Here is a 136951-nt window from a genome sequence, read left to right on the forward strand (position 1 = left end):
ATTATTTTTCTTCTTCCTGGGAAAATCTTTTCCGCGAATGATCTTGTAAACTACACGTCCGACTTAGGTGAAACCTTTTTAGGGTCAGTAGGCATGTTATGTAGATTTGCGGAACGAAGGTCATTTTGCGCGCACGTGCTTGCAAGAGCGCGCACGTGCAACGCGTGAAATGACCAAAATAATAGATACAGCCGTAACTTTTTTTATTTTTTGATAAAGTGCTTTGATACTCATAATATAAGTATATATTCTAGTATAGACGTGTTGACATAGTCAAAATAGCAAGATCTCACGCGCATGCACGTGCGCTTCGCTCTGATTGGCTGAAACTAAAGTCTCAATATCTTTCTTGCTTTTCGTCATAATCCTTTGAAATTTTGAACTTAGTCACACAATACGAAGATCTACAGCTTGATATATAATAATTTTCATGAAAGCACGTACATGCGCGTGTGCTGGCAAGAGCGCGCACGTGCAACATGTGAAATTACAAGATAATGGATAAAGCCGTAACTTTTCTATTTCTTGATGGAATTTTTTGAAACCCACAATGCATGAATAAAGTAGTAGAATGGACAAGATAACATTGTCAAAATTGCAATATCTTACGCGCATGCACGTGCGCTTTGCTCTGATTGGCTGAAACTAAAGTCTCAATATCTTTCTTGTTTTTTGACGAAATCTTTTGAAAATTTGAACATAGCCATGCATTAGGATATCCTACAGCACGATGTATAGCAAATATCATGAAAACACGTGCATGCACGTGTGCTGCAATCTGATTGGCTGAAACTTTAAATTGCTATAACTCTTGATTTTCAACCAAACAGGATGGGATTTGGAACATAGATATATATAATGGACTTCTACAAGAAGATATGGTAAACATGCACATGCATATACGTGCGCTGCAATCTGATTGGCTGAATTTTTAAACAGCTATAACTCCCTTGGTTTTCAACCAAACAGAATGGGATTTGGAACATAGATATATATAATGGACTTCTAGAAGAAAGTATGGACACCATGCACATGCATACATGTGCTTGTACGTGCGCTGCAATCTGATTGGCTGAAACTTTAAACAGCTATAACTCCCTTGGTTTTCAACAAAACGGGGTTGGATTTAGAACTTAGATAGATGTAATGAACTTCTCCAAGAAGGTATGGTCACCATGCTCATGTATGCACGCGCGTGCACGTGAAATGGGTAAAATCAAAATACACTTGAATGAGCGTTTTTTAAATATACTTTTGAATTAAATACTTTGATATTTAGCATATTAGAATATATAGATTGTGTATACAATATGATATGGTCATTACGCACATGCATTCACATGCGGAAGTATGCAATGATAAAATTTGAATAAACATGGTACACTTCTGGGTAAACGTTGTTAAAGACTCCAATACATAGAGTTTGTCTTATTTAATTACGCTTACAGGGAATATGACTATAAAAGGGAGTTGCGGAGCATTTGGGGAACATCTGTAACGGTCCCCGTTACAATTAGCACTAGTTTCTTAATAACATGATATTTTTTATAGCAATAAATAAAAAGGTCTCTTTAATTTCATTTTAAATAAAATTTGATAGTAATTGCTTGCAGGCTGTACAATTTGTTATTATTCTTTTCCCCTTTCTTGTTTGAAGAGTGAATGGGAATCAGCCGAGGTTTGCCGAAAGCTCTCGGCCAGTCAAAGTTTACGGAGATGACCGAGCGACAACCGTGGTAGGGCTAATGCCCGTAAAAAGCTAATTTAGAAATACAAAATCAAGAAATTCAAAAGAATTATACGGCCTGTTAAGTGTAGATCTGTTTACTGTTTAAAATTGTTGCTAAAGACGGTAAGCTTTTTTGAAAAGCTCTACTTGTTATACCGAATAGGGTCATTATACACTCTTATACATTGTTTTTTGATTGAAAATAGGGGAGGGGGTATTATCCATACTTCAGGTGCCAGTGATTTACTTCAGTGATTCGTTATCGGCGACCTCAGTGTACATAGTGCATTTTAGATTTAAAAAGAAAAAAAAATGGAAAGATGGGGGGTCCATACCCAAGGTGCCCCTGTTCAAAACACAGTTCAATATACCTGTATTCTATTTTTAGATCACTGAGTTGTCAAACCGGTTATGGGAACTCTCCTGTGTGGGAAGGAAAGAACTTTCATACCTCACCCAAACAAAAAGTTGTTCGGAGTTCGTGGAAAAAAGTGTATATTTTAAGTGAAAATATACTCGACCACCATGGATCGGGAGGCGGAACATCTGCCTGAGTACAAGAGGATGCATCATCTGACTTATCGGAGGAATTGCCGCGTGGTGACTGTCGTCTGGGCGATTTTCTCCGCCTGTTTTGTGATCCTCAATGCTGTGGCATTCATTCAGCCCCAGTGGTTAGGAGACACGGAGACATCCCCTGGGGTTGGGTTTTTCGGTCTCTATGAGTACTGTGAACGTCTTCAGGTGGGAGGAGAATACAGCTGCCGGGGAGATTTCTTAGACTTTACCTCACTTACTAATGACTCCTTTCGTGCCGCCAGCATGCTTGTGGGTCTTTGTAACCTTTTGTTTATTTTTTCTGTCGTCTGCCTGCTTTTGTTTTGCTTCCTGAAAGCAGCCACGGTTTTGAGAATTTGTGGAGTTCTACAGGCGATCGGATGTAAGTGGTTACCAATGCGACAAATTTGATTACTAGTTAAACAGTTTGTTGATAAAGTTTCAATAAAGTAAGGAGGGTGTGTGGGGATTATGGGTAATGGGTTCGTTCGCCCGATATACCCGTTCGCAGGAGTACGTTCGCACAGAGTCTGTTCGCCTGAAATATTTTTCGCCCAATTTCACGTTCACCCTATATGTGGTTCGCCCAGTTATACATATATATACGTATAATCAGGTCCAGGAAAATCACTATATTTAGCTATATAGCTAAATCTACCTATATAGCTTTATTTACCTATTTAATATAGCTTTATTTAGCTATTTCAGAGTAAATTTTTGTTTTATGAAAAGCAGACAAAAAGTTGCATAATGAGGCAATATTAGTTTTCAACTTTGAAATGGACTGAAAACAATTCACCAAAAATCCACTTATAAAAATGTTTCTCCTTTTGTGCAATAGCTATAGCAATCAAAGATCTAAAAGTTTAGGGGCTATGTATAACAGTTAATCTGTGAGTAAGCAGCTAGTCTTTAACAAAGAAAAGCAGTTTTGGTCAACAAGATAATTGATTGGTATTAATTGAGCACAATGCAAGGCAATCACACTTAGTCATGCCTCACCGCACTTCCAGCTATCCAAACAATAGAGATGCATTTTTTTGGTTAAAAAGTGTTTAAAAGAGGCAATGTTTTTACTATCTATGCTCTAGGTTGTTTTTATCAAACCTTTTTAAAAAAAATATCAGCCATAATTTACATGCGACTTTTTGTCTGCTTTTCATAAAACAGAAACTTATTCCAAAATAGCTAAATAAAGCTATATTATATAGGTAAATAAAGCTATATAGGTAGATTTAGCTATATAGCTAAATATAGTGATTTTCCTGTACCTGGTAATATATAAACTCATATGAATTAAAAAATAACATATATCTTTTCTTTCTATTTATTTCCTTTATGAACTTGGGATAATTTTTCTCAAATTCTGAGAGGGGAACAATGTTTTTTTAGTCTTAATTAATTTTTGATTTGATTCTAATGTTTTTTGATTGACTAAGTGTTGTGAACCAATGACAAGGAAAATGTCTTTTCTTAGAGTTTATTTAACAGTAGTGAAATTATTAGAGAATACAAATGATGATCGTATAGTGGTAAAGAGCAAAGATATACCGAATATCGCCGTAGATAGTATTTATAATGTACAATACATAAATGGCTCGTGATCGTATAGTGTCTCACGATCCCTCCTAGAGCGTTGCTCCGAAGAGCCCCGCTCTGAGAAGTGCAGCCCAGATGAGAGCAAGAGAGTGAGCGCTTCGTAAAGTAAGACTGTCATTTTATAATGTACAATACATGATACTCATTTACATATGAAACAAACAAATCAGATTCAAGTAAACAAGTTATACAATAAACTTGGTCAAAATCCTAGAACTTTATAAAATAAATTATACAAAATGTAATATAAACATAAGCTTCAGTTCAGTGTCCTGGTATTGTGCAAAAGTTAATATAATGGTAACGAAAGTAAGTTTTTGCAATGTCCGTTACTGTTCCTGTATTGATGACCGAAGATAGATAAACATCCTGGTTGATTACAGTGTCCTTAATCCGATTAATGGGTTTGTTTACTTTTACGGAAAGGTATTACACTTCTACTTCCAAATAGAATTATAGGTCAGTGCACTCTATCATGAGTACATATTAATTAGCTTATTTTTATTTTCTTGTTTAAAATAATTGTCTCAAACCCTATAGGTTTAAGTGTTTATTAGGGGGATACATCTGTGTTATTTTTACAAATTGCGCTAGGCCCTATGTTTTGAAAACAATTAGGACTGAGACCTTAATAGGTCCATTTGGTTTAACCTTTGAAGAATCTCGAATGTACCAAAAATTAGGAAAGAAATTCGTTACATTTTATTCTACATTAAATAAGGGCGAACGGACCCTGTGCGAACAAGTTTTAGGGCGAGCGGACTCTGGGCGAACGGAAATCGGGCGAACAATTTTCAGGGTGAACGAACATGGAACCGGGATCATGTATATACATGTAAAACCACTGGACATAAGTTTCAGTCACTAATGTCAAAATGCACAAATGGTCGTAAAAGGTATCACAGTTATATTTGGTCTTGTTTTTAGAGATGGTATCAGGATTTGAAAATTTGTAAGAATAAATATCCAAATAAGTGTAAAGTTTCATGTTACGTCACGATCTAGTTGACAGCTGCACGCAAGGTAAATTGTACACGCCTCCTAACCGCAAGCTTTACGACTGGGACTTTCTTCTTGTACCTGATTGGTTGCTCGTGCAACAGACTATTTCTGTGTCAATGTTGATAATTTGCGTTGACCAATCACGTGTAGTTTACGCTGGATGCATCTGACGAAAAAGATCGTGACGTAACGGGAAACTATACACTTAGCTGCAAACTCTAACATTAGGTGATGTTAGCATATGTACAATTAGATCAATCTCTTTTACTCTAGATTTTCTTTTCAGTAAGATTAACAATATAATTACAAATGAAAATGAATCAAACTTGATCTGCAAAAAAAAATAAATTATAAACACGATCATTTGGCCCTATCCTCCCCAAGGAGCAAACGGGAATAATTAAGTCAAAGTAATTCAACACGATCATGATGATATGATTAAAGTCATAGAAACTAAGAAAGTCAGGAATGATAATCCTGGATTGCTAGATGTTTTTGGGGGTTGTTGGAAAGGCCTGGGGAGGTGCGATTGTAGCTTAAAATTATATTCATTTTAGGTGTGTGCATGGCTCTGGGGTGCATTATCTACCCTAATGGCTGGGACGACGCTATGGTGCTGAGGACGTGCGGTAAGGATGCTGGGAAGTATCGCGTGGGGCAGTGTCAGGTCCGCTGGGCGTTCATCCTCTCCATTGTCCTGATCTTTGACGCCATTGTCCTCGCTGCCCTGGCGTTTATCATGGCGTCCAAACAGGCAAACCTTCTACAGAAGTCTGAGTACCGCAAACAAAAATGTAAGTATCCAAACAAAAGTAGGTCAACTTGTTGTGTTTCAAGTATTCTATATATTTAAATGTGTTTACTATGGGTCTGTCTTGGTTAATATGGTTGTGTCATAAGAATGGTAACCGTGACAGGTGTTGAAGAAATGGATCACAACGAATGATGGTTTTGGTGAAATCTGACAATTAAGTGTTAGTAATTTAATATTCATGATCAAATTATATTTAGCAAATTTAAAACTTCATAAGTTCATGTCAAGTTTTCAAATGGTATGTCTATAGCAATTATATACTTAATATTAATTGGTGTTAAATTAATGAATACAGAAATACCAAGACAGATGCATATTAAACTGTATATTCATATATACCAATATATTAAAATTTAAATATATGTTTGGGTTATTTCAGTGTGCAGTGATTCAGATATTGAAATAGAATTTTAAAAATAGAAATTCTTTTATTCTAACAAATACATATTTATGAAATATAATGTGCAGTGTATGATAGTGTTCTTTTTTGTGCTGGGTTGTAGCATAAATTTCACCTTTCAGAAAAATTCAGCTAATCACAAATTCGACAAGGATAGTTTATACATATGAGTACAGAGTAGAGAAATCATGAATCTTATAATTGAGAGTGTTTTGTGAACATTTGATCATGTTGATTAAAGGTAAAATTGTAGCAAACTTGTAGTTTTATCTTTATAACATGCTTAAGAAAGCAGTTACCTAAATCCAATTTTTAGAAAATTGAGAAATTGATTTATCTGGAAAATTTTGAATACTTGTGTGCATTGATTATTTTCTTGCAGATTTAAAGTAAAAAAAAATATCTAGAAAAAGGTATGACATAATACTAATTCTCTGAAAATTACTAACAATTATAAACCCGCATGTTTGTAGTTTAGTATCTGATGATTGTCAAGGAATCCTTGAGTCAACCATCTTTTCAACCTTTTCTACTAACAAAATACATGTACAACTAAGGCCTCAACAGCACGTCAATGTGTCAGAGGAATATTGTGTACTCAATGCATGGTTAACAGGAATATGATGTTAATTAGCTTTAGAAAAATTTAAATGATTTTAAAAAAGGGATTTAACAAGATGTGTTTGTGAAACACAATGTGCATGGTAGCAACAAAGTTCCAAAAGCCTATATCTAGCATATTGACCTTGGTGTCTTTTGAAAGAATTTAATTAGTGGAATATGCATACTAAATATGAAGTCTCTATCTCGTATGGTTCAAAGGTTAAGGCGAAAAATCAAAAAAGTTATTTTAGCATATAGGTCAAAGTCAAGGTCACAAGGTCATTGACCTTGGTGTCATTTGAAAGAGTTTAAGTAGTGCAGTATGCATACTAAATATGAAGTGACTGTTTCTATCTCTACGGTTCAAAAGTTATGGCAAAGGTTAAAGTTGACAACAGACTGATAGACAAACAGACAGACCAGACAAAAACAATATACACCCCAATCTATTGATCCGGGTGCAAAAAAAAAATGTTCATGTCAATATAATGTGTTCTTGATTTAGGATGTTTTAGTACAGTCAAACTTTATTATCTAAAATTTGGTTGGAAAAAGAAAAAAAAAACTTTGAGATATCACAGGATTTATTCCAGATACCAGGGATAAAATGCATAAAAAAGAGAGGTTGGGACTTCCAACTGTCTTTATTATATACATATATCCAGAGTTCAGAACACCAAGTTTCAATAGTATATTACAGTAAAACTCGTTTAGTACGAACATGGATATAGCGAATTCACGGATATAGCGAAGTTTTTCTGGGTCCCCGGCAAAATTCTTAACAAATCCTTGTAAAATTTTACGGTTATAACGAACTCTGATATAACGAATATACGGATATAGCGAACTGATTTTGAGTCCCGTTGATGTTAAATATAATGAAATTTACATCTTTTATAACGAACTTTCAAAGATTATAAAAAAAATTGATAAATGAAACTGACTTTATTTCCTTTTAGCATTTGTATATAAAATTGAATTCATAATAAAACCTTAGTTATCGAAGATATGTTTTGTAATATTTGCTTCCCAAACATATTTTGTGGTAATACCTGAAGGAAAACATGCATATTGCGAATTCGTTATAATAGTTTTACGAATTCGTTATACGGATATAACGAATTACGGATATAGCGAATTAAATTCACAGGTCCCCAGGACTTCGCTATAACCGAGTTTTACTGTATATTTCTTGACTTGTTTGTTTCATCCTGATCACAGCTAGGTTGTATCAGGATGAAAATTTTGTCAACTTGCAAAGTTAACCCGAAAAATATCTATATTAGGAAACCCCAAAATCTGAAATATCAAATTTTTGAAATTTAGAATACATAGTGGACCTCATCAGTTGACAAGTGATGCTTCCTTGTCTGTGGCACCTGATTCCATTTCTGATTTTTTGAGGTCTGTTTATGTTCCCGATTAGTATTGATTGGTGGACTTTTGAGCAGAATTACAGACTGTGATTTTTTGGATATCTCAGATTTTAGTTAGTTCATCACAGTATTTCCACCTCACACAGTCTTCTTTTTATTACATTTACTCATCAACTACAGTCAACTGGATAAAATCAGTGTTCTAAAAAGCCCACTATCAAGACTTTATATCAACACTTCTATTTTCCCCTCACTTTTCATTTAACATAATTTGACTAAAGTTTAATGTCATCTTTTTATCTTTATGAGCTTTCTTAATTTTGAAACTACATGTGTCACTATCATTTCAAGCATTTTGTTAATGATTTACTATTTGAATAATATCTATTTATCATGTTTATTTGTAACAAAAACAAATCAGAAGTGTCATTTATTTTGTAATTTGTTTGAATTAAATTTTTTTTTATTACTAGTAAGCTTTGTCAACTTTTAATTCACATGTTTGACAATTCATCATTTGTCATGATAAAATATTAATATTTTAAGCATGATGTTTGCATTTTTTTCCCAGTCTTTATGTTATATATATGTATTGCTTAAGGTTTTTATATTCAGCATGCCATTAGTGATTCGATCCATTTGAACATTTGTTTGATTGCGGTTCTCGAACCAGATGTTTACAAGATAATTCAGTTTGGTACATAATAATGGCTGTTTGTCTCTGTATTAATAGTTCAATGAATGTTTGCAATGTCTTTGCATGATCACATGCATGAATGTACATTACTGTTACAATGTATTCTTTATATGTGTTTTAATAATTTGCTACTGTAACAATAGTTTGGAAATGACTGTTTGCACATTCAATCTTTATTGACCACTTTTAGGATTACTATTACTATTGAAGTACTACTTTCATGAATTGATAAAATGATACTTTAATAATAATTGAAGACCAGAGATGATGTTCATGAATTTGAGCAACAAATATGAGAACCTTTATAATAAGCACGTGTATGTTTATATATGACATAGAATTTGTAGAATTCTGGCACTTTGCTAAATGATATATGACTATAGGTATATACTTGCATGAAGAAGAATTATCTTAATTTATCCAGATAATTATAGAGGCCTTGGTGACTGCACCATTAACTTCTGCATGTTCACCACTGTCAAGTCACCGCCTCAAAAAAAGTGTTGAACTCCATTTTTTAGGATGTCCAAATTTATAGTTCAGGACTGAGACTCCCAAGGACCATCATAAAATTACTAGTAAAGAGCATTTGTCAAAAATGAAATGGTACAAAATGTCCCATATATTCTATTAATCAAAGATTTCTTAGCAGTATTTATGAATTAGTGCATCATTGCTTTTACCGTAGGGGCTAAAATATGAAGATTGCTTTTTTTAAGTACACACCTTACTTGAGGATAAAAAGTAATCATTACAATCAATTACAATTACCCATGCCTGATTTATATGTTTTTTTATGACTGCACCATTTACATCTGCATGTTCACCACTGTCAAGTCACCGTCTCCAAAAAATTGTTGAACTCCATTTTTTAGGATGTCCAAATTTATAGTTCAGGATTGAGACTCCCCAGGACCATCATAAAATTACTAGTAAAGAGCATTTGTCAAATATGAAATGGTACAAAATGTCCCATATATTCTATTAATCAAAGATTTCTTAGCAGTATTTATGAATTAATTAGTGCATCATTGCTTTTACCGTAGGGGCTAAAATATGAAGATTGCTTTTTTTAAGTACACACCTTACTTGAGGATAAAAAGTAATCATTACAATCAATTACGATTACCCATGCCTGATTTATATGTTCTGATTTACCCTTACAGCTTCCTTTACAAACGGAGGTTTCACCGACATAACACCTGCTGAGGAGAAACCCGAGATAATGGAGACTGTCATCGCAGACCAGGGGTCAGAGGTCAACGATGACATCAGACTGTAGGGGCGGACACTATGGTTATAAATTTAATACTGAAAACTAAAATTTCACCATAATGCAAATTTAGCTAGACCTCAATTTATTTGTTCCTTTTCTTCAAAATATATATTTAGGGAAAATTGTATGAAGCACGCCATCTTTTCTATTAGATTTATTTATATGTGATAAAAAAAATGATACAATTCTTGGCCTACAATTTCTTTGTCTTTCAATACATTCTAGATGACAAGATGAGATTCCTGATGTCCATGACACTTTTATATTGTTATGTACTGTATTAATTTTTGACTATTGAATGTTTTTTCTGTAAACTCTGTACATAGAATTGAAGATGTCACTCATATTTTTGTAACAGGCAGGTGAATTGTATTTTAATTTATTGACACCAAAGAGATTACTTTTCATGAAAATTTTGAAATTTTCAGACAAAATATTGCTATATGTTGAACATTTATGTGATCAAGATTGATTTTCCCTTTCTTCTAATTTTGATACAACAGAATTTAAATCATGATGTTAATAATTGTACACATTCAGTGTAAAAAAAAAAAACCTTTAAATTTAAAATCCTGCTCCAGTTGTCTTGTACATATCACATTTTCCACATACATATGTATATTTTTCTGTGTAAAATAGATTTACAGTAAAACTTGGATATAAAGAACTTCTGTTTCACACAATTCAGGAATTTTTTATTTTTAAGGAACTTTTTTGAATTCTGAAGAGGACCTTTCATTATGTTTCAAATGATTTAATACATCTTTTATTAGAAAGCAAATTTCAAGGTCCCATCTACTTCATTATAACCAAGTTTTACTATAAATCATTCTTTTATGGTTGAATCATAATTATGTAGTACAATTATAATTTTTGATCAGGGTATTTATTATGCAAAGATTTATTTGGGAAAAAAAGCTTTCTTATATATTTTTTAGTGTTACTTATACTGGTTAGTAAATTTTGCTTCTTTCAAACTTCTTAAAAAACTACTTGAAGCTTGCTGAATGCATAATACTTGTACATATTTGCAAGAAATAATTAAAAAAAAAATGTTTAAGATTTATGAGGTTGTGACTTTTTTTATCATAAAAATTATGTGTATACTAGGTTAGTGCTTTTCTGTTCTGTGTATTTTGTTGTAAACATTTATTTTTAAAAGTTATATCAAATGGCAGTTTGAAATTGCTATTTTGTGTGAATATTAATATAATGAATGTATATTTGTTTTGAAAATAGAGTATATTTTCACAAAATTCTTCATGTATTTGTCATTATTTTAAATGGCAATTTGTATTGAAAAAAAAAATTGCCATATTTGTCAAGGTAATGATATATATGTTTCTCCATCACCCATATATATATCTACATACTTTCAGATTATTATGATGCATCATAGCCTTACTGTTCCTCAGAAAGAAAGCTATTAGAAGTTAAGAAGATTTTTCTCTATGAAGTCTCTTAGCTAATGGTCCCTCTATATTCCCCCAAAACCTGATTTACACAGTTTACAATGAGAATTTAGTTATTTGCACAATTCCAAAGGAAGATTCCACTCCCTTTCAGCTTTTCCTTCTCAAGGAATCATTCATAAGGATAAATTACACAAACATTTTTCTTCCAATACTCTTAAAAATATATTTGCAAGTAAATGCCTCTCTTGCTTATTATAAGTAATGGCATTTGTTTCATGAAACAGCTTCTTGTTTGGCCAAGTCTCATAAATTGGAGATACATATATGTTAAGGTACAACTTTACAGTTTGAAATTTGAGAAATGTACGGAATTATCTTATTTCAGAGTTTTTAAAGAGATGTTTTCTTCAAGTCTGTATTTTTTTTTTAATACAAAAAAATTTCTTTATGTAAGTATAACCATAAAGACTCCACTGAAGTGGCATAATAAAGTAAAAACAAACCCTTTTCTTTTAAAGTTTATAATTTTTATTTTAAAACCTTGATTGAAAATTGTTAACATCATGATGCTTGAAAAAAAAATTCAAACATTCAAATATTTCTTTGCGAGTCATGCATGCACAAAAATTGATGTAGCTGATGAACATAAAATTGCACATTGTAGTAACTATAAATCACACATAAAATACAGAGTATTGGGTTTTTTTTTACGAGAAAAATATACCAGGTAATTAGCCAAAAATTTATACCCTGCTTGACACTGATTAAAAGAGTTTTTTTGTAATCTCAACCATTTTGCTGAAACTTCTTAAAACAATATTAGCTGCAACTTTGATGTCGTAATTTTTTGTTCCAAAAATGTAAATAACTTTTTCAATGACAGAAAAAAATAATGTTAATAAACATTCGTGCTTGTTCAAACAATCACATGAACATCAACAAAACATGCAGAGTATTCCTAGAAATCCCCAGCGATCCTTAAGTTGTACCCCTACACCGCACTGTCCCCGGTAACATACAGGAATATCTTGGACACGGCCGTCCCTGTGTAGCGGGACCGGAGGTCAGTGATCCTCATCTTCAGCTCTAGCTCCACGTCCTGGGGGCCAGGGATTCGATAGTTCAAGGACACCACGGCTTGGGCAGAATTTTGAACTTTGAGGTCAAAGTATCCCCTGTTGACGGCCATGACCCCTGATTTGAGAGGTCGAGCATCGATGACCTTTAGATCCCAAGCAAACTGTTTTTGAGATGTCTGGGGTCCTGACATGGCAAATAAATCGGTTGGAATCTTGATGTTGGAAGGGAATGAGAGAAAGTTGTAGGATAGAGAGATAGGGGCTGTCAGACACTGAACATCTCCTCTCTGGCAGGTAAAGGATGTACGCTTACATCTTACACTGAAAGGAAAATCAATGACATGAAATACCTATAAAGCGTTAAAGCCTCTATCTTTAAGATATTTCTTATAATCCACACTATGCCCCTATTGGACAAAAGAAAAAACAGGGGTCAGATACAAATTAATGATACTATAATAAGGGGAAATACTGTAAAACAACTTTTATTCGTGTGCGAGAAATTTTTGCAAGGTTCGCGAGAGCCTCGTCATTGCGAATATTTCTCGCCACAAACTGGTCTTAAAAGTCTCTGTGTCTATTAACAAAAGTTTTTTAAAAAAAAGGCTTGGTCGCAAAAATTTACCATCGCGAACTACTTTACAACTGGTAAATCATGAAATAAAGTTGTTGCAAATAAATGTTGCATGGTTTACAGTACATTGTATATCATCAATTCAAGGTCCATTTGCTTTTTATAATTAAGAAAAATTCTGGTATGCTATGAAGAAATAAGAAAGGCCAACTGGTTACCTGTTTCTGCGGGGTCCTACAGGGGTCCTGACAAAGCCCGGGGGGCAGGTCACCTGGGGACATTTATAGCTCCCCCTGGTGTTGAAGCACATTGACTCGGGGGCTGTACAGCGATATGTGCCCTCAGCACACTCATCAATATCTGCAGAATTTTATATAACTGAGAATGCTAGTTCCTAACAAGATCGATCTTTTTTTTTTCATTTTCATAAACATTGTTACAGTATTAATTCATACGACGCAAGACAAATCAGCATTTTACGGTTATTGTTAGTTTGAAAGTCAGACTGGCACATTGAATTTCTTGAGAACACATTAAAAACTGACCTTGACATGACCTTCCTCCTCCGAGAGTCCTCCAGCCCTCGGGACAGGTACACATGTAGGACCCCGGGGTGTTAATACAGGCTCCTCCACAAACCCGGCCCCTCAGAGAGTAGGACTGGCACTCGTCTATATCTGTAATGTACAGGGTATACTTAGTTATTAAACATACTGCAAGATTACAAGCAGTAATCTGCTCTCTATAACAAGGAAAAATACAGAAATTGTAATCAATTATTTACCTGAACAGGTGCGTTTGTCTGGGTTGAGTTTGTAGCCTGACCTACATGTACACTCAAAGGATCCCACAATATTGACACAGTTTTGTTCACAGACATTTCTGCCTTCACATTCATCAATATCTGGAAAAAAAATGTTAAAATTGACATACATTCACTATTCATCTTCCTAAGCACTATACCTGTGTAACACCTGTAAATATGCATTTGAAATACCTTGATTACCTTCATGTCTTACCTTTGCCTCTAAGGTCTAGACTTTAATTCACTTGTAAATTTGAAGATGTTATACATTCATGAGTCAACATACCAGATACCTTCAAAAGTCCTGCCCCTGGAATCTATACCTGTATTACACATGTAAAAATTAACACAACATACCTTCAGAAGTCCTTCAATGTTGACTTTATCTGAGCTACACCTGTAACAAGCAGGTGACATACCTACACGTCCTGCCCCTGGCGTCTATACCTATGACACATTTGTACACATGGCATACCTTCACATGTCCTGCACCTGTACACAAGATGTGACACATGTACACATCCAGAACCTCACAGCCCTATACCCCTATGTTACAGATGTGACACACATGTAATAATGAAATACCTTCACACACCCTACCCCTGTAGTCTATAGATGTGACACATTTGTACACATGAAATACCTTCACAAGTCCTGCCCCTGGAGTCTATAGATGTTACACATATGTACACATGAAATACCTTCACACGCCCTACCCCTGTAGTCTATAGATGTGGCACATATGTACACATGAAATACCTTCACACGCCCTACCCCTGTAGTCTATAGATGTGACACTTATGTACACATGAAATACATGTACCTTCACACGCCCTACCCCTGTAGTCTATAGATGTGACACTTTTGTACACATGACATACCTTCACACGCCCTACCCCTGTAGTCTATAGATGTGACACATTTGTACACATGACATACGTTCACACCACCTACCCCTGGAGTCTATATATAGATGTGACACATTTGTACACATGATATACCTTCACACGTCCTGCCCCTGGAGTCTATAAGTGTGACACATTTGAACACATGAAATACCTTCACATGTCCTGCCCCCCTGTAGTGTATAGATGTGACACATTTGTACACATGATATACCTTCACATGTCCTGCCCCCCTGTAGTCTATAGATGTGACACATTTGTACACATGACATACCTTCACACGTCCTGTCCCTGTAGTCTATAGATGTGACACATTTGTACACCTGACATACCTTCACATGCCCTGCCTCTGGAATCTATACCAGTGACACATTTGTACACCTGACATACCTTCACACGCCCTGCCCCTGGATTCTATACCTGTGAGTGGCTGTGACACATTTGTACACATGACATACCTTCACACGACCTGCCCCTGAGTACAGTCCCTGGGTTACAGTTACATTTGTAACTACCAGGCGTGTTCTCACAAACTCCATTGTACGGACAGATGTTACCAAATGCACACTCGTCTATATCTGTAATAAAAGCAGCATTTCCAAATCAAAGTAATTTTTTAAAATTGAAATACATGTAAGTTGTGTACAAAAAACATTGTTTCAGAAAAGAAAGAAAGTTTTATCAATGTTTTTTTTCATGGTATTGATTGCTTTAATGATGGCCACACCTGTTTACTGCTTACTCTTTTTCAGGCTGAAGCTTACATAAAGGCCATTTTTAAAAAAAACAGCATAGAAGTTAAAACAGCCTGTTGTGGTTAGCCTTTTCATTGCAAGACATACTCTCTTGATAACAGGCAAGATCCTCCTATAAGAGTATCTTAAAACATTGCTGTGACGTCAAGCCTTTGTTCTTATATAACTTTACCTGTAGCCGTCCGATAATAATAATTACCAGTCTGATAATATATTATCACAGCACGCAGGTTAAAATGGCTGTTGTGGTAAAAAACAAAAAGAAGAGTGAAATTTTGATAAATATGCAGAAACCCCCAATAAAAATGTTATCAAAAAAAGGAAAACCAAACTGACAAGGAAATTAAGTTGACACGCAAATCCTGAAGAGAAATGTTTAAACCTTCCACAACATTAATACTTTCCACTCTTTAAAAAAAATCACTTTTAATCGAATTTAAATCCCGAAAAAAGATTCCACAGTTTGTTACTTTCCAAAACTTAAGCCTAGGGTAAAAATCCGCATTTTACTTTCCATGGTGATGGTTAAAACACATTTTCCTGATCACTCTGACAATTATGGACTCCTCTGGAACACTCATCAATGTCTGATAAACACAAGGCAATGATGCTCAAAATTTTATTCAAAAACTCCTGAATTTACACAATTAAAAATTAATATGTATAGGAAGTCTTATAAAGAGAAAAGTTGAATGTCAGCTGACAGTCACATGTTACCTTGGAGATGACCTTTTACCTATACAGGCCTTGGTGACGGGGTCAATTTGATGACCCTGAGGACAGGAAGTGCTTGGTATACAGCGGTACGATCCGTAGGTGTTGACGCAGCGAGCTGAGGCCGGACAGATCCCGGGCTGCTGACACTCATTTATGTCTGTACACAGAAGAAATAGAATATATATGTAGTATCTTTTAAAGCAAATCTCTAATATATTTAATTATTACATCCAGTATTTCACACAGAGGAAAATAAAGCTATAAACATGATAAAAGTATTTTAAAGAAATAAATAAATGCTCAGAAAAAAATTATCTACAGTATTCCTGTCTTCTTTTGTCCAGTTCAGTTTCATCAGACAAACAAAACAACATCATTTAAACAGTAACTTTTATAAATGATTGTTCCCTACATTCAGAACAATACTGTGGAATGTGATAACATACCAACACACATCCCATTAGAGTCTGGTTCCCTGCCCCGGGGACACTGTATGGGCTCACACTGGCCGGTGGAGGAGGAGAAGCGGTGCCCTCTCTGACACGTGGGCTTCTGACATCGGAACGTACCGTCCATGTTAAAGCAATCATAACCAGAGGGACAGTTGTGTGTGCCCAGCAAACACTCATCTATGTCTGAAATTACACATTTACATGATGCTAACTTCTGAAACTTAATAAATACCATAGCTCTGTGCTTGTCTGAAATTACATCAAATGTTTACAATGTTTGTCAAACATTGAACCTTGAACATTCATATTTTAAAGACTTTAGTAAAAGTCATATTTCTTTAGTCTTTTAGCCTTGATATTACGAATTCTCCAATAGGGTCCCAAGATGTTTGAGATCAAAGAGGTTTGTTTGCACCTATAAGAATAGAAAAGTTTCCTTTGCAATGTATAGCCCAGATTCTCCTTGACTGTGTATTGTTATAGTTTAAATTTTGAGACCAGAATCTCCCTGCGTATCTTTACAGGTTTGAGTTTGAGACCAGAATCTCCCTGGCATACCTTTACAGGTTTGAGTTTGAGACGAGAATCTCCATTTGTACCTTTACAGGTTTGAGTTTATAGAGACCAGAACATCCCTGCGTACCTTTACAGGTTTGAGTTTATAGAGACCAAGATCTCCCTGTGTACCTTAAAGTTTACAGGTTTGAGTTTGAGACCAGAATCTCCATCTGTACCTTTACAGGTTTGAGTTTATAAAGACAAGAATCTTACTGTGTACATTTACAGGTTTGAGTGAGACCAGAATCTCCCTGGGACCTTTACGGGTTTGAGTTTATGGAGACCACAAACTCCTTACATACCTTTACAGGTTTGAGACCAGAATCTCCCTGCATACCTTTACAGGTTTGAGTTTGAGACCAGAATCTCCTTGCATACCTTTACAGGTTTGAGTTTGAGACCAGAATCTCCTTGCATACCTTTACAGGTTTGAGACCAGAATCTCCCTGCATACCTTTACAGGTTTGAGTTTGAGACCAGAATCTCCTTGCATACCTTTACAGGTTTGAGTTTGAGACCAGAATCTCCTTGCATACCTTTACAGGTTTGAGACCAGAATCTCCCTGCATACCTTTACAGGTTTGAGTTTGAGACCAGAATCTCCTTGCATACCTTTACAGGTTTGAGACCAGAATCTCCCTGCATACCTTTACAGGTTTGAGTTTGAGACCAGAATCTCCTTGCATACCTTTACAGGTTTGAGACCAGAATCTCCCTGCATACCTTTACGGGTTTGAGTTTGAGACCAAAACCTCCTTACATACCTTTACAAGTCTGAGTCTCCTCCATCATGGAGTAGCCTGTCCCACACCCTAAGATCCTCCTACAGACAAACGACCCCACAGTGTTCTCACACCTCTGGGAGGACAGACAGGTGTCTCTCTCAGTGGCACACTCGTCAACGTCTGTCAGAAAACAAGAAATATATTACCAATCAACTTACTGTATGTAAAATGTCTCATTAATCTCAGAAAACAATAAAGTGAAATCAATCAATCAACATAGCATAAAATGTCTAATTATGATTTAAGTACTGTATACAGGGTTATTTTGGCCCGTGTTATTTTCGACCTTTTGCACTTGCATACAATTTGCCTCATTTTACATTTGCTCAGTCATAATTATAAGTGTAATTTGAATACGCCCCGTTTTAAATTCGCCCAATCAAAAAGAGTGTGAAAATAAAACGGGGGCAAAAGTTTCCCTGTATACAGTATCTGAAAACAGAAGTAATTTTTTCTGTAATGATTGGAACAATAAATTGAATAAAATATCATTTAAACTAGAACTAAATAAACAACATAAACTGTTGATTTAGGCAAAAGAATTGACAGACAAATGGATGGATGGACAATATCAATCAACAGACTGGGTTTAAATCCAAATTAGGACTAAACTGCTTTAATCCTACTTATCAAATCCTAAAGAACACAAAATGTTTTCTTCACCTGCACATGACCCTGCCACTCTGTCGTAGAAGTAGCCGGTGGTGCAGCGTGGGACGGACCGACAGGCCTTAGAGACAGGGTCCACCTCCTGACCCTGGGGGCAGCGCCGGCATCTGTACGTCCCCTCCTGGTTATAGCAGCCCTGTCCCTGTGGGCAGGTGGCTGACCCAGAGGTGCACTCATCAATATCTGGGTATTAAAAAGGGTGTTAGGTATTAAAACAATCATCTACGAGGGCTGTTCAGAAATTATTGAGACAAATACATTTACTCCTTAAAGGACGGAGATAATTTCATGAAAATTCATCAATATCTTATAAAGAACGTCTAAAACACTTTAGCAAATTTTCAAATTCCTACGATAACTATATAAGGTTGTGTGAAGTAATAAATATGCATATGTCTATCAACCCGGAGCAGCCTCGCTATGTCATTTAACGTTACTTTAGCAGTAGATTGTTTCGACTGTGAAACAATCAGGAAGCGTTTGATACTTTTCCTTCTTTGTTATTACATATTAAATAACATTACAAAAATCAAAGTCTCTTTTTTTAAACTATTCTTTAAAAATGTATGCTGCTGCTACCCCATTCAAAAAATTTCATTTATCGGAAAGAACAACTTAGAATCATGCTGTGCAAATTTATATGTAAGGCGGGTAAATACCGTAACGATATCAATACTCTATGTAATAACTCATGGTCGTCCAGATCTTTTTATTCTACTCTTGTTTATTTAATTGCTAAAAAATGTATACCAAGGAAATAACAAACCCTAACACATCATTTTTTCCTCGTTGTTATTGTTTTAGCAGGTCGTTCAGTCTTGAAAAGAGTTCTGCATTGCGCTACACAAAATTTTAGGTATGCTGGCTGCTCCGCCCTTGACGTCAAAATCCATTTTTTCGTTGTTAACAGATTTCTCTACCGCGCTTAATTTTTTTATGCTCTCCGTATTTCTGATCATATTTCTATCAAAGTTGTACAACATGAATTTGAACCAAAGCTGAAAAATTATACACTTAAACTGAATTATTTTCGCACTCATTATTGATCCACGAAGGATTAGAATTTTGGGGTTTCATATTTTAAATGTCTGATTCCGAAACTGCTCCGGGTACCCCTACTACTGACACATTTATATACCATTGTAGAGAAAATATTTAATATTTGTAAAATATTTCTTGCTCTTATTAATTTTTAGTGTAATGTCAAACGTATATGCCAATTTGCACTAAAAGACGTTCATTAGAAAGCAAAATATACACAATGTCTCAATAATTTCCGAACAACCCTCGTATACCTGTTATCCTTGGATATGTCACTTTTACATTTACATGTTCTAAATCACTTTGAATTAATAAAAAAAAATACATTAAATAAACTAACAAAATTAATGTGAAATTAGTTGAAATCACCATATGATTCCTACAACACACAGAAATCTGAGGTACTAACTGACCTTGACAGTTGATGCCGTCTGCCAGTAGTTGGTATCCTTGGTTACAGGCACAGCTGACCCCATTCTCGTCCTCGACACACCGCTGCTGGCATGGGTTATACCTGTCACAACCGATAGCTAAAATAAAGAAAACAGGTTGTACCTGTCACAGCTGATAGCTAAAATAAAGAACAGGGGTAATACCAGTCACAACCGATAGCTAAAATAAAGAAAACAGGTTGTACCTGTCACAGCTGATAGCTAAAATAAAGAACAGGGTTAATACCAGTCACAACCGTTAGCTAAAATAAAGAAAACAGGTTGTACCTGTCACAGCCGATAGCTAAAATAAAGAGCAGGGGTAATACCAGCCACAACCGATAGTTAAAATAAAGAAAACAGGTTGTACCTGTCACAACCGATAGCTAAAATAAAGAAAACAGGTTGTACCTGTCACAGCTGATAGCTAAAATAAAGAACAGGGGTAATACCAGTCACAACCGATAGCTAAAATAAAGAAAACAGGTTGTACCTGTCACAGCCGATAGCTAAAATAAAGAGCAGGGGTAATACCAGCCACAACCGATAGTTAAAATAAAGAAAACAGGTTGTACCTGTCACAACCGATAGCTAAAATAAAGAAAACAGGTTGTACCTGTCACAGCTGATAGCTAAAATAAAGAACAGGGGTAATACCAGTCACAACCGATAGCTAAAATAAAGAAAACAGGTTGTACCTGTCACAGCCGATAGCTAAAATAAAGAACATGGGTGCTACCTGTCATAACCGATAGCTAAAAATAAAACACGGATTGTACCTGTCACAACCAATAGCTAAAATAAAGAACACAGGTTATACCTGTCACAGCGGATAGCTAAAATGATATAAGTTCTGAGAAATACTTTTTCAAGGTCTGAGATTAGCAGTTTGCCTGTGATTCAGCAGAGAACAAGTGGAAACATTTTCTATAATACTGTATCTGAACAAATGTCTTTATATGTCATGTACTATAACACATTTATGATGTATATATTATATATTTTCAATCTAAGACGTACGTTCATCCTCAATACAGGTACTGCCATCAGAGTGTAGCGTGTATCCAGAGTTACACTCACAGCGGTAACTACCGACCGTGTTCACGCAGATCTGTCCACAAATATGGCCACTGTGGAGCGCACACTCGTCTATATCATTTACTGCTGTTGTACCTAGGACGTGAAAATTATATTTAACTTCATAAGTTTAGGCTCTGCTGGAATTTTTAATGTACAAGTGGCTGAAAAAATGCATCAGAAGTTTGTTTGTGGGGAGAACATATTTTGGTGAAATCTTTATTTAAAATTACAGTAAATTACTCCAACATACTATATAAGTAGAATTTTAAGTGAGGATTTAATTTTGGCATTATTAGCGAGGGTGCTGACATTGCTAAAATTGAATATCGCTAAAAATTAATTGCTTGTTATTTGTAATAGCTTCTTTAGTTAGTATTTTAAAATGTTAAAATTACTTCTCGCTAAAATAAAATACCTGATTTTGGATAGAAATCGCTAAATTTGCGTCTCGCTAAAATTTCCACTTATACGGTATAAATTTCCATCTTTACGATATAATCTTAAATCTGTGGAAATGTTGTTAAAAAAAGATACAGTACAAACATTTTTAAAATCATGTTACAAGAAATATTTGAAAGTTTCACAACAAGTCTCACATAGAATATGCTATGAATGATATATTAATTTGGTTTACTATAACACTGAGTGATAGGGAATAAGCCTTACTGTTAAGTGCAGATGTCCCCAGGCAGCACTCCTTAAACATGGCATCACAGGGTCCCCCAAAACTCTCCTTCTGAAGGAGGGAGCAGTCTCCACTCATCGACCGCGAGATCAGACCTAACTGACAGCAGTGGCAGCATTCCTAGTGAAAAAAGACATGAGATCAGACCTAACTGACAGCAGTGGCAGCATTCCTAGTGAAAAAAGACAACACTCCTAGTAAAGAGTAACAATAAATAGTGACAACATCCTGATAAAAAACAACAACACTCCTAATAAAAAAAGACACGAGATCAGCCATAACTGACAGCAGTGACAACATTCCTAATAAATAGTGACATCATAGTGATAACATTCCTGTTGAAAAAAAGACAACACTCCTAATGCAATCAACCATAACTGACTCAACATTCCTGAGAGTGACTAGTTGAACATCCCTTATAAAAACTGTCAAAATTCCCATTGTCATGAACAAATACCTGTTCAATAAAAAAAATACTAGTTTTTTTCCTCTAAAATCAACAACTAAGTGATTGAACAAATGGCTTTATCAGAAAAATCCTAAGTACAGCTATCACACATACTGACACTGTGTCAGTAACTTACTTTGTACAGCTATCACACACACTGACACAGTGTCAGTAACTTACTTTGTACTGCTATCACACATACTTACACAGTGTCAGTAACTCACTTTGTACAGCTATCACACATACTGACACTGTGTCAGTAACTTACTTTGTACAGCTATCACACACACTGACACAGTGTCAGTAACTTACTTTGTACTGCTATCACACACACTGACACAGTGTCAGTAACTTACTTTGTACAGCTATCACACATACTGACACAGTGTCAGTAACTTACTTTGTACAGCTATCACACACACTGACACAGTGTCAGTAACTTACTTTGTACTGCTATCACACATACTGACACAGTGTCAGTAACTTACTTTGTACAGCTATCACACATACTGACACCGTGTCAGTAACTTACTTTGTACAGCTATCACACATACTGACACTGTGTCAGTAACTTACTTTGTACAGCTATCACACACACTGACACAGTGTCAGTAACTTACTTTGTACAGCTATCACACATACTGACACAGTGTCAGTAACTTACTTTGTACAGCTATCACACATACTGACACAGTGTCAGTAACTTACTTTGTACTGCTATCACACATACTGACACAGTGTCAGTAACTTACGTTGTACTGCTATCACACTTACTGACACTGTGTCAGTAACTTACTTTGTACTGCTATCACACATACTGACACAGTGTCAGTCACTTACTTTGTACAGCTATCACACATACTGACACTGTGTCAGTAACTTACTTTGTACAGCTATCACACATACTGACACTGTGTCAGTAACTTACTTTGTACAGCTATCACACATACTGACACAGTGTCAGTAACTTACTTTGTACAGCTATCACACATACTGACACTGTGTCAGTAACTTACTTTGTACAGCTATCACACATACTGACACTGTGTCAGTAACTTACTTTGTACAGCTATCACACATACTGACACAGCGTCAGTAACTTACTTTGTACAGCTATCACACATACTGACACAGTGTCAGTAACTTACTTTGTACTGCTATCACACACACTGACACAGTGTCAGTAACTCACTTTGTACAGCTATCACACATACTGACACAGTGTCAGTAACTTACTTTGTACTGCTATCACACACACTGACACAGTGTCAGTAACTCACTTTGTACAGCTATCACACATACTGACACAGCGTCAGTAACTTACTTTGTACAGCTATCACACATACTGACACAGTGTCAGTAACTTACTTTGTACTGCTATCACACACACTGACACAGTGTCAGTAACTCACTTTGTACAGCTATCACACATACTGACACAGTGTCAGTAACTTACTTTGTACTGCTATCACACACACTGACACAGTGTCAGTAACTCACTTTGTACAGTAACTCACTTTGTATACTGCTATCACACATACTGACACTGTGTCAGTAACTTACTTTGTACAGCTATCACACACACTGACACAGTGTCAGTAACTTACTTTGTACTGCTATCACACACACTGACACAGTGTCAGTAACTCACTTTGTACAGCTATCACACATACTGACACAGTGTCAGTAACTTACTTTGTACTGCTATCACACATACTGACACAGTGTCAGTAACTTACTTTGTACAGCTATCACACATACTGACACAGCGTCAGTAACTTACTTTGTACAGCTATCACACATACTGACAGTGTCAGTAACTTACTCTGTACTGCTATCACACACACTGACACAGTGTCAGTAACTCACTTTGTACAGCTATCACACATACTGACACAGTGTCAGTAACTTACTTTGTACTGCTATCACACACACTGACACAGTGTCAGTAACTCACTTTGTACAGCTATCACACATACTGACACTGTGTCAGTAATTAACTTACTTTGTACTGCTCCGCTCCGAACACGTCGTCCCTGATGGCACACCTGCCGTAACTGGCGGCGTCTGACTTCCCGTTCTGACACTGGTCTCGCTGCTTCTGCTTCATACAGCACACCTTCAGGATAGACATACAGCTGGGCTGGTCCCCCGCCCTGACCCCCGGGACGGACTGGGAGTACCCCTCACAGGTGGAGGAGTCCGTGGCATACTTGGTCCCCTCCAGGCAGCAGGTCTCTAGTAGTACTTTGTCTATAGCAGCTGGAAAATACTAGAGGGACTACGTAAAGTGGCTTACAAAATTATACCCCCTGTGTTATATTGGAAGGGTTCATATTTAATTTTCTTAATGTGATGAAAAAGTTGGCAAAATGCTCTTGAATTAAACTGACACATGCTTGACGTATAATAATCTTTCACTTAAATGTGGATGTTTCTCTATTTAAAAAAATAGCAATGGTTTGAGATCGCTAATTGAATATCACTAACAATTCATTCCATCATTCCATAGAGGTTTAACCTTAAGCTTTACAATGCCATTACAAAATGGCACAATAGGCAATCTAATTGTAAGACAGACAGACTTATGAACAAGATGATTCTTATATATACCTCCCTTTGTGGGGGTATCATAAGAGACATTCATTGGGTCCCATTATTATAATTACAAAGCTCCACAGTGCTTCTGACCTACACAAGTGTGAGGAATTAGAGGCACGAGGACAACTAAGAATCCCACTTGACCTATTTACATGTACAAAACATGTACTCAATTTTTGCGCAAATGAATTTTTTTTTTATATTAAAAAAATGCATATAGCAAATGCGCTGGAACTGCTATCCATGGCTTGGCAAAGGAATTATTTTAAACATTAAACAACATGGTATTGTTTTTAATAAGATTGCAACAGCATACGTCTTATTAGTTATTATCATTTATTAATTTTTTGACAATTAAATCTTAGTAAACAAGCTAATTCAGAGAATTTGTGTCCCTCGCTTAGGGAAAAAGTAAGCTATGCTCAGTTCGGGGGAGGGAGGGGTGGTTCGGATCCCCTTGACTGAATTTGTAGAATTATTAAATATATACTCAGTCTGAAGCAAATAAGATATGCTAATATGGATATAAGGGTTTGATTGATTATTCTTTATTATGTGTGTAGAAGATTCTTTTTATAAGGAATATTTATCACACTGTAATGATGATTTTATGAGTTTGTACAAGCAAGACCTCATAAATTTTTCATTTCACATGCTGAATACATGTACTATCATTTAGTTAAAAAAAAGTATTTCGAAAAAAAATTGGATCATATGGGATGCGAACCCTGGCCTTCTCACATGTGAAGCAAGAAACATACCACTAGACCACGGAGCCGCTTAATCATGGTGAAAATTATATACAAACATTAAGTCAGATACATGCATATACTACTAAGTATTCACGTTTGATATATTGTCAAAATTTTACACAATATATGTGTCTAATTTAATCTTTATTAAACAGTTCTAATAGATGTACAAGAATATAAAGTCCGCCGAGAACCTGTTTTATACGAAATAACTCTCCTTGACATGCCCCTGTGCTAAAAATAGCGACATGTAATACGATAAATACTAACAAAACAAACGGGGCTGGACACTTTAAGAGGGGTGAGAGAGGTCCTATGGACTTTTGGTATAAAATTACATTGCAAAAGCTCAAAATCCTCTTGAAATATCGCCTGAAAATGATAGTGTTACACACAAACAGAATGTACACATTTATGACCTTGAACTTTGACCTTTTGACCTCAAAATCAATAGGGGTCTTCCTTAAGCCACAGGGAGTTGTTATGTAAAATTTCATTGCAAAAGCTCAAAGGGTTCTTAAGATATCGCTCGGAAACGAAAGTGTTATGACAGAATTTGCGAATTTATGACCTTTACCTTTGATCTTTTGACCTCAAAATCAATAGAGGTCTTTGTTAGTCCATAGGGAGTTGCTATGCAAAATTTCATTGCAAAAGCTCAAAGGGTTCTCGAGATATTGTGTGGAAACGAAAGTGTTACAGACAGACAGAAAGATGGACGGAGGGACAGACCCAAATTAATATTCCCCACTTTTCAAGCGGGGCACAAAAAGGTGTATTATAATCTAACACTAGTAACAGCTACATAAAGTCGATCAGCATACAGTACTGTATTTACTACAAAATACCATCATAAGATAACAGATTAACATTTAGTACACAGTTTAAAAGAAAGGAGACTTACCTTGTGAGAAAGAGAAGAATCCTATAAATATAAATCCTATGAACACAAGGCTACAATGAGATAATCTATTTAACATCTTCCTAGAAATGAAACAATTATTCTTTCAGATCGATGAGTGTTAACACATTGGACAAAAGACGTAAAATATAACATCAATCCCTTTCTTAATTAATCTAGTTATACAAGAAAAAAGTCCCGATTACATTGTAGTGATAGCACTTTCAGCCACTGACTGAAGCTTCAGAAGGAGACAGTGATGGTTCTTAAGGCCACAGGGGAGAAGTGACCGAGTTTTTCTTATGCGTATTACCTCAAAACAAACTTTTCTTAAAAGTTTTATTCCATACATTCAAGAAACTGAATGAGAAAAAAATCCCATAATTGGTTAAAGCTGCCCCAGGAATGAAATACATGTACCTTTAAATACAAAGATGACCTTGTTTATAATACACAGACAAGGACTTAGTGTGGAACCCTGTAGGAGCCCAGACATCACTTTAAAGTGAAGAACCACTTCAACTGCTTATTAAAGTTTGTTAGCTGTAGTTTCCTTTTAAGGTCACAGCATGCACTTAGTCAATTATAATCTCCTTAGAACTGTGTACTGGGTAACAGAGAGAGTGTAATAACACTACACACTGTTACCGCTAAAAATTGTCTGAAGTGTGGTCAATGTTATAAAACCAAATTCCTTAAGTTATATTACCACCTGTAAATAAATACATCCAAAACAATTCCTCTAAATTAAGGATAAGGGAAAGAAAACAGGTTAGGTGTAAGTGGAATGATTTGTACCTGACAGTGTATTTTGCGAAATGCTTTATATTCCATACAAGTCAAGTACAATGTACATGATTGTATAATTTTTTATATAGAGCCAGTTATAACCTTGATCTCACAATATAAAAGGAAATTAAAATGAGCATTCATACAATTAAAAACAAAATTGAGGTACATGTAATAATTAATGATGAAACACGGGCAATCCTTTTTTACTGTAAAATGCTTTCATTTAATATCAGAGTAAATATGTACATGTACTTGATGGGCATTTAAGGGTAGAGAAATTGGTTCTAGGAATGATCCAATTAATTAAATAAAATTAATTAATTAAAGAGTTATTGTTCCTAACTGAGGAATAGATAGCCTTAAAGTATGCTATTCACAGTCTGAAGCTTTGGTCATTATCATTTGGTGTTTCATAAATAATAAGTTTAACATTGCATCAAAACAAACATTTCTGAGTGTAATATTGGGATTTATTAACAATAATTAATTCTAGAGTCACCTGTAAACAAGTCCCTCGGAAGCAAGACAATTTAATGTACATAAATAACATTAATAAATAGTCAAAGTACATTATACAATAAAAAACTGCACAAAAGGTGAACAGTAATATTGAGATTGAATAATCTAAATTTATTTAACTAGATTAAAGGGCCTTAAATTTATTGACCCTAAAACAACAATACATTTATTAAATTAAAAAAGAATTGATGAATTGCACATGCGTTGATCTTTAAATTTTCATCACAGTGCCCTTTGTTACATGTAAGTCCTAATAATTTCATGCAAGTCCAAACATTTCCCTGTTTCTTTTGTCTTAAACTTTTTAAATAAAAAGTGTTGAAGTCACTAAACAGCTAATATTACAACACTCCTGAACAGACAGTTTACTTATGCTTATAATGATTGGAAATCCAAAAAGATGATCTGGAATTCTTTTGGTTTGACATGACATCTTTCATCTGTGTATTCAACACCTCAATTTTTCAATTTTATCCTTGTAATAATATTATTACATATTTTGAATTTCTCTTTTATCTTTGACAATAGAGAATCTGACACTATGTAACACACAGAGGTAACCTTCCCTCAGCTCTATATACCCGTAGGAGCCTCAGTCTATTTCTGTCACACAATGATTAAAGTTGACGTCCATCCACATACTCATGTCCATAAGTCTCCTGTCAGACATCCACCCTTCTCCTCTTCTGTACACTGCTGACTTCATCTGGAAACAAAAAGCAAGATCAGGACTTACGTCAGTCAGAAGCTCATTAAGGTCAAATGATATGTTCCTCAGATATCTGTTTTGAACAGCAAAACTCGGTTATAACGAAGTCATTGGACATATGAAATTGTTTCGCTATATACGTAAATCGTTATAATCGTATAAGAAAATTATTAAATTTATATGGCTGGGGATCCAAGATGACTTCGCTAAATTCCGTAAATTTGCAATATCCCTGTTCGTAATACACAAGTTTTGCTGTATATGTTTGTAATATATAAAAAATATATTTAAAATTATAATTACTCTGCAATTTCTTACGTGGTGTTTTAGCTGTCTTTAAAAATTTACAATTCTAAATTTTTGATTTTGGCCATTTAAGTTATTTCCAAAAGGATTTTATAGGCAACACTGTCCCCATGGTCGCAAACCACGGCCAAAATGTACGCTCCTCTCCCATTCTGGCCGTGGTTCAATGAGGAGAGAATTCTTCGTAACTCGTTAAAATATTGACCAATGCGAGTAAAGTATAGTCGAAGGATGAACTTTATCGCGACCTTTCAATATCCAATCGCAGTAAAGGAAATATTTATTGTATACTGGTGACGTCAGATGTTGATTTGGATTGCGATGGAAACAAAACTTGCCACTGACTGAATATGATGTCACAATAGAGAGGCGTGAATATTCAAGCAGCCACGGGTAGGAGAGAGCTATATAAGCGGACTCCGGACCGTGGCTTGAGACGATGCACCGTCCCTGGTATCTGACATAAATGGTAAGGTGCCTCAAATTTTTTTGAGTTAACTTGTAAAAGTAGCATTACTTCAATGAAAAAACCTTTTAAAAAATTATATATTATTTAGAAACGTATTGCCTGTCTTTAAAACTTGTGTTGAGTTTTTAACTGCCATATCAATCTAATAAAAATCAGACTTCTTAGATCTGCGCCGTATTCACTCTGCGTAAGAAGATCTGGCATAAAATGACTAGTGAAAAATTGTGGCCTCACACTACTGTAAACCAAGATATTCATCTCTGACCTTTTATTTTAATCCCTACTTGAATATATAAAGGACATTCCATATCTTTTACTTGGCTATAGAATTTAATTTACATTCAAATGAAACAATTTTTTTAATTTTCATGATTGTGAATCATTTTGTCCCTTTTTTTTTATACATGTACATGTAACAAAGAGTAAAATTCCTACAGAGTATATTTATTATGTCACATAGTCAAAAAAAACCCTTTTTAAGATTTTTATACCACTTTTAGAGGATTTAACATGTTAATTAAAGTGCTTTTCCATTACTTTCTGCTGTTTCAGCATTTTAAAACAAATTTTCAGGAATGGGTAAAAATCTAAGGACTTTTTATGGTCAGTTCAAACCCTGATATTGTGAATACTTTAGAAGTGGAAAGAACTATATTCGGTATATTGCATATCTTTGCCCCCACAAAAATTAAATTTTGAAAAATTCTTAAAACGTGTTGTATTGTATGTGTTGTATAAATTGTATGAAAAATATAAATTAACAAAACATATTATAGTTTCAAAGTAGGTTATTGACAATTTTTTATTTTATGACGTCACAAACTCGTCGGATTTTGCATTATTTTTCAGAAAAAGGACAAAATGGACAAAATTTCAACAATTTTATTTATAGAATTTATAGAGCGCATGTCTGTTCAGGCACAATTTTTGCATATTTAATTGATATTATCATTCTACACATTAGGCCATCCTTAAAAAATTTTTTTGTTGCGGTAACGCGACCAACTCACCAAAATCCACCCTACTGGATTTTTTTTATCGGTTCAGAAATCTTTTTTTTTTTTTTTTTTACATATCCATTTTCTGTTTTTATCCGATTGATATTTTTTTACGTCTCAATTGCACCTACGCCGTTTTTAAAAAAGAACTGATGTGTTCTTATATTTGGGCAATAAAGGATTAAATTCATTTAGAATGCTTTAATTTTCTTGTTTGATTAGTAAGGTGAAATCTAAGACATAGTTAATACATGGACCTCTATATAATCGAAATTTATTTCTGACATTTTGTCTAAAAAAAAAACAAAAAAAAAAGCCTACCTACCTACTCATATCTAAAATGAGGAGGCGCGTTACTGCAAAAAAAGATTTTTTTAAGGATGGCCTTATATCAAAATATTGAGCCTGAACACACCTGTGCTCGATGATTTTTACTCAAAATATTGACGCCATTTTTAAATTTTCCTATAGAAATCATGGAAATTTTAGTTTTACGTCATTTTCCTGACGTCATTTCAAACACATGACGTCATTGCTGACGAAAACATTTAGTGCTTTGACGTTAGCATGAATCCCCCCCTATTTTAAAACACATTTAAATTTTACTCCATCAAAGTTTGATTTTAGGGTCAAATATTGGTTACTACCGAATAAAGTTTTTTTTAGCGAGACACATATTTAGCAATATCTACCATGATCTACCTAAAATCTGGTATTTTATTTTTAGCAAGAAGTAATTTTAGTGATTTTAAAATGCTAACTTAAGAAGTTTTACAAATAATACGCAATTAATTTTTAGCAATATTCAATTCTAGCAATGTCAGCACCCTCGCTAATAATGCCAAAATTAAATCCTCGCAAAAACTCTACTTAAACAGTAGTTGTCGAGAAATTTTTAAAGTTTTTATATTTTGGGGGCAGGAACATAAGGAATATGCCTTGACATACTTTTCTGTTGCTATGGTTACACTCGTTATAGATTTGATACCTGTGTAACTTGTGACCTGTCGTAACTGACCGGTTGCCTTGGTAACAGGGTAGTGATTGGTCATTGTGTTGGGGCGCCCTGAGGGTTTGGACTCGGAGGTATAGAGAGTCTTACTTCTGTTGAGTGGTTTCTTGCCGCCCCCCTCCACTGCTGTGTTATCACTGAATGGATCTATGCTCTCTATGTCTAGTGAGTTGTTCCAAAGGTCTGTGTCCTCTGGAATAAAAACCGATAACTTATAAACTCAGAATAAACCTTATCAGACTGAGGTCAACAATCAAGGTCAGGCCACTGAAAGGTCGAGTCAAGGTTAGGTCATTTCCTTATTCAAAGATAATTCAAGATACATGTTCAAGAAAACCTTAGGCTCTTATTTTGGAAAGAAGTTGGTCAAGATTGGTTATATACTGTTAGTTTTTTTTTTATATTAAAAACAATCAAGAAAAATGAACCTGTTTAATTTATTCATTAGTATAACTTCCTGACCATAAATCAAAATTGGAAATTCTGTAAATATGATTGCAAACAACAAAGCTTGTATCATTTATCATGTTTATATTTACCAAAGTTTTCCTCGGGGAGGAGCTCTGGTTGATTCGGGGAGGGTTCGGAGCTGCTCTGGGGTCGTGACTTTGGGATGACCTTGGGACTGGAGGCATGGATTGGAGGACCAAGGCCATTAAAGGCAGGTGTAGAGGTCGCCACAGGAGGTCCTACAAAGGGGAAAAAAGAAATTTATCCACAAAACCGATCTTCCACCCAAGACACAAGAGAAATCTTACAGGAGTAGCAAATCAAGCCTTAATTACATGTTAATATGCAGTACAATTTTACAGATAGGAAATACTCTAAACACTGTTAACTGAAATAAAGAAAATGATACTACAAAATCCTGCAGTTTAACCACAGGTTTTTATTTAATATGTGTAGATTACCTATAATATTGAGGGCTGTATTGTCTGTCTGTTTGACTGTTAGCCTCTGTTTGAACTCCTGCTGCTTCTGATGTTGTCGCTGTAATCTCTCTTGCTTGGCTTTAAGATCTTCCTTGTCACCATCTTTACTGTAGAAATAAATCAAATAACTATATATTGATACCATGAATATGTTTCAATGTCTTTGTCCAAGATAAAACTTTAAATAAAAAAATTACTTGACTTCATAAAAATATTGTATCATCAATGAGCATGCCTTGGGTAAAAAAAATCATTTGCAGAACAGCAGAGAACATAGAAGTCATGGGACTTAGATCAAGCTTCTTAATTTACAAATTCAGGTAAACAGTAAAGTGTTCTGTTTTTTGTTGGGGGTGAGGGTGGGGGGTTAAGATGATGATCAAGTAATTGACTTACATGATTATTTTATGCCAAATGGTTCTAAAATATAATTATATGACAGCTCTACATACCTAGCAGTATTGACCTCTCTGAGTGGACTGTAGCTCTACATACCTAGCAGTATTGACAGGTTCATTTTCCACTCTCTGAGTGGACTGTAGCTCTACATACCTAGCAGTATTGACAGGTTCATTTTCCACTCTCTGAGTGGACTGTAGCTCTACATACCTAGCAGTATTGACAGGTTCATTTTCCACTCTCTGAGTGGACTGTAGCTCTACATACCTAGCAGTATTGACGGGTTCATTTTCCACTCTCTGAGTGGACTGGGTCCTCTTGTGTCTGAGGTTCATTCCGGTCCCTCCCACTCCGTGATTGAGGGGCAGTGACCCCCTCCTGACAAACTCCTGAGGGGGCAGGTCCTCCTCTTTCTGAAGCACCAGCTCCGCTGACACCCACTCTGACTTGATCACCACCTCCTGGTCCCGGGGGTTCACATTCTCCTTACTTGGTAAACTCTGTCTCCCCGTCACTCGAATGTTCTCCACGTTTGTCGACACTCTGGTTGTCTCTCGTGAAGTGATGTTTTTAGATAAGTTCTCGTTGGAGGAGTTACTTGTGGTGGCTGTTATATTGTCTCTAGAACCTATCCCTGTGTCTCGGGAATCTGTCGTCTGATTGGTTGTTGACACCATGTTAAGATTACTAGGAAGGTTTTGATTGGTCTGATCAGAAGCTAGCTTGTGATTGGAGAGTCTTCTGATATTAGAGGATTTCCTGGCCTGTTCTATTGCCACGTCTTGTTCTGTCCTCCTCATTTCTTCCAGATCATACACTCTAGCTGTCTGCAAGTAAAGACTGAAGTAAATATATCATCCAAGAATTATTTAAAACTAAGGAACGGTATTGATGAGGTGTAGGTGCATGCAATGTAATCAAGTCAAAAGGTTTACTTTTCCATAATAACATTATTTACTAAAGTCTGAAATATCATTTTCCTTCTATTAAACAAAGGAAATCAAGTACAGATGGTTGACATATATAATCTAGAAACTGTCAGTTAAAAAATGTTGTGGAAAGGTGCACCCTGTAACAATTCTGCAATACTTGGGTGTGTACAATGTGCTAGCGTCTACAATGAGTCGGTGTTTACAATGTGTGACATCTTCAGAATGTGGGTGTCTAGCTATAATGTATGGGTGTTTACATAGTGTGGTGTGTCTATATTGTGTACGGTGTCTACAGTGTAAAGATTCAGTCAAAAGACAAAGTGTCAGTGTGCCCTCACTACTGTACTACTTACAAGCATCATATATCCTATTACAATTTTGAAAAGAGGAAGCTAAATTTTAGAAAAGCCCTGTAATGCTGTATAGTGTATACTCACTGGTTTAGGAGCTCTGTTGATACACTTCAGATAATCTCGGTCTGCTAGGCAGTTACCCATTGAGTTCCCAAAACTCCTATAGAGAAAAGATAATACCCGGTAAATAGATCTATATTAAACTATAAACTGCAAGAAAAATACAATGTAATGTTGACGAGGGTGAATTATACTGTATACTTATGTTTCAAACAAATTGAAGAATACATGTACTGCATACATTAATTAAATCGGTGGGTTTATGATCTTCTACAGAGAACACCTTGTCCTCTTTTCTACATGCTTGTCTGACTGTAAACTAAAACTCAGCTGTATTTTAACATGAAAAATTTGAACTACTCACTTGAATGCCCCTAAAACTACTCACTTGAGTGCCAACTTCTTTCTTGAGTGCTTGCTTGAACTACTAACTTTAGTGCCCTCTTGAACTACTCCCTTGAACTACTCACTTAAGTGCCCGCTTTAGCCCATCAGTGACGGCCTCTTTTCTTGCTTTCTCTAGGGACAGAGCCTTGGATTTCATTCCTTCACTTACACCATATCCAATGTCTTCATGGAACACACCATCCTATCCAAAAAAAAAAACAAACCTTTATAGAAGAATTAAAAAATAAGCTAGTTATGCTTATATGCTGAAGTTTCTTGTATAATTAGTGTATTTAAAATCCTTCTGAGGTCTTGTTACATGATGTGTTTGTAACTTTTCTAATCAATCCTATTAATGGCAAAACGATTTGATGTGTGACTGAATCGGAAACTTGTGACAAACCTTCAGCTGAACTTTGACAAAAGCACTGACTCCTACGTAGTATCTGCCTCCACTGTGGTCAACAAAGTCTGCAAGAACGAAAGTACATAGGATGAAGATACAGCAAAACTCGGTTAGTATGAACACTTATATTGCGAATTTTCTGATATAGCGAAGTCATCTTGGTTCCCCAGCTATACAAATTTAATGAATTTCTAATATGGTTATAACGAATTAGGTCCCAGCGACTTCGTTATAACCGAGTTTTACTGTAACTTACATTGATATTAAGAAAAAGGCACAGAAACAATGAAATATAAAATCCATTGTAGTCTTTTATGATAGGAAAAAAGTACGTCAACTTTACCGACAGTTTGTTGAGAGACTGAGTGGGACCAGCCATTGAACCCAAACAGCTCGTTGGCAAGGTTGATGAGACGCCATCCTTCTATGTACGCAAGCTGCAAAATATTGTCATCACCAGTTGATTAATAATTAACAATAAACTGTATACAGATAACATTTTTGGGGGGTTGCTTCACTAATTTCAATCATGCTAATATGAAAAGTTATCTTTATAATTTACAAGCCATAGCAATTCCACCATTCCAATCATTTTGAACGATCTTATTAACCATATCAACAAGAATTGAATTTTTTTTATATTAACAATTGGTCCCATTTATCTCGTCAATAATGATTTGTGAATTGCATCTAGTCACAAACTACATTCTTCATGTTCTTGCTAAAACAACAAAAGCTCAAGAAAAAAACAAACTAAGCTGATTTAGATAAAACAATCTTTAAAAAAATAAGCACTGTTCTCGCTTTGGTATATTTTCAACTCATCATGGTCATGTGATGTCATGTTCATGATGTTCATGTGAGGTTTGAAGAGATCGATGAAAACTATTTTAGCTGAATGGGACTTGCCATAATAGTCGCACCATCAACAAACTTAAGCCTTATGGGTAGATGACTAGATGAAGAGATATGCCGCATCTGTAATTAGGTAAATATTGTCTCGTATCCTATTTTCAACCGTATTGTATTTTCGACCTATTTTTCCCAATCTGTTTCTCGTGCAGATACCGCGCGGTAGAACATTATTTTTGGTTCCTACACTTGGAAAAATACCTTTCAAACACAACTGTAGTGAAAATACCAAAAATAATCAATTCTTCAACGGAATTCCTTCCGTGGTTTTAGTCCGATGTCAGAAATTCTAGTCTTTTTACTAATGCACATTTTATCTGTTGATTAATCAAAGCCATAATTGGTTAATTACAAAGTTTTTTTGATGACATTTACTCAAATGAAAATCAAGATCTCTGTCAAAGAGATGCATGAATATTGAAATGAATGGGTGGATCAAACAAATTTTTTTCTCCCTTAGATATAGGCGCTTTTTTACTGAAAAATGCAACGTTATTTTATTGATTTCTTTTGGAAATGCACAGCTTCTGACAAATGGGTTCAACCAACGAATAAATGTATTTGCAACTGAAATATGAAACTTGTTCAATATTTTTTTGAAAGACTGACAATCATATTTTTATTGTTTGGAATATCCAACGGATATCTAAAGCCAATACTGTTTGGTCATTGATACTATATTTAGGTCGAAAACACAAGACGGTAATATTTTTGTAGGTAAAAATGGACCCTCCCCATATTATGGCATTATGAATAAAATAAACACAAAACTGCAATTTCGGTTGTATCATTTTATCCATAGACACATATGCTAACATTTTAAGCCCATAGTTTTTCAGCATGTATTAAGTTTGCAATAAATTAATAAATTACGTCTAAATATGTCGAAAATACAATACGCTAGGATACTAAAATAGGGAAATGTTGAGGTGTATGGCCGATGATATATACACGACCGTCGTGCACACTAAATGGAAAGTCTATTTACACGACCGTCGTGCAAATAGCTATTGCAAAGTAATGAGATATATACACGACCGTCGTGCATAGATATTAAGTAAAATCTATTTACACGACCGTCTTGCATATAGCAATTGCACATACACGACCGCATTTATCGTCGTGTACCCTAAATTCGTCCCCAAACTTCTCGAGACCAGCACCTTTCGAACTTCGTATCGAAGACGTCATTATTAATTTTTCAGAATTTGCTGTTTAGTTTTGAACTTAAATAAAATAAAAAAACTTCAAATATCTGATTATTCCTTATGTCCATTTTTATTGAAAGAGTACAGTTTACTTACGTTCCCCAAAATTACTTCCAGATCTAATATACCTTCATTTAATTATTTTATACCCGTCAGTGTATTAAATTACGTGCATGGGCTACAAATTAAAACAATTTATAAATACTGTGCTTCTTATTTTCCCTTTTCTTGTGTGTGTGTTTTGTTTTAATAAGTTTCATTTAATCGAGATTTTTTCAAGAATATGTTATGGAGACAGAAAATAAATAAAATCAAATATATTTTATCAAAAATATTTCCCATACAGAAGAATTTTTTATACCACCCCTTTCAATAAAAAACAATCTGTCAACATAAGCAAGCATTGATGATCACATTGTGTGAATAGATCTACTTTTGACCTTGCAAAGTCGCCAGTCCTCCTTCCCCCCCCTTTTTGCGTGCAAAAAAGTCGGTAAGTAGCCAAGTAATCAAGAAGAAAATGTATTATTTCTACAAACCAAGAATTTATTTTATTGAACAGTCCGAACAGTCATTTTATTGAGCCGACCAAAGAAGGTGAATTTTTGTCACAATTTTTACCAGTTTGACTGGTGCTGTGTGCTGACGTGGTGCAATTTTATGGGTGCATTGAAGCATAACTAATCCAGCGGGCGTCTACTGGGTCGAAATTCACGATATAATCAAGTAAAACAAAATCTATTCTGCAAATTCTTTTATTTCTCATTTTCTGCAGATCTATATAGTATATGAAAAGTCTTTTTTCCCTGTAATCATGGTAATGTGAGTATTTCACGCATTATTCAGTCTTCGCCAAATCTTTTTTTCAGCACATGTCCTTCGGGCAGGTGTGATCACCAATTACGCAAGCCCGAACAAATATTTACATGCCCAGAATTTTATCAAGTTATTTTATTCTTATTTGCCTTTTCATGCCAAGAGAATAATCTGAAAATCCAATCTGTCAATTTCTTGTCTCGCCAATTGTTTTCAACCTGTACACTTTTTGTGTCTCTTTTACAGAAGAGTTCCTTGGAAATTGCGGTAAAATAAGATATCAGTAAAATTTTAATTTTTTTACTTCACTAAGATGGAAAATCAAAGACTTTAAAGTACATTTTATGTTGTGGGTTTTATTTAATTTAATTATACCAAGGCTTATGCCTTAGAGTTAACATGCCCTTCGGGCTTGTAAGAGTACAATTTCCACATGCCCGCTTCCAATTTTACCAGGTTTAGTTTTCCTATGCTTTTTTTTTCAGATTGTGCCTGACTTGCACTGCTCAAATATTTTGATATTCTATCGGTTTTTGCCATTTAGGTCAATGTATTTTGGAAAATCTAAAATAAAACATTGTATAATGTCACATATCAGGTAATATTGGTGAGCATACAATAACATGACATCGTTGAAAGCACGTTCGTGTTTTTTTTTTTTTTGTTTGTTTTTTTTTTTGTTTTTTTGTTTTTTGTTTTTTGTTTTTATTTCGTTTAAGAAAACGGAGTTGGTATAATCGAGAGCAATTTATGTTCTTTATATGATGAACAGAGGAAACTTTCCACTTCCTTTACGGTTCTCACAAAAAAATCACCTTCTACTAATCAAAATTAAGTAAACGTATAAAATAGTTATCCACGTGCAGATATAATAACGTTTATTTAGCGTCTGATTCATGCAGTTTTGTAATTAAGGTGCTATACTATAATTTGGAGATTCTGCTTGTGAAGTCAAATTTTAAGAGAATTATTAATAAAATTTTGTTTGTTTGTTTGTTTTTGGAAGTAACATATCATAAAAACAGGTTTTACAATTATTTTTTGAAAATTAAATTTTAGTGCCCTTTGAAAATATATTGATTTCATTTTTTTTATACAATAATATAAAGAGAGATTCTCGATTTTATTTCTTAATATAGAGATCTAGAGAGATTTTCATTTTATTTAGATTGTGCATCATTTGTTCTCAATATTTCCCCAATTATACAAGATATCAGCACCACTGGCTTTAGCTGAGATGTTTGAATTAAATCAGTGCGTCAGGTCATTTGTTCGTGTTGTTTATTCCACAGAGTCCATATCCTTAATTGGTTGAAACAAATGGTTTAATTAATACAACAAAGTTCAAAAGTCAATTTTCTGTCAACAAGTGACAATTACTACATACATCGGATACATGTAACCAAGTAATTGGTCGTACATGCGAACCGTCTTAATTGGGACGAAACACCTCAGTGCGAATGGTCTGTGGGGACGAACCGTCTCGCACTCAAACAAGGAAAGATAAATACAATGCATGTTTAATGTTTCACACGACGGTCGTGGAAATAGTCATTGAAATTATATACACGACGGTCGTGCGAATAGTCATTGAAATTATATACACGACGGTCGTGCGAATAGTCTTTGAACTTTTATACACGACGGTCGTGCGAATAGTCTTTGAAATTATATACACGACGGTCGTGTATATAGACACTGCCGAGGTTGTATATGTATTTACCCTCTGTCCCCCAGCTCCAGCACGCTGACTTATAAATTCGGGTCCTAGTTTCTGTCTCAGTGCATTTTGTATTGCTTCTTGTTCGTCGTGTGAATACTCTGTCTACAAAAAGAAAGATAAGTACGTTGATTAGTTCAAACACAGTCACTAGTGGTCACTGTCAGTCGTCATTTATCTATAGTGGTACTTAAAATATAGCAGAACAGCAGAAATATAGTTGATTGACTCAACATGAGTAAAAATCTTTAGAACACAAAAATGAAAATGGTCAAAAATTTTGTATTTAACCTGTCCAAAAGAGGCCATTTTCTCCATATCTGACTTTTGATGTTTACATTCTCGAATAATGGCGCCTCACTGCGCTGAGCCAATCAGAGCAAATCTATTTTTAAGAATGTATTTAAAATTATCAACAAAACGAAATATATTTGCCAATCTATAGTTGAGATGGTTAGAATTTAGAGGAACGAAATAAGCATTAATCATATAACAATGAATTGATAGAAGAAGAAGTTTTAGAAGAAGAAGGAGGAGGAGGAGGAGGAGGAGGAGGAGGAAAGAGAGAAATACGATAAACCTATGAGATCGATCCGGAGGATAACATTTTTAATTTATGTTCACTCTTGAATTAAACAGTCTAGTCGAACACCCAAACGGGAGTAGGAAACCCGTAACCTCAAACGGGGTACGCGCATGCGCAGACACTCAAAAAAGTGCCGTTTGTGTGATCCACAAAATATGCTCGAGAAAAGTGATGGATTATTTCGTAGCTCTGTTTATACTCAAAGAACTATATGCGGTATTAACCAACATTTGCCCCCCAAAATCAAACTTTGATGGAGTAATATTTAATTAAGTCCTTAAACAGGGGAGTATATGCTGACTTCAAAGCACTGAATAATTTCATAAGTAATGACGTCATATGTACGTAATGACGTCACAAATATGACGTAAATTTCAGTTTTTTATGCATTTTGCAGAAAAATGTACATATTTCGTCGATATTTTAAATAAAAGTCACCGAGCGCATGTGTGTTCAGGATAAATATTTTGATATAATTTGTAGAATGATAATATCAATGAAATATGTCAAAATTGTTCCTGAACACACATGCGCTCTATAAATTTTAAAGCTTGAATTGTTGAAATTTTGTCCATTTTGTCCTCTTTCTGAAAAAGGATATAAAATCGGACTAGTTTGTGATGTCATAAAAACAGAAATTGTGAATACACTGCTCTGGTACTATAATATTTTTTGTTAACTTATATTTCTCGTACAATTTATTGAATTCAGCACATTTCAGGAAGTTTTCAAAATTTGACTTTTGTGGGGGCAAACATATGCAATATACCGCATATAGTTCTTTGATAGATTAAAGATGTTTAAAGAGATTAATGTATTGCGAAAAAGTATATGTTTATTGCAAAAATCGAGACTTTTTCTCTCCCAAAGTTAGCGCATTCTGTGCTTTGGCCTCCATGCTTGATACAACTAGATTTTTTTTAATTCATAATTTAATAAAACGGATGAATAAACAAACAATGGTTTGTCTGAAGTTGAACTACATATATTTCCCTTCCCCGGTATTAAAAATTTTGTGTAATTAACATGTTATTTATTATTTTTCGACACTTTCTTGTGTGCCCGTCCGAATTTCCTCTGTCCTGTAAACAAACTTTTGTGCTTCAGAAATGAGGTAAATAAAAACGAAAAAAAAATTATTAATTTTTTTAATTGAAAAAACAATGTAGACAATTCATTTTTGTATGTTTGTGATTTTTAAAAAATATATTTATTTATTAAATAAGATATTAAGAGCTCTTGAATTCCACTTCCGCTTTCGCGCGTTGCATTTAGGGAAAGAAAATCCTCGTTTGCCCCTGTTTGAGGGTTCGACTAGGCTTTAAAATGATCGAGTCCAGACATTTAAAAATGTTAGAGAATAATTATCCACAAAAATTGTGGGGTGGGATGGGGGTTTGGGGTATTCTAGGAAGCTCAAAATCTGATTCTCGCAACATTGCTGGGTATAACATTGTTTACAGTAGTAACAATCAAATGATTTAAACAACCGTTTGCTGGATGTAAAATTGATGTATTGCCAAGTGTTGAACTCCAAATCGTAGATTGTCACCAGGGAGCTACACTGTATATATACTAATACATATGTGGTATATAGGTCCCTGTTGTCACATAAGAAAAAAAATTAGAAATCTTCTATTAGCTTTCAAAAGTAACGATTTTCAATGAGAATCCTTTAGTGAAAGGTGTCGTAATAATGTAACATATGAGGACTATCTCTTATTTCAGATTTATTTTGCTGATCCAGCAAATGCTAATTAAGCGAGATATTTCACCAGGATTTCTTAAATTCGTTAATCCTCTAGTATATTTTACTTTTACATTGATATGTTATGTGAATGTACTAATCCCCGTGTGTTATACTAGTATATAGTTCAGTGCATGAGCTAATCCCTGCATTGTAATCACACTACATCTGACTCCTCTACAATGACATGTATTTTTGAATGTGTTCGGTGCGATTTCGTTTGTTTTTTATTTGTGAATTGAACATTTGCAGGATCGGTACCAGTGTATATGATATGCCATTATTTCCAAAGCAGTGGGCTTGACAAATTTCTTGGTTTCATGAAAAAAAAAACCTTGAATGACCTTCTTGTCCGAAGACCAATTTCCAGCTGTGCAATGCGCACCATTTTTGCACAGATATGAAATTCTTGATCACTAAAAGGATTTGAGAGATTGCCACAGGAGTAGTCCCCCAGTCAAAAATCAAATAACAAACAGCCATTGACTCTCATATCTCCTGGTAATCATCTGATATCTTAGTGTCCATACCAAATCCACTCAACTTCTGGATGACCCAATTTTGTGGAACAATTTTCAACTTATTGTATGCTGCTAACTTTATGCTGGTGTACCGTTATCTTTAGTAAACATTTTGCTGTTTGTTAATCTATTTGGAACAATTTTTCATGAGTGGTATTCATAAGCTTTTAATTTTTAAAAATTTTTTTTTTTACAGATTTCTCTAAAGGAACCCCCTGCAGACGCCATACTGTCTGCTTTTTCACGCTTTTCTAGCGTCAAACGCCGCATAGGATGTAACTTTTTTCTGAGTTCTCATCTTCGCTAGCCAAGGGTTTCTGATACGCTACTCTCCTCATAAACCCTTGGCCTACGGTGTTCATAGAAATCAGGATTTTTTTCCAGAGTTCTGATTGGATTTCAGTACACCCAGGTCGACCAATCAGCAATTGTTTTCTGTAAATGACGATATTTGCGTTCGGGATACATCTTCACTCTTTAATCTCGGAAATGAAAAAACGCAAGTAAACAACGATCCGTAAGATAACATTCAATTCTATGAATAGCCATGGTGTCATCCAATATCCTCTAAATATGTGATTAAGAATCTATATTGAAGCTTGAAATTTGTTCTATAAATAATGAATAAACATAACTGAATTATTGCTTCTTAATTATTTTTGAAAAAACTTTGATTTAATCTTTTTTAACACGTGTCTTTATTTCTGGCGATGACGCAATCTGAGCATACCTGATAGATTCGAGATCACGTGACGGAAATCAATCCTGTCTTTTGACTTCACCGTAGGCCAAGGGTTTATGAGGAGAGGAGCGTATCAGAAACACTTGGCTAGCGAAGATGCTGAGTTCTTAATTAGTACAAATGAAATGGAAAGAACACAAAAGAAAGTTAAGACTTAAAATGCAAATGTCTTGGTTAAACAGCAAAAGTTTCGCGTTTATTCGCGAAAGTTACGCGTTATAACGCGAAAAATTCATTTTTTTTTACCCCACGAAAATGAGCTTTCGTAAAATGTAAAGAACACAAATACAAAGAAAAAAAATGATTTTTTTTCGTCAAAAATGGAAAAGACATGAAAGATTTTATTTTTTTTCTATGAATTGGTCACACTTCAATAAACATTGCAGTTATTCATAAGGTTTGACATTAATATGTCTTATCAGGCACGTAGCATCGTTTTTGAAAGTGAATTTTTTTGCTTAACCGGAGAAGTTGACAAGCCAAAAAAAAAAAAAATGGAAGAAAAAATTGCCCAAACTATATCGTGAATGGGGGGGGGGTGGGGTTGGTAGAGGCCAATTTTTTTAGGTGCTGATTTATTTTGGTACAAATTTTTGGGCATATAATACTACATTTCCCTTATATAACTTTACCGTAGTATAAACGGGGGGGGGGGGAGGGGGGCACCAGCCTTTCAATGAACATTTGCAATAGTAATAGTAGAGTTTGGAAAAAATGGAAAAAGTGGGGGAGCCCCCCCCCCCCCCCCTGCCCCCGGTTGCTACGTGCCTGCTTATTTTTTGTTAAAGTAACATATTTATATATCAAATGCATCACTAACAGGTTTTAAAAAGAAAAATATTAATTCTCATAGGTGGTGCGTTAGCAATTTTGTCTTTTGAGCACTAAATCGAAAATTGCTTGGATTTGAACCCAACGTGTTTTTATGCTTCATCTGCAGAAATAATGGCACAGGTGAAAAAATCCAAATTGCAAACAACAGTCTCTTAATAAAATACAATTTCTAATGCTTGAAATCATGCTGATTCAATGTTTTCTTCGTTTTGTTTAACTTATTCTTAAATATTTAAACACCGGAAGTAGAAAGTGTATAAATATTAATTAAAGACGGGCTGCTGAGAAAAGTTGTCTGCAAATGTTGAAGTTAATTCGCAGGCGTTTATGTGGCCGGTTGGATTGGAGGACTCTGGGGAAAAGGTTATTCTAATCTCTGCTGAAATAGAATGTGACTTACTTTGGCAGGTTTGACCGGAGAAAGGTTTTCTTCTTGGTGATGGACCTCGCTGATTGAGATCTTTCGCCATGCCCCTGCGGAGATGATAATTTTGGCACTTGAGAGGATAATGAGTTCGTGCATAATTTCATGGTGACTAGACGCCGTAAATCAAAATGTTTAGTAAGAGCAAGAAATCAAAGGAAGGGAAGGCTCGGACTGGGAAAGAAAGTCCTAACCATGGCCCCTTCAGTAGCATGACTGCCTCTCTGCCAAAGAATATTTTCTCTGGTAAATCACGCAAAAATTCGGGGGGATACGTTATTGCAGATGGAGGGAGTCAACCTTCCTCATCTAAGAATGGTCAGACAATGGGTTCAACAGAACTGATGGCGCGGTCACAGACCCTGAGTCACTCCCCGGGCCATGGGTACTATTTTGAGGGGGGTAGCCATGGAGGGGGGAGTCCCTATCACAGTCCCTCCAACCCAGCCCTCTCTAATGCAAACCTATCAAATGCTCACGGGAGCCCCTTCAGCAGCCCTTCCCACAGTGGAGGGAAATCAAACACCCTGAGTAGCGTACGGTCGCTAAGGGAAAGATACGAGCAGGAATCGAGTCCGCAGCTGAGCGATCGTTCACTGGAGAGACAGATCGACAGACTTCAGATGTTAGCCCAGAGTGAATCAAATCCTAACATTAGTCCAAGAGACTTTCATAGCTACTCCATGTCATCTAGTTTCAGTAGAGAGAGGGTGACAGACAGGGAATACCCCCATATGGGAGCACGGTCATTAGAGCGTGACCACAATTATCCGGGTCGTTCACGCTCCATGGAACGTCCAGACTACACAACACAATTATATAATCAAGAGATGAGAAATTTTCGTGACACTTTTATTCTGGATTTGGAAGGACAGATTGCTGATTTGAGCAAAGAATGTGCCAAGCTACACCAGGAGCTTGACTCTACGAAAGAGAAGCTGAGTTCCAGCATGAACAGCATAAAGACATTCTGGAGCCCAGAGCTGAAGAAGGAACGCGCCCTACGCAAGGAGGAAAGTGCCAAGTATTGTTTATTGAATGAACAACTCAAAGTGGCTCAGGCAGAACTCAAGGTCAGAATTCATTTTTATATTTTGAAGAAAATATTTGTTTTGTTAAATAGTTTCAAAGCTAGGTTTCTTGATGGAAAATTTCCCAGAAATAGGTGTAAAGTAGGCCTATAAAAATACCAGTATTTCAAAAATACTTAAATTGAAAGTCAGAATGAATTAAGAGAAACTTAATTTAGCAAAAAACTCCCATTCAAAATGGTTTGCATTATATAGCAGTAGATATTTCATTCATCCAAGCATTCCAGTCAGGATGGTAGTGTACTATTTTCTACCTGATCGATGATTCTGATAGAATCTTATTCTTTGTTCAGTGGAACTAGTAATTCGCATTTAATTTGACTATTAAATGGTTCTTTTTGTTGAATGCAGAAGCAGGCCTCTGTAATCCAGAGTTTGGAGAGTCAGGTCAGTCTGGGTGAGGACGTCCAGGCCAGCTCACGGATATCTCAGCAGGAGATCGAGATACTCCAGCGAGAGAAGGACAAGCAATCAAAAGAAATACTCATTCTGCGGCGAACGGTCGACGAGATGGAACTTCGAATCGACATCCAGAAACAGACGCTCGCAGCTCGCGACGAAAGCATGAAGAAGTTACTGGAGATGTTACAGAGTAAGGGCCACTCGATCAGTAACATACAGGAGAATCAACGCGAGATCGAGGGTCTACAGGCTCAGAGGCTCGAGGACGAGCGCAAGATCAAACAGCTACAGAACGAGCTCAGTCAACAGTCAGACGAGTCCGCGGCTCTCAAAGAGGTCAGCAATACACTATCAGGGTTAATGTGATAATGTAGAGTCGGGTTAATCTGAACCCATTAAATAATATCAACCATCCTAAACATACCTATTGACAACTTTTTAAAGAGTTTATCAACTTGAAATATTAAGTTGTTAAATTTTTTTTGCGTTGTCTTTGAAAATTAGCTACCAGGAGAAAACAAAACAGAAACTCATTTTTGAAATAGGAATTTATATTAGTGTAGCATATATATATAGCTCACATTTATAATTCATTAAATATTATTTTTAACTTTCAATGTATAATCATGCCTTTTAATTTATTTGTTTTTAAACTTTCAGGAGAAGAATCATCTATCAGATGAAGTAAAACAACTTGATCTGCAGTTGAAACAGATGCCAGCCAGCAATCATACCATGAAAGCCATGCTGGAGGCCAAGGTAAGCACTAATTAACAGCTGATTAGTATTGATTGTTAATTAGTATTGATTGGTATCAGTCCCACCAACAGTTGGAATTTCCAGCTATATACTTTGTTTCCCTTAATTTTTTGTTGAACATCAATTTTCATTGTTATCCTGTTTTATTTTGAAGCATATTTTATTGACAATATGTCAAAGGGATTGGTCACAAATCCTAAAAACTTGGGTTGCGTTCTCACATTTTGTTCCTTATTGAGCCATTTAGCATACCAAAAAATTAGTTGACCAAGGAACTTTAGATTTTACTAATTATTATGTATTCCATATTATTGTTAAATGAAAATATATGATGGGACTCAGTGTCAATCAAGACAGCAATATATTAGAACAGTCAGGGGTGTGATTGAAATCCATCATTTTTAAAAATGATGATTTTCAGTCATTAAATTGATTTTTAATAATGATGGAAATTCATCATTTTTTAGTAAAATGATGAAAAACAGTCATTTCTATTTTGAAATTTATTTTAGAAATAGAGTTATCTGATATTAAAAATGACTGTTTTTCATCATTTTTTATCAAATTGTTAGGTCTGGGCGCACTTAATTATCTCATTAGTTTTACGGGGCGCACTAAATTATTTTGGTTTAAATTACTTGTCAAGATGTTTCTCTACACAAGGGTCTATGGCAGGATAGTGTACTATATCTAATTACTGTAGTAAATGGGATGGGAAAATTGACTTGAGAATGGAAATATGATGAAAAGACGTCATATTTACAAAAATCAGAAAATTGTGTACATTATATACTTAGAAGAAATGACCATTATCCATTATTTTCAAAAATGACTGATTTCAGTACCACCCCTGACTGTAGAATTAAAGAAAATGTGATGATAAATTCCTTGCATACATGTATATTTAGATAAGAAATTGCCAGTATTGCATTTCATTGACATTGTATAGTTTTCAAAGCCCGAAAGTCTAGTTCTCATAAAAAAGAATTTGTAGCAACAACAGTTGTTAGGTAACAATTTAGTGATTGATTTTTGTGACCATCAAAAGAAACTGGCATGTTGTTGACATACAAAAGGTCAAGGTCATTATAATCATCAGAAAATTTGTTTGAATTTTTAAAAGAGACTTTCATTGCTTAATATTGTGCAGATTGTCTGCAATTCAATCATTAACAACATAATTATGTACTATACTACAACAGTTAGACTAGTGTTTTCCATTTTTCTTGCATGAAAAGTGTTATCAGAATTATTCAGTGATGACACGTTTTTGTCAGCAAGCAATAGTCTGTGATCAGATGCCTAATTAGTACTCTATTGATTACTTTAACGACAATCTCAGGAACAAGACTGTTTGTGCTGCAATAGATATTGTCATCAATGATGATTTGTGCATGCTTAGTGAAAATTATTGTGTAGGAAACAGTACTTGAGTAACATTTTAAACACTTGCTGTGGCATGCCTAGGATAGTTTTACATTTTTATTTGTAGAACTTGTGTGTTCAGAATTCATCAGATTTAAAATGGATTAAAAAATAAGGCAGAATTCTTAGTGTGTTACAAGATCTCTATATTGGAGATACAAACATGGGATAATGATGATCATATGATAGTATCCCATCAAATGTTTCAGTAACACAAAATACAAATTAATTATATTTAGATGATTACTATACTGGGTTTTAACTGGGCCAGGCATGTATTACATTTGGAATGAAGTAAAAAATTGATTTTTTTAACATGTTTAACCTGAACAACCATGTGCAGTCTGAAAATTATAAAATTGAATAAGCGAGGACAGAATTTATATATAAGATTTTTAGAGGAGGGCAGGGGGGATCGACTTTTGTATGACAATTCTCTGCCTACACCCATAACAAACCTCAGTGTGCAGTAAACAAGTAAACTTATACAGTGAAGCATTCCTAGCGGCCACATCCTGTAATTAAAGACCCTCTGTACCTCTTACTTTACAGGTGATTAAACAAATTTCTTCGTCCCAGTACAAATATGACTGTTTTATTATGTTTAATGACTTTGTTTCTTGATGACTAAACATTCAATATTTTTTCCCTTTATCATGTGTTTACCTGGAATTTATTTAGTATAACCAATGTAGCATGGTTTTACAAGCATCAGTAACCAAATTTGGTGGAGAAAAAAAATATATATAATTTACAATAAGATGGGTCAATATTGTTTCGCTTAAAAAAATCTTTAATAGTTCTATTACCAAGTTTGGTATGTTCTTTTGTGCGTTTGTAGATTTGGTGTTTTATAGTTGACCTGGCATGACCCTTATAGTGTTAAAGGTTATAGGTAAGCTTGTACACTTCAGCTTGTTAGTGTCGAGGGTATGGTACTACTAACTAGTAGTAGGGATATGGTACTTACTCAAGATCCATTTTGTACTATCATGTCATTCACCATCTGGGTGCATGTGAAAATATAGAGAAAAAGTCTTTAATACAAAGAAATAAATAATGTAAATGCTTCTGAAACAACTTGGTTTAATTAGCAACCATTTTTTTGAATTTTTCTTGGGTCAGCTAATGTTGCATGCATATATATTTATTATCCATCTGTATCAAAAGTTGAGGGTGGTGATGGATGACCTAGATAGCTTGTTAATTAGGTCATTGTTTGGAACAGGAAGTTGTATAACAGGACAGGAAGTGGTACTAATTCTTCACAGAATCTGATTCCTTTGTTTATAGAAGTGTGAAGGATCAATACAGAATCGAAACGTTCAGCCCCGGCAACAAATTTACAGCTAAAACCATCGCTACTGCATAGTACCATATCAAGCCAAGAAGGCCAAACAATCCAGCCATTATACATGTTATAGATATGATTTATATGATCATTTTGATTCGGTTTAATTTAAAGCCCATTCTTACAAGTAGCCTACTGAGTGTTTTCTGTTTGTGTAAATCAGATGAATGCTTTGTGTTAATTGAATTTTGAAGTACGCTTTCCTCTGTCTACTTGGTCAATATTTATTTATTAGAGGAAGCTGTATAAGTGGTTTAAATCAGTGATTGTAATTTGATGATTGTAACAGCCCATGAAATATTAACAGTATCTACAGATTTTATCAATGTGGAATAAGTTGAATTTTTTGATAGCACTCGTTACTTCTTTTGTTGTCATTTCAGATAAAAATTAAAGTATGTTAGTAACTTATATTTATATTTTCTTTTTACTTTGATAATTTGAGTGCCTCTACCATAATATTGAATTTTATGGCCCCAGGGTCAGGAGTTAGGGTGGGACTGTATTGATTATATAGGAAAAACTATAAATCCTAAATTTAATGAATTAAAATACTGTTAAGATGAGGAAAAATATAAAACTGCAGGCATGACATGACAGTCTATTCTATATATGCCATTTATTATATATGAAAATAAAAAAAATTCTTCTCTGCTCCAGGATATAACAGATGAATCTACAAATATAGTTATGATGAATATAATTTGATAATTCTTACAGAATTGTGAATTTGGCCCCAGGGTCAGGGGTATATAAGGGGGGGGGGCTATAATTATATACATGAAAACTTACAATTTAATTATTTTAATCAAATATCAATAGTGACAGGGGTTATGTATGGTAGGGGCAGTGTATTATGTGAATATTATATTAAAAATGTTTACCATTAATATGTAGTTTGTATAGAACCAAAAAAAATTTAAATAGTATTACATGATAATGATATAAAAAATAATGATATAAAAAATTAAAAAATAAGTTCAATAAATTCATGTCACCAGAATTGTTACTGGGATGAATTGGCATATAATATATATAATTGTTTTGTGTGTGGTGATGATAATGAAGATAACTTGTTAATTAGAGAGACAGGAAGTTGTATAACAGAACAGGAAGTGGTACTAATTCTTCACAGAATTGGAATCAGATTCCTTTGTTTATAGAAGTGTGAAGGATCAATACAAAATAGACTCCTTCAGCCCTGGAAAAAAATCTATAGCTAAAAAGCATCGTTACAGTAGTACCACGTCAAGTCGAGAATGCCAAACAGTCCTGTCATTATAGATTTGATTTGTATAATTTTGATTCGGTTTAATTTAAAGCCCATTCTTACAAGTAGCCTACTGAGTGTTTTCTGTTTGTGTAGATCAGATGAATGCTTTGTGTTAATTGAATTTTAAAGTACCCTTTCCTCTGTCAACATGGTCAATGTTTATAAAGGAAGCTGTGTAAATGCTTTAAATCAGTAATTGTAATTTGAAGTATAAGAGCTCTTGAAACATTAACAATCTCTATAAATTTACTCAATCTGAAATAAGTTGCAATTTTTGACATGCTCATGCTCAATGCTTCTTTTGTTGTCATATCAGATAAAAATTAAAGTATGTGAAAATATATAATCTTGTTACTTTGATATTTTGGGCTTAGTAATGCATAGAGTTCGGATAAACTTTAAGGCTAAATTTAATTAAGAAACTGACAAGTGTATGCATGAGGAAAAATATAAAATTGCAGGCATGACAGTCATTTAATTCTATATGCCATTTTATAAATAATTTTTTTTTGTACAGATATAATAATGAATCCCCACTTTCTTCCTGGTAAATTTTATTTCCCCAGATTTCTTTGTGTTATTATACTATAATAATAATTATCACACAATTTTACTTCTAAGAGTAATATATGTAGTGTATAAAGTACAATAAAAAAATGTGTTTTCCCATAATTTTTAGTTTGTATAACACCAAAAAGGTTTTTTAAAAATGTATTTACAGATAAACGATATTAAAAAAATTAAATAATTAAATAAAGTTCAATAAATGCATGCCATCATTAATTAATGGTAAAATATAAGTTTCTGTGTGACCGTGATAAGTAACTGAGTTAGACAGACAGGAAGATGACAGGGCACTAAACAGGAAGATGATTTATCTACGTAATACAACAACACTCTGTATCCAAAAAAACTTCATTATAATTCACGAGGGAAGCTGTCATTTGACAACTTTAATTAAAACAATTTGGGATTTATAGAACCAAAGTTTCTGTCTTAAAAAGTAGGTAAGAGCTACAATATAGAATATATTGTTTGACAATTTTAGATTTAATTGTCATAGTTTTGGTATACTTGGATTCAATTTTCATTTTATAATCAGTTGATCTTATCTATGATAATCTGTGATATTGTTTTGTGTATTTCTGTTTAACTTTTTGTTTATTGACATTATCTAAAAAAAAATCCTTTTCCGTTTCCAATTGTAAAGCAGTAATTGATACAATCACTTGAAATACAATACTCATGAGATTTATACAATCATTCCTCATTCAATACTGAGGTTAAAAACAACTCCTCTTTCAAACAGACAGAGATATAATTTAAGATTTACTAAAGACTGAGGAAAGTGGATTAAGTCCTGTCAGAAACAAGTTTTAAAAATCCACAAAATTAGGAACTAATTTCTATTAAGGTTATAGAATGTATAATTTTCAAACAGGTTATTTGAAAATATCACCTGATTTAGTAATACATGTACACCATTTGTACACAAATTCTCAGTATTTGTGATGAAAGATGAATCTAGCAATTTTTTTAAGCCACTGTTTTCCTTTATTTAGAATTGTAATATTTTGTCAGCTCTGTATGAGGTATATGTAATGTCAGACATTTTATAATTAATTGATGTAGAACTTTGTACTTCTCACAAAATTATGTAGTACTTTATACACAGGGATCATAATAATTACTATTAGTGTATGCTGTACAGTGTTTGCCAGGGTGCATCATATATATACATATATAGAAGGCATAGAACAGGGTAAATTCAGTTTTACATGCATTAGGAATATTTTCAGATGGAATTTGAAGGATACATGTATTCCTGAAGCTTGAGATTTTTTCTGTATTGAAGTTCTTTTTTGTATAAGACATGTGATTTGTTTACAGGATTCTAGAATTTCTGCCCTGGAGAAGGATGTCCAGGCTTTGGAAGACAGGATCATGAAAAACCAGGAGGATGGAACTGACGGGAGCGTGAAGAAGGACACCGGACTCAAAGACAGCTTGTCCAGCAAAGAGAAACATCTCAGATCAGAGGTTTGTGTGAAAGGAGTAAACTGTTTTAAAAATGAAAAAAAAGTCTGCTTGGTCAAAAGCTAATTTTGGGGAGCGTTCATGAATGTTCGCTCTGTTTAACAAGCCTCAGATGTTACTCCAAAGATTAACTGGTAGTTGTTGTGTTTGAAGGTGGAGAGACTAAAGACAGAATTAACAAGGAAGGAAGCTGAAATCGAGGGACTGAAACTGAAAGTAGACACACTGACAAGTCAGCAGTCCGAAAACCAGCAACACATCACCGTACTGAAAGACCAGGTGTCAGCTAAAGATAAACAGCTAGCCATGCTACAAACAGAGGTACGTAAACAGCTAGCCATGCTACAAACAGAGGTATATAAACAGCTAGCCATGCTACAAACAGAGGTACGTAAACAACACATTACCGTTCTGAAAGAGCAGGTGTAGGCTAAAGATAAACAGCTACAGGCAAACTACTTACAAATAAGTTGAAGTTAACAAGTTTCACCAACAAATTTTAATGTTAGCTTTTCATGAGTCTATTGTCATTTTACTGATCTTGTCAACAAATACATGTATAACATAATCTATTGGGTTATATTTTTTCTATATATAATGTTTCATACCTTCATCAATTTGCATACACTGTAAGAGAATTCTTGTTTCATCATGAGTTTGATGACAGATTACAATGAGTATCTGAATTACCTTGCATGATTTAAGAAATGTCTTGTTATTCATACCAAAATGTGCTAGTATTACAATAATTTGATTTTTTGTTTCAATTTTTAGATTGATGAATTCATAGAGAAGTTGAAGGAGAAGAATTCCACTATTGATAAGAATGATCAGAAATCCCAGAGTCTGCAGTTGGAGAAGAGACGCATAGAGAACGAGATGACAGAACTGAGGGAACAGATAGAAACCAAGGACAGGAAGCTAACTCTCCTGCAGAGGAAGGTAAAAAAGGTTCACCTACTCAAACACACAATGCACTGCAAAAAAATTGAATAGAAGCTACAGTAAAATTAAAATGTATATGTCTGACTTTGTTGTCTTTAGAGGATTTAAAAGCAAAAATCGCTTTAACTAGCAGCAGCTATAGACTTGCATGTATATACAAACTTGCACATTTGAATTCTCATCTTTTTTTTGCCATAAAGAAAATGAAGATTTTGTCAGATTATGTGTAAATGAGCTGTTCTCTTTGTCAGATTATATGTAAATGACCTGTTCTCTTTGTCAGATTATATGTAAATGACCTGTTCTGTTTATCAGATTATATGTAAATGAGCTGTTCTGTTTGTCAAATTATATGTAGATGAGCTGTTCTGTTTGTCAGTTTTTATGTAAATGAGCTGTTCTGTTTGTCAGATTCTATGTAAATGAGCTGTTCTGTTTGTCAGTTTATATGTAAATGAGCTGTTCTGCTTGTCAGTTTTTATGTAAATAAGCTGTTCTGTTTGTCAGATTATATGTAAATAAGCTGTTCTGTTTGTCAGATTATATGTAAATGAGCTGTTCTGTTTGTCAGTTTATATGTAAATGAGCTGTTCTGCTTGTCAGATTATATGTAAGTGAGCTGTTCTGTTTGTCAAATTATATGTAAATGAGCTGTTCTGTTTGTCAGATTATATGTAAATGAAATGTTCTGTTTGTCAGATTATATGTAAATGAGCTGTTCTGTTTGTCAGTTGATATGTTAATGAGTTGTTCTGTTTTTCAGTTTATATGTAAATGAGCTGTTCTGTTTGTCAGTTTATATGTAAATGAGCTGTTCTGTTTGTCAGATTATATGTAAATGAGCTGTTCTGTTTGTCAGATTATATGTAAATGAGCTGTTCCTTTTTTGTGTAAGTGAGGTGCTCTGTTTGTCAGATTGAGGCTCTAGAAGAAGACCTGAAGGAGAAGGATGCCACAATTTCTCAGCTGAAGGCGTCACAGAGCCACATAGAGAACACCACCACTGCCATCGCCACACTGGAGGAGACCATCACAGAGAAAGAGAGGCAGATAGAAAGGTGGGTGGTGATTGTTAAAAGATCTTCAGACATATATTGTTTTAATGGTATGTTCTTTTACCAAAGCGATGCTTTCTAGCTGACATTCATTACTTTTAATGAGGAATACAAATGTAAAAAATTCCATAATACATTCCAGAGTACTGAGGAATCTAGTGCATGCTTGTACTTTTTTTATCATTTAAGTCAAATATTGTTGCCTGTATTTCGGAATAAGATAACTGGACTGTTGATTTATGTGTGACAGACTGAAGGAACAGAGAGACCGGGCGGAATCGGAACACCAAGAGGAGTGTGATCTGTACATGAAGAGAAACCACGAACTGAAGGCCCAGGTGGATAAACTACAGCTGGATATCACAGACAGACAGGTAAACACAGACAGACAGGTAAACACAGACAGACAGGTAAACACAGACAGACAGGTAAACACAGACAGACAGGTAAACACAGACAGACAGGTAAACACAGACAGACAGGTAAACAAAAACAGACAGGTAAACAAAAACAGACAGGTAAACACAGATAGACAACACAGACAGACAGGTAAACACAGAAAGGTAAACACAGACAGGTAAACACAACATGTCAGACTTAAAAGCAGAAAATAAATACTGACATAAAAAACGGTGAAGGGAATCATCCCAGTCTTGAAAGATTTATGGTATATTTTAAATGTTTGTTTTTTTTATATCTCAGCTGATTTCTCTTTCAGTAACTGTTATTTATTTTATTATTTTCTTATTCAGTCCTGTGGGTATGTACCTGTATTTTGTAGACTGAGCTGTGTGACCTCAGGGAGAAGGTCACGGAGGCGGGGTCAGAAAAGTTCAAATCCGAGACACGCATCAAACAACTGGAGCAAGAAAACCAGGAGAAGACAGAGGAAATTCAGAAGTTAAAGGCAGAGGTTGAAGAGGTATTGTAATTACTCTGAAGGAAATGTTTTTAAATTAAGTTTGAGTTTTTGGTCTGTAAGTCATATAGACTTGTCAAGTAGGCATGATTCATGAAGTGTGCAAGCGATGGGATTTGATGGAAAACCCTTACCTACCTGGAAAATTTTTAAATCTGAGAGAATATGCACTTCTTAGCATCAGCATACAAACAGGCCATTTTTCTCGTATATTTTAATGAAATTTAATTGATTTTACTTAGAAAACTAAAGCTACAGCTGAGAAAGTTGTAGATGAAGAGAGTGAGAAGAAAGTGACAGATCTGATGTCACAGTTAGAGAAACAGGAAGAGGAAGTCAGGACAATAAAGGAAGAGGTCAAAAGGTCACAGGTGGCCATTACAGAACTGGAGGAGGACAAAGCCAAGAAAGAAAAGGAGATTGCTGAAATGCAGGAGTAAGTGGTAGATTAGCAAAAAAATCAGGCATGTTAGAGCAGTTGCTTGTAAAAAAAAAATCTAGACTCTTCCATTCTTGATCATCATTAATTCTAAATTCCGAGCTAAAAAGAACTAATAGGCTAACTTAGAGCTACATCTAGTATTTTATTTACAACATATGCATATCCGTGTTGTTTTTACAATAATGTTCTCAAATATTATAAAAAAGTAAACTTTCTGGCCTGTTTGGCAACTTTTGAGGTACTTTTTACAAAATACTTTTCATGCTATGTATTCTCTCTCTGAGTTATTCCCCTAGGCTGCCATCTTGGAGGTTGAACTATTGAATTTTCTTATTCAAGTAATAAATTTTAAATGTAAGGTAGGAACAGATTTGGAAAAAAAATCAATATGAAAATTATATATCAATGAGGGCATCACATTTGTATCTTTTGCTTATAATGATAATGCTATAAAACAATTACTTTGACTTCTTTTGATTTGATTAAACTGCAACAAGGGCACACTGTACATGCCTATACATGTATATGTACATGCTGATGTAAGAAATTTTATGCATGTTTTATTTTTATTTCACAGTATAATAAAGGAATACAAGCAGAAGATGGGAACCTTAAAACGAAGCCAGCAGATAGAGAAGAAGAAGAACGCTCATTTACTGGAGGAGGCGCGGCGAAGGGAGGGGGACCTTAACGATGATGCCTCACAGTTAAAGGTAATAGTAATAGAAGGGAGGGGGACCTTAATGATGACGCCTCACAGTTAAAGATAATAGTAATAGAAGGGAGGGCGACCTTAACGATGACGCCTCACAGTTAAAGGTAATAGTAATAGAAGGGAGGGCGACCTTAATGATGACACCTCACAGTTAAAGGTAATAATTACAGAAGACAAGGCCACCTTAATGATGATGCCTCACAATTAAAGGTAATGGTTATATAGAAAGGAAGGCCACCTTAATGATGACGCCTCAAAATTAACCATAATGGTTATATAGAAAGGAAGGCCACCTTAATGATAACGCCTCACAATTAAAGGTAATGGTTATATAGAAAGGAAGGCCACCTTAATGATGACACCTAACAGTTAAGGTAATAGTAATAGAAGGGAGGGCGACCTTAACGATGACGCCTCACAGTTAAAGGTAATAATTACAGAAGACAAGGCCACCTTAATGATGACGCCTCACAGTTAAAAGTAATGGTTATATAGAAAGGGAGGGCGACCTTAACGATGACACCTCACAATTAAAGGTAATGGTTATAGAAGGGAAGGTGACCTTATTGATGACGCCTCACAATTAAAGATAATGATTATAGAAGACAAGGCCACCCTAATGATGACGCCTTACAGTTAAAGGTAATAGTTATATAGAAAGGAAGGCCACCTGAATGAACACGCCGCACAATTAAAGGTGATAGTTATAGAAAGGAAGCTTTAGGGCACCTTAATGATGACGCCTCACAATTAAAGGTTACCGTAATGGTTATAGAAAGGAAGGCGATCTTAATGATGACGCCTCACAATTAAAGGTAATGGTTATATAGAAAGGAAGGCCACCTTAATGATGACGCCTCAAAATTAACCATAATGGTTATATAGAAAGGAAGGCCACCTTAATGATAACGCCTCACAATTAAAGGTAATGGTTATATAGAAAGGAAGGCCACCTTAATGATGACACCTAACAGTTAAGGTAATAGTAATAGAAGGGAGGGCGACCTTAACGATGACGCCTCACAGTTAAAGGTAATAATTACAGAAGACAAGGCCACCTTAATGATGACGCCTCACAGTTAAAAGTAATGGTTATATAGAAAGGGAGGGCGACCTTAACGATGACACCTCACAATTAAAGGTAATGGTTATAGAAGGGAAGGTGACCTTATTGATGACGCCTCACAATTAAAGATAATGATTATAGAAGACAAGGCCACCCTAATGATGACGCCTTACAGTTAAAGGTAATAGTTATATAGAAAGGAAGGCCACCTGAATGAACACGCCGCACAATTAAAGGTGATAGTTATAGAAAGGAAGCTTTAGGGCACCTTAATGATGACGCCTCACAATTAAAGGTTACCGTAATGGTTATAGAAAGGAAGGCGATCTTAATGATGACGCCTCACAATTAAAGGTAATGGGTATAGAAAGGAAGGCAATCTTAATGATGACGCCTCACAATTAAAGGTTTTAAATTTTGATTCTCTATTTACCTGGGATTAAAGAATTTTTGTTTGCTTATACTTATACATATCTTTTAACTGGTAAAAATAATGTATGTTAAGAATTATATAAAATGCAAAAGTCCATGTAAAATAACCCTGTTGTCTTTTAATTGTAGGATGCAGTGATTGCTAAGGGAGACAGGATAGAAGAGTTAGAGGAGGCGTTGAAGGAGAGTGTCCGCATCACAGCCGAGCGGGAAATGGTGATGGTGGAACAGCAGCAACAGCTAGAGGAGGCTGAAAACAAGGTCTGTATAACAACAGGTAGAGGAGGCTGAAAACAAGGTCTGTATAACAACAGCTAGAGGAGGCCGAAAACAAGGTCTGTATAACAACAGCTAGAGGAGGCCGAAAACAAGGTCTGTATAACAACAGGTAGAGGAGGCCGAAAACAATGTAACTTTGTACAATAAACATCAGGCTCCAGGGCCATAAAACTCAGACTAGCTGTCTATTGATATCAGCCCCACTTTTACCAAAGGAATATATAGTGGAAACATTAGAATGAGATCAAAAGTGAGCTCAACTAAGTTTTATGGCCCTTAAACCTAATATAATAGGTTGGATGCAAGTTCTTTATGATTAAATGCTAGCATATTGTAGAGGTGTCTGAGAGAGGAATAAACAACAACTTTGCAAGGAGAGTGAAATTTCACTTGGATTGTACTATTAGGAAATGCATTTGTGTATGGTTTGATAATGACTTCATGCTTATACTATTTTGACATGGATAGGTGGCCGAGCTGACTATGGAGCTAGCGAGGAATAAATCTGCTGAGAACAGTGCAAGGGTCAACTTCCTGACGAAACAACTAGAAGACAAAGAGCAGAAGCTAAAGAAACTGCAGTCTGAGAGACACAAACACCTAGAGGAGGTGTACGAAATGAAGTAAGTCAGACACAAACACCTAGAGGAGGTGTACCAAATGAAGTAAGTCAGACACAAACACCTAGAGGAGGTGTACAAAATGAAGTAAGTCAGAGACACAAACACCTGAGGAGGTGTACAAAATGAAGTAAGTCAGAGAGACAAACACTTAGAGGAGGTGTACGAAATCAAGTAAGTCAGAGAGACACAAACACTTAGAGGAGGTGTACGAAATCAAGTAAGTCAGACACAAACACCTAGAGGAGGTGTACGAAATCAAGTAAGTCAGAGAGACAAACACCTAGAGGAGGTGTACGAAATGAAGTAAGTCAGAGACACAAACACCTAGAGGAGGTGTACGAAATGAAGTAAGTCAGAGAGACACAAAAACCTAGAGGAGGTGTACGAAATGAAGTAAGTCAGAGACACAAACACTTAGAGGAGGTGTACGAAATGAAGTAAGTCAGAGAGACAAACACCTAGAGGAGGTGTACGAAATGAAGTAAGTCAGAGAGACACAAACACTTAGAGGAGGTGTCAAATTGAAGTAAGTCAGAGAGACAAACACCTAGAGGAGGTGTTCGAAATGAAGTAAGTCAGAGAGACACAAACACCTAGAGGAGGTGTACGAAATGAAGTAAGTCAGAGACACAAACACCTAGAGGAGGTGTACGAAATAAAGTAAGTCAGACACAAACACCTAGAGGAGGTGTACCAAATGAAGTAAGTCAGAGAGACACAAACACCTAGAGGAGGTGTACAAAATGAAGTAAGTCAGAGAGACAAACACCTAGAGGAGGTGTACGAAATGAAGTAAGTCAGACACAAACACCTAGAGGAGGTGTACGAAATGAAGTAAGTCAGAGACACAAACACCTAGAGGAGGTGTACGAAATGAAGTAAGTCTGAGACACAAACACCTAGAGGAGGTGTACAAAATGAAGTAAGTCAGAGTAGGAAAGACGGGAAATAAGCTTTATATCATATACCTAGTAGTGTACCAGCCCTGATACAGGCATTTTGGACTAGGTGAGACAGCACCTGGGAACTAGGGCTGTCTTTCTTTCTGGGGCTTAGATAACTCTGTCTGGGCCTATTGTCAAGGGGCTGTCTTCTGTTTAATTTGTGTGAATTAAGAGTAAAATTCATATTTTATTATGAAAGAGAAGCATCATATATCGAAAAAATTAACCAGAATCTTTAAAAATTATTTATTTATACTAAAATTTTGAGAAAATTGTTTTTAAGAAGTGTGCCAAATGATAGCACTTGTGATGTGAGAGAGGTAACTCATGTTTACTTCTAGGACAGCAACAAATCATGTTTTGAAAAAAAATGGACGTTGATTTGCTTTGACAGTAAGACCATACAAGTTTTCATTTAATGTGCATTTTTAATTTAATATATATTGTAAACAAAACTTTTTGTTTTTGAGAGATCAGCTCAAGTAGATTTCATGGGTCATCCTTACTTACAAATATCCTTCCCCAGGAATATGACCTTTGAGGGTGTTTTAATTCTTGAAATCTTTGGTAGGAATGAGTTACCCCAAAACAGTAAAATTTTGATTGAGAAATTTATCCTTAGCTTTTAATTTTTAAAAACCTCATTTTCAACCCTATGATGAATGAAGCTGTAAACAAGAGTATTAATACAGTGGTAACTGAGAATGATTTTTCGGTTAGAAATAGTCTAATGATAGGAATTTATTTTATTCAGACAGGAGGCCATTCAGGCTGCCATGAGTGAGAAGGATGCTAACATAGCTTTACTGGAGATGACCAGCACAAAACAAAGAAAGAACACAGAGGAGATAGAAAAACTCAACAAAGAGAAGGAAAAGTTACAACAGCAACTCAAAGAAGTGGTAAGTCAAGTCATAGTTAGAAAAAATGTGGTCAAGTCCAAAATGGTAAACTAAAGTTAGTATGTCAAGTGTTAAGTCTAGCCAGATATGTATGGAACTTCCAAAGTTAGAAAAAAAAATTTCTCAGCCTTTAAAAAATTGAATGACAGTGTGTAATAGTAATTGTGTATCATGACTTCATTTCAACTGCTTGTTTGTTTCTAGACACAGAACCGTATGAAGCTGATTCAGAAGCAGGAGAGGAGGAGCGAGTCCCTGGGGCGCTCCAAGAAGTCCCCCAGTCACCGGGCCAAGGGGGCGTCGCCCGACCGCGTCAATCCATACGTTCTCACGGCCCCGGCATCACTCGACTCATGACATGAGTTATACAGTAACTCAATCAGTGTGTAACTCAGCACTGTAACATAATTACAAACCACTGCAATAAATGTAAATTATCTAACTTTGATGTATTTAATTGATGACTGATGTTTATGCTGAGTGAGAAAAATAGAATGACATGTACTATGTGTGAAACAGAATAGGAAGAAAGGGTAATAATGTAATGAGTCAATGAATCGGACAATTTTAAATTTGCATGGGGTTATGCAGTTGCCAGATTTTCTATTGATTGTACTGTTTCTTATAGAGGTCCACTGTAAATTCCCTGTGGCTTTAGACCAATCCTTGTATGACCAGCTGCTCTGGCTTCTGTGATCGTTTAAGATGTTCTGCCTCTAATCAGCTGGTATTGTGTTTGTGTGTTTTGTGATATTGGAAAAGAATTTCAATATACTGTTCTGGTTAATAATTGTAAAATTCAGTACTGTGTACAACTGTGTTTTTTTTCTGTGTTCTCTGCACTAATCCATTTTTAGCTCACCTGAGCCGAAGGCTCAAGTGAGCTTTTCTGATCAAAATTTGTCCGTCGTCTGTCGTCGTTATCGTTGTCGTTGTTGGCGTTGTCGTTGGCGTTGTCGTTGTCGTAAACTTTTCACATTTTCATCTTCTTCTCAAGAACCACTGGGCCAATTTCAACCAAACTAGGCACTAAGTATCCTTGGGTGAAGGGGATTCCAGATTGTTCAAATGAAGGGCCACGCCCTCTTCCAAGGGGAGATAATTATGAATTAGTGAAAAATTGATAGCATTTTTAAAATATCTTCTTCTCAAGAACCACTGGGTCAGGAAAGATGAAACTCATGTGGAATCATCCTCAGGTAGTGTAGATTCAATTTTGTTCAAATCATGACCCCCGGGGCTAGGGTGGGGCCAAAATGGCAGAACAAAGTTTTACATAGGAATATATAGGAACAATCTTTAAAAATCTTCTTCTTAAGAACCACTGGGCCAGGAAAGATGAAACTCATGTGGAATCATCCTCAGGTAGTGTAGATTCAAGTTTGTTCAAATCATGACCCCCCGGGCTAGGGTGGGGCCAAAATAGCCGACCAAAGTTTTACATAGGAATATATATAGGAAAAATCTTTTAAAAAATCTTCTTCTCAAGGACCACTGATATTGGAAAAATGAAACTCAGGTGGAATCATCCTCAGGTAGTGTAGATTCAAGTTTGTTCAAATCATGACCCCCAGGGCTAGGGTGGGGCCAAAATGGCCGACCAAAGTTACATAGAAATGCATAGAACAAATCTTTTAAAATCTTCTTCTTCTTAAGAACCACTGGAATTGGAAAAATGAAACTCATGTGGAATCATCCTCAGGTAGTGTGGATTCAAGTTTGTTCAAATCATGACCCCTGGGGCTAGGGTGGGGCCGAAATGGCCGACCAAAGTTTTACATAGGAATATATAGGAAAAATCTTTTACAAATCTTCTTCTTAAGAATCATTGAGAAAGGAAATATGAAACTTATTAAATGAAATTATCCCCAGGTAGTGTAGATTCAAGTTTCTTCAAATCATGACCCCTGGGGCTAGGGTGGGGCCAAAATGGTTGACCAAAGTTTTACAAAGGAATATATAGAAAAATTCTTTAAAAATCTTCTTCTCAAGAACCACTATGCCAGGAAAGATGAAACTCATGTGGAATCATCCTCAGGTAGTGTAGATTCAAGTTTGTTCAAATCATGACCCCCCGGGCTAGGGTGGGGCCAAAATAGCCGACCAAAGTTTTACATAGGAATATATATAGGAAAAATCTTTTAAAAATCTTCTTCTCAAGAACCACTGGAATTGGAAAAATGAAACTCAGGTGGAATCATCCTCAGGTAGTGTAGATTCAAGTTTGTTCAAATCATGACCCTGGGGCTAGGGTGGGGCCAAAATGGAAGATCAAAGTTACATAGAAATGCATAGATCAAATCTTTTAACATCTTCTTCTTCTTAAGAACCACTGGAATTGGAAAAATGAAACTCATGTGGAATCATCCTCAGGTAGTGTGGATTCAAGTTTGTTCAAATCGTGACCCCTGGGGCTAGGGTGGGGCCGAAATGGCCGACCAAAGTTTTACATAGGAATATATAGGAAAAATCTTTTAAAAATCTTCTTCTTAAGAATCATTGAGAAAGGAAATATGAAACTTATTAAATGAAATTATCCCCAGGTAGTGTAGATTCAAGTTTCTTCAAATCATGACCCCTGGGGCTAGGGTGGGGCCAAAATGGTTGACCAAAGTTTTACAAAGGAATATATAGAAAAATTCTTTAAAAATCTTCTTCTCAAGAACCACTATGCCAGAAAAGATGAAACTCATGTGGAATCATCCTCAGGTAGTGTAGATTCAAGTTTGTTTAAATCATGACCCATGTGGCTAGGTTGGGCCAAAATGGCCGACCAAAGTTTTACATAGGAATATATAGGAAAAACTTTAAAAATCTTCTTCTCAAGAACCTTTGGGCCAGGAAAGACGAAACTTATGTGGAATCATCCTCAGTTAGTTAAGATTCAAGCTTGTTCAAATCATGACCTCTGGGGATAGTTTTGGGCCCAAAATGGCTGACCAAAGTTGTACATAAGGATATATAGGGAAACCTTTTAAAATCTTCTTTTCAAGTACTTTAAAAGCAATAATTAGGGATATTTTTCTATTTATATGGAATCATCCTCAGGTAGTGTAGATTCTACATTGTTCAAATTCAAGCCCTCCCCCCCCCCCCCAGTAAACTTTCAGTTTTGATCTGATATGTGCTTTTTCCTAGTAGATGTGCTCAGGTGAGCGATGTGGCCCTTGGGCCTCTTGTTTACTTTACTTTAAATTAAGACAGGTTGTTTAAGGCCGTATATTTGATGACTGTAGGAAAATGTTATGTTTACTTATTTGTGATTTTAATTTATGGTTTTATTATTTTCTAAAAATAGCTTTATTAAGCCAAAGAATAAGACAAGTCATTGACAATACATATATGTAAATTATTTTGAGCTGATCACATTTAGTACATAAAATAATGGAAGAAAAGATGAAAATATTACAGAAAATGTCATAGCAGTAAGGTTGTTTTTTTCGTGTGCTTTTTATATGGTCAGTGTTGCTTTTACTACAATATTAGATGTACAATATTTTTCTTACTGGAAGAGTTATCAACCTTTAAATAGTGTTCTACATACTAAAGTTACCACAGAGTTTATCTCTTGTAGTGAAAACCATTTTCAGTGAGAAAACAATTAAAAAAGCACTCTTCTCTCAGTTTTATGACACAAAATAGTGCTAAAGGAATGACAGTTTTATCAAAGTATTAAACATGACACCTATTACCTCAAATTCAGTAAGAGTTATCTTTCCCTGGGCCAGTGGCAATATCCAATGATCAAAGAAGAGGGATAGATTGAGATGGATGTAAAATGTGTGAATGCTGATTTATTACTTCTAAAACCTTGTGATATTGTTTGATTTTTTGTAGAAAACTTGGTTAGTTACTTAAAACTTGTATAAATATTTAGGTCATTTATAAGTGTGCAAGCTTTATTGGTATATGAATTCCAGAGAATTTCTTTCTGTATATAATGTGAAAAAAAAATCCCAGCCAAGCTTTGCCATCACCGTACATGTATATCTTTGTGTTCTTCATATTTTGTTTGACCGACTGTCAATTTTGTACTAAAAATAAGTGAACTTAATTGTAGTTTTTGTGATGTTTTTTTTAAATCACGATTTTGACAGTACTGTGACAGAGGTTATATTTATTGCAATTAGCTCTCTCCCACTTTCCATGACCATTAAAAATATTTGTTTCTTAAAGTCAACTATTCTATAACAAATTTGTGTTTAGTTTTTCCTGAAAAATGTGTCAGTTTGTGCCTTTGTTTATAATGTACAACAGTCATGTTATGATATTATTGAAACTAAACGTCAATAAAATTATAAGGTATGAGTTTTCAGTACTAGTGTTTGTTTGATAAAGCACAATTATAGTAAATTTCTTAGAATCTTTATCATTGTTTATGTATCTGCATTATTTAATAGTTACTGTTATGTATTTCCATTTTGACAATATCATTCAGTTATAATATATTTTCTCGTTTATTATGTGTATTGTGTTTATCCTGGCAGTGCATGTAATGCAGGTGTTCATTGAAGACAATGTATTTAGAAAATTAGTTATTTATTACAGCAATTAATCCATAACTGATAATTTTTTAGCCACTTGAAGATGTGCTTTCCTCAAAACAAATGAATGTAGACTTGTTGTTGACATATGAGTGTGGTTGGACTACCTAAATAACTTAAACATAAGTCAAAGTAAATGTAGTGTTGGTGCTGTAGATGTAGAATATGATTTGTTGTAGAACTTTATCCATTTTTATTGTGTTCAACATCATTTTAATTGTGCTGCAATCCAGACCTCTGTAGATTAATTTCCCTTTAATGGGTTGTTTTCAGCAGTAAAACAATCTGCAATCCTTATTCAAATCGGTAGACATTTTCAGAAATCCATCCTCTTTTATTTTTAATTTTGAATTTTTTTCAAGATCTTGATATAATTTCTAGGTTGTTTTTATAGATTTATATTTGTATCACTTTAAATACTATTGTACATTTATTTGTAGTTTGTAAAATCAAAAAACCAACAAGTTGAAATCCTATTAAACTGGATATCTTTCTACAAATATTGCTTGTTCTACATATTGGTCTGATTTCTATGGACTTAATTTTTTTTTTATATAATTGTTTTAAATGTTGATATGAATACAGTAAGCATTATAATATATAAAACTTTCCAATAGTAGCACGAGGGGTACTAAAAAATCTATATTGCTAACTTTTTAAATATGATTTGTGTATAATTTTATATTACCAATTGTATATTTGCACCACTTTCTATTTTCAAAGTATGGCTTTCTTAGAAAAAAAAGTATTCAGTGTAGTTAAAAATTTTTTAAAAAATCTTTTCACATATATACATTGAAAAAATTCAAGATTAATGGGTTTCAGTTTGATTTACTGGAGTAGTTAAAGGTTTTCAGATTATCTGGAGATTGAAAAACGAAAAGGTATTCTGCATTTTAAAAATATTAACTACATATGTAATGTGACTATTTTTGTAGAATTTAAAGAAGCAAATACATTATTTAATTATTCTTTAGCAATAAATGTCAAATTTGAAGAAAAAAAGCAATTAAATAAACGTCCAATTTTCTTTTAGTACCCTTTTGCATGTAAATTTAGACCAGTGGAGCTAGTCTTTTCAGAGACTCCTGGTGTTTTAGTAGTAATTGTCAATTTGATGATGATGAAAATGAATTCAAATATTTTTCACGAGTTGTGTGATGGGTTGCAAAATTTTGTGTTTCAATTTTCAGATGTTTATTATATTATCAAAATTCTATTAGAAAATTACATTGGGTTGTAATAAGTTATACTGTTTTGCTTTCCTCTGTTTAATATTACCTTATAATTCAATCATGTTCCCTTGATTGATAAGTGTATCTAATAGATAAATTGTGACACCTTTATTTATCAAGTCCCATTGCAACAGGAGGTGAAAATCTCAAATGTGTACCTATTTTTGCACAGTTCTAAAATGCCAGTTGCAATACATTTTTTTCAGACACTAATTATGAAAGACATCCGTATATGTATGGCAAATTGTTGTTCTGCAATCAGCATTCGAAAATCTTGTGTTGATTTGCTCTGTGATGTTAATATTTGCTGGCATTGCTTAGAATATGTATACACAAATAAAATGTGTACCACAAATATCCTGTTATGTTGTCCTTGGGATTTGATTGGGCCACAAAAAGGATCAGATAATAGAAAATTCATATCAGAACTTTTAAAAACTCATCTCAAAAACAGATAAAAACAAGGTGTGTGAAACACTGATGGCCACTTATGACAACATATTGAAGAGTGCAAATATGTTGGTTCTCAAAGTAAGGCCTTCTCACAAGAAATACAATTGTGAAATATGAAAGACTTAGTACATCTGTTCAAAAGTTGTGGCCAAGGGTAAAGCTTTTTAAAGGTAGGTCAAACTCCAGGGTCAAATTCAAAGGGCTCAAAGTTATTGGTTTCTAAAGAAAGGTTTTGTCACAAGAATTACATATATGGAGTATAAAAGCCCAGCCCTAACTGTTAAAAGGTTATGGCAAAGGCTAATTCTTTTAAAGTAGGTCAAGCACCAAGGTCAACAGGTCAAAGTCGTTGGTACCTAGAGAAAGGTCTTGTCACAAGGATTACATATGTGAAGTATGAAAGCCATATTGGTCAATCTCAAAGGTGAAGGTCAAAACATTTTTCTGTGAAAGGGTCTTGTCACAAATAATGAATACACACGTAAAATATGAAAACCCTAGCACTAAATATTTTAAAGTTATAGTCAAGGTAAAAGTTTGTTCAATTTTAGCCAAAGTACGACACCTCCTCCCTTTGGACACTACAAAAGATAGAATTAAAAAGGTCAAACATAATGGCACCCAAATAAAAGGCCTTGTGAAAAAGGAATACACATGTAAAGTATGAAAGCCATAGCTCCAACCAATCAAATGTTAACAATGGACATAAAGATTAAAAATTTTAATTGCGGACAGACAGCTATACAGACGGATACTATCACAAGGCTTTAACTTTGATATACCCCTGAATCTTTGACGACGAGGGAATAAAAACAAACAAACTGATCAGTGATATATTATATATCTGTTTTATTACATGTCTTATATTTTTTTCCCATCCACACTTATAAGAAACATAACACGTTTATACATGTATACTGTTGCATTTCAACAATCAAGTTAACTCCACTCAACTGACCTTGATCAATCACATACTAAGAACAAAACAATTGTATTTCACTGTCATTTAATGAAATATAGAATACAATTAATTTTTCTAACAAATTAAAATGGAATTTGTACAATGAAAATATAGAATAAAAATACATACATGTATGCATGTAAAAGATTTTTCAAACAAACTGAAGTATGAATTGACTAGTACTTGTATCATATATGAATAAAATAATTCATATAAAAAATTTGTAAATAAGAAATATTGTACATTAATCACATATCAATTGCAGCATTTTCTGCATTCTTTTTCAACTACATGTACAATGTAAACTGTAGTTGTATTAACATTACATAACTATACGTTTCTTTAGTTGTATTCATTTTATGTAACTATTTACAGGTACCGTACCTTTAGTTGTATTCACATTACGTAACTATTTTAGGTACCTTTAGTTGTATTCACATTACGTAACTATTTTTAGGTACCTTTAGTTGTATTCACATTACGTAACTATTTATAGGTATCTTTAGTTGTATTCACATTACGTAACTATGTATTGGTACATGTAGTTGTTTTCACTCAACTAGTTTGTTTGCCCTTTTTTTCCGTATGGGAACATAACAGTTTACAGGTACAATCTACCTGTAGTTGTAGTCTGACATGCACATTACGTAACGGTTTATGGGTACCTAAGTTGTATTCCCATTACAAAAACATAGTGCTCACCATTTTTGGAAGCTTCTGAACTGCATGGAATATGGTTTTATCAATGAAACGGCATCCATAACGGATTTCAATCTGGCTTTCCATGCCCTCTGGATAGCATGGTTCCCGCCCACCACTGCGTTTTCATTTCACTTTGGAAGTGAAAACGCAGTGCGCAAGGGGGGGGGGGGGGTGATGACTAGCCCTCTGCATCACTCTGCAAAGAATGCTTGTCAGGCATTAAGGGTTGAGCGGTTTTGTCTTTGTCTTCCAGAGTACACAGAGGACCACTCATTGTGTTCAGGGGTATCGGTAAGTCCCGGTCACCACCCTCTGCATCGCTTTCCTTATACGTTGACTTTATTTTAAGTTGCCTTTTTCTGGATTTTTCGCGCCGTATGTACAGGAAGATGAACAGTCCAAGCAGCAACAAGGAACAGAGTATGCATACTGGTACAATGACATGAATAACGGGTGTCCAGTTCAATTCTAACGCCTCGGTTAACGTCTGCAGGACTCCCTCGTGGGAAGCGTTTTTAGTAGAGTTTGTCGGTAGGACGGTTACTTTGGCTGTAGTTATGTTAGTGGAAGTCTGCCATTGCGGGGTTGTTGTTGTTATTATTGTTGTTGTGCTTTTTGTGGGGATTCCTACGAAATTCATTTTTGCTGAAACAATCTTTTCCTGAAAAAAAAGATGTGTTTGTGAAACACCATGCGCCCGGCGGAAACAAAGTTTAAAAAAATCATTTTTAGCATATAGGTCACAGTCAAGGTCATAAGGTAATTGATCTTAATGTCATTTGAAAGAACATTGTCAGTGTAGTATACATACCAAATATGAAGTCTCCATCTTCTATGGTTCAAAAGTTATAGTAAAAGTTCGGAAAAAAAACTATTTTTAGCATATAAATTACAGTCAAGGTCACAAGGTTAATGAACTTGATGTCATTTGAAAGAACTTTATCAGTGGAGTGTGCATATGAAAAATATAGTCTGTATCTCTTATGGTTCAAAACCTATGGCGAAAGTTCGAAAAAGCTATGTTTAGCATAAAGGTCACAGTCAAGGTCAAGAGGTCATTGACCTTGGTGTTATTTGTATGAGTTTAATTATTGAAGCATTCATTCCAAATTTGAAGTCTCTATCTTTTATGGTTCCAAAGTTATGGAAAAAGTTCGAAAAAGCTATTTTTAGCTTGTAGGTCACAGTAAAGGTCATAAGATCATTGACCTTGGTGACTTTTGAAAGAACTTTTTAAGTGGAGTATGCATACCAAATATCAAATCTCTAACTCTCAAGGTTCAAAATTATGGTGCATGAAGGTTAAAGTTGACAACGGACAGACTGACAAGCAGACAAACAGACAGGACAAAAACATTATACGCCTCGGATCTATCGATCCGGGCGCATAAAAACGTAGAAATTTATAAAACAAATGAAACGAATGTTTAAAAACTCATAGGATATACATATATTGAAATAAATTATCTTTGAATTGAATTATTTTTATTTATTTTTATTAATAATCTATGATAGAATTGTATGACTTTGAAGTAGATAGAGCATTTGAGATCGAATATGAATATGACCTATAAGTGGCGGATGCAGAGAGGGGCTACGGGGGTTTCACCCAGACCCCCCCCCTACTTTGATTTGCGAAAGAGAGATAGAAGAGTCCCTTTTTATTGTGTTTTTACCAAAGAAACCCCTATCCTCTTTACAAAAATAGGATTTTCGGGTTAGGAAGTTTATTTTCCTTTCTTGGTGAAAATCTCTTAGGTAAACCATAAAATATTCGTAAAATTATTTAGAGCTGATTCCTTGCCTCCAAAAACATTCAACATCCCTGTATCCTATTAACATGATTATGTTTACTTAAAATATTACATTGTATTACTAAACGAACGTTATAAAAAAAAATCTCCCCCCCCCCCTTTCAAACCCCCTTTTAAAAAATTCTAGATCCACGCCTGCTTATATAGTAGTTTGTCTATACTTTAAACAAATGTTAAAAATAGATACAGGAAAAAACAAATTCTATATATAGTTCATGCAGGTATTATTTTCTTGTTGATTATGGAATTCGTGATCAAATTAATTACTTAATAAATATCTGCAATAAAAAAAACTGACATATCGAGCGTATGAAAATAAAACTATATATTACTAGCGAAGTAACTGTTCATTTGGCTGTGCTAAATGACACACGATAGATAATGGAAAACAACATGAACATGGATAAACAAATGAATGAACTAGAATAAAAACTTACGATCTAAATTGAAAAGCTTGATTATTCCACAGCTATATCTCACAAGTTCTTTTGGTAACTATAGGTGCACACAGGTTTCATTAAATACACAAGTACTTCATATACTGGTCTTGATCGAGCTATATACTTTCATTAATATTTCGATCTAGGTCAAGTTTTCTATATTTAGATATGACTGAATATCAATGTATATGGGGAGGATCTAGACAGGTTGTGGTCCAAAAACTATATAGTATAGCTCCTGTCAAATATTATGTCACAACAGTGGCGTAGCATCGTTTTTGAAAGTGGGGGGGCCAGGCAGAGAAAATTTTTTTTACTTACCTGAAAAACTTGACAGGCAAAAAAAAAAAAAGGACAAATGCCCAAAGTCGAAAATCCTATTTCGTGTGTGTGTGGGGGGGGGGGGGGGGGGGGGGTGGGTGTGGGGGGGGGGGGGGGGGCAACCAGGCTTTCAATTAACATTTCCTATAGTGTAAGTTAGGTTGGTAAAAAAAGTGGGGGGGCCAGGCCCCCCCTAGCTGGCCCCCCCCGGATACTACGCCCCTGCACAATGATGAATCCCTAAACAAATTGAAACCGGCATCATCAGGCCCAGAGAAGACTGGGAGGAGGACAAAGGGGGCCTGCCTCCTTTTTAGTGTAGTACGTATTTTTGTTGATATGTATTATAGTAATCGATGCCCCTCCCCCCTCCCCCGCTAATTAGTTGCCGTAAGATGAATTCAACGGGTTTTGGAGGAAGTCTTGACCTGTCTGATATATCCGATTTTTTCTGCGTACGGTCAAGACAGGCAATATAGCAGTCTATTTGCACAGTTTTTTTTAAAAATGTATTTGTCATATTTAATGCCCCCGTAATCAAAGATTGGGGGTATATAGTTTTTGTCGTGTCTGTCTGTCTCCGCAAAAACTTTAACCTTGTCGATCCATAACTTTTGATTTAGTGGAGCCATGGCTTTCATATTTCACATGACTTGTGACAAGATCTTTCTTTGGGACCACCAAATTTGACCTTGACCTTTGAGCTTGACCCATGTTACTTTTCCACAAAAATTCCAAACTTTTTCTTTGGCCATAACTTTTGAACTGTAGATAATAGGACTTTCATGTATCACATATCTATTCTTTGTGGCAAGACCTTTCATTGAATACTAACAATTTTGACCTATTGACCTTGACTTTTAATCTTGGTTATAACTTTTGAATGGTAAGGGCAAGGACTTTCATACTTCACATATTTAACCCTTGTGAGAAGATCCTACATTGGATACCGAGAACTTTGACCCCGGCCTTTGACCTCGATCTACTTTAAAAAAAAAACATTGACTATATTGTGTTTTAAGGTCTAGGGTTTTCATACATGTAATTCACATATGTAATCCCTGGACAAGACTTTCATTGGATATCAAGAACTTTAACCTTGACCTTGGGGTTTGACCTACCTATTAAAAAAGTTAAACCTTGGCCATAATTTTTGAACAGTTAGGGCTAGGGCTTTCATATTTCACATACATGTACATTTGTATGTGATACTTGTATACTTTCTTAAGAAACCAACATCTTTGACCCCTTGATCTTGGAGTTTGTCATACCTTTCAAACATTTATCCTTGGTCATAATTTTTGAACAGGTGGTGTTTGGGCTTTTGTATTTCTTGTGAGAAAACACTTTTTTGGGTACTAATATAATTATTTAAGTTGCATTTAAGAAAAGTTTAATATTCGCTATATAATGCTATACAGGGGCATCAGTGTTTTACAAAAACATCTTGTTTTTAAGAAGCCTCCCCCAGCCCTAATTATTTTTTACACATTGTTACGTATACCCATGAATGAGTGAATTGTATGTTGCAGATCCAGTGACTTGGTTCCATATTAACGAAGTTATCCAATATACGTAACGGTTTCTTTCTTGGTCATGTTATGTCAGAATTTTTTTCTAATATTCAAAATACAGTTAATTACTATATAGATTACAGTATTTTAGTGAATTGTAAGTCTGTCAGATGACATGATACATATGGTACCCAGGATTACACGTACGTAACACCCCCAACTAGGCTTCGCTAGACATGAGTTTCTTATATGCTACTCTCCTCATAAACTCTTGGCATACGATGTTATAATAAGTTTCCAAAGGTGGGATGGGAGTCGGGCCTTGATAAATACTTCTAAATTGAGATTTTTGGCAGGGATTTCATTTTGAACTCAGCCCTCATCAATTTCGTTTTCTCACAATTAAAACTTTTTAAAATTTTACGTCCATAAAAGTCAATAGACGGACAGAAGAAACCCCAGCACACTTATTTAGGTAGTTTAATTAGTCAATATTAGTTAAATACCCTAAACTTGAACAACAGTGTCTCTGTGTACATATAAAGTAAACAAAGATTTTATCGACTTTCGCTGCCATTAAGTACTAGCTCTTCCACAATGTCGGTATGCCCCGTTCCTACGGCAATATCAAATGGATATTACGTCGGCGCTAAGGTGTCCTACGCCGCTGGTGACGTCATACAGTACATCTGTAACAACGATTATGTCATGTCCGGAAGTCCTAACTCCGTCTGTGACGCCACTGGAATCTGGCTACCGGTCTCTGGGTCTGTTCCGGAATGCAGTTCATCATACTTTAACAACGGTAGGCTTATCTATAGTTTTTCTTTTACTAAACCCCAAAGACGCCACGGTTATTTTATTTAAACGTTTTTTTTTACATGTACTACACTCCAAAAGACAGTAGGGTTATCTGATTTTTTAACTTTACCTCAACGACGGTATTAAACTGATTTTCTTAAAATTTATTATTTTATAAAGAGATTCGGAGCCAGTCATCATCTATAGTCAGTAAAACATCCAAATATGAAACAAAGTGTACTGGGATTTTGGCCGAGATACTGAGTATATCGAGTCGACGTAATGAAAACTAATATTAATTAGATCAAGAAAACTAATAAGGATCAGCGTGTTTTGTTGATTTGATAAAACGTCGTCGATATACTAATATCTAAATGTAGAGTTGAAGGACGATAATTAGGTGTTGCTTTTCTCATATAGAAGTTTTTAAATAATTTATTCTTCATGATTGTGGATAATAAGAAAATTCAGCTTACAAAGGAGCACAATTAGTGCTCATTGGAATTCCAGTGGTTGTTATGGAGCTTGGTCTCCGACGACAAAGTAAATATAGTCAATGAGAAACTCAAGCATATTTAATATCAATTTCAGAGTACTAGTATCTAAATGTAAATGAAGCCCAAGGTTTTTGGCATACTCGAGAGATAATTGAGAAATGGTATTTCATTCCAGTCTGGTTCTTACTGGTTCTATCGTTGTTGGGGTTCATCGCTGTAGTGATCATTCTACTCCTGCTGATTCTCTGTTGCAGATTTTGTTGGTAAGTAAAGATGATACACTACAAATAATCCAGCATTAACGATAAATAAGCTTAGGTGTAAATCCATTAATTAAAGTATTATCAGTAATTATTTCAAAAGTTTATTCTTTCATTCATTATGTGTGTCTCCTTCAATATTTTTATGTCATACTATCATTATTTTGTAAATATTTTGTACTCTGCAGTATTCGAAATCGTGTCGATGATGAAGAAAGCGATGCCGAAGGAAGAGGATGCTGCACGTGCTGCAGATCAGGGTATGAGGAAGAGGAAGAAGAAAAGCCAAAACCGCGGAGAAAACCGCTCACAACAGCAAAGAAATCTCCGAATAATAAAATAAATAAACCTGTCTCAAAACCTAAAATTACAAAAAAGAAAGTTGTATCTAAAAAGGGAAAAATAATGAGGTCAAAGAAAGGTGTAAAAACTCTTAGGAAGGGAAAGGACAAAACATCAGTTAAAACAAAGGAGGATAGACCATTAAACTCACGAGAGGCAAAGAGTGTTACAGAGTGGAAGCCGTTCGCTAAACCCGTGAGGAATATAAACACCAGCACGAAGTAGCACCATCCTACTGTGCTAGCCATTCTATAGACAGACAGGGTCACATCTTTTTAATTACAATGTATTTGACATCTACTGATATCTATAGAATCCTTTTCTTTTCAAAAAATATTTTCAACATCTGTGTGCTTATCAAATTAAAAATTCAATGCCTACTCATTCTTGAGTCCTAGAATTGTGACCAAGGCTTTATAGATATGCTCTATACAATAGGATGCAGTACCCTTGTTATAAATAGTTTATACCCACAAAAGATGACATGTACCACATTGCAAGGGGTGAACACAGTTACTAATATACCCATCAAAATAACAAGTGAAGCTGATGAATTAACAATGATCTAGTAGCAAGTACCTGTTGTTAAGAGGTGTAAAATGCAAAAACAATCCGAAGTCTTCTTTATGTTTCAGACAGCATCAGTGTTTCTTTATAGCCATTGTTTGAACAAGCAATGGAACCCTTGAAGTCCCTTTGATAATTTTTCTCATGTTGGAAATTTTGTAGCTTTCATAACATGTATAATAAATATGGAAATGGTTTTACATTCCTTATTGTAAACTTACATGTAATAACTTTAATTTTTATAAGATTGTCAATATTGGAGGGGGAGGGGCAACATAAAACTTTGAGCCAAAATATAAACAGTGTACCTTAGTGAATTGTGCAAACTATTGCTATTCAAAGACGACACAATAATATTGATACATTTTATATATTTCTAAGACATCAATGAATAAAACAAAATAGATTTTGCCACATGTAGTCTGTTGTGAATCTTGTGATGACAATTTTATACAAACGCAATGATAACTAGTGCTAATTGTAACGGGGACCGTTACAGATGTTCCCCAAACGCTCCCCAACCCCCTTTTTGTGCCATATTCCCTATAAGCTTCATTAAATAAGACAAACTCTATGCATTTGAGACTTTAACAACGTTTACCCAGAAGTGTACAAATTTCATTCAAATTGTAGCATTGCACGCGTGCGCATGTGAATGCACGTGCGTAATGACCATAAAATCGTGTCTTCACAATCTATAGATTTTAATATACTAAATATCAAAGTATTTAAACCAAAAGTATGAAAAAATACGCTAATTCAAGTGTATTTTTGATTTTACTCATTTCGCGTGCATGCATGTGCTCACATGAGCATGGCGACCATACTTTCTTGTAGAAGTCCATTACATCTATCTATGTTCTAAATCCCACCCCGTTTGGTTGAAAACCAAGGGAGTTATAGCTGTACAAAGTTTCAGCCAATCAGATTGCAGCGCACGTACATGCATGTGTATGCATGTGCATGGTGACCATGTCTTCTTGTAGAAGTCCATTATATCTATCCATGTTAGAAATCCCATCCTGTTTGGTTGAAAACCAAGGGAGTTATAGCTATTGAAAGCATAAGCCAATCAGATTGCAGCGCACGTGCATGCACGCGTTTTCATGATAATTGCTATATATTTTATTGTAGGATATCCTAATACATGCCTATATTTAAAATTTCAAAGGATTTCGTCAAAAACAAGAAAGATATTGAGACTTTAGTTTCAGCCAATCAGAGCGAAGTGCACGTGCATGCGCGTGAGATCTTGCTTTTTTGAACATGTCATCTTGTCTGTGCTTCTAATATATACTTCTAATATGAGTTTTAAAGCATATCATCAATAATTTAAATAGTTACGTCTGTATCAATTATATTGGACATTTCTCGTGTTGCACGTGCGAGCTCTTGCAAGCACACGTGCATGCACATGCTTTCATGATATTTCTTTTATTACGGGCTGTAGATCTCCCTAATGTATGACTATGTTCAAAATTTCAAATGATTTTATCAAAAAACAAGAAAGATATTGAGACTTTAGTTTCAGCCAATCAGAGCGAAGCGCACGTGCTTGCACGTGCGATCTTGCTAAATTGACCATGTCATCTTGTGCATACTACTCATATATCCTTACATTATGAGTTTCAAAACATTTCGTCCAAAAATGGAAAAGTTGCGGTTATATCCATTATATATTGGTCATTTCAAGTTTTGCACGTGCGCGCTCTTGCAAGCACACGTGCATGCACATGCTTTCATGATATTTCTTTTATTACGGGCTGTAGATCTCCCTAATGTATGACTATGTTCAAAATTTCAAATGATTTTATCAAAAAACAAGAAAGATATTGAGACTTTAGTTTCAGCCAATCAGAGCGAAGCGCACGTGCTTGCACGTGCGATCTTGCTTAATTGACCATGTCATCTTGTGCATACTACTCATATATCCTTACATTATGAGTTTCAAAACATTTCGTCCAAAAATGGAAAAGTTACGGTTATATCCATTATATATTGGTCATTTCAAGTTTTGCACGTGCGCGCTCTTGCAAGCACGTGCGCGCAAAATGACCTTGATTCCGCAAATCTACATAACATGCCTACTTACCCTAAAAAGGTTTCCCCTTAATCGGATGTGTACTTTACAAGATCATTCGCGGACAAAATTTTCCCGAGAAGAAAAATAATAATAATAATAATAATAATAATAAGAAACAGAGTAAAAACAATATGTTCCCCAACTTCGTTTGGGGAACATAATGATAATGACGATGATATGAAGAATGATGACAACATGTCTTTAAGGCTGTTCCCGATTCCTGCGTAAGATTTCGCCGGGGCTGGGGTAGGGGCGCTGCTGGAACAGTGGGCCTGAGGCTGTGGTATCGACCCCTGTCTTCGCCTCCCCCCGTGATGCCAGACCTGTTGACCATGTCCCCCTGTCATGTAAAATAACAGTAGTGAAATATAATTTTATTGTATCAAAAATGACAAGTCAAAAGAGCCTAGTCTCTCAAGTTCTTATTTGAGAATAGGAGGGGGTTTTGAGATGAGGATTATATTGACCTTGGGACCTCGGAGTAGGATGCGGGATCCATGGGATCTAGCTCTTCCTTCTGTCGTTTACCTCCCCTACGTCGGTTGTCAGAGTGACGACGCCCGCGGTCTCGGCGACGTTTATCGTACTCATCCTCGGAGTCTGAGGAGCTGGAGGAAGAGGAGGAACTCTGTAACGAAGAAACGTGGAGAGAATGTATTTACTTTAGGGTAACAAAATCTTACATACATCAGTGTAGAGGTGGGCATTATTAACAGATGTAGGCTACTGAACAACACGAAAAATTACATAAAATTGTGTTAAACCTCAAGGACTTGTAAAAAAATGTTTGTTATTATAAACAAAATTTTCTGTTTTATGCATAAACATCACAAACCTTTTTGTTCTTTAAAAAAATCCAAATTTTTTACACTATAAATACTGAAAGGCAATTTTGCTTATTTGTAATTGAGCTGTCTTTATTAGCTATAATTTAAGACTACCGTGTGTAAATGGAAATTTTAGTGAGATGCAAATTTAACGATTTATTTTTAAAGGTATTTTATTTTTAGCGAGATTTAATTTACGCAATTTTAAAATGATAACTAAAGAAGCTATTACAAATTTTTAGCGATATTTAATTTTAGCGATCTCAGAACCCTCGCTAATAATGCCATAATTAAATCCTTGCTAAAAATCTGCTTCTACAGAATAATACTAGCTCTACTTCACCTACCACATCACTCTCCTCCGAGCCCTTGGTCTCCATCTCTTCGTCACTGGCCTCGGCCTCTTTAGTTGCCAGATGCTGGTCACCAAGGAGATCTGTAAACAACATTTAAACCATATCAACAACTTGGAAGAAAATTTCTTCAGAGTAACTCACTTTTACATGAAATTTTAGCGTATGACAGAACAGTAATTTGTACACTGTTGTCCCTCACCCTGAATCCTCTGGGCGGAGATTGTGATGTGGGCGCGGGGGTGGACAGGTGACAGCCAGCTCACCTGGTCTGTGATCGTATTCCAATAATAGTAACGATTCCTGGTAAAAGGGAAATAACAACTGTAAAATTCAGTCAAACACTGGATTCACTGTATGGCGTAAGTATGGTAGTTGTAGTCATTGTGACCTTATAATCAGAATTTACCAAAATAGTAATTAGTTTTTTCTCAAACTGAGGACTGCATAATTCTATCTTTATCTCAAACACAGTCTGGAGACACTATATTGATAAGTAATTTTAAACTTCTGGGGTTAACAATCCATATGGCTTGTCAATATATATAGACTTAAAAAGTAAAACTACATTCAGTGAGAATATATACTTTGCTTTAATAATGACTTTTACCTTGTGTATCCATACTTATATCATAGTAAATAGAGAGGCAGGTATCATCTTATATTTATTTTGTGTAATTTGTAATATCCTTTTAATTTTATCATGAAACTTAAAAAAAAGGTTTAAAAAAGAGTTTTACAACAAGAGATGACATCTTACGTCAGAGGGTCAGCTACTTCCTCCCACCCCCCCGGGAGTGGGTAGCGCCGTAACATCCTGTCCCTCTTTTTTATCATGATGGGGGCGGGCTCAAACTTCTGGATCCCCCATCTCTTCTTACAGTACTCCACACAGGTGTGGTATTTATTGTACCTGTTTAAAATGATCAGGAAATAAGATAAACAAAATTGTAGAACTAATTATTTCAGTAACACGATGGTTTGCATCAATGCATGCTTTTCACTGGTATGTCAAAAATGGCTTGATCATACCTAACTTACCTAGAATACCTGGTACCTTAATATTATTTTTATGATAAATTTGCATAAGCCTAATAAATTTCATTTCAATATGTGCAATCTCTGTGAAGAAAATAAACTGAAAGTGATGATCGCCCAACAAATCGAACAACCGACAGACAGCAGCAAAGGAACATGCCTTCCCTTCTTCTACATTTCATGTAGATTTATAGCTGCAGAACTGTAGCTCTCCAAAAAAAAATATATTGACAGAGAGCTACAGTGCCAGCCAGTGAAAAAACTGTATATTTATAACTCACAAAAAATTGTTCTGTTTCTCAACTTATTTCTCCATGTTTTTAAACTGTCATCCCAAAATATTTACATTTTTTCTTCTAAGCCAACTGTGAAATTGATTTGAAAATCATTTTTGTGCATACTCACGCGTAGAAATATAGAAATATACAAGGAGAAACGTGCGTTAATGTGACGTCACAATGAGGCTGCAGTGACGTTAGTAAAATGCAGTGATATAGGACAGCGAGAAATTCAAATATTGAGTATATTTTAGTTGCTTCCAAACATGTTAAATGAAAATATAAGGAATGTTTTTCAGTCTTGCACGTAGGCATATTTTTCAAGAAGCGCTAGCGGGCTTCATGAAATATGCCTACGTGACAAGTCTGTGTGATTCACACACCAATAACTCACACAAAACTTAAGAACCCTCTCTACACTGCACACTAAAGAGTTCTGATTCTAAGGTATTTTTCTGCAGTTAGAGTGATCAGCCCTTAGATCTAAATTCTAAAAAAAGAAATTTACAATGTATTACTCAATTTGTAATTAATTTTACTATTCTGAACATTTAAAGGGCCAAGATAAATTAACTAAACCTGTTATTTACATGTATTTTCTCTACTGAAGCAATTAACAGCGATTTCTATTCAGTGTTATTGGTTGTCTTTGAACATTTTTCCCGGTGGTAAATGCCACGCACCATACTGTGAAAATTAAATAAATAAGCTCACTATTAACTCCTTTATACAATATATTTTTCTCAATGTCCAAAAAAAAAATTTGCACTAGTGTAGAGAGGGTCCTTAAAAACATTCCTTAAATATAACTTATCGTGTATTCCTAACAAACTCTTTCACTGTTTCCACAACAAAACATTACTTATATTTGTTGTTAATAGCCCTCCTGGTCCAGAAATTGAGATTACCGAAAATTTTGTCTATCTATACTGTTTTTTTTGGTTTGCAAGATAATTTGGTCCAACGCACTTCGTGCAGATGTCAACTCCGAGAGTACGTCAAAGAGGAGTAAGAAACATTTATCATATTTATTAATCTATCTATTGGGTTAAGAATTTGGAAGAATTAATCCTGAACGAAATGCAAATTTTTGTGCGCAATAATTAAACAGTTTTTTCAATTGGTGGCACTGTAGCTCTCCGGTCTGTCAATACATTTTTCTTGGAGAACTACAGTACAGCAGCTAGTACATTTACAACCTTGTTTTAAGCACTTTGACTCAATTACTGAAGTGAAAGTAACACGAGATGAAACACACATAACATCAAATCTACATTTACACTGACCGCATTTTATATTTTCATAAAACTACGTAGTAATTTCTCAACATTGATAAGTATATTTACGAACTAAGACCGTTAATAAGTAAGAATGATACCTGTTAGGGCAGGCTGAGACGTCGTACACCAGGGGCTTGGTCTGGTCATGTGACGTATCCATCTCCTGCTCTGTGACCGGGGGAGCTGTGTTTTCTTTGATCGGATCATCGTAATCCTCGGCAAAAACCTCCTCTACTTCCTCAACTGAAAAGTTAACAACTCACCTCAACAAACAGAGAAATCAAATGGAGCATAATGTTACAGAGGAAATTCGAGATGCACCTGCATGGCATTATCTCCAATTATTACGAAATTATATGCTTTTGTACGGTTTATTATTAGAAAATACTCACCACGTTTATTTTGCTCCTCGGTAACAATCCCTCTTTTCTTTAGTTTTGCTAGCAAAGCCGCTGGAAGTGGCATTATTTTGATGTCAGACTGACTCTTACAAAAATTTAAAGGTAAAATCACGAGGAATTCCGAGCATTTCAATTTCGAATTGAAATGTCAACACGTACCTGAACCAAGTCGCAAGGAGGAGAACATTGCGAGAGTGGGCCTGTATAAATATTTCGAGTTAGATAATAATTTATTTTCAAACCAATTAAGAACAAATTACTTATTATTTATTTATAATTAACGGAAGGTCAATTATTTGCTTTACCAAGAACACCATTTGGGATGGTGGGCCGGATTACATGCAGCCAAGGACATAAAATAGGAAAAATAGAACTGGCCGTGGGGCATTTATTAATGTTACTCCAAAAAGGATAAATATCCCTGTTTTTGATATGTTTAAAAATTAGGAAGTTGCAATTATGTAAATAAATTATGGCGGTATCTAAAACTTATACAAATTCCAGGCGACTGGCGACGGGCAAGTATTGTTCCAATTTTCAAGAAAGGGGACAAACATTTAGCTTCGATCTATCGACTAGCTGTATCTTTAACATCTATCCCTTGTAAACTCCTAGAACACATTATACATAGCCAATTCATGGACCATCTAGATGAGAATTCAATCCTCTCAGACAGTCAACATGGATTCCGCTCTGAGCGTTCCCGAGCTTGTGGTGTCCACCATAAACAGTCTAGCCCAGAATCTAAGAGAAAAAGGTCAAGTAGACATTATCCTGCTTGACTTTTCTAAAGCCTATGATAAGGTCCCCCACTAGCTGCTAGCTCATAAGCTGAACTAACTACGAGGTACGAGGCACCTCTCCAATGGATTACAGACAGATATAGGGCACAGCAATTGCTTCTATAGAGGGCCATACTTCCTCAACTGCACCAGTGGTGTCAGGAGTGCCGCAAAGGACAGTTCTAGGACCTTTACTGTTCCTCCTCTACATTAACGACCTACCTGAAAGGACACTGTCAGATACTCGCCTTTTTGCAGATGACTGTCTTCTATGCAGACCCATTACAAATAAGGATGATGCAGTTACCTTGCAGAAGGATCTTGATTCTTTGACCAGATGGGAGAAGGACTGGCAGATGGCATTCCAACCAGAAAAATGTGTAGTAATACAAATTACCAACAAGCGGAAACCCATCACGGCTTCTTACTCTATAAATGGGCACCTCCTAGATGTGGTTCATGATTCCAGCAAATACCTTGGAGTCACCGTTAGTAAAGATCTACGATGGGACAACCACATAAACAACATTACATCCAAAGCCAACAAGACACTGGGCTTCATCAGGCGGAATATGAGGGGATGTCGGACATCTGCAAGATCTGCAGCATACCTTGGATTAGTTCGACCGATTCTAGAATAGTTTTTACGCCTGTGCAGCATGGGATCCCTGGAGCTCCAAGCAAGTCCCAACAGCTTAAATTGAGAAAGTGCAAAGAAGAGCAGCACATTTTGCCACCAAAAACAACCACGATAACCAACCTGGCAGTGTTACCCAGATGCTTCAAGATCTACACTGGGAACCATTAAAAACAAGAAGAATGAAGATAAGACTCGTTTTGCTCTCGAGCATGCTTTGGTGGCTATTCCTGCAGACATATGTATATATACCTGACATACAGTGACAGAAGGACCAGAGGCAGCTACACGTTCCGTCTACCACACACCCGGATCGATGCACATCGATATTCCTTCTTTCCGAGGACAATTCTAGACTGGAACATCTAACAATCTGTAGTTGCCTCAGCACCAACGTTAGAGTCCTTCCGGACACAGCTGCCCACAAACACCAACTAAGTGTGCCAGTTTTTAACTTTTTTTTGTATATAGTGCCCTGATCGGGTTTTTAGTCTTGTCCGTCGCGTGTCACAGCCCGAGTACAACGCTCTAGCTAGAGTATACTTGTATGGAAGAAGAAGAAGAAATGTATGAATCTATAATTATTCTGAAGGTATCCAAATACTATACATGTGTGTTCAGACTAGTCAAAATCTGAAGCCCTTTGCCGTTATATGGCGGTCTCTACATGAGTAAAAAGTTCTTGAGACGTAAAAGAACTTGCAATCAACCCATCTTAAAAGAATACAACCCGTATAATGTATTTTATTAATTATTTTAATTAATCACCATTTACATATAATATCATCGAATGTACATACATGTATTTGATCAACAATTAATAAGTAAGAAATTGTATTTTTTTTGTTACTTTTGTATTATCTCATAAATAAAAGCTGAAAGTAAAAATAAAAACACTATAGTTAAAAATAATCAAGGATACTACACCAAACGCTTCCAAGTGGCGAAATTTAATTGGCATGTGATTCTTCAAGCATCAAAGATAACACAAAAGTATATTTCATGATCCTAATTTAAACTTTTATTTTAATCTTTTATAAATACGGTACTTTGATGTAAATGTTAGCGCATAAATATTTTTACATCAAAGTATTTGTATTTCACCTCTTAAAGTCATGAATTATTTTGCCTCAAGGTATATTATTAAGATTAAACTAAAAACCGTTCCTCGATTTTTGATAAATCTTCTAATTCAAAAGTTGCTTTGAACATATTTTATGTATTCATATATGAATTCAAAAGTTACAACAATATGTCCTTCCATCTTATAAATTTAGTAACCCTTTTCTATATTTACCTCAATAATCCCAGAACTAAGCAAGATATAAAGAATCCTGAATGCGATTTTGTGAACACACATTTGAGACACAATCTGGCCAGTTACAAAAAAAAATTGGCATATACATAAGAAAGCTGAATCCTTTAATAAAATGATACCACCAATGTCTGGTCTTAAGGAAGCAATAAACACTGCAAACTAAAGAGCTCCACTTAATTATAATGAAGTTTTATGCAGTTAGACTGATCTGCCCTTGGAAGGAAGATTTTAAAAATATTATTAACAGTTGATTACATGATTTGTAATAGATTAAAGTATTATTAGCATTATATATGACCAAGGATAAGTTATTCATTATTTTCATTCATTTTTCCAATATAAGTAAACAACAATGATTTCTGTTCACAAATAATCCATTGTCTTTGAACATTTTCCCCGCGGAAATAAAGCAGGTACCCTATGTTATAAATGAATAAAAAATCTCAGAATGCAAACCTTTAATATTTATAAAGTATTTTTCTTAAAGCCAAAATAAAGCAGTTTCTGTTAAAAAGTTATAAACGCTTTACGCAACAAATGACAAAGTTATAAATTCCCAATATAAGTAAACAACAGTGATTTCTGATCACAAATAATCCAGAACATTTTTCCTGCGGAAACAAAGCAGGTACCCTATGTTATAAATGAATAAAAAAAAGTTAGTATGCAAACCTTTCATATTTATAAAGTATTTTTCTTTAAGCCAAAATAAAGCAGTTTCTGAAATTTTTAGAGTTTCGAATGAAACGCTTTACGCAACAAATTCTGACAAAGTTATAAATACATGAATTGTGTATATGACAGCATCGGATACCTGTCAATTATTAATATTTCCAATATATACATATTCCTGCATAAGAATGAAATTTTTATAGGTGCTTTTAATTAAGTAAAACAGGTTCAATTCTGAATCAGAATTAAAGATTTTCCGGCAAAATGGCAAGAGCTAATCTCCATGTCACCTCCTTTTTATTGTGTTCATAGATCTGTAAGATCCCCTTCCCTATATCTGGAGTCCCCGTAGTCTCTGTGAAGCTAGTGAAGATCCCCCTTACTGTTCACAGTGAATGATTGCATCCTTCATGAACAGGTAGTCAAAGATAAAACCGGACCGTTCACACGTGGTAGTGTTCATATGTTTCAATATTGTTGAATAATTAGAAAACCATTTCATATGAAGCAAGAATTTTTCATGCATTTATATATAAAGCAGTGAATAACTTGTATTTTCTTAGCTACAAATCTCAGAATTCAGAGAATTCTCAAGAAAAAGCCTTTGTTGTATCCTGAAATTATACATGAATGCACGAATGGCCAGTTCACTTTATCTGTACCCCGACAAAAGCGCTTTTCCCATGAATCTGAGATGTTGGTTTACCTATAATTTTTAGCGGCCCAATTTACACTTATGTTATGTGTGTAACGTGTACAGTGTTTTCCATAGAAACTTGATGACAAGTTACACTTAAAACTAAAAAGTGTACAAAGTGTACAGCTCATTGCAAAATTCCATGTACACTCTACACCAACGTAATGTGTGTAAAGTGTCAGGAAAAGTTTCATGTACACTCAACATTGCTAAAGGTGGTATCAAGTAACAAAATGGAAAAAAAAATCTAATTTTTTTCATTTTTCTGATCTGAATACCCCTCTCCTATTTTAATTGGCATCATCCCAGTTTCAAGACACGCACGTGTTTTTTTTAGCTTTTGCAGCAAACTTGCAGTTTGGAAATCATAGGGAACATAAGTTATTAATTTCTAAATGTTGTCCATATAATTTAATCAAATTATATTATATTTCCAAATTTATGTGGAATTGAAAGGAAAGAAAGAAATTGTTTTTTTTTTGTTTGTAGGTCTTCGTGTATTAGCAAAGCCGTAAAGCCGATTTTATTATTTTATTCTGAAACTGTGATTTGACAATCATAAATTAATGACACTAAACATGTTATTTAAAGTATAACGGTTTTGCTTATGATAACTTAACAATTACTTTTAGTAACAAGAGATCTTTGGGTCACTATAATATGTTTAAAAATTTTGGACTTGCCCCTATTCAAAAACACATTGCTTTGATACTTTTATTGCAGTAGTTTTCACATTGAGTCTTGTCAGTCTTTTTCATTTTCAGTTTTGACAAGAACTATTTTTTGAGTTTTTTTTACTTGAAGCAACTGCCCTTAACGTATTGTATCTACATGTATCACATCTTCAGCAAGCACATTTTTATTTAAGCGCTATTACATCGTTATATGTGATATGCCATCATACATTTCAATGATGTCAAAATGTACATCACAGACAAGGAAACATAATTAACGTTAAATACAATAAGAATTTTAATTCTGCTGACTAACTTGAAAAGGCCTTTTTTCCTTTATAAAATCGACAACCATGTTATAATGTACATAAAACTCACAAAACTGAAATAGATATACATGCACATGTACATGTATACATGTGTCTATTTACCAAAGCTGTGGTAAGATCCATTTAGGGCTCGAAGAGAAGACACAACTGCGAGATCGTCTTTCTGAATTTTTGCCACCATTTCATTCATTTGTAAAAGAGAACCATTGACATAGTCTATAATAGAAAGTAGAAAGTTTGAATCAAAGCAAAATGTACGCATAGAGGTACAAGTTAGAAATGCGCGAACGCCTTCAATTAAGGATATCCGATCATTCAATAGGAAAGATAACTCTTTAAATTATTATTTAATCAAAAAACACTCTACATTTAGCTTGAAATTAAAAAAAATCATATTGATAGTAATGCTCTGCGTTTTACAACAAATTGTGTTGACGTCTTCCAGCTTATTCGATATTTATTCGATATTTAAAAACATGATTTAATTTTAAGTTTTTAGCTGGGGCAGGCTAGTGATAGATAAAACTGACATTACAGCTAGGGATCTCAACACACCACTGGACGTATTTGGAATTCAAGACGTTTAAGGAATTGTAATTCATATGCAGTGCAACATACCAATAATTCTTTTGAAAAGTATTACCAGTAACTAGAAAAATCATTACCATTTAAATCCGAAACGGCGTTGAACAAAGAATTATTCATGCCAATAACATTTGATTGCAAATCGACAAGTGTTAGTGAAATGTATCTGTTTTGAATTTTAAGTTTGTCAACCATATCCGACATGTTTTCTATTTCCCCTTCCTGGATTAGTTTATCATTTTGCATTTGCTGTAACACTGATGATTCAACTCTATCTATTTTCTCCTCTATTCTTGTCATGTTCTGTTCATTGTTCTCACAACAAAGCGACAGAATGGTGACATTTTCTTTAAGCAATCCAATGTCTTTTGTCAGAAAATTTGTCGAATTCAAGCACGAATTCAAATCTTTTTGCAGTGATGCAATCTCAGTGGTTTGCCTGGTGAGTTGTTGTTTAATGTTGTTATTTTCTTGTTGTAGTACGGCAATCTTCCCTTTTTGTTCTTGCAGCTCTCGTTCCAGATTTGAGTTTTTACTCTCTAGGACAGTGACCCTTTGAATTAGCGTACGCGACATCTTTTCGAGTTCTGAAAATTCCTGGCTCAAAAGCTGGTGCAATGTTTCCGTGTCTGAACCTCTGTGTGCCGTAGATGCAGTGTGAGATGGCGAGGTCGGTAGACGGTTTCCATTAAGTAGTCCGCAAATTTTATACAAATTCAGATAAAGCACAATTAAAAGCACTTGGGAACGAATGTTACTCATTTTGCAGAGTGACTAAATAACAAATTGAGAGATGAAAAATCAAAATGCAAATAAAAAGTAGATAACATAAGGTCAAAAATCAGTAGGATAATGTTAAACAAGATACCGGTAATTAAAGCTATTTGTACATCTTGATATTCCCACTTTACAAATTACAACATGACACATGTAACTAGTTTTCGATTTGTTTGCATGTATGTACGAGTTAAAAATTAATTGAAAATGAGCAGTTAATTTCTTTCTTAAGTGTTTTTTATTATGCTTTTCCTGAATTTGTTAGTGGACTACTTAATGGAAACCGTCTTAATGAACGACTAGCTATACAAACTTGCTTTGTCAAGCAATGCTCAAAATAAAAAAAGAAGTATCTCATAATAAATTACTGTAAAATTTCATGTTTTCGTGGAGTTTAAAAATTTAAAATATGGTTTATAAGAAAGTTTACTTTTCATTGTAGTGATGAATTCTATGGTCTCTCCATACCTCGTAAACAACACAAATTAGTTAGTAAATTTACAGTTTAAGTAACAATCCAAATAGCAATGCTAAAAAAATTATTAGAAAATAGCATGTGTTTTTATTATATTATTTATTGTGCTGATATAAAATATATACGGAGATAACGAACAGTATTCAAGCTCAAAGATCCTTAAAACAACAAGAGGTCCAGGGGCCACAGCGCTCACCTGAGCACATCGGCTAAGAAAAAGCACATATCAGATCAGAACTGAAAGTTTAGTAACGTTCGGGGGGGGGGGAGGGGGGAGGAAGGGCTTGAATTTTAACCCCCCAGGGGATCATGATTTGAACGAACTACAATACCTGAGGATGATTCCATATAAATATTACTAATCATGGCTTTGAAGTACTTGATAAGAAGATTTTAAAAAGTTTCCCTATATATTCCTAAGTAAAACTTTAAACGGCCATTATGGCCCCACCCTAGCCCTGGGGTCATGATTTGAATAAACTTGAATCTACACTACCTGAGGATATAATTTCACTTGAGTTTCATCTTTCCTGTCTTAATGGTTCTTGAGAAAAAGATTTTAAAAGATTTTTCCTATATATTAAATTCCTATGTAAAACTTTGATCGGCCATTATGGCCTCATCCTACCCCAAGGGGTCAAGATTTGAACAAACTTGAATCTACACTACCTGAGGATGATTCCACATGAGTTTCACCTTTCCTGGCCTAGGGGTTATTGTGAAGAAAATTTTAAAAGATTTTTCCTATATATTCCTATATAAAAATTTTGGGCCCACCCTACCCCCGGGGTCATGATTTGAACAAACTTGAATGTACACAACCTGAAGTTGATTCCACATGAGTTTCATCTTTCCTGTTCCTATGGATCGTGAGAAGTTTTTTCCTATATATTCCTATGTAAAACTTTGATCGGCCATTTTGGCCTTACCCTACCCCCGGGGTCATCATTTGCACAAATTTGAATCTACACTGTCTGAGGATGATTGCACATGCGTTTCATATTTCCTGGCCCAGTGGTTCTTGAGAAGAAAATTTTTCTTATATATTCCTATGTAAAAGTTTGATCGCCCATTTTGGCCCCATCCTACCCCTAGGGGTCATGATTTGAACAAACTTGAATTTACACTACCTGAGGATGATTCGAAATGAGTTTCAACTTTCCTGGCCAAGTAGTTTTTGAGCAGAAGATATTTTAAAAGATTTTTCATATATATTTCTATATAAAACTCTGATAGGACATTGTGGCCACTCCCTACCCCCGTGGGTCATGATTTGAACAAATTTGAATTTACACTACCTGAGGATGCTTCCATATAAGTTTCATCTTTCCTGGCACAGTGGTTCTTGAGAAGAAGATTTTTAAAACATACCATCAAATTTTCACTATTTCTCATTTATCTCCCCTTCAATAAGGGCATGGCCCTTCATTTGAACAAACTTGAATTCCCTTCACCTAAGGATACTTTGTGCCAAGGTTGGTTGAAATTGGCCCAGTGGTTCTTGAGAAGAAGTCGAAAATGTGAAAAGTTAACGACAACAACGACGACGACAATAACGACAACGACGACGACGACGACAGACAACGAACAAATTTTGATCAGAAAAGCTCTCTTGAGCCTTCGGCTCAGGTGAGCTAATAAAAAATAGAAGAAGGGCAAACACAGACCTCCACATCTGAGGTGGGATCAGGTACCATGGAGGAGTGAACATCCCCTGAAGACCGGTCACTCCCACCGTGTACTCCTTGTCATGATCGGGAAATCACGGGAAAATCTGTAGTCAATTCAGTGTATAATAATGGACTAGCAATTAGTATGAAAAAACGTCACTCAGCGTTTACTCAATGATAAATTGTATTTGTTGACAAGGTCATTGTATCGACCATAGAACTTACGAAATGATGACTTTAAACAAGACGGCTGATATTCTTGTGCCATCAACTTGTTCCTCAATAATTTACGTCGTTTCAGATATTGCTTATACGCAGAGCATGCTCTTGTGTATCGAATTAACTGAGATATATTAATTTCCATATGCGTTTTTTTTTAAACTCAAACTTAAATGTACATTGAATGGTTGAAAGCTAGGAGGAATTTTGCATATATATGTAAACTGGACAGTGATACCTCTCATATATTAAAATATATGTCTACCTTTTCTTTATTAAAAAATAGGCACATATACATATATCATGTAAATTATGTAGTTAATATCATGCATCGTGTACCCGGTACTTTGCTGCGATGTTTATTATTCAGTTAACAGATAAATGTTCAAGTATTTGTTATTCGCTGATAAAGTGCAAGATCCGTGTCCACAAGATATTAGTATCACATGTGCATAAATGAAGTCTCCAGAAAAAGACATGTTTTTAAAGAGTGTTTTTAACTTTCTTCTACTTCTGACCATTCTACAAACATCATCGTGTCTTTTGCATGGCAATTCCCAAAGCATTGTCAATTCTGTGGCAGCGACAACTCAAACAGTCAAGAATCAAGGAAATAACATCCTCGGCTCTTTGGTATTAGAACTAGATAAACGTGTCAATGATCTTATTCTAAGGGTTCATAATTTGGAAATTGAACGTCAGTATTATGCTAACAAAAACGCCCAACTAGAACAGTATAACCAGGATCAAAATGTAAAAATAGCGTCATTGCAAAATGATATTGTTACTTTGGAAAGTAGGATTCAATCACTGGAATCGGACAAGGAGGTATTGACACATAATATGACTGCTTGGGAAGATATTGTGACAATTGTGAAAGAAAATATCACAAATCAATTACAAGTTCTAAATGGACTGAAAATACAAACACGATACGTTTCCTTGGCGTTGATGGACGTACAAACAGAATCAAAAGAACTGAACGGCACTCTCCTGAGGTTAATCAATGAAAATAAAAGATTGATTAGTAAGTCTAGAAATTTATATTTTAATGATATTTTTTTAAAAAGTCAAAAAGGGCAACAATTTGAAAAATGAAATTAAAAATATATATATAATTACAGGGCTTTTTGCATGTAACGATGCAATGGAACCCAGTAAACCCACATCGTTAACTTTTTGCACCATCAAGCATCGACTTAAGGGTACATGATGCAAAAATGCGATAGCACGATATTGAAATGAAGCTATGGCGTGATGAGAATAACGCAACGGTGTGATAGACTGATAGTACAATGACGATATTGCGGTGGCGCGACAATGCAAGGACAATGGTAAGATATAGCACGAGGAAGCGATAGTAAACATTGGTCATTATCACACCTTCATACTTCATCGTGCCATGGCATCATCGCATCGCATTGTCGGGTCATCACATCATTGCCATCGCGTTATCGCTCCATTGCTTTGTCGTAATCGCACCATTTATTTCTCGTCTTTGCATCATCACACTATCGATCCAGACCTCGATGGTGCAGTGATGCGGTAAATGAACTGCATAGCCTCATCCGAATTCCATACGTTTTGGGCCATGAAACTATATTTATAAATACAATCGATTTCGAACTTGCATCAATCTTTTTGTCATGCCATACACTGCCAATGACTTATAAAACTCATTTTGCATCATTTATAAATAAGATTTTGTCATAAAAAAGGAAAGGTATTAGTGATACATTTTTATTTGTTCTCATAAATATTAACTTCAATATTTTAAGAATATTTAAGGCAAAAGTAATCAGTTGAAAGTCTTTCACAAAGCTTATTTTTTTTCCTAATTTTCAGGAAACATTTCACAATTAAAACCCGGATTCACGGCGTATCTTGGTGCTGATAAACCCTTACCGGAAGGAAGAACAATCGTGTTTGCGCATGTCTATAGCAATGTAGGGTCCTTGTATAATTCACAGACCGGTGTCTTCACAGCTGACCATGACGGACTATACGCCTTTTACTCTGGTATAGAATGTCATAGAAAAGGACAGATATACTCCGATCTTATAAAGGACGGGTCTATTACTTCGAACTCAGTCAATAAATGTATAATGTTAAATGTGTATGAATCAAACAATTTACTTGTTGTTTGTCATAGATAAAAGAAAGAACTTGTTGAAACATTAGGTCTTATACATAGAATTGTAAAAATCATCTATTAAAAATGAAAAACATTTTTTTAGGTGATTCAAAGATTGCATGACATGTTCATACAAGAAGCGCAAAGTTATTTTAAGGTTCTCCCAAATATATTTTGTATAAAGTGACTGTTTAAATTTACAAATCAATGAATTACTCACAGTAATAATTAACAAAATCAATACCACAAAAACATGTACAATCGTCTGTCTTCTCACCAACTAGAGATAGAACAAGATGTATTTTGATATTCCTAGAATAGAAAGAGTTTGCAAATTTTGTTCAATGTCACAGGTCTAAGAGTATCATTTTATTCTGGTTTGTTCATTTTTTTCGATGATAAAAGAAAGTATGTTAAAAACACTCTATCTTTAAATTTGTTCAATTGTTGTAGACAAAAAATATAACAAAGCAATGTAAAAAGGAAAATATCTTTATAAAATTAATGTACAAGATTGGGAGCAGGTTTTAATTGATATTGATATTACTAATTTATCCTAACTACTATTATTACCATATTTATATTATGGTGCTTTGTCGTCTTTATAAACGTTCTAGAATGAACAGTTTGTAAGATTCTTTTTTTTATAATCCTGCTTTACTTAATGTACAAATAATATTGAAATACTTATACATATATTGTACAAACCGATTTATGTATATATACGTTAAACCTATGAAGTGCATAATGGTTCTTAGTAAAAAAAAACCCAATACATTACAATCTAAAAAAAACGCTATGCAGTCCCATTATTTAAATATTTTACATCATATGTTATTGATCATGAAATGCGATAAGATGTTCTTAAAGGTACTTGGACAAAGATTAGTGGTCAATATTTTCTCTATAATATTACAACTTACATATTTAAATAGCATTTCACACAACAACTCATAAAAAGTCTTATTTCATTTAAAAGTTATTAATACTTCAAATTTTTTGGTGGGTTTGATTGATACATCCTGGCACTTTCAGAAATTTTAACCTTATTCTAAATCCTTAGGATAAGTTGTAATCTTGTTGTGTATTCATAAGAAATATTAAAACTTTTATCCAGAAAAATAATTTTATCAAGAGTAAAAATGTTAGAAAGCAAAACCCTTTCACAAGTATCGTCATTCCAAATTAAGAGATGCGTAAAAGTTAAGCAAATCGAGCACACTCGTGTTTTGTACATAGTGTTTGTGAACAGGGCACGGGTTCTGTTTTTGTTGATGTCTACAATTCACCGGGTGCGTTCAATCGTCACAGTTTGCCTACCACAACTGCATGGACTGACAATATATTGTGTGTTTGTTTTGCTTTCGAACATATCTACTCTGAATTTTCTGGATTATAGTATAACACCGAACTAAGAGATGCGTAAAGAGTTAAGCAAATCGAGCACATTGGTGTTATGTACACAGTTTTTGTAAACAGGGCTCGAGTTCTGTTATTGTTTATATTTAGAATTTACCGGGTGCGTTCAATCGTCACAGTCTGCTTACCACAGCTGCACGGACTGACAATATATTGTGTGTTTGTTTTGCTTTCGAACGTGTCTACTCAAAATTTTCTGGATTATAGTATTAATATTTTTCGTTTATACACAACGAGATTGCCACTTTTCTTAAGGATTAAGAATAGAATAAATTTGTTAATCAGCAAGGATTTGTCAATCAAACCCGCCAAAACATTTGAAATTTTAATATCTGTTATATGAAATAAGATTGTTCATTATTTTTGTGTGAAATGCTATTAAGATATGTATGTCGTAATATTCTAGAGAAAATAATAACTTCAAATCTGTGTCTAAGTACCTTTAAGCAATAAATTAAAAAAAAATAATTTTGATAATTTTCTTGTTTATATACATTAAAATGTTCATGTAAACTTGATAATAACACATTGATATTACATCAAGCAACAAGAACTGTTTGTATGACATCATGATAAAATATATATATATATTTTTTTATTTTTTCCACAATTGTACATTTACAAGTGTATGGTTCTTTTTAGTAAACAATACAAAACAAATGCACAGCTTTTTAACGCCAAATGTCTTCTTTGTCCTCTTTAGAAATGTAAGTGTATTCATGACATTTTTCGCACTCGACTTCAAGATTGTCTATATCATATTTTACATTTGACATTTTCTGACGGTAATTCGAAATTTTTGTTTCAAGATATTCACAATGTTTTTCAAATAATTGAGCCCTGTCTTCCGGTGGAATCAATTTGAAACTACGTTCTCCCTTATAGCTGTTAATTTTAACAGACTTTAGATTTTCCAGCATTCTATTGTAGAGTTCTTCAAAATTGTATACTGCGGCCAGATAGAAACATTTTAATTTGAAGAGGACGTCTTTAGTTTGGGACTCAACCGCCACTAACAGCCAGTCATGAAAACTCTTCATCAAGGCGTCCATACCGTACTCTCTTGCCAATGGCAGAATTCTATCTATTACAGAAACTAAATGGAATATCAGGCAGATTAGTAAATATATCATTTATGTATTGTATTGTTTTTAAGACAACAATTACATAAGTTAGATATCTCTGGTCACATTAAACCAACAATTATTTATTACTTTTCACATACTATGTACATTAATTTAATTGATTTAATTGATATATGCAGATTATTTTTAGCAATAGCGACAGCATATGAGTAACTCTTGAATTAAAATGAAATTAAATTCATAGAGGTTATATGTCAAATAAATATTAAAAATAAGTGAAAGTGACATACTAGTAGTCTATTAAAGGTACATGTAGAAATAAAAAAAACATGAGAGTACGAATATGCAGCCATACACCTTCATACCAATTGTTAATCCATTATATTACACAGTTGAATATAAAGAGCATGTTCTACCTATGTACAATTTTTAAAAGAGGCAAATTATTGACGTGACAACTTGATGAAACAGTGATATCAGCATTCTCGTTAAAAGTCATAATTTCCTGATGTTTATGGAGGTCCAATTACCTTGTCATCAAACACAAATTATCAAATGTTTTATAACGTTTTTCATAAATTGTTAGTCCGTTATTTACACACTGAACCGAAGTATATTTCATGTTATTTCACAAATCGCCTGCGTGGTGCAGTGGATAAAGCGTCTGCACGAAAAAAATTCCTCCATGGTAATGATCCAACTCTGATGTTTTGGGGGACAAAATTTGCTAGCTCTCTATTTTGTATTGTTTAATGGACTTTTCATAGCTGAAAGCTTGAAGGGACGTCCATATACAATATACCATATATCAATCAATCATGTACACAACATCTTGTGTGGATGATGGAGAAATGGTATAGTTGTAACATGCAAAAACATTATTCGAGTAACACTTAATTTGAACTGGAACACGTTGCTTTTGCGTGCTGATTTTTTCAAATTTTGGTGTCATCATATTTGTGTATAACTTACACATGATCATTATTAGAAATCCTTTTAAGGTTTGAAAAAAATGGTAGAGCATTTTAAAAACTATAGTACAACTACCCCTCACTCTGGAAGCTAAAATTGGATCGAGGAGATTTCTTACATGTATGCAGGAATGAGCTCAATCCTTAGCTCAAAGTCTCGACCTTTGAAAATTTCAAAGTCTGATTTGTAGACTGCTCTTATTTTCATGATGCAAAACAAGGACATGCTATAGACCTACGTCCACGTGTAAAAAGAATCAACTGTATGACCCCGATGACCTAGAATTATTGAACAAGAAAATCCTGATGAACAGAAAAATCACAGTTGATTAATACGACAAAACAAATCATGATAGAACAAAAGAATAACGCTTTTTCATATACAAACCGTCCAGTTCCAGATGTTCCCCGGGGCAGAAACAGAACAAAATCTTCATATTTTTTCTGAGACAGCGATATTGTACTTTCATTCTTCCCTTTGAAGTCGGAAGTAAACATGGCCCGGAAAACCGGAGAGGATCGCATGAGAATTACTTTAGTCAGGTGAATTTCTTTTTCCTCAACCAGAAAAATTACATCTGTGACACCAGAGTCCTCCTTGAAGTACTGTGGTTTGGATGAACACACCTGCGTCACTTGTTTGGGTAAAGGTACCTTGTCGGACATTTTAACAGTGCTTTATACCTGTACTTGGTAGAGTGTACACTTTATACATTGAAAGAATTTAAATCAATTCTTTTATTTTATTGTTTGATTTTTAAGATAGCAATTGTCAATTTAAATTGCAAAGACCATAGATTTAGTCCATTTACCCGTTTCTATTCTATTAACTTATCAATTGTAAATTTATGTCCATTGATGTCTGTACATGTGTCATTTTTAGCATATCTTGCAAGCTTTTCTAGAATGTGATGTGTCAATCTGACTGATACCTTGTAATGAACATACTCATATTTTATATATATAAGAAATTAGGAAAACAACTTTAGTTGTGTCTTTTTTAAAAGTCCTTCCTCTTTAAAGGCATTCAGGTTATATTTCTTATCAAAATCTTGCAACAGGGAGAATATTTTATTATCACAGGCAGCCATATAGTATCGTGAGAGGGGGGAGGGGGGGTCCTGAACACTGTAAATATACTTTTTCCTTGGCGCATAATTCCGCAGAATCACATTTTTTGTTTTAATCCGCGAGTTTCTGACGAGACTATAGCACTACTGGTATATATTTATAATAAAGAAATATTATCAGTAATGTTTACTTGTGCACTGAATTTTATTTCAATCAGACCGAAACTGGAAGAGATGTAATGGCTTGAAAGAATATGAATTTCTCTTTATACGAAAACATAGCAACAACGATTGTTTAAAAATGATTTTTTTCTTCCCAACTTTAGTTTTTTTTATATATCAACTCCTACTGAAACATGATGGAGGAGGAATAACCCATATATTTTTATTTTTAGTAACCATACCAACACCGTTTGTCATGATCAAAAACTGATATAGATAATTATGCATCTTGATATAGTCCATTTGTGATTAAAATCTAATTGAAATCGAACAAAACTTTAAGAAAAGTATTTTTTTCACAGAAATAATATTTCCAGAAACCGTGATTTCATTGCTATTCAAGAATCTGATATAAAGAGTGGTGTATCTAAGTTAACCTTTGAAGCTTTTGGAGAACGAGACTTACAAAAATTGCAATCGGTTAAAATTCCTAATAGTACTTATTACGCTTCGTTATTAGCAGACCTAATTTTGCATTCATTTGAAGAAAAAGAATTTGTTCAAAAACTTCCACAAGAGAGAAAATTCTTGCTCTGTTCTTCAATTATCGACATTTCGTCAATTTAAATATTCACTTTCATCAATATATCCATTGAACTCGAAATAAAAGAAGCACACACTGCTTGAAAAAACACCTTTACAAAACTTTACTTGCGAAGTAAATTTCATTAAAGGTGCTCCAAAAAGCAAGGTCATCTTTGTATTAACTTTACAAAAAGTAAAGGTGAAAAGGTAACCTTTACTTACACGAAAAGATAATTAAATATAACCTTTCACCTTTAATGCCATATTAAAGTTCATTAAATATACATATTTTATAAAAGTCTTATTTTAATGCTGACTATTGTTTAATACACTTATTCTTTGGATTTTCACAGTTAGTTTAAAGAATCTAATCTAGTCAATACCCAGAATTTTAAGACAAATGTCAAATATTTTTTTAATTATCTTGTATCCATTTCCAGTTGAAATTAGTATTAGAAATGGTCATCTACAGGATCAAACACTCGACTCATCATTATTTGACAGACTACACCTCAAATAATACAACACCTATGCTGTAAGCCAGGTTAGCTTAGTTGGAGCAGCTGGCGTTTATTTTGATACATGTAACAATACATAAATATTTAACACACATTACATTGAATGTGAAACAATAAAGCACTGCAATGCATTTGTAAAATATTTTACATGTAATAAATTGTACCCCTATCACTGACATTAAAAACCGCCCAGGCAAAAACCATAGATGGTTAACTATGGAAAACCTGTGTCCGTCGCTATGTAAATAATGTCTCAAAGGAGAATGCCGGACGTGCATTCGGTGCAATAGTTAAAAATGCACGAACATCCTATGATATTTGCATGTAAGAAAAAATCCAAATTAGAATACATATCAACAGTTTTGTTATTTCCATTACCAGTATATTTATACAAATATGATATATATAAAGCAAAAAAAAAATGTGTGTATATTGAAGAGCACTGGCTTAGAATGATATGAACATATTACTGAATACTCATTTCTCATTGGCTTTCCTTTGGCCACGCCCACACATACAACCAAAACCATTAATATACATTCCTCGCATACAATGTGTTCCCGCTATACTGCGAAACACAGGAAAAAATATTATCTGCACCGGGATTGCCTGAATTGGATGACATAGATCTTTAATATGTACATTGATATTAATGATAGAGTAATTAATAATATAACAATGGGAAAAATTGGCATATTGATAATTTTCATTTTCCAAACAAAAATGATCTAAAATATTCTGTAATTTTGCTTCTCATCATATGATGAGTCAGATATACAGCACAAACAATATCCAGTTATAACCTTGAATATAAACATTATATTGAGCTATCTTTGACTTTTGTTTTCCTTTAAACATTCAGATACATGTGAGAAAAAAAAATACAGATGACAAGTATAAATTTCACATTTCTGCTTTTGAAATGGAGGTCCAATTTCATTTTAAAATATAATAACAGTACATCATTTATTCTTTATGGTGCATGAACATATATAAAATAAACTTTGCAGTTTAAATTTAATTAAAAATGTGGAAAAAATTAAATAAAAGTCTATTTGATTTGCGCTTATATACAGGCTAATAACATCTTCAACTTGTAATGCAAAATGATGCATTTTACATATTCACAAATACAAAATATGGTGAAAAATCTATTAGAATAGATGCGGGGATGCAGTTTGCAAAATGCATGAGATCATGTACGAGTCCAGCTTCACCCCGTGAGCCTGTCTGTACTTGATTTAGTTTAGATTATGTTTTTATGTCTGTGGTAAATGTTAGTGTGTTTGCATATGTGTCCAGCTTCACACATTTTCATGTATGTGCTCGACTTCACACGCCTTGGAAAATATGTAATAGGTTGTGGTAGATGCATGCGTGTTTGCATATGTGTCCAGCTTCACACATTTTCATGTATGTGCTCGACTTCACACGCCTTGGAAAATATGTAATAGGTTGTGGCAGATGCATGTGTATTTGTGTATGTGTCCAGCTTCACACATTTTCATGTATGTGCTCGACTTCACACACCTTGGAAAATATGTAATAGGTTATGGTAGATGCATGTTTGCATATGTATCCAGCTTCACGCATTTTCATGTGTGTGCTCGATTTACACGTCGTAAATGTAAAATATGTAACCATGGTGGTGTAAAATGTTTACAAGTGTATGATGCACAAAGAGAAAAAAAGTTCTGTGTGGTTTGTTCTGCAAATCTGCATATAAATAAACTACAATTATGTCCTGTTGAGAAACTGACAATCATAATAAGTAACATATTCATTTTACATAACTGTACTGAAAATTACACATCCAGTTTAAATTACTGTACTGAAAATTGAATTTGTGCAAAAACTCTCTGGCTGAATAACATTCAAAACCATGAATGCTTGCATGTTCATCTATGGATCTCCAAGATATTTCCTAGTTAGTTTGTAGCGCCACACCAGGCGGTCTTACAACACATTTCATAATGCCAGTTTGCATGAATAAATCAATTTATCCTTGTTCCTCATAACTTGAAAATAGATGCCGAAATTCTAGTCTACAGTTTATTTACACAGCACATCACAAATAGAAACATTCAGGAAAAATAATTCACTAAAAATAAAATCCAAGTAATATAATCACATGTACATATAAATCCAAGAAATATTAGGTAATATTCCAATCAAGTAAGAAATTTTATCTCTAACAGTTCTATCTACTAAGTCTTCTATATTTCCATCTTCCTATCTTATTCTAAAATTCTGTTGCACTATATATATACTCAAGATCCGCTCCTGACCATCAGGAGCACATTATAAGATCCTTAAGATCAGGAATCAATAGACAGGTCATTACGATCAGCAGGGGGTTATATAAGAGGGGGCGATTAATATACAGATAAGATGATAATGTGTGAACAAATAAGTATTGAAGAGTTATATTACAGTAAAGATATTCTAAATCGCTACAATTTTACAAATTCTTGATCATATCATTGATAACAGTACGTTTCTTGATCATGACATCTGTATTGGATTCCCCTCTCTGACATCTTTTCTTGTTCACCAATTAGTTCAACAGTCATCTGGGTACTAAGGTGTTGTACAAGTCCTAATAAAAATCATTTTCAAAATTATAAAGAAAAACTACAATTTTATTAAAATAGGTTTTCATTACTTCTATTGAAATTAAAGCACAAGATTTTGAAGACATACTTAAGTAACTTAAAACATGTATAACTAAACATAATGGAAATTTAGACAAAGCAACTCAATGTCAAACATATGATAGTGATACATCTGTAATATCCATGAAACTTACTGAGATACTTAAAATGTTTGTGGTGTGCTTTCACTAAGGTTAGTATTTATTTATATAAACATCTCTTGATTAAATGTTGAAGTCCAATCCTCACCTGACTTGCACATTCATATGGATTGGGTCTATGTTGATAATCTCTTTCAACAATCTTCATCACATCATCTGAAAGTCATCCATCTTCAAAATTCAAGTGTATAAAGACTCCCTGTACAAATGCATGGAAAATAAGATTTTGAATAAAAAATGAATTATCTCTTCACCATACTTGGCCTCTTTAAAAAATGTGAGGAAATAATTTAAATACTTTTCTTTATATAAAATCATGTAGTGAGTATCCAACAATGTTGAAAAAAAGTTATCTCTAGAATTTTACATTTACATTGAATGAAAAATGCATTGTTCCCTCTACTTAAAAAAACTCAAAAGATATTACCTAAAATGGAAATAAGGTACAACTGTGACTGGTGTCTCAGGCACAACCAATAAACACAAGACCTTTCCATCCTTAGCAGCATGCATTAGCTCCACATTCCCTGCTTCTACAAAAAATATACAATGAAAATTAAAAAAAAAAAAGAGAGCGAAGCGTGTTGCATGTACTTGGGGGAACAGAGGAAGGAATTTTGAAGTCAGATTAATTATATTTCTGCCAGTGTTGGGACGGATAAATTTCCATAATAAAATGAAACGAAGTATTCGCAATAAATAAGACACATGTATTACCTTGCAGTCTTCGGCCCACATATTGGGTGCGTTCACAGTTCTGCCATTGGTAGACAAAAGTTACCGTTGGTAAAATTAATTACCATTGGCATGCCACTGGTACCAATGTTTTTTGCCAATGGTAGATTTTTCTGCAGACAGTCTAGAGTGTGGTTAGTGTTGGTAAATGACGTCACAGCTAGTTATCGACATGGCAACAAGCTAGAAAGACTGGGATCCTGGATTTACAATGATATAAACGATTTTTCCTCTAATCCTTTTTAACAAATCATGTCAAAATCACATAAAAATCATATCAAACACTTATATTTATGATTTCGAAGTATGATTTAGACATGATCCATTAAATGGATTATATAAAACTCAAAGATATGGCAACTAAAGAAGTGTGATCCTAATGTGGTTTGTTTGTCGAATATGAGTCTGCTATGATTTTCTTGCGATTCTGGCATGTGCCAATAACTTAGAAGACAAAGAAATCTATAATTCAGTATTGCCAACGTCTCCATTGGACTCCCATTGGTAACATTGGTAAAATTGTTACATTTGTATGCCAATACCCGTTCAGGGTTTATTGGTACAGTTGGTACCATTGTCAAATTATTGTACCAATGGTATATTGAAAGTTGGTACTAATGGTAGAACTGTGAACGCACCCAATGTATACAAATGACAACATCCCATTCCCTTTCTTTGTTGTTTACTTGGCGGAATTTTCTTTGCCGTCTAGACTGGTTCCCTGCTCTGGTTCCCATACATTGCCGTTAATTAATAAGTCCTACGTTTATTGGTTTTGTTTACAAGCTTCAACATCAATAAAATCTCCAGCACATTTACAGCCTGTATTGTAAACTACACTGAAAACATACTTTACACACAATTTTCAGCTCAGTATTATATTATCCTCTTCATTCAAGTAATATGTAAACTCTTCTCGAATGTAAAACGAACGACCTACTCTGAACAGTAACCCAAATATGGCACTGTGTATTCAGTTGAATAGCCAATCATTTCAAATCAAGTTGAGCGGGTTTGCATCGTAATTTTGACGAAGTTTGAAACCAGTGGTAATTTTTTGACACAGCATCTAGATTTAAGAAGATTCTTGCCTGGACAACTGCTCGAACTCCCGGGATGGCATGCTCTAAAGGTTTGTTTACGATTTCCAGCCGTTTTCACTTTCACTTTCAGATCAGTACATTGTGCATGTTGTGAAAGAATGAAACTAATCAAAGTCACGCAAAACGACGCTTTGTATGTTATTTTCTGCCAGGATATTAGATATTTTTGATAATTTGGGGATTAAATGTTTATGTGCGTCACTTTATTCTGTAAAGGTGTATGAATCATAGGGGCTTGTCTTCCGGATTGATAAATGTAAAATAATTTTTTTTTAATTTGTATCTAAATTAAATACAGTCTAAAAGTTGATTTAATAAAGATTCTGATCAGGCAAGAAAAATAATGTTTAAAAAAAAGTACTACACCTATATACATAAACTCTCAACTTTGAGATTTTATTTATTTTTATTTATATCATTTTGTATTTTAAACTGTGTCCATTTTCTTAAAACACAGGTATAGTGAATTCAGTATGCAGATTGTTGAAGGGAAAACATCAAGACGGGGCGAGGAAGACAACAAAACATGATTACCCAGATTGAGGATCCCAGTGTTCTTTGGTACAAGCACATTTTAATTATAAATTTCATGAAATCTGTTACTTGAACAAACATTTACATTATTTAGTGCTTGACTTGCTCGGGAGTCAATATCATCATATATTTGTAAAAAAAAATGTTCAATTTCCTTTTTATAGCCTCAAGCTACTCAGCCTACCATGAGAAAATTAAAAGATCTGTCATGAAGAAGAGGCGGGTTCTCAACTTTCATATTATAAATGGCAAGTTTTGTTTAGAACTAATTTTAGATTATTCTTGATAAAGAATAACATAAGGGTGTTTGTCAGTTCATAGCTTTTATTTGTGATTGCATTGTGTATTAATTTTCAAAATCAATTCATTTTTTGGTGACCAAGTGCAGCGGTTTTCTTCAAACTCATAATTTTTTTATAAAAATATTCACTATATTTGTCCATATGTATAAAATGTTAATCATGGTCTGTATTCTATTTCAGCATGATTGTCATCTTCAATTTGAGGGACTCTCACCTAAAGTCCTTTTACTATTCCATATAAGGAAAAAGTTCATGAGCTGAAACATACGATTGGGGAAAAAGGTACATATATCCTAAACCATAACTTGAGTATCATTCTGTATACATGTACAGCTAAACTAAATATGTAGCACTATATTGTTCTCTTTGTAAACTGACAACTGAGTAGTCCGGAAACCTATGATTTCTCAATATTTCAGGGATTTATTCTTTGTTTTTGTATAGTACCCTTAAAAAATACATATTTCTCAAATTGTAATTTATAGGCTTTTTGTGATAAGGGATACATGACCTAACCCATTGATTCTTCATATAATATGTCAATAACAAGAGTTACACTCATCTTATTAAATTGATTTATTATACCTCTATTGATAATACTCGAATTTGATTGGCTGGTATGAAAACTTTAAAACACAACAATGACTCCAAATGGTACTGTTTAAAGCAACTGACCTAGGAATCATCGCACGTGGGATATAATGACCCGGTCATTATTTTTAATGACCGCTAAAAATGACCGCTTAAACAAAAATTCGTTTTTGAGTGAAGTTAATGCATAAAATAATAATTATTCGAAAAAAACAACAACATGTTTTTAAAATTGTGCATGGTCTGTTTTGCATTACCATACAGAATACGGTAAAATTTTATCGTAACAATATATATATCGTTTCAACAGTTCAATAGGCCTATATCGTTACAAAATCAGTTCAATAGAATGTAGAGGCGGCTTTTTAAAGAGTTGAATTCTGTGTTACATTTTGATTGTGAAGAGAAAAAGTAATCGTTAGTTATAACATTGTATTCGCTATCACGCAGATATTGTTTTAATCATTAAATCATGATGCAAAAACTTACACGACTTGCAGACTTCAATGTAAACAACTTCACTCTCCGGTCTGTAGCGAATCCCGATCCCGATCAAAGGAAGAATTGATAACGGTTAGAGATTCATACTTTTCAATATATATCGGTATAATAAAACAATTAATTACCCCTTGTGAGTTCAACATGGTGAAAAAAGAACCCTCGACCTGGCCCACTCGGTGACCTGCCCTGACCTCGGCCGCTATGCGGCCTCGGTCAGGTCAGGTCACCTCGTGGGCCAGGTCTCGGGTCCTTATTTCACCATGTTGACCACACAAGGGGTAATTAATTGTATAATAAAATTTATTTTTTTTTTTGCTTTTTGAGGTTAAAGGTCATGTATGAACTTTTTATTAGGTCACCTGAGTAAACTCAGGTGACCTATTGCTATCTGTTTTCGTCCGTCGTCGTCCGTCGTCTGTCGTCCGTCGTCCGTCGTGCGTTAACATTTGAACATTTTCAGCTTCTTCTCTGCAACCACTGAACCAATTTCAACCAAATTTGGCACAAAGCATCTATGGGTGAAGAGGAACAAAAATTGTGAATTTCATGATCCTTGCCCCCCTGGGGCCTGGGGGGTGGGGCCAAAACCACCAAAATTAATGCAATCTTTAAAAATCTTCTTCTTTACTCCTGGACATCAAGCAGTCAAACTGTTTGCATGATTGTAATCAGCAATGAGTCCTCTACCAAAATTGTGAAATTCATGGCCCTGGGGTCAGGGGTTCTTGTGCTAGGGCGGGGCTAAATAAGTAGGTAGCGAAAATGCATTATTTCTTTGAAAATCTTCTTCTCTGCCCCTGGGTATTAAATAAACCAACTAAGTAGATAGTTATGATGAGCAAGAGTGCCTCTACCAAAATTGTGAATTTTATGGCCCCAGGGTCAGGGGTTCTGGTGTGAGGGTGGGGCTCTATTGATTATATATAGTGAAAATACATGATTTCTTTGAAAATCTTCTTCTCTGCTCCTGGGTAGTAAATAAACTAACTAAGTACATAGTTATGATGAGCAAGAGTGCCTCTACCAAAGTTGTGAATTTTATGGCCCCAGGGTCAGGGGTTCTTGTTTTAGGGTGGGGGGGGGGGGGGCTCTAATGATTGTATAGTGAAATGCATGAATTCTTTGAACATCTTATCCTTTGCTCCTGGTTAATATACTAATGATCTAATTACATATTTAAGGCCAGGATTTATTTTATTTTCAGTTTTATAAAACCCTCCGCTCAAGGTTTTGAATTTTCAGAAAAAATAAAACAATTTTTTTCTTTCCGATGTCAAATTTGAGTCGGGATCGAGATTTCAAATTTACGAACTCGCACTTCCGGTTTTAAGATGAAACGGCGGGTAAATAAAGCTAGATGGTCTGAGAAGATAGCTTCGTTTAGTGTAAAATTCTTCGATATGAGTGCCATTTAAAACGTTTTACCCATTCAAAGGACAAATAAAATGCTGACGACTTTGTTGTACAATGACATGCTGGTGAGATAATTATGTATTCGTTTCAAAAGTATCTGTCTGTAAATTATTTTCCTCCCCCAGGTTTTAAACTGCCTGTGGTAGCTATTGCATATTGCAAGCGACATTGTTTAGGACTCTGTTATAGCTTACAGTCTAAGCATCATTCTTCAGAAAAGGGTTGCTTATGCATCAGATGTAATGAATAAAACTATGGGAGAAGTTAAGTCCATTTGAGGAAGAAATAAACAAAAATAACCTGAAGAAATAAAAAAAAAATTCAACTATTAAAAGGCAAGAATATACAAATATATACAGGCATGTAGTATCATTTGTATCAGCCAGAAAAATTATTTTACACTTAATTGAAAAAATGTTCACCCTACTCCCCAATTCTCCCTGTCTGTTTTATGATAGGAATTATAATTTTAGGCATCAAGTAAATTTTAGAACAATGTGTACACATTTACCTAACACATATTTAAAAAAAATTTTATTCTCATGTTCATAACTAAACCTGAACATAAAAAAAAATGCTGGCCTTATAATGAAGAAAGGGGCCTCTTTCAAAATAGATAATTTCAGGGCCGCTGGGTCAGGGGTACCAGGGGGGTACTTTGACTAAAAATAAATTAATGCTTTGAAATCTGTCCTTTGATAAGCAATGGTGCCTCCTTCAAAATTTGTGAATTTTATGGCTTTTGGATTAAAACACGAACCAAATACAATCGCTGGAAAGTTGTTACATGATACTCAGGTGACCTATAAGGCCCGTGGGCCTCTTGTTTATTAATTAGGTTGTACCTTGTTTTTATTTTTATTAATCATGTTATTGTGAATTCTGATAACACAGACGCCATTGAAAATATTCATACTTATGCATGGCACTGAAAAAATACTTTTTTTTTCTTTTAGAAAAAGCATTAGGAAAATGCCTGCATGGGGAGAAAAGTTTTGAACTCTGAAAAGGGAGGTGTGACAAAAACATTTTGACAGTTGTTGATTTCCACTAAAACCAATATCCACAAGAAAGAGGACATAGTTTTATTAGCTCACCTGAGCCGAAGGCTCAAGTGAGCTTTTCTGATCACATTTTGTTCGTCGTCCGTCCATCTGTCTGTCCGTCTGTCCGTCTGTAAAACTTTTCATATTTTCGACTTCTTCTCAAGATCCACTGGGCCAATTTTGACCAAACTTAGTACAAAGCATTTTTGGATAAAGGGAAATTTAAATTGTTAAAATTAAGGGCCAAGTCCCTTCACAAGGGGAGATAATCAAGAAAAAACAAAAATAGGATGGGGTCATTAAAAAATCTTCTTCTCAAGAACCACAAGGCCAGTAAGGCTGAAACTTATATGGAGGCACCCTGGGGTAGTGTAGATTCTAAATTGTTCAAATCATGACCCCCGGGGGTAGGGCGGGGCCACAATGGGGAATCAAAGTTTTACATAGAAATATATAGGAAAAATCTTTAAAAATCTTCTTCTTCTCAAGGGCCTCTTGTGTTGATTCACAACTTTAAATTCAAGAATGTACAGTTGGTTTTATTATAAAACATGTCACATACAAAAAAACATATTTGTGAAATGTACTCTGTCCTTGATATGTATGTAATTTGCAGGATAGGATGTGGGCAACATATACTGCCAAGAATCTTGATGATTTTGATCTTATGTTTGTAAAAAAAAAATGTTTGGTATTGTAATAAACAAAAATAAAGTCAGCTTTTTGTTAATTAGGGCCCCGCAAGGATTTGCGGGTGCCCTATAGTAATCACTCTGTCTGTCCGTCTGTCCGTCTGTCCCTCTTCCGTCCACAAATTTTCTGTTTTTTTCTAATAACTTTTTTTATGGTTGCCCGATCAAGTTCAAATTTGGTCTGGTAGTTCAGTAGGCAGAAATACATATTTTGATGCCAAGTTTGGTTCTCAGTGTCTTCTGGTTTGGAGCTGGGGTGGTGGGGTAGATTCCTTAACTATGCATAAGAATGAATGGGCAACTTTTTTTATGGTTGCCCAATCAAGTACAAATTTGGTATGGTAGTTCAGTAGGCAGAAATACATATTTTGATGCTAAGTTTGGTTCTCTATGTCCCCTGGTTTGGAGCTGGGTTGATGGGGTAGATTCCTTAACTTCAGAATGCATTGGCAAAGAGAGATAACTGCTGAAGATGTTCCCATTGTAAAATGAATGCTGGCTATGAGTCCATAGGGATTAATTAGCTTTCCTCCTGAAGAAAATCCAGAGCATTATCTTTATCTGTCACATTGAGATGAATTACCACCTCTGTCTGCAAATGAAGTTTGTTTTGAAGTTAAGTCAATTTGGAATGCTATGAACACTGTGAAATGTGGATTTAGATATAAATTTTTATAATTTATTTTTGTTTAATAGTTATAATTTCATTGAATTATAAAAACAAGAAATAGATTAAAGAAGATTTTTTGATTTACTTTTTTCACTTTACGTTAATTAATTTTTAAGGTAGTTTTATAAAACCCCCATTCTATCATTAATACTGAAAAAGTTCTTATTGTAACTTTAGAAGAAAATGATGAGAGAGGTACAATTAATCCTTTGGGATCAATTATCTAGCCTGCTGCAGAAAATTTAGTAGGCTTTTCTTTATCTTTAAGATTAATGAAAACCTTTGTCTGCAACTGCTGTTTATTGAAGTTAAGGTCAAGCCTTCATGATATTTTCATTCATTGAAGGCTGGCATTCTATATAACACAAGCTTCATAATTGTTTAATACATTCAATGTTAAGTTGTTCTTTGCTGCCTAATGTAAATACAAGGGTATTATTTTCAGGTTTTTGAATATTCAGGAATTATCTTGAAATTCTAAGAATACAGTTGCTGTTGCTTATTCTTCGTACATTTTTTAATCATTCCGTAAGCTGCACCCTTTTAATTCTACCCCATGGCGGGGCCCTTGCTGACTGGTCAGTTTTCTAGTTTGTATATTAATTATGATGTTTACATTTCCGCAGCTTATCAATTTGGAAGAAAAAATTTATTCATAATTTGAATAAGGCTTCATTCACTGGAATGGAAAACGGAAATTATTAGCTTTTGTGGTTATTAAAGATGGTATTTAATTAAATTTAAGGTTTGTAATTATCAGATTGTGGTTATTAAAGATGGTATTTAATTAAATTTAAGGTCTGTAATTATCAGATTTAATATATCCTAAATACTGTGTTTAATGGTTGTAAATATTAACTTTACTTTCTTGTAAAGTCAAGATAAAGTGGGACATTACATCATATTTAAGTGCATGTAAAGTTAATGTAAAGGTTACCTTTTCCAACTTTGACTTTTTTCAGAAAAGCCAATTAAAGGCATTGTAAATAATAAATTTACATTATCTTTACTTGTTTTGTAAAGCCAAATTTTCACGCAGTGACAGAGTCTGGCATATCTGTTTCTGAATGAATATTTTACGAGAAAAAAGACATTAATGGCTAACCTAGTACAACAAAAAATTAGGATGAACGTAATTACTTCAATTTTTCAATTATCGAGGTACCTTCCCTTATTTATAAAGCGATGTACCTTCATAACTTGCAAAGTGAGTTAAAGCTCCATGTTCTTTGAAAAGTTCTATGTACGAACAATTTCTGAAACGAGAAATTATAAACAGTAAAGTGATGACACAAGGATATCAACAATCTGAAGTCCACAGTATAATTTGCAAATTCTATGGTCGATACAACAACCTTGTCAAAAATTACAATATATCATTGAGTCGAATGTTGATTAATTTTTTAGGGCTTAATTTACAATCTGGGTCCGCCGTCATAAAACTTTGAGAATTCTCAAAAAAATTCTCAACTCAAGTCTTGAGAATTACTCAGCTAAGAATTTTCTTAAATTGGCCGTCATAAAACGATTTGAGACTATTCTCAGCTGAGTAATTCTCAAGAATTGAGTTGAGAATTTTCTCAAGATTTTTTTTCTCGCGAGACTGTTTTCGCGGATTTTTTTCGCTGATTGAAGCGGCCCAGAGGAGCTCTTTTTTTTGTCAAAAGGTAAGAAACAACTTTGGTTACATGTAAATAAATAAATAAATTACGTATACGTAAATATTTATTATCGTCTGCTCTGTGTATTGATATCAATGGAAGAAAGAAAAGGGAAACGATCACAAAACTGGAGTAGTGGGGAAGAGGTGGCCCTAATAGAGGGCGTCAAACAACGTGCGGACACGTTGTTTGGGCCTTTCAAAGGAAGTGGGGCGAGGGGGAAACAGAAGGAATTACGGGAGAGGGAGTGGCAATGCATTGCCGACGCTATGAACTCGTAAGAATGGTTATAAGCTGTCGCAGATTTCTATCAAGCATTAATGCTGTATTGCATATTTATTTTTATACCTTGGGTTTTTTAAAATCTATTTTTGGAACAATATTAAACAAAAACACGTTCTGTCTGAATTCACAGCTGATAAAAAAAATTCATGTAGTTCTGGAAAAAATATTTAATTTTACGAATCAATGGTGAGAACTCATTACATTGGAAGCTTTTTTCCCTTAATTGTGTCCACCCACTATGGGTAGATACAATTAAGGGAAAAAACCTTATGGGCCATAGATGCAGGAAGGGACGCTAGAGCTCTACAACCAGGGTATTTTTTCAAAATGTACAGATGTGTGTGACAGATTAAAGTATAACGTTAGGCCCTATATAAATGTGAGGGAGAAAACAACATTGGAGCCATAATTGGTGATTTTGACCAAAAATTAAGTATTCATGAAAAAACTTCAAAGTATACTTACTAATTGGCAAAATGATATATGCTCAGAAAAGAAAGTCTGCCCCCTTGTCTTACACTATACATATATTGTCACTGCATGTTCAGTTTTTTCATCACCCTTTATTTTAATATATTTATACATTTTTCACCTCATGGAGAAATCAGAAATTTTAAATGAAAATAATTTAAACATATGGAAGTAAACCATAAAAGCTTGCATTCATTTTACTTAATTTTTCATTATTTGTGTTTCCATTTACATGCACTTTTTGTGCTTTAATTTGATAGCCTGGATGAATGTCTAGTTTATAAGAAGTTAATTATTAAAAATATGAAAATACTGCATACCACTGCATACATGTAGTACTTCTTTTTTTTCAGACAATTTGATAGCAAGAGAAGGGATACACAAGAGGTGAAGAAAAAGTATTACAACATCAAATCAAAGGTTTGTATGGAGTTCTATGGGAAAATAATTAGTGGTCTTTTCCCTATAGAGACCCCAATTTTTACATTGTAAAGTGAACTGAAAGTCATGAAAGTTAATTTTAGCTAATTATTTGAATATTGAAGACATTTCGAGAGAAAATTTAGCAAATATTTGATTTAGTTTTCTGCGGTAATGGGGTCAGTGGTGATTTGGGGCCATTGAAGAGAGGAGGGGGGGGGGGGGGTAAGAGAAGATAGAAATTGGTAAAGCCCTGTACTGTTGACATGGCCAAAGGAGGAAGGTAAGTTAAGAAAATGTATCAGATTGCTCTTAAAATGAACGATTGTATGTATGCGTAGATTTATGTATGTATTTTGCGTGTATACATGTACCCAGCTAACACAAAAACATTTTTAAAATGTTTTTAAAACATTTTCAAAATGTTGCGAAAACATTTTTAAAAAATGTTTTAATCACGTGATTTTGTATGGTTTTTTAAACGTTTTTAAAACATTTTAGTGAAATATTTCAGCAAAATGTTGTCAGAACATTTTCTCAAAATGTTGCAAAAACATTTTCAATAATGTTTTAATCACGTGAATTTGTATGGTTTTTTAAACGTTTTTAAAACATTTTAGTGAAATATTTCAGCAAATGTTTCTAGAACATTTTCTTAAAATGTTACAAAAACATTTTTGAACAATGTTGTAATAACGTGATTTTGTATGGTTTTTTAAATGTTTTTAAAACATTTTACAAAATATTTCAACAAATGTTATCTTAACATTGATTTAAAATGTAACAAAAACATTTTCAAAAATATTTTTTCACGTTTAATTTGTTTGGTTTTTAAAACGTTTTCAAAACATTCTCGTCGAGGTTACAAAAGTATTTTTACTGAAATTTTACTTTTCTCATTAAATATAAATGATATATTTATATTTTAAAAGAAATAAACACAAATCATATTTAATTTTTGAACCTTTAATACAAACCCATATTCAATATGTTAATCACATTTAAATTCCATTCTCGGTACAAGTTTTAATTTATTTTCTTTCAAGTCACCAGGTTTTCAAAGGGTAAAAACAGCGTCTAATCCATTCACTGAATTTTTAAAAGAACAGAATCACAGAAATCCTATGTTCACAGTATAGGTCGAACAGGGTGGCGGATCTATAAGACTTAGTTCGAATCACATACACTGAAGAGGCTGATAAGGAATCTGCCCCTCGGAAAGAATATCACAACCTGTAAGGATAAGGAAAAGTGTGTTTGTATCAGCCTTCTACATCTAATGTATCTTAAGATGGTCAATGAAAATGTACAAAAACTACTTTAAATAATTATATCAAAGGATGTATTCGCTTTAACAAAAGAATTGACCTATAGGAGAGAACAATTTCCCGGAAAAAACGACATTTAAAAATCAATCTTTATTTGTTGTTTTCTACCGTATATATGTCTAAATTTTTCAAATTTATATTTAATACCTCAAATTTATTATTTACAACTTAACAATAAACCTCCAAAGTTGACCGAAACACCATTTTGTCCATAAAAGCATTGATTTTGCATGAATTTTTGCCTTGAATTCCTTCAGGGCAGGCCTGCCCCTAAATAAAATTGCGATATTTTGATAGGTTAGGATGTACATGTAAGGAATAAATTAAGATAAGATTTTTTTAGGGGCACCCCTGCCCTAGGGTCGACATTCACAAAAAACTACAAAAAATAAGGAAACCTGATTTTCATCACCTGCTTTAAATTTATGCCACTTATTCTTGTAGTCAGACTAGCTCAGTTGATATAAGTGCGGACTTTTACACCTTGAATACTTTCTTTTTAAAGTCGGGGGTTCGAATCCACCTGGTACAACACTTTTAAACTTTTAAATTTCGCCTTTTGAAAGACTATTTAGATTTTTTTTATATAGATTTGTGTATTTTCCCTTTAATTATCTATCCTTTATGCATGTCCATTCTTGATATATAAGAAACACTAAAGAGATATCAAATCGTAAAAATCCAATGTACAGTTGTCAGTCAGGCGGAACGAACCTCAGTATAAGCACACTTTCTTCGAGGACAAGAATAACTCACTATGTGTTACTCAATATAGGTATTCCTGGCAGCACTGAGCTGCAATGAATTTCAATTGTATATATTCCTTATAATTAAATCACATTGATTTTTGCTGCATATTTCAGTAAATGCACTCCCTTGGATTTCATTTAGGCCTATATAATTTGCACACTTTAATGACGTTTTATTATATCCACGGATAAATGGCCTAGACATGAAGAACAGAATTTCAGAGACAGTAGACACTACCTTTATGAACCTTGAGAAGTAAAGACAAATATCAATTACTACATATGGAGATAACAAACTCAGAAAATCAATGAAAGGGTTCCTCCTACCTCTACTAACTGAAATAAAAATTTAGGAAAAACAAATTATTATATGTATTTAGCCTTATGTCATTAATCGGAACGGAAATCGGCAAGCTTTTTGTAGAGAATAAAACCAAGCCCGGTCCTATAGGTCAGATCCCTATTTATAATGAAGTGATCCTTTAAGTTCTTTCCTCAATTGCATTGAAGAAAGAAGAAAAATAATTACTATGACAATATTATTGAAGAGTAATAGTATTTACGTACACCTTTGCCTTCACCATGTTCACCAAAGGCGGGTCTTTTGAATGTAGGAATTTGAAAATACGGATGATGCAATCAACACCATGCTGTAAAGAAATTTCATTTTTAAATCAACATATTGTTTAATGATTTTAAAACATTTCACAAAGACAACGAATACTTAAATCAAGGATATAATTGTGTTGCCTTAAGGGTCCTCCACACCATGTGACTTGTGACGTATATAGAGAAAAAATACTTTTACTTCCGGTTCGATCGAGTTTCTGTAAGAACGATTTAACCTAACACCGTTTGTAAACAATGAACACATGGCATGATCACGGAGTGACCGATGGAAAAGGATGTGCGGTTTTTTGTTAAATAAAAGAACAACAGACGTCTTGGATTATGTTACATAATAATTCGTAAACAACAGGTACCGGTGGGTATAACCAAAAACGTTTAGATTATTTATCCTTTCAGGCTAATCAACCGAGTCTGTTTTGTTGAAATTTTGGCACACTAATTTGTGCGTTTCAATAATACATTATCTCATTGTTGTTTATAAATATTAATAAAACAGTGTGTGTTTCTAGTTTTCCTCTGTTATATTTGTCCAGTTCAGTGGCCAGTAATTACTAAATATAGTATGGTGACGTATGCGGAGACTTGCCAAAGTTTTTGAGACCCGGGCAACAGGAAAGATAACTCCAATCAAAGTACTGAAAGTACTGGGAAGCGCTAAGCATATCGATTTGAAATTCGTCAGAATTATTTTAATTTAAAATGTCCTGTTGTATTGAATTTTAAGCGATATTTTGACAGTGCGATAGCTCTATGTCAAGCACAGTTGTCAAAAAGTATGTGAGTCCTAAATATGTAAAGCTCGCTAGGATATGAAATTCAACATTGTCTCATGCCTTTTTTCAAGCATTATACATTTTCTTCGTATGTCACAAGATCAATTAATTTCACTTACAGTACTGTACACGAAATTGCAAGAAAATATTCTTGCGTGTAAAATTATTTTCTTTTCACATCGCCTCGTAAGAATCTATAAGAGGTCGTATTTGCGTATAAATTGCAATTAATTGGAAGGGAGATTGTATTCGAGTTTTCCGATGAAATTTAAAGCCATATATGGCGTATGTACAATGAAAATTATTAGACTAAAATTATAAGGACTTATTATTTGTATCATTACTTTATATACAGATAGAACTTTTCCGTAAATTACAAAATCTAAGTCAATTGCGTTATAAAGATATCACAATTTAATTTGGATTCTCGGAATTTTCTCCGACTCGGAAGAAAATACAAAAGATTTAAATAACACATTACAGAGAAGATAAAATCGTATAATTAGATGAAACGAGATGTTTTCCATGTTCAGAATTGTATAAAAAGTTTTAATTTAAATGTATTAACTATATTTCTTTACTTAATTTTGTATTTTTCAAAAATATATTTTTTGATCAGTTACGCCATATATGGCTTTAAACTCTAAAATGTACATGTAGCTATACTTTTGCTGGAAACTGTATACATCTGTAATTTGAAAAAAATGTGAACACTTGAAAATGTCGCTAAAATTCCTCTCATTTACGCGCAACACTGAAAGATAAAATCTTCTGGTGATCATATTTAATAATAAATTCATTCTGCGTTTACAAGTTTTTCAAATTGAAGATTGGCATCATATTTGTAACATCGTCATATGACAAAACAACTCTATGTAAATGAAATAAACATCCGTAGAATTAACGTCCTTTATGTCAGAGGTAATATGTAAATATACATTTTAGTATAACGATATTATATTTATCTTTTGATGCTATCCTGTAATCTCTGATATTTTAAATATATGATTTATAGCGTACATATTTGTAGTAACATTAGTGTTGATATACAATATGTGTCACTCAATAGTAAATAATACGTTTTTACATAATATAAATTTTTACACTTTTCTTCTTTGAATTAAAAATACGGCATTGTTGTGCTAGTTAAAAAGGAATACTAAAAATAATTGTTCATAATATTCCTGCTTTATCAATGATTAATAATTCAAGAGTCCAAGAAAGAAAATACCTTATTAATCTCAAGTATAAATAAATCTTCATGAAGGTATACAATATTATTTTATTCTGTTTTATTTAGTCTTCATTAAGAATTGGCAACACAGCTGAGACACATCTTTACATAAACTATTTATTCCTAGTTCCCTACTTTAAGTATTACACCGTTTACTTAACATTTCATCAGCATTATTTCTGTCCATTCTTAAGAACGTTAATTAAGGTTTTAGGATTTTTCGCCATATTCTGCACACTACACGCACAATTTTAGAGCTTAATACATGTATTCCGATAAATAAGTTTTACTATTTGAGTGGATTCGTTGAAAACACATCCACCACATGCTCTAATTAATGTCCGTAGAGCCACAAACTGCCCTTCCTTTCGAATTATGTACAACACAAGTATAGAGATTTAAAAAAGACCTTCCTTGAATACCGTACATTCCTGTCTGTTACTAATTGATACTAAGATGCGAAAATCAACTTCACTGATAAATCTCAGCATGGTGCAAGATGTTAATAGAAAGGCTTGTTTTAGTTACATTGCCTGAAATAATTGTAAAGAAGAAAAAAAATAATTATAGTTTATATGGATATATAGAACGTACCATATTATGTAAGTAGTACATTGTAAATCAATTTTATGTGATTTCTTCTTCTGAATAACTCACTCCCAGTTTGATATTTAAAAAATTATCAAAATCCCATCTGAGTTTTAAACCATGTACCGGGTACGTATTGAATATTCATTCACTATATTGCATGTACATGATAAATAATAAACTGTTTTTTAATTCAGTATTTGCACCATAGAGGCAGCAGTTGTAAGCTACGTGGTACCAAATTAATGTGTACCGACATGATTTAAATGAACTACATATATAGAGAAGAGCATGATAAGAACTGCTCTCCTTACTAATTGCCTTCTATTATTAGAAATACACTAAAATAGCCGAAAGAGAGTCAGGGATTTCCAGTTGTATATTTTTAGAATAACAAGTAGAGTTATCTATCTTGCTTATATAGTGGCGCTGGAACCAGAACGGAAGTAAATTTACGCTGACAGAAAAGCGCTTTGCGCTGCGCTTAGCGCTTTAAAAAGGAACTTTGATACCAAAGATTTGGAAAATGTTTTTTTTCTACATCAGTGCATTTAATTTTAATTCAATTTTTTGATGTAATCTAATTCATTAATGTTTCTTCTCCACAAAAGGAGTCCTTATTGATTTTTCTCGAAATGTATTTCAGAGAAAATGAGTTTTATGTACTTTTTATAAATAAAATAAATTTCTGTAAAAAATATGTTGATAGATAAAAATGAATTTTTATGGTTATTCCGTGAGCTTACAAATATACGAAATGATAAGACAAAGTTTGTTGTGCTAGGTATGAAAATGCTCTGGGAAAATTTTCTTATAACTTGTGAAATAATTATTTTAAAAAATCAGTATAAATTACATTTTAATCCCTGGACAGTTTTTAAAGGTTGATATGCTTGTTAAAAGTAATGCTCAATAATATGAGAGCATAACCTGTGGGTGTGTGGAGGACCCTTAAGAATGAAATATTCAAATCAAATACTAGTATATGTGTATAACATTGCTTAATGCTACATACATTTGTACAAAGTTTACTTATTGATCATGCACTGGTAGTATAAAAGTCATTTTTAAATGATCTTTTAAATTCTATGATAAAGGAATAATTCTTACCATTCAAAGTTAATAAATCCCGAGATTATTACTGTGGTTTTATGGTGCAAAGTCTTCTCATTCAAATCGGCACGGAGTAAGCGCGCACATCTTGTTTACCAGAATTCAAAATTTGGCCTAGATAAGCTGCAAACCACTATACTCTGTAACGCGCTGCCCAGCAGGAAAATTGCATAATAGGTTATCATGACACTGAAACTGACCAGTGTGCCAATCCCTATCTAATGCCTCAGAGTAAAATCCCGGGAGTGGATCACAGATGAAGAACAATTTTTTTTAAAAAGACATTAAGAGTTTTATCAAATGCTTATGATTTTATACATTTATTTATATTTTAAATTTTGTGTTTGTCTATCCTTTCATTTATTGATTTTTTGATTTTGTTTTAAATAAAGGACTTTATATATGTCTGTTTAATCAATAAGCCAATTAACTAGAAATCATTATAAAATACCGGAAAAAATCTTTCAATTAAAAAATTACTACAATTCCTCATTTCAACACTATTCTTTCTATATATTTTCTTTTTTTTTTTCATAAACTAAATTTTAGGAAAATCGCAATCATACTTTATTTGAATGTTTTAAGAACATTTTGAAAATAACATTTTAAAAATGTTGCAGCAATGAAAAATGAAGTCTTTAAAAAAGGAAAACACATTAAATTGAATGTTCTAAAATTATTCCCACAACATACTCTTAATGTTAATAAATGAATTAAATTGTGCCACAATTTCAGAAACATTTTGAAAATGTTTCCAAAAAATGTTACAAAAACTATAATTAAAATGTTTCAATTGTAGTGAAAATAATTATTTTAGTTAATGTTTTAAATAAACATTTTCACTGCCTAGGCCGAAAAATATCCGGAATTTAATGTTTATAACTAACAGCGATATTAAGAATGTAACTGTTTTAAAAATGTGTTAAGAATATTTCATTTCATGTTTTAAGAACGTTTTTAAAACGTTTTATAAGATCTTTAATATTTGGAAGCTATACATACCCTTAGATTAATTTTAAAAATGTTCTTTAAATGAATTAAGAATGTTTCAAAAACATTTTGACAACGTTCCTTCTAAATGTTTCAGAAACGTATTCATGCAATGTTTCAGATTTATGGAAAAGGAATGTTTCATTTTATGTTTTTAGAACGTTTTTAAAACGTAATATAAAAATCTTTGATATTTGAAAGCTAAACATACCTTTTGAAACATTTTTAAAACGTTTCAAAAATATTTTAGAAAAATGTTCCAAAAGGATTTAATCATAAGCTTCTTGAAAACATTTTAAAAATGTTTTTAAAATGTTATAAAGAGAAGAGGAAATGTTTTTAAAATGTTTTTAAAATGTTTAGGCTGAAATGTTTCGAAAAAACCTTTTTACAACACCAATAAAATGTTTTGAAAATGTTTTGTGCTACCTGGGTAACTGTGTATTTATTATGTTTTGCTCTATCTATGTATATTATTTAAGTGTAGGACAGTGACCTGGTGTTCATTTTTATTTAGTTTCCTAGACTTTTGCACTTTTGGCATCTTTTTGAATAATTAAGGTGGCATTTAAAAGGAATTTTTGTGAAGGACAAGTGAAAGGAGGACATTTTGTGTCTTGTCATCTCATGTTTGGTAGTGTATGTGTTCCTCTGGATTGCCCCTCCCCCCTTCCTTGGCTGTAGGGTGATCAATTTGTAGTTTTGTTGTCTCTATGTTGTAGCTACACAAAGGTCTATGTTTTCCCTTTTCTCGCTCTATGTAGTTTCATCAGAATGACTCGCTGCGACTCACTTTCTAATGGTTTCTATTTTTTGTACTTAGAGTTACTTCCCTTAGACCTGCTAACCAGACATGTAGAATTTCAACATGATGATATCTTAACTATTGTGACCTTTGACTTCTGATATTTTTTTCATTAATTATTAGAATGACCTTGAACTGCATGTATCACATTTGACCTTTATTATATTTACATGTAATATTATGTAATATTGAAAAAACATGTATTCCACCCTTGGCGGATCCATTTTTTGTATACATTTTGCTATGTAGAAGATATGTAATTAAGGTAATTTTTAAAAAAAACTTGGAAAATATTGTTGTTTCTTTCATGATTTATGCTTAATTTGACAAATTTTATTGATAAATTTTCATTTAAGCACTGTAGAGGATTTTCACCTTTCAGCTTCCTTGGCCCAGGGAGTGCTCGGTCTCTGATCAGCGGGGGGCATTTTCTCGATATAAGAAGAAGATGGAGACTCGCTACCACCCGATGTCTTTTGTCGGACAGTTTTCTGTACATTGCAGGTATATTTTTCATTTATTAAATTTCCAGCCTCTTATTGTGAAGCACATTTTGGGGTTTGAAGTCAGTTTTTGCTTTTCTTTATTTTTAAAAAAAAATTATTTAAATTCTCCTTTTCTAAGCATGAAATTCAATAATGTAGCTTATGATTGTTATGTATAAGACTACAGATACTAAACTTTGATTTGTTATCAAAAGGATTGATTTACTCTTGTCTAAATTAATTGTAAACAAAAATAAAAGGGGGCACCTGCTATTTCTCTAAGTGTTTTTCACTAGGGGGTGGGGAAACTTTTTTGTACATACTTAAGCAGTAGGAGGGATTAGATAAGAATCAATTAGTATATCAGAGTCTTAAATAATTTACTTTGCATAAGCATAAAAGATTTCTATATCAGTCTTTTTGAAACCTTTGAATTTTGCTTAATTAATTATGATTTATTAAATTTTGGAGCTTTTTACCAAATTCTGGGTAGAATCCACCCTTATGAAAATATTGACTCAATTTTGACTTTATATCACTTTATTAACATCAAAAAACTAAAACAATTCATTGTACAAATATTTTATTTATAACAGTCCCCAATATATCCAAATATCATCACCGGCCCGGAAGTGATTCACTCCTTTGAACTGTGCTGGTAGCAGTAAGGTGTCATCTTTTGAGATGGTCACAGTATCCAATACACTGAAGTCACAGAACTCAAATTTCATACATGTTCACAGGTAGGTGTATAGTCTTTGAAATTACCACAATTGACTAATTCTGGGACAGGTAAGTATGTAAGTATAGGAATGAGAGCACCAAATCCCCGGATGCACACATGGCTTTGTTTGTTATGGAACATTAAACAGAGTACTGAATGGGTAGGCGTTACGCCATTGGCTGAAATCAGGTATTTAATTGTTTTCATTTTAAAGTAAAATTAATGACCTTTGAAATAAATGATGGGATGAGGGAATATTACAGAAACTATAGAATTACCAGGGAAGATTTTAGGAGTGGGGGTTGATTTTTTATGTAGGCTATAGCGTGTTATTTACTGCGGATCTCTATAAGTTGAAAACAACTGCAATTTTGACCTATACACGCCATGGGACCATATATTTTTTTCAGTATTTTTTGTTAGAGCTTAGAACGAAGTTTGAAATGATGCTAAGGATTTTTCTGAAATTGTCATAGTAAAGTACTGAGAGGGCCAAAGGTTTGTATGGAGTTCTATGGGAAAATAATTAGTGGTCTTTTCCCTCAAACTAGTCTCGTTCAACCAGACCCTCGGCAGTCACCGTAAATCTCCGACCACCCACGGAGACAGCCGAGCGTCTGGTTGAACGAGACTACGTTCAAACAGACCCTCGGCTGTCTCCGTAAATCTCCGACCGCTTGTCGGAGTTTACGGAGACAGCCGAGCGTCTGGTTGAACGAGACTACTTCCGTACATGTCGGTGGGACTAAACTCTAAAGCATGCAGTTTGTTGCAAGGGATTTTTCATGAATTTACAGAAATGTAAGATTTCTTTTCAGTGCATTTATTGAAATAATTGTTTGTTTTGAACAATCTTTCAGTCATGTTTATGTGGAGTATTTAACAGGTCCAGTCCAAAGACTATTTGTACCTACGTAGGTATTAATAGCTACCTAGGTATTTAAAGCTACCCAAAGTAGCTATTTTTACCTACTTTATATAATTTCTGCATTTTGCGACCAAAAGACTAAACGGCGCAACATGATGAATACCATATTTTTGGATACGGTCACACTAATGATGAATACGACAAAATTTTGGCCAAAAAATGATTTCTTCCTGAATCGGCAATTTTACATTAGTTTCTATGCAAAATTGATAATTTACGAAGTAATCATTTTTTGGCCAAATTTTTGTCATATTCATCATCAGTGTGACTGTATCAAGAAATTTTGTGCTCACCTTGATGCGCCGTTCCTGCATTTGGCCACAAAATGCAAGTAAAGCAGAAAGTAGGTAAAAATAGCTACTTTGGGTAGCTTTAAATACCTAGGTAGCTATTAATACCTACGTAGGTAGAAATAGTCTTTGGACTGGACCTTTTTAAAAACGTGCACATATCTCGCTAAAAATATGCATTGACTATTTTGTTTACAACTGATTATAGGGCTTACCAGCAACTCTTCTGAAGCCCTCCTTGACTTTGGTAGAAAGTTCACCTGAAAACTGTGATGATGGCCCTCGCTACTGCTTTCACAACCCTCCCAGTTGTGCATTCCGATACGTTCAGACTGTCCCCGATAAGTCTTAAGTGGGCTCCTGTGGCAACAAAACGTAGGAATAGCAGCACCTGGATCAACGGAGGAATAGGATGGTTCCTGGCAGTGTCTCTCTGAAGGTGATCATGGACGCCATTCACAATGAAAAGGATGCTGGCTGGGGAAAAATGATATCTCTGGAAAATCTCTTCTTCCTCCAAAGACTCTAAGGGGTTACTGAGATCCCGAAATACCCTTGGGCGCCTCAAAACAGCTCGGTTCAGCCTCCTACGACGTCGACGGAAGATAATGGCAGCCATATTTCATGCTTGAGAATGGACTTAAGTTTGCTTTGTAGTAAACTCAAATATTTGAGAATAAAACAGATTTTGAGAATTTTTATTTTACTCAACTTTTTTATGACGGCCGTTGAGTCTGAGAATTTAGGATTTGAGAAAATTCTCAGACTTAAGTATGGTTTATGACGGCGGACCCAGGTATCGGTATAAATAAAGGGAATACTGGGTGCAGTATATTAAAAACAATGATATTGATTTAACTAGCTTCAGCTTTACTCCTTTGTCAGAAATTCGTGCTTCGGTCTTTGGTTGCCTACATAGAGTTTTTCTTTAACAGATGGAAACAAAAGAAAGAGAAAGAAGGAAAAAAATAACTACAATCTTTTATCTATTGGGAAAGCCTCGTATATATATGAAAAAAATGGATTTTTGCTGATGTTTGAATTCTACTTGGTTCTTTCCTATTCCAGGCACGGCCATTTAAAAAGTTCAAAATCTGGGTCAAGTTTTTTTTTTATTGGAAGCCTCCATATTTTCTTGTTCTAAATTCAAATTAATTGGTTTATGATTAAATAAGAGTAGATGGATACATTTTTTTCGTAGGTTTGTTGTTTTTGTTTTTATATATTTTGCGTAGAGTTTCAGAGCAAAAATTAAAGCTAAGGATTGTGTCAAAAAAATTAATACCTACTGTTAAACAAATTTCTATCATATAGCTTTTCCTTCAACGTTAAAACTGCTTGTGGTCTGTTGTTCTTAAAGAATTTTTTTACCACTTTCCACTTAGTTTATACTTAAATTACCAAATACTTTAAATTTGATGGCATTGCATGGAAATAAAATCCATATTTTAGCAATCAAAATTTTAGCTCTAGTAGTTAATGGGTGAAATTTAAATAGATTTAAATGATTCTACCTTTTGTTCATCTTTCCTAACTATTCTCTTTTTAACAAGGATTTCCCTTCAAGTCAATCTATTTACCATGTCTCAAGTTTGATTTTGTCAAAATCATTCGAATTGAGAATATGGTTCTGAAAATATGTTGGAAACAGATATTTTTCACATTGGGAATGGGGTTATAAAAATAAATACAAGACATCAATTTAAGGATCAGTTTTTATTAAGAACTTTGATTATTTCATCGAAATTTATATACAAGGTTTTACAAAGATTATATTATACCTACAAAAAAAGAAAAAAAATACAATATGAAAAAAATGAAGCAAATACTTTATATAAGTTTCAAAAAGTGTTATAAAGTTAATATATATATAAAACCGGTTATTTATATATATATTTCAACAGGAAACAAGTTGTGTCAAGTTACGAGGCATCTACATATTATCTTCTTAGTATTATCAAAGTATATAAGAACTCCGGAAAAAACAAACACTTTCCTTTTGCTTCCTATGTGTATAAAATTAGTAAATTTAAATGCCAGTAGTTTTTAAACAGTTATTTGATTGTTTAGATAGTTACCAATCTGAAAACTTCTTTACACTAATGCTCTATCGGACTCCACTACTTGCATGAAGTAGAACTTATTATGTCCATTAGAATGAATTGCGTATATTTATAACATTCTATTTCAATATATAAAATTATATATCGGAGTAAAAAAAATCAGAAACCTTGCATATACCAGACATACAATTTGAAAATATTATTACTACTCACATATGCATGCAAAAGAAACCGTTTTAAAATATAAATTTCATACTTTTTATTAATATTTTAGATTATAAACAAAAATATCAAATAAAAACAATTCCAAATACTTTTAAAAACACAAAACACACACACAAACTATTCCTAAAATACGAATAAATTCTGAAATTACGAATTTAAACATTAAATACATGCATGAAATGTTGATGCACATCGGGATTTATCATTGCCAAAATTATGATTATTTATGCAGTATTTAACGCAAAAATTATCATTGAAAAAAGTTATTAACGAAAACTTTACATGTTCTTAGTGCACTTTTGTCTTTTTTTTTCAAGACAAAAGTATTTATTAAATAATTCAGTTTGGTTTTTTGTTGTGGTTATAAATCAGAAAGATAGATTATGAATATCTGCGTACTTTGTTAACTGTCCACACAGAGAAAAGTATTATTATATAAATACAGAGACAAGAAAACATTGATGTAACCATCAATTGTCGCCCGGGAAATATATAAAGTAAACAATGAAAATGAGTCTTGATCAACAAACCGCTTCGATATGTGTAAAAAGGCATGCGTCTAAATGATGGAGACGATAGTCGCAAATATTTTTAAAAAACTTGTAGTCGGATAAAAATCAATCAAAAACGATACCATTTTAAACGTGATCAATTCCTCAAGTAAATGTTGGCTGCATAAAATATAAATTGAAGTTAGACACACGCATCATATATATTTAAAAATGTATTAACTCTCAATTTTAGAATATAAAACACGAACTGTGCAAAGTACGTTTTATCCGAGAAGTAAAATTCGATGTTCTAAAAAAAGGGACCTGTCGTTGTTTCGATAGTAAATGATAAGTAACTTTATATATTAAATATGAAAAACGTATATATTTTTACAGATTCACTTTATGGAAGTAAATATATTATATATCTCGTAATTTATAAACGGAAAGAACACTCTGATTAACAATCTTTTCAATGTTTAGAAAACCTTTAATTCTACATAACTACTCCCACCCCAATCCCCATACACCAACACTTAAACTTATATGTATAGAGCAGCCCGGTCCTCCGGGCTGCAATAAGTATTATGATGTACATACAACAATAAGTATTATAACGTCCAATTAAAGCGATAAGTATTATATGACATCCATATAGCAATAAGTATTATAACGTCCATATTGCGATAAGTATTTTGACGTCCATTTAAGAAATACACAACGTTATTCAGTATGAACACTATGACAATGAATAATCGTTGTTTATTCCTTATATTTGTATATTTGCATTCTTTAATTTTTTTTCAAAAATATCAGAGGAAATCCTGACTTACAAAAGGACTCGGCTTCTTTTCTTCAGTAAAGAAAAACATCTGGATACAAGCAACACCGTAATCACATAAATTGACCATTTATTATTCTTTTATTATGAGTAATTTTAATTACTGTCCTGTTGTTTGGCACTTTTGCGGAGAAAATAATACAAGAAAAGTTGAAAAAATCCAAGAAAGAGCTCTCAGATTTATTTATGATGACATGAACAGTACTTATGAGGAATTATTACTGAAGTCAGGCTTACCAACTTTAAAAATTAGAAGATTAAGAACAATGGCTATAGAAGTTTTTAAAATTTTAAAGAATGAGAGTCCTGCATATTTATCTGATTTATTTACTTTTAAAGAAACCACATATAATTTTAGGAAAACTAATACAGTACAGGTACCTAGGGTTAGAACTACAAAACATGGATTACACTCTTTTAGATATGCAGGAGCCAAACTATGGAATGAACTCCCTGAAACAATTAGAAATATATTAATGCAACTACAATTACTCAGTTTAAAAGTTTAATTAACAATTGGAATGGAGACTCCTGTAAGTGTGGCTCCTGCAGATCTTAATCCTTAGATCTTAATCCTCAAATCTTAATCTTCAGTTTTTGCTCAATTTCTTTTTAGTTCCCTTTTTATTTATTTATTTATCTATTCTGGTATTGTTCTTCTGTTTTAAGTTTATTCTGTTTTGTTTGCTTTAAAAGTGAGTAAATTTAGTAGTCATAAATTTATAGTATTAAAAAAAAATATATATATATATATACTTTTAACTAAACAAATTTGCTATATTTTATCAAAATATAAAACATTTTTATCAAATATAAAATCCATAGACTAAATTTTTAGAGCATAAGTGCTACTTGGACACTCATTTATATTTATTTCCTGTGTTGTCTTATTTATAATTATGCATGATATATGTGCTTTCTGTGTCGTTTTGTGTGTATATGTGTAAATATTGCTTGCTGTGATGCATGACAATGTGATTCTAACTGTTTTATATGTGTAGATAGTTATTTATGATATGTAGTACTAATATAATGTCGGTCAAAAGCTCTACAGAGCTTATGTTTATGTTATAAAAATCCGACTCAAAATAAAATTTTCTGATTCTGATTCTCTTAATATTTGTTTTTATGCAGTTGTGACTTTATTGAAACCCTCTGACAAAAATTAACAATTTAACACTATGATGAAAAATGAGAATGCTCTTATAATGATAATTACTCCAGAATGCTTTTCTATAATTTTTTTATTTTAATTTTTCTATTTATTTTTAATAGCGGAAATCATTCTTAAAATAGATATATATATACTATTTAAAGAAATTTTCTCTTTCTGAATGTTATCATCCAAGTGTGGAGAGTTATCGTTCTTTGTACAAATATGCATGATACAAAAAAATAAAATAAAAACATGGCAGTTCTCTACAATTTTTAAAAAGTTTTATGATACAATTAAATACATTGACCAAAATTGAATGTTTAAAGATATAAATGCAGCCATTTTGAATAGTCTGAATTTCTTTTTTTTCAAAGAATATCATTAAAAACTTATATTTATTCCTCTTACGAAACATTTCATATATATACTTCTTAACACGTTTTCTTAGTGTAGTAAAACTTGTTCTACACGAGTGTGATAGAGCAATTGCACTCATAGCAAGAGCAATCGCGTCTATAGTACTATGAACGCAGTTGATTACTACATGTTCATAGTGAGACAGAGCGGTGGATATGCAAATATAAAGCGATATTTATCATAACGTTCACTAAAGTGATCAGTATTATGATGTCCATATTGTATGGTGTCCGGATAGGGCCATTTGCCTTAGCGCGACATCGCGTTCAGATAAACGAGACATCGCGCTAACACACAACACGCCGTCGCGCCAACGCAACTTTGCACAACACGCCGTCGCGCTAACATAATTTTGCATAACGCGCCGTCGCGCTAACACACAACACGCGCTAACACAACTTTGCAGAACACGCTGTCGCGCTAACACAATTTTGCACAACGCGTCGTCGCGCTAACACGCAACATGCCGTCGCGCTAACACAACTTTGCACAACACGCCATCGTGCATTGCGTTAGCATGACGGCGTGTTGTGTGTTAGCGCGACGGCGTGTTGTGCAAAGTTGTGTTAGCGCGACGGCGCGTTGTGTGTTAGCGCGACGGCGCGTTGTGCAAAGTTGCGTTAGCGCGACGGCGTGTTGTGTGTTAGCGCGACGGCGCGTTTATCTGAACGCGATGTCGCGCTAACGCAAATGGCCCTATCCGGACACCATAATATTGCGAAAAGTATTATGACGACCATAATTATAGCGATAATTATTATAACATCCATATGGTGTGGCAACGCACTATGAAAAAATTACGCACTTAGAAAAATTTTTTCAAAGTGCGTTAAAATTGGGACAAAATCAACGCACTTTGAAAAAAATTTTCAAAGTGCGTTAAGAGTCTACATCAATATATTTTACCATGGAGACACTTAACGCACTTTAAAAAAAAATAATATTTTAGTAATGGAAAGATTTTATCAGTTATTTATCTTTCAAAAAACTAACTCTTACCCTAACCTAAAAAAAAGAATTGATTTACTCCCTTCGAAAAGAGGAGAAGACGGGGATAAGATCCCTCAGTCCCAATCTTTATCTTTCCAATACATAGGTGTCGGTAACAAACGGGGGAGGGGAGAAATAAACCCCAAAAGCGTAAGCTGCATTTTCAATGCTTATATGATGTATATATATATATATATATATATATATATATATATATATATATATATATATATATATATATATATATATATATATGCTATACTCAAAACATTCATATAATTATGTATTTACCTACATGGTATGACGTTGAAAACTTTCAATATTATATTAGTTAATTAAAACAGATGAAACTGGAAATTTTTAAGTACAGTTAAACGTATGAGAGAGAAAAAAAATTCTAATTTTGAACAATCAAATTGCCTCATTTTTTATTATGATAAATTCAAAGTTACTTAAAGCTGTCCACTGTTAGTGCCCCTTTACGCCTTTACATCTACTTATCAAAGACTAGAATAAAAAAAAGAAACGAATTAATAATCTTAAACAATCGTCACTCTTTTTTCAAAGCCCTTTTCTCTTTTATTTTACGAATACCTCAAATATTGAAAACGTCAATATCTCAGGTCCTGAAGTGACTTTATCATAGAAAACGTTGTCCAACCAGGATCTGTTATTTATCATAGCGATTATTTGTAGGATATTAATCAATCATTACATTTTATTCAAAGTGCGTTAATATGGTTGATTTTAACGCACGTTGAAAAAAAAATTAAGTTTTAAAAGTGCGTTAGCTTGGTCCCAAATTTTTTTTTCAAAGTGCGTTGTAACATATAGCGATAAGTATTATGATGTTCATATAGCGATAAGTATTATGGTGTCCATATTGCGATAAGTATTATGACGCCATACAGAGTTTAGTATCGGTATAATGATTTACTTCAAATAATCCTACAGAAAAAAGTGCATGTTTGCATAACAGAGAAATAGTCAGATTATTGAGACAAAATTAATATTAAAGTGTTGTGAAAGATTTGTCCGGATGAAATACATTGTAAATAACTTAAAGATTTAAAGAAATATCTAGTAGATACTTAAATTTTTTTTTGTGGTTGTGGCTGTTTTTGTTTGTATATAACATACAGAATTAATCATTTCAAGAGCAAAATAAACCGTTACAGTCATTAGCTTATAATACAAAATCAAATATTAAACATCAGGGATTTAAACTGAATAACCTCCAAAACTTGTTTTCCGTGCAATATGAGCGTATTTAGCATAAGTTATATTTATCCAGACTTTTGATCCTCTTGATAAGTTATGTACAACTGAAAACGACACAATGTTATACTCATTTTCACTAGTAAAACAGGCCGTTTCTCCAACTCTTTTGTTGTCAATATGGAGACCAATGTGTACATTTTCAACCTTGCACTCGAGTGAGACAAAGAAAACGAACATTCCGGGTCTGTCGCTCTGGAATACACCTGTATCCTTGTCATATAAGCCCCCAATATTGCTTCTAACATCTTTACATACTAAAGTGTCGTTTGTATTGACTCTGGCTGGACTTCCAATATACGCAGTAAAGCCAACCTTTGTCGAAAAGCCTTTACCTTGAGAAAAAAATGCTTCAAAATACACACATGGATTTCTTAAAATGAATTTGGTGACAATAATCAATTAAAATTCATATATTCACATGACTTTAATTTTTCAATCGTCGAATTCTATTACTTATGCAGCAATATGCCTTCATCGCCTGCATACGGAGCTTATATCTATCAGTTGATTCGATATGCAAAAGCATAAGCTCTACGTATGAACATTTGCTCGAACGCAGTAATTTAATGTCAAACAAGTTGATGAAATAAGAGTATCAACCCATCTCATTTAAAATCGTTATTTCATATGTTCTATGGTCGATACAATGACCTTGTCAGCAAATATAATCTATGAATCATTTAGTCAATGCAGACTGACATTTTTCACATTTATCATTAGGCCATTATTTACACACTGAATTGTCGACGGATTTTTTCCGTTATCTCTCGATCATGACAAGGAGCACACGGCGGGTGTGACCGGTTAGATGGAGATGCTCACTCCCCCTTGGCTTCTGACCCCATCTCTGATGTTCTACATGTCTTTGTTTGCTCTGCTTCTGGCTTGCATATTGTTGGAATGGACTTTTTGAGCTTTAATTCTGTTTGTTATCTCCATATATCTTATTCTAGAATAAATTGTAGCATAATACGTCTGAGGTGACTCATTTTACAGCGGTTATGTTTTGTCTGGGTAAAGCTTTAAGTTAAGAGTAATTGCCGGACCCAGCAATATCTCTTTGTAAGGACGTTATGAAGTTTAGGAACTCCGTATATGTAGAGTAGATCGAACTCAGTTTGGTTGATTGCAAAAAGTATAAGGCCTAAGTAGCGACGTGTGATTTTAGAAGAATTTCATATTTACAACGCGAACTCTGAAATAATTTGGATTGCCAGATGTAGTAAAACAAATAAAGTTCTTTTCAAGTACAATTTGAATTAAATAATGAACCTACAAACAAAGACGATTGTAACAAGGATCAATTTAGCACCTGTTTATGTAATCTTGATATGGTTTATACAATTACAGAGTATTCTTTACTATCTAGAGTCTATTTCTACTTAGAATGTTAAAAGAATGCACAGTTCTTATGAAAAGGCTATATGTAGAAAAAAAAATCCTTTTCAAAACTTAACAAATTTTCCATCTATAAGAAATATTACGCTTTCTTTTTATTATATTTTAAGGGTCCTCCACACCATGTGACTTGTGACGTATATAGAGAAAAATACTTTTACTTCCGGTTTGATCGAGTTAATTCTGCATGAACGATTTAACCTAACACCGTTTGTAAACAATGAACACGTGTCATGATCACGGAGTGACCGAAGGAAAAGGATGTGCGGTTTTTTTGTTAAGGAGGCTCATTACACCACTTTTTGATGACGTACTACACAAAAAATAAACCTCCATTGTGTCGACTTTTAGATGTAATGTCAAACGTTCCTTAGTGTTTTGAGTCTTGGGTAATTACGAAAGATAACTCTTGAAAGTGGACTTTTTATACAAAATATATTTTAAATTGAATTTTTCATTTCGTTTAAACAGTCTTCATTCAATTTGACACATGTAATTCAATGAAATACATTCCTTGTCTCTTCAGAACTCATTTTCTTAATGTTTTATGCATATATTAAAAAGATAATGACATCAATTGTTTTTTTTAGGAAAAAATCATTTTTTTAATCAAATTATTATTAGGTATTATAAGGTATTTTCGCTGTGTGTACTTGTCTGAAGAAGATGCCCATCATTTGACACTAAAAGTTCTTAAATTCTGTTAATAATAAACTTGAAATGAAACATTTAACTAAAATTAGACGAAAATTAAAAAAATTCAATAAAAATATTTATGATATCAATACCTCCATCTGGATATTTGACATCTACATTATAAGTGGTGCTGTATTGAAATCTAAAATAAACTGTGGATGTAATGAGCCACCTTAAATAAAAGAACAACATACGTCTTGGATTATGTTAATAATAATAATTCGTAAACTACAGGTACCGATGGGTATGACAACAAACGTTTAGGTTATTTATACTTTCAGGCTAATCAACCGAGTCTGTTTTGATAGTTGAAATTTCGCACACTAATTTGTGCGTTTCAATAATACATTATCTAATTGTTGTTTATAAATATTGATAAAATAGCGTGCGTTTCTAGTTTTCCTCTTTTATATTTGTCTAGTTCAGTGGCCAGTAATTACTAAATATAGTATGGTACGTGACGTATGCGGAGACTTGCCAAAGTTTTTGAGTCCCGGGCAACAGGAAAGATAACTCCAAAAAGGAACTTTGATACCGAAGATTTTGAAAATGTTTTTTTCTCAATCAGTGCATTTAATTTAATTCAATTTTTTGATGTAATCTAATTCATTAATGTTTCTTCTCCACAAAAGGAGTCCTTATTGATTTTTCTCGAAATGTATTTCAGAGAAAATGAGTTTTATGTACTTTTTATAAATAAAATAAATTTCTGTAAAAAATATGTTGATAGATAAAAATAAATTTTTATGGTTATTCTGTGAGCTTAAAAATATACGAAAGGATAAGACAAAGTTTGTTGTGCTAGGTATGAAAACGGTTTGGGAAAAATTTCTTATAACTTGTGAAATTATTATTTAAAAAAAGCCGTATAAATAACATTTTAATCCCTGGACAGTTTTTAAAGGTTGATATGCTTGTTAAAAGTAATGCTCAATAATATGAGAACATAAGCTCTGGGTGTGTGGAGGACCCTTAACTTTTATGCATTTGACATTGAAATTGGTAAAAGATAAAAGATAAACATATTGTAATTTTAGAAACAAATTTCATATCGATAAGGAGTGCCTATATATTTTGTGACGATATAATTAAAGAAAAAGATATCAATTTATTAAGCTACAAATCTAAACAAAATCTACAAGCCAAACGGCATTAAACAGATCCCTGACAATGCAAGAGGTAGATGTGATCAGTTGATACATTGATTATTACAAATTATACTTACCAAGAGGATGGTAACTTTTTAATTCATTTATTTCAGTCCTCAGTCTCGTTACTTCCTGTCGCAATCTCTCTGTTTCTTCTACTTTGCGGCCATCGTTTGGAAAAAGAGCTTGAAAACTAGCTCCTTTTAGTAGATTCATCACGCTGAGTGTAAGCGCGTATGTAACAATGTACTTCATGCTGTGCTTGATTGTTTAGATATAATGTGGAAAGAATTTGACGGTTTCCCAATATAAAGCAAACATTACACGCACTACTTTGCGCATAGATGCATCAAGTGGGTAACAGTTAAAAATAGACTTAAAGTGGTGGTAGCATAGCGCTAAAACTTTTGGAAAAGCTCTGAAAATAGACTTTAAAATTTCAACCCTTTCTATAGATATATACTGTTAACCAACTTTTATTCGCGTGCGAGAATTTTTCGCGAACTTCGCGAGACCCTCGTTATCGCGAATATTTCTCGCCGCGAACCAGTCCTTAAAGTCTCTGTGTCTATTAAAAACATATTCAAAAAGGCTTGATCGTGAAAAGTAATCGTCGCAAACTAGTTTTACTCCAGTAAATCGCAAAATAAAGTCGTCACAAAAAAAATTGGTTTACAGTAATTGATATTCACACCAACACCTAGTGATTCTAATCTTCAGGAATTTTCTAAGGATATCAAGGAATATACAAGAAAATTAAGATTAGCAGAGTTTTTTTCATAAGGATGACAAAGACGAGAGCACGTGTGAAAGTGATCTGGTAAGGAACAAATCAAATTTTAATCCAAAGAAAGGAAGGAACAGTCTCCTTGACACCGTTTGTAAAAAAATAATACAAGAAGTAATTTACAAAAAGAAAAGGAAAAGGCTGTTCAATCACTGACAAACGATAGTTCAATCGTAATCAAAGAAGCAGACAAGGGAGGGGCAGTAGTGATTATGAACACAGAATACTACAAATCAAAAATATTACAAATGCTCAATAACAGCGAGTTTTACGATGAAATATCAGAAAACAGTGACAAAAAGACAATGCGAAAAATCAAAAACTTGATTAAAAACCACAACACAACGTCCTGTTTAACAGTCAAAGAAGAGGACTTCTTAATAAATTTTGATTTCAGAGAAAGTGCCTTTTATGGACTTCCTAAAATACACAAGTCTAAAACAATAAAGGAAGCGATTAAAATACAAAACTCTACATATGTTACATGTAACGACCCGGAAGATCTCACATTTAGATCTATCGTAGGTGGACCAAATGCTCCTACACAAAGGCTGAGTCATCTTATAGACATATTACTGAAACCTTTATGTTTAGAATTAAAAAGTTACGTTCGTGATGATCTGGATTTTCTGAGACATCTACCTGAAAAGGTTAGTCATAATGCCAAACTAGTCACAATGGATGTTACCAACTGGTACACTTATATTACTACTGATCTTGGTGTCAAGGCGCTCGAATACTGGATTGATAAATATCCACAAAAAATTAATCAGCGTTTCAGCAAAGACTTCATCCTAGAGGCTAGTAAGATAGTATTGCAAAATAATTTCTCCTTTAACGACAAGCATTATGCACAAAAGAAAGGAACAGCAATGGGAACGAAAATGACCCCTACTTATGCCAACCTTACACTAGAATATCTAGAAGAAAAGATATATGAAAGAACAACTCGGTGATTTGACCAACAAATTACAGAAAATAAAAAGAACAATTGAAAAAGATACCTCGAGGATTGTTTTATAGTTTGGAATGACAGCGATGCGAATCTAGCAGCTTTCCTAAATATTATAAATGATCTAGATCTTGATATTAACTTCACAATGGAAGAAAGTTTACAAAGTATTCCATTTTTGGACGTCCTAATTAAAAAAGATGGAGAATATCTTTCGACAGACATATACTACAAACCGACGGACACCCATCAGTATCTTCATTTCAGTTCCTGTCATCCTAGCCATACGAAACGCTCGATCCCGTACAGTTTAGCTAGAAGAGTCTGCACAATAGTCAGCGACGAGAGAACAAGAGTTGAACGTCTAATTGAGTTGAAAAAATATTTACTTGAACAATGTTGTCCTTCCGGAATCATTGAGGACGGGATAAAAAAGGCCACAGAAATCGACAGAGAAACACTTATTAATTCCTCAAAACGTGACGATCCGGATACCTCAATATTACCGCTTGTAACTACCTACAATCCGAAGAACAGGAATATTACCCCTACAGTGCGTCACCTCAACAACCTTCTACAGACTGATGAGAAAATGTCCAAAGTGCTGGAAAAATATAAATTCATCAATAGTAAAAGGCAACCTAAAAACCTCCGGAGAATATTGTGCAAATCTTTATTTCAACGACGGAATTCGAACACGGTCAATACATGCTCCGATTCACGTTGTGGAACTTGCCGATATATTAAAGAGGGAAGTACTTTTACACTCGGAAATAAGAAATTTACTGTAAATGCAGATATGACCTGTGCATCAAAAAACCTGATTTATTGTATAACATGCGCTGGATGCGGAGAATTATACATAGGAGAAACCGGGACCGCCCTTCGCACTCACACAGTACACAGACAGCATATCAACCAACCCGAGTAAACAAAAATAAAACTCAGTGAACATCTTGCTCTTTGTGGACAGGGACAATTCACCGTTTATCCCTTTTATAAACTCAAAACAGAGAACGTTTTAGAAAGACGGGAAAAAGAAAAACATTTTATCAAGATTTTTAAACCATCCTAAAATAGTTTAATATAGACTGTCTCATCACTTAATTATTTATTACGCTATGAATTATGTTATTTTACTTTGACTCTATAATTGTTTCCTCTATTAGCATTGTGACATCATTGCATTGTTGTTGCCGTTATCTACAGGTAACGTTATTACGTCACATTTTTGAATTGTTTTGAAATGTAAAACGTCTGAAGAAATAATGAAGAAAGCGCTTACGTTTTACTAACATTGTTGCCTGTCCTTATATTATATATATATATATATATATATATATATATATATATATATATATATATATATATATATATATATATATAAATAGAGGATATCTATATCGTGTGATTTGATATTGGCTTTATATGAAATAGTGTATATATTCTCGAGGCTTGCCGAGCGAATGTACACCATTTCAAAGAGTTGGATAAAGCCAATATCAAATCACACAATTATAGATGTTCTATTTATCTCATACGACTTTCATTTTAACAAAACTTTGAGACTTTCCCTGCGAAACTACATGAATGATTGCTAAATTCAAATTGATGACGTACAACTTGATGACGTAGCACCGTTGATGTTGACATCCCTCGAAAGAAAGTAGATCTTGTTAAAAATTTAGAATTTTTGCTATCTGTGTCTTTGAAGACATTATATGACAATTGCTGGAGCTTTACATCAAACGGACTTCTGACTGAAAGTTGTAAGGACCATTGGATCATGAAAATGAACTCGTTTGGACGATGGCAGTACAAAACGTGATAGGCAAGGTTAGGGGCCTACTGGTAGATTCATTGTTGATCCATGGTAAGTTACACCTACGTTACTAGGTAGGCATACGTAGTATAATATAAGAAAGCATTATTGAAGATGTTAAAGGAATCTTATAAAAACAACTTAACTGCTAAGCTTTACTTTCTCCG

General features: G+C 34.0%; 6 protein-coding genes and 2 long non-coding RNA genes across 11 annotated transcripts; 4 read left to right on the plus strand and 4 right to left on the minus strand.

Moving 5' to 3' along the window:
- Window positions 1-2152: 2152 nt before the first annotated feature.
- On the plus strand, window positions 2153-11306 carry LOC134277546 (LHFPL tetraspan subfamily member 3 protein-like). 3 transcript variants are annotated; one of them, XM_062759874.1, is made up of 4 exons: window positions 2154-2669; window positions 5446-5682; window positions 6485-6515; window positions 9945-10075. In XM_062759874.1, exons 1-3 carry the CDS (start codon window positions 2255-2257, stop codon window positions 6493-6495), a joined length of 663 nt encoding a protein of 220 aa, XP_062615858.1. In that variant the 5' UTR covers window positions 2154-2254; the 3' UTR covers window positions 6496-6515; window positions 9945-10075. The 3 variants fall into 3 exon arrangements, with proteins under 3 accessions (XP_062615856.1, XP_062615858.1, XP_062615857.1); XM_062759872.1 differs by lacking the exon at window positions 6485-6515 and having other exon boundaries at window positions 2153-2669; window positions 5446-5712; window positions 9945-11306; XM_062759873.1 differs by lacking the exon at window positions 6485-6515 and having other exon boundaries at window positions 9945-11304.
- Window positions 11307-11977: 671 nt separating this feature from the next.
- On the minus strand, window positions 11978-39988 carry LOC134277555 (uncharacterized). Its single transcript, XM_062759883.1, has 22 exons — window positions 39929-39988; window positions 39641-39742; window positions 35325-35418; window positions 34979-35046; window positions 34659-34777; window positions 34213-34288; window positions 33111-33670; window positions 32424-32551; window positions 32052-32201; window positions 31489-31704; window positions 21261-21413; window positions 20223-20339; window positions 18763-18951; window positions 18079-18219; window positions 16751-16939; window positions 16324-16461; window positions 16122-16174; window positions 15291-15435; window positions 13907-14026; window positions 13668-13799; window positions 13341-13482; window positions 11978-12869 (listed from the first exon to the last, which is right to left on the minus strand). Exons 1-22 carry the CDS (start codon window positions 39953-39955, stop codon window positions 12461-12463), a joined length of 3468 nt encoding a protein of 1155 aa, XP_062615867.1. The 5' UTR covers window positions 39956-39988; the 3' UTR covers window positions 11978-12460.
- A 4331-nt stretch (window positions 39989-44319) lies between these two features.
- LOC134277547 (ELKS/Rab6-interacting/CAST family member 1-like) lies at window positions 44320-61997 on the plus strand. Its single transcript, XM_062759875.1, has 15 exons — window positions 44320-45564; window positions 45934-46320; window positions 46645-46743; window positions 52683-52832; window positions 52983-53150; window positions 53604-53771; window positions 54690-54832; window positions 55080-55203; window positions 55611-55751; window positions 55991-56184; window positions 56768-56903; window positions 58533-58664; window positions 59151-59305; window positions 61004-61151; window positions 61356-61997. The coding sequence occupies exons 1-15, from the start codon at window positions 44623-44625 to the stop codon at window positions 61506-61508; spliced, it is 3240 nt and encodes a 1079-aa protein (XP_062615859.1). The 5' UTR covers window positions 44320-44622; the 3' UTR covers window positions 61509-61997.
- An 11831-nt stretch (window positions 61998-73828) lies between these two features.
- On the plus strand, window positions 73829-75260 carry LOC134277543 (uncharacterized). The gene is made up of 3 exons (XM_062759868.1): window positions 73829-73940; window positions 74609-74696; window positions 74882-75260. The coding sequence occupies exons 1-3, from the start codon at window positions 73844-73846 to the stop codon at window positions 75258-75260; spliced, it is 564 nt and encodes a 187-aa protein (XP_062615852.1). The 5' UTR covers window positions 73829-73843.
- A 2588-nt stretch (window positions 75261-77848) lies between these two features.
- On the minus strand, window positions 77849-81982 carry LOC134277537 (polyglutamine-binding protein 1-like). Its single transcript, XM_062759862.1, has 7 exons — window positions 81854-81982; window positions 81560-81704; window positions 79626-79778; window positions 79068-79168; window positions 78860-78948; window positions 78153-78313; window positions 77849-78025 (listed from the first exon to the last, which is right to left on the minus strand). Exons 1-7 carry the CDS (start codon window positions 81924-81926, stop codon window positions 77887-77889), a joined length of 861 nt encoding a protein of 286 aa, XP_062615846.1. The 5' UTR covers window positions 81927-81982; the 3' UTR covers window positions 77849-77886.
- Window positions 81983-98654: 16672 nt separating this feature from the next.
- LOC134277548 (uncharacterized) lies at window positions 98655-102118 on the minus strand. 2 transcript variants are annotated; one of them, XR_009994276.1, is made up of 3 exons: window positions 101884-102118; window positions 101545-101612; window positions 98655-101240 (listed from the first exon to the last, which is right to left on the minus strand). It is a non-coding gene; the product is annotated as an uncharacterized LOC134277548 (long non-coding RNA). The 2 variants fall into 2 exon arrangements; XR_009994277.1 differs by having other exon boundaries at window positions 101545-101655.
- Window positions 102119-102955: 837 nt separating this feature from the next.
- On the plus strand, window positions 102956-104080 carry LOC134277538 (uncharacterized). The gene is made up of 3 exons (XR_009994275.1): window positions 102956-103323; window positions 103752-103855; window positions 103993-104080. It is a non-coding gene; the product is annotated as an uncharacterized LOC134277538 (long non-coding RNA).
- A 25769-nt stretch (window positions 104081-129849) lies between these two features.
- LOC134277539 (uncharacterized) lies at window positions 129850-133536 on the minus strand. Its single transcript, XM_062759864.1, has 2 exons — window positions 133301-133536; window positions 129850-130313 (listed from the first exon to the last, which is right to left on the minus strand). The coding sequence occupies exons 1-2, from the start codon at window positions 133476-133478 to the stop codon at window positions 129922-129924; spliced, it is 570 nt and encodes a 189-aa protein (XP_062615848.1). The 5' UTR covers window positions 133479-133536; the 3' UTR covers window positions 129850-129921.
- Between the last annotated feature and the right edge of the window lie 3415 nt (window positions 133537-136951).

Source organism: Saccostrea cucullata, unplaced genomic scaffold, assembly GCF_032062105.1.
Source record: "Saccostrea cucullata isolate Sc308-1 unplaced genomic scaffold, CSIRO_AGI_Scuc_v1 ctg955, whole genome shotgun sequence".
NCBI lineage: Eukaryota > Metazoa > Mollusca > Bivalvia > Ostreida > Ostreidae > Saccostrea > Saccostrea cuccullata.

Coding starts and splice junctions, on each gene's coding strand:
- LOC134277546 (XM_062759872.1), top strand. CDS start 2,255: ATGGATCGGGAGGCGGAACATCTGCCTGAGTACAAGAGGATGCATCAT. Junction 2,670..5,445: donor AGTTCTACAGGCGATCGGAT/GTAAGTGGTTAC, acceptor TATTCATTTTAG/GTGTGTGCATGGCTCTGGGG. Junction 5,713..9,944: donor AAACAAAAGTAGGTCAACTT/GTTGTGTTTCAA, acceptor TTACCCTTACAG/CTTCCTTTACAAACGGAGGT.
- LOC134277555 (XM_062759883.1), bottom strand. CDS start 39,955: ATGGAGAAAATGGCCTCTTTTGGACAG. Junction 31,705..32,051: donor CCTCCCCGAGGAAAACTTTG/GTAAATATAAAC, acceptor TTTTTATTCCAG/AGGACACAGACCTTTGGAAC. Junction 21,414..31,488: donor ACAGGTCACAAGTTACACAG/GTATCAAATCTA, acceptor TTCACGTCCTAG/GTACAACAGCAGTAAATGAT.
- LOC134277547 (XM_062759875.1), top strand. CDS start 44,623: ATGTTTAGTAAGAGCAAGAAATCAAAGGAAGGGAAGGCTCGGACTGGG. Junction 45,565..45,933: donor TGGCTCAGGCAGAACTCAAG/GTCAGAATTCAT, acceptor TGTTGAATGCAG/AAGCAGGCCTCTGTAATCCA. Junction 56,904..58,532: donor ATGATGCCTCACAGTTAAAG/GTAATAGTAATA, acceptor TTTTAATTGTAG/GATGCAGTGATTGCTAAGGG.
- LOC134277543 (XM_062759868.1), top strand. CDS start 73,844: ATGTCCGGAAGTCCTAACTCCGTCTGTGACGCCACTGGAATCTGGCTA. Junction 73,941..74,608: donor TTCATCATACTTTAACAACG/GTAGGCTTATCT, acceptor ATTTCATTCCAG/TCTGGTTCTTACTGGTTCTA. Junction 74,697..74,881: donor CTCTGTTGCAGATTTTGTTG/GTAAGTAAAGAT, acceptor TGTACTCTGCAG/TATTCGAAATCGTGTCGATG.
- LOC134277537 (XM_062759862.1), bottom strand. CDS start 81,926: ATGCCACTTCCAGCGGCTTTGCTAGCAAAACTAAAGAAAAGAGGGATT. Junction 79,169..79,625: donor GAAGTAGCTGACCCTCTGAC/GTAAGATGTCAT, acceptor CCCTTTTACCAG/GAATCGTTACTATTATTGGA. Junction 78,949..79,067: donor CTCCGCCCAGAGGATTCAGG/GTGAGGGACAAC, acceptor TGTTGTTTACAG/ATCTCCTTGGTGACCAGCAT.
- LOC134277539 (XM_062759864.1), bottom strand. CDS start 133,478: ATGAAGTACATTGTTACATACGCGCTTACACTCAGCGTGATGAATCTA. Junction 130,314..133,300: donor AAAAAGTTACCATCCTCTTG/GTAAGTATAATT, acceptor TTTTTTCTCAAG/GTAAAGGCTTTTCGACAAAG.